Here is a 111347-nt window from a genome sequence, read left to right on the forward strand (position 1 = left end):
CTCTCTCTCTCTCTCTCTCTCTGTGTGTGTGTGTGTGTGTGTGTGTGTGCGCGCGCGCGCGGGTGCTGAGCACGCGTGTGCATGCATACACTTGGGTTGTGTGTGGTGTTATGTATTTGTGTGTGCTGATGCATGTGGGTGCACATACATGCAGAGGCCCAAGTTTGACAGGTTTCTTCCATGATCATTTTTCACTCTTGCTTATTAATTTTGGAGACAGGGTCTGTCCATGAACCTGAAGCTCGTCAGTTTGGCTATGTTGGCTGGTCCGTTAACTTTGATGGCCTGCCTGCCTCTGCCCTCCAACCTCCAGTGCTGGCGTTACAGGCGCTGGGTGACTCCTTGGCTATTTACAGAGGTGTTAGGTGGATCTAAACTGAGGTTCTCATTCCTTCGTGTCAGGCACTGTACCAGCAAGCTTTCTCCCCAGGCTCAGACTTTATCTTTTAAAACAAACTCAGGAAGATGTTGGAACTTATATAGAAAAACAAATGGAACTAACCTGGCTGTGGAGTCAGATACACCTGGTTGTAAGTCCTGACTCTGTAATTTAGTAAGCCTTCTGGGAGTGGGATGCTCACTTGGGCTCTCTGAGCTTCCTCATCTGCCAAATGGGGCTCTCCAAAGGGTTTCCCTGTTAGGGTTGCGGTAAAGACAAGTTCAATCAATCCACAAGCTGGACCATTAGGAGATGAACATTTTAGGACTGTGGAGATGCTTAGTCAGTAAAGTGTTTGCCTTGCAAACATGAGGCCCTGAGATGGATCCTCAGAACATACATACATGCATGCATGCATACATACATACATACATACAAACATCAAGAAAATTCAGAAGCTAGAGAAAGGGCAGCAGTTAAAAGCACTGGCTGCTCTTGCTAGGACATGAGTTCAGATCCAGCACCCACATGGTGGCTCACAACCATCCTTAATCTCACTTTAAGGGATCCAATGCCATCTTTTGACCTCCATGGGCACCATGCATGCACATAGTATACAGACATATACACATGCAATACTGAAGGGGCAGAGATGGGCAGACTCCTGGAACTCACTGGATAGCCAGCATGCCTAATTGATGAGTTTCAAGCCACTAAGAGATCCCATCTCAAGCAAACAAGCAAACAACAAAAATAAGCCAAGAGGTGAAGCCCAATGTGGTGGCACATGCCTTTAATCTTAGCATTTGGGAGGCAGAGACAGGGAGGTCACTCTGTGGTCTAAAACCAACCAACCAAAAACTAACCAACCAACCAAACAACAACAGAAGTGAAGTGGATAGTTCTTGAGGAATGATGTCTGAGCTGAGGTTGACCTCCTGACCTCTTGCCTCCATACACACGTGCACATGTGTACATGAAACTGCATGTGCATGCCTACACACAAAGAAATAAACATCTCTTTATTAAAGCATCTTAGTAAAGGGTGGCATGCTGGTACCACCCTGCCCTGATAGTAAAGGCATTCAGTTTTTTCTGGATGTCGGCTTCATATGCCCAGGTGACACATGACAAATCCCAGGGACAGTTCCACACAAACAGGAGCAGTGGCACTGTATCCACAGACTCTAGCCTGCCACTAACTCTGATATGGGGATCCTTGACTAGAGTAAGTGTATAAGAGGGTGGCTCCCTGTCTTAATCTGTTTTCCATTGTTACAACAAAGTATCTGACACCAGAAGTTTACTCATGGTGAGGGCCTTCTGTGAAGCCATGGAGGAAGGGCATCGGGTCTGATTTCCAGATGGGCACTCCCATTCACCGAGTGAGAATCAAACAGATGAGGTCACCCCATGCATGGATTCCCTGGTGCTGTCAAGACCTGGTGCTGTCACTTTTGAGGGTACCAGTCCTGGTGGTCTCCCTTTCATAGTACCATGGGGACAGCAAATTCCAGTCTTCCTTTAGCACTGTGACCCTGGCTGCCTTACTGCCTAATCATGGTCTCAGGCATGCGTGTCCTCTCTGCTGTGGATGGTCTCTCTCAGGAGGAGTCCAGGAGGGAGGCATTTGTCCGTATGTCCTCATGACAACCACAGTCTCCCCACCCCCGCCCCAGCGGTGCCTCCCAGCTTGCTGTCTCTATCTGTATCCATCTAGACCAGGCAGGAAATTAAAGTGGGCACCAGGACCTTGGCAATAAATAGCTCAGCCCTGAAGCTCTTGTCTCCAAAAAGGAACGTGATCTGGGACCTCATTTCTAGTCAGTCTCATGTCAGAAGGGAACCCAGGCTACTTCTGTCTCTGGATATGAGAGGATGGGTTCAGCAGGGAGGATGCAGAGGAAGAGAAAGAGGGAAGAGATCTGACCAGGAGCCCAGGCCCTTGGGAGCATCAGCAGAGCATTGGTGAACAGCTCCCCCATGGCCCTGAGTGGGAATTCCAGGCCTTCTTAAGCCTCAGCTTCCTAATCTGCAAAGTAGGGACAGTGACAAACCTGCCAGGTGGCTCTTGCTAAAATTAATGGAGTCAATCCAGGCACGGTGGAGCACCCCTTTAATACCAACTCTCCAGAGGGAGGCTAAGGCAGGCAGATCTCTGCAAGTTCAAGGCTAGCCTGATCTACACAGAAAGTTTCAGGTTACATAGATAGACCCCATCTCAAAAAAAAAAAAAAACTTGGGCAGTGGTGGCACATGCCTTTAATCCCCGCACTTGGGAGGCAGAGACAGAGACAGGCAGATCTCTGTGAGTTTGAGGCTAGCCTGGTCTACAGAGTAAGTTCTAGGGCAACCAGGGCTACACAGAGAAACCCTTACTTTAAAAAACCCCAGCTAACCAAACAAACAACAACAAAACCAACATATAAACAAACAATAAATCTAAATAAATCGAACCCATCAGTCAGCTTTGAACTCACAGAAATCCACTTGCCTCTGCCTCCTGAGTGCTGGGACTAAAGGCACTGGGCACCATGCCTGGACCAGAATATTGTTTATTAAGGATTCTATTTCCCACCCCCTGTCTTGATGTAGACATGTCTAGCTGTAAATATCCCTCTTGTTCATTGCTGAACTTCTCACATTAGCTAAGAAATTTAAGGAGACTAGGCATTATCCAAACACATGGACAGAGAATGTAGTCACATGAGGAATGGTGACACAGGCCTGCAATCCCAGAATTTGGGAGGTACAGTCATGGGCTACCTTGCAGGAGCCCGTCTAAAATATCAAACAAACAATTTGTGTAGACACACACTGCAGCCTTTAAACGGATGCTGTTTGTGATATCATGGGTGGACCTGGAGGACATTAAACTAAGGGAAACGAGCCAGGCACAGGAAGACAAGGACCACATGATCTCGCTCTTAGGTAGAATCTAGAGCTGAACTCATAAAATCAAAGAGTAGGAAGAGTGGCAGCTACTACAGGTGAGGCGGTAGGGTGGGATGGAGAGGTATTTATCAAAGGTCATGAAGTGTAAGTTGGGCAAGACGGATACAGTCCAACACTGTACTGTTGAGTGGTGACCAAACTAAAAACAATGCAGTTTGTTCTTCAAATTTGCTGAAAGAGATTTTAAACATCCCAATCACAAAAGAGCAATAAGCAAGGTGACAGATTTGTTAACAAGTCTGATAAAATCATCACACAGTGTACAAATATATCAAAACAGCACAATCCTATAAATATGTAATTATTTGTCAATTAAAAATTTGTGCTGGAGAGGCGACTTAAGCATTAAAAACACTTCTTGTCGTTGCAGAGGGTCCTGGTCTGACTCTCAGCACCATGGTGGCTCATAACCCCTTGGAGCTTCAGTTCCAGGGAATCTGACACTCTCTTGTGGCTTCCAGGCGCTCCTGTGTACACACATTGTACATACTGACAAGAAAGCAAACAATACACATAAATAAAAATAAAACACATAAGAAAAAATAGTGGGGTGGTGATCGCTCACGTCTTTAGTCCCAGCACTTGGGAGGCAGAGGCAGGCGGAGCTCTGTGAGTTCAAGACCAGCCTGGTCTATAGAGCAAGTGCCAGGACAGGCTCCAAAGCTACAGAGAAACCCTGTCTCAAAGAACAAAACAAAATAAAACAAAAAGAATTCCATGAAACACCACGTGACAGTGGACTGCTGTAAGGTGAACTGCTTCTGCAGAAAGAGTAAGTGGGGAAGTGTCTCTCAATGGAGCAACATGGCAAAGACCACCTCATGCCAGGGACTGAAGTTCCCACTTATAAATCATCAGGTGAATGCCCTAAGATATCCTCTCTTCAACTCGTTCCATCTAAGCTCAGGCTCTGAGAAAGTGAGGCAAATCCAAACAAAAGAATCTACTGTTAAACAAACAAACAAAATCCCAAAGATTGGAGAATTGGCTGAACATTTAAGAGCACTTGTTCTTGCAGAGCGCCCAGGTCCAATTCCCAGTCCATAAATGGCAATTTATAACTATCTGTAATCACAACCACCTGTAACTCCAGCACCAGGGAATCCAGTGCCCTCTTCTGCCCTCTCTGAGTACTGCAGGAAGCAGGAGTGCTCATAAACACACACACACACACACACACACACACACACACACACACACACCTGACCAGGTGCACTAAAACTGCCAAGGTCACCAGAATCAAGGACAATCTGTGCTGTGGTTTGAAGCTTGAATGACCTCAAATGTCCATGTTCTGAAGTCTGGGAGGAGGTGGAACCTTTAAGGGGAGGGACACAGGGGAAGGAAGTTAGGTTCTTGGGGCTGTGCCCTAGAAGAGGGTATTGAATTAGGGCTAGATTGAATCTCCCTCTCTCCTCTTCTTTCCTCTCCATCTTCCTCTGCTTCCTAGCCACAAGGGGGCAGCTCTCCTTGAACATCTGTTCCCACCATGATGAACTACACCATTATACGCTGAGAGTCAGGGAGCCAAAAAAGATGTGTTGGATCCTCTGAAACTGTGAGCCAGATACACCTTCCCCCTTGTAAGCTGATTAGCTCATGTATGACAGCCACAGAAAGTAGACTAATACAGTCTGGGAAAACTCTTACTGGAGGGAGGGAAATGACAGTTAAATGTAGTGTGGCAACCTGGACGGACAACACTGGGACTCTCTGACAGCATGGGTGAAAGTTGGTTCTTGCATGTGACAAAAGGCGTCAGTGACATGTCAACAGAGGGAGTGGTCAAGGACCATGTAGGAACTCCCCATGCTATCTTTGACTACTTCTATAAATCTAAAAACTTAAAATGGGCAAGTATTTTTAAAATACACTTAGGAAAGCACTTAGCCCAGTGCCTGTATGTAGAAGGCACTCCCATGGACTCACAGCCAGTGGGCTCATGGTGTTCTGCTTGGCCTCCTAGGCACATTCCTAGCCTTAAAACACAGATATGTTGGAGCCTTTTCTGATTACCAGTGAAAGCGTGAACCAGGTAACTAGCCCCATTATTAGAAAATCCCAGCAGCACAGGGATCCTGGTAAGTCTTAAGTCAGACTGCCACATCCCTCCTCTGCCCAGCACTCTCCATGGCTCCTGTCTTACACAGGACAGACACCAAAGTGGCTCGAGGTGTTCCACGAAGCACCAGGAGATGCAGCACCCCCTCCTGACTCCTACTGGGGATGCTGTTCTCCCTGTTGTAGTGGCTGTCTGATGTCTACCTGCCTGTCTGTCCCTCATCTGCCTGGATACCCCAGCCCCACAGTAAAGTACGTTCTCAAAAGTAAAGTTCAACACCATGGCCTTCCCTGGTGTCCAGTGTTCTCCTTGACCGAATTTCAACTCCTATCTGTTGCCAGATGTGGCTCTCACAAAGGTGTGTTTCCTTGTTCCTTGCTAATACTTGGATCAGGAATCTCCCAGAGGCCCATGCGCTGAAGGCTTATTTCCAAGGGTGCTGCTGTGGGGAAGTGGCAGAGCTTATTGGGAGGCCCTTAAGTGATGAAGGTATACCTTTGCAGGGAATGGTGGGATCCTCGATCCCTAACATACATGTGCACTCCCTTCCTCTTCCCCTCCCTGGCCATGATGTAAACACTTAAGTCCACATCGGCTCATCCTCACCATGGGCCTACAACAATGGGCCAACCAAACATGACTCAAGTCTCTGCAGCCATGATCCTGAAGGAACCTTTCCACAATGTAAGTGTCACCATCTGTGACAGTGACAAGCTGGAGGACACACCCCGCTCCTGGGGAAGGGTGGCAGTATGCATTGACCAGAAGCCTGACCTGAGTGGCACAGGTATTTGCTTTGTCCATCTCTGTCCTCAGCTAGCCTCTCTTCCACTCAGTGCTGCCAGTTCTTAATGATGGCAGGCCCTGTCTCTCAGCCATGGGTCTCCAGTTCCCTCTTCCCACCGGTGCTGTGGGCCTCAAGAAATTTTTTCCAAGACAGGTACTAGGGCCTGTCTTGGCCCTCCTCCCAGAAAAAAGAAAAAAAAACATGTAAGTCCAAAAATGCGGTCAGATTTTGACCATCTGTGGAAATAATGTCACTGTAGATGTTATCAGTTAAAGTGAGGTCACCCCGGACTCCAGAAGGCCCTTTGTCTTCACATGAAGACTCATGTAAAGATAGACACACAGGGAGGCGTGTTGACAGGATTAAAGAGAGAGCTGTAAGACCAGGAAAACTGAGGATTGTCACCCCATCAGCAGGAACTTGGAGTAACCCAATGACAGGTCCCTTCTGCAAAAACAATTTGAGACAAGAGGTTGAATTTTTTTCTTTCCCCAGTAGAGCTTGAATCCAAGCTGTGTGACCTTGGATGCATACTTGCCTTCTCTGTTTCTGTTTGCTCCTGTATAAGAACAATGATAGCGCGCCCCACCGTTGCAGCTGAAATTAAGTGCCATAACACCACTGTCAGCCTTGCCTGATCCTCATGAAGGTCAGCTGCTTTGTCATCGGGGCCCCACTCTGCTTATCTTTATGCCTTCTGCCTCATCCTGTGCCCTTATTGAAAACTTAATTTTCTTCCACCCAACCTAATCTTTTTTCACACATTGGACTCAGTTCATTCATCCACTGCTGAGCAATTTCTCCTTAGAGTCAGTGGTGTCAGAGATGGAACAAAAGTGAGGCCTCTGTGGGCCGGACAAGTGAGGGGAGGCACAGTTTTCCTTTGAGGAAACAGAGTAGGTAGAAAAAAATGTTATTCACATGCTAAAAAGCTTCCTGGACTCAATTAAGCCTGCAGACTTTACAGTGGACTAGAATCTCATACTAGCAACCTTGGGAGCCCTGATTGCAGTGGGTGAGGTTGGCCCTTAGGCACCTGCTCCCTGGAACCACCCTCCCTGCAGGTCATTGAAAATGAACCTGGCTGTAGCCAAGATCCTGGGGGAGAAGACTGATGACCGTCTTGGAAGGTCTCCTCTCTGCATTTTGATTTAAAGCCAGTAGGAGATTTCATAGACAATGCACATCCATAGGATGCATGGGAAGAAGAGAATCCACCTGCCACCCACTGCACAACTCTGGGGCCCAGCGGGCATGAGACACACTGCAAGTATGCAGTGTCATCACACAGACGGCCGTCACACACTGCCAAGTATGCAGTGTCATCACACAGACCACTGTCACACCCTGCCAAGTACACAGTGTCATCACACAGGCCACTGTCACACACTGCAAGTATACAGTGTCATCACACAGACCACTGTCACACACTGCCAAGTATGCAGTGTCATCACACAGACCGCAGTCACACACTGCAAATATGGAATGTCATCACACAGGCCACTGTCACACACTGCCAAGTACACAGTGTCATCACACAGACCGCTGTCACACACTGCCAAGTATGCAGTGTCATCACACAGACCGCTGTCACACACTGCAAGTATGCAATGTCATCACACAGACCACTGTCACACACTGCAAGTATACAGTGTCATCACACAGACCGCTGTCACACACTGCCAAGTATACAGTGTCATCACACAGGCCACTGTCACACACTGCAGGTATGCAGTGTCATCACACAGACGGCTGTCACACACTGCCAAGTATGCAGTGTCATCACACAGACCGCTGTCACACACTGCCAAGTATGCAGTGTCATCACACAGACCGCTGTCACACACTGCCAAGTATGCAGTGTCATCACACAGACCGCTGTCACACACTGCAAGTATACAGTGTCATCACACAGACAACTGTCACACACTGCAAGTATGCAGTGTCATCACACAGACAACTGTCACACACTGCAAGTATGCAGCATCACACAGAATACTGTCACACACTGCAAGTATGCAATGTAATCACACAGACTGCTGTCACACACTGCCAAGTATGCAGTGTCATCACACAGACGGCTGTCACACCCTGCCAAGTACACAGTGTCATCACACAGGCCACTGTCACACACTGCAAGTATACAGTGTCATCAAACAGACCACTGTCACACACTGCCAAGTATGCAGTGTCATCACACAGACCGCAGTCACACACTGCAAGTATGGAATGGCATCACACAGGCCACTGTCACACACTGCCAAGTACACAGTGTCATCCACCAGGCAACTGTCACACACTGCAAGTATGCAGTGTCATCACACAGACCGCTGTCACACACTGCCAAGTATGCAGTGTCATCACACAGACCGCTGTCACACACTGCCAAGTATGCAGTGTCATCACACAGACCGCTGTCACACACCGCCAAGTATGCAGTGTCATCACACAGACCACTGTCACACACTGCAAGTATACAGTGTCATCACACAGACCGATGTCACACACTGCAAGTATGCAGTGTCATCACATAGACCGCTGTCACACACTGCCAAGTATGCACTGTCATCACACAGACCGCTGTCACACACTGCCAAGTATGCAGTGTCATCACACAAACCGCTGTCACACACTGCCAAGTATGCAGTGTCATCACACAGACCGCTGTCACACACTGCAAGTATACAGTGTCATCACACAGACCGCTGTCACACACTGCAAGTATGCAGTGTCATCACACAGACCGATGTCACACACTGCAAGTATGCAGTGTCATCACACAGACCACTGTCACACACTGCAAGTATACAGTGTCATCACACAGACCGATGTCACACACTGCAAGTATGCAGTGTCATCACACAGACCGATGTCACACACTGCAAGTATACAGTGTCATCACACAGACCACTGTCACACACTGCCAAGTATACAGTGTCATCACACAGACCGCTGTCACACACCGCCAAGTATGCAGTGTCATCACACAGACCACTGTCACACACTGCAAGTATACAGTGTCATCACACAGACCGATGTCACACACTGCAAGTATGCAGTGTCATCACACAGGCCACTGTCACACACTGCAGGTATGCAGTGTCATCACAAAGACCGCTGTCACACACTGCCAAGTGTGCAGTGTCATCACACAGACCGCTGTCACACACTGCCAAATATGCAGCATCACACAGACCGCTGTCACACACTGCCAAGTATGCAGTGTCATCACACAGACCACTGTAACACACCGCCAAGTATGCAGTGTCATCACACAGACCACTGTCACACTGCAAGTATACAGTCTCATCACACAGACCGCTGTCACACACTGCCAAGTATGCAGTGTCATCACACAGACTACTGTCACACACTGCAAGTATACAGTGTCATCACACAGACCGCTGTCACACACTGCAAGTAGCAGTGTCATCACACAGACTGCTGTCACACACTGCCAAGTATGCAGTGTCATCACACAGACCGCTGTCACACACTGCCAAGTATGCAGTGTCATCACACAGACGGCTGTCACACACTGCCAAGTATGCAGTGTCATCACACAGACCAATGTCACACCCTGCCAAGTACACAGTGTCATCACACAGGCCACTGTCACACACTGCAAGTATACAGTGTCATCACACAAACCACTGTCACACACTGCCAAGTATGCAGTGTCATCACACAGACCGCAGTCACACACTGCAAGTATGGAATGTCATCACACAGGCCACTGTCACACACTGCCAAGTACACAGTGTCATCCACCAGGCAACTGTCACACACTGCAAGTATGCAGTGTCATCACACAGACAGCTGTCACACAGTCCAAGTATGCAGTGTCATCACACAGACCGCTGTCACACACTGCCAAGTATGCAGTGTCATCACACAGACCGCTGTCACACACCGCCAAGTATGCAGTGTCATCACACAGACCACTGTCACACACTGCAAGTATACAGTGTCATCACACAGACCGATGTCACACACTGCAAGTATGCAGTGTCATCACACAGACCGCTATCACACACTGCAAGTATACAGTGTCATCACACAGACCGCTGTCACACACTGCAAGTATGCAGTGTCATCACATAGACCGCTGTCACACACTGCCAAGTATACAGTGTCATCACACAGACCACTGTCACACACTGCAAGTATACAGTGTCATCACACAGACCGCTGTCACACACTGCCAAATATACAGTGTCATCACACAGACCGCTGTCACTCACTGCAAGTATACAGTGTCATCACACAGACTGCTGTCACACACTGCCAAGTATAAGGTGTCATCACACAGACCGCTGTCACACACCGCCAAGTATACAGTGTCATCACACAGACCACTGTCACACACTGCAAGTATACAGAGTCATCACACAGACCGATGTCACACACTGCAAGTATGCAGTGTCATCACACAGACCGCTGTCACAAACCGCCAAGTATGCAGTGTCATCACACAGACCGCTGTCACACACCGCCAAGTATGCAGTGTCATCACACAGACCACTGTCACACACTGCAAGTATACAGTGTCATCACACAGACCGATGTCACACACTGCAAGTATACAGTGTCATCACACAGACCGATGTCACACACTGCAAGTATGCAGTGTCATCACACAGACCGATGTCACACACTGCAAGTATGCAGTGTCATCACACAGACCACTGTCACACACTGCAAGTATACAGTGTCATCACACAGACCACTGTCACACACTGCAAGTATGCAGTGTCATCACACAGACCGATGTCACACACTGCAAGTATACAGTGTCATCACACAGACCACTGTCACACACTGCCAAGTATACAGTGTCATCACACAGACCGCTGTCACACACCGCCAAGTATGCAGTGTCATCACACAGGCCACTGTCACACACTGCAAGTATACAGTGTCATCACACAGACCGATGTCACACACTGCAAGTATGCAGTGTCATCACACAGGCCACTGTCACACACTGCAGGTATGCAGTGTCATCACACAGACCGCTGTCACACACTGCCAAGTATGCAGTGTCATCACACAGACCGCTGTCACACACTGCCAAATATGCAGCATCACACAGACCGCTGTCACACACTGCCAAGTATGCAGTGTCATCACACAGACTACTGTCACACACTGCAAGTATACAGTGTCATCACACAGACCGCTGTCACACACTGCAAGTAGCAGTGTCATCACACAGACTGCTGTCACACACTGCCAAGTATGCAGTGTCATCACACAGACCGCTATCACACACTGCCAAGTATGCAGTGTCATCACACAGACCGCTGTCACACACTGCAAGTATGCAGTGTCATCACACAGACTGCTGTCACACACTGCCAAGTATGCAGTGTCATCACACAGACCGCTATCACACACTGCCAAGTATGCAGTGTCATCACACAGACCGCTGTCACACACTGCAAGTATGCAGTGTCATCACACAGACAACTGTCACACACTGCAAGTATGCAGCATCACACAGAATACTGTCACACACTGCAAGTTGCAATGTCATCACACAGACTGCTGTCACACACTGCCAAGTATGCAGTGTCATCACACAGACGGCTGTCACACACTGCCAAGTATGCAGTGTCATCACACAGACCACTGTCACACCCTGCCAAGTACACAGTGTCATCACACAGGCCACTGTCACACACTGCAAGTATACAGTGTCATCACACAGACCGCAGTCACACACTGCAAGTATGGAATGTCATCACACAGGCCACTGTCACACACTGCCAAGTACACAGTGTCATCCACCAGGCAACTGTCACACACTGCAAGTACGCAGTGTCATCACACAGACAGCTGTCACACAGTCCAAGTATGCAGTGTCATCACACAGACCGCTGTCACACACTGCCAAGTATGCAGTGTCATCACACAGACCGCTGTCACACACCGCCAAGTATGCAGTGTCATCACACAGACCACTGTCACACACTGCAAGTATACAGTGTCATCACACAGACCGATGTCACACACTGCAAGTATGCAGTGTCATCACACAGACCGCTATCACACACTGCAAGTATACAGTGTCATCACACAGGCCGCTGTCACACACTGCAAGTATGCAGTGTCATCACATAGACCGCTGTCACACACTGCCAAGTATACAGTGTCATCACACAGACCACTGTCACACACTGCAAGTATACAGTGTCATCACACAGACCGCTGTCACACACTGCCAAATATACAGTGTCATCACACAGACCACTGTCACTCACTGCAAGTATACAGTGTCATCACACAGACTGCTGTCACACACTGCCAAGTATAAGGTGTCATCACACAGACCGCTGTCACACACCGCCAAGTATACAGTGTCATCACACAGACCACTGTCACACACTGCAAGTATACAGTGTCATCACACAGACCGATGTCACACACTGCAAGTATGCAGTGTCATCACACAGACCGCTGTCACACACCGCCAAGTATGCAGTGTCATCACACAGACCGCTGTCACACACCGCCAAGTATGCAGTGTCATCACACAGACCACTGTCACACACTGCAAGTATACAGTGTCATCACACAGACCGATGTCACACACTGCAAGTATACAGTGTCATCACATAGACCGATGTCACACACTGCAAGTATGCAGTGTCATCACACAGACCGATGTCACACACTGCAAGTATACAGTGTCATCACACAGACCACTGTCACACACTGCAAGTATGCAGTGTCATCACACAGACCACTGTCACACACTGCAAGTATACAGTGTCATCACACAGACTGCTGTCACACACTGCCAAGTATGCAGTGTCATCACACAGACCGCTATCACACACTGCCAAGTATGCAGTGTCATCACACAGACGGCTGTCACACACTGCCAAGTATGCAGTGTCATCACACAGACCACTGTCACACCCTGCCAAGTACACAGTGTCATCACACAGGCCACTGTCACACACTGCAAGTATACAGTGTCATCACACAGACCGCAGTCACACACTGCAAGTATGGAATGTCATCACACAGGCCACTGTCACACACTGCCAATTACACAGTGTCATCCACCAGGCAACTGTCACACACTGCAAGTATGCAGTGTCATCACACAGACAGCTGTCACACAGTCCAAGTATGCAGTGTCATCACACAGACCGCTGTCACACACTGCCAAGTATGCAGTGTCATCACACAGACTGCTGTCACACACCGCCAAGTATGCAGTGTCATCACACAGACCACTGTCACACACTGCAAGTATACAGTGTCATCACACAGACCGATGTCACACACTGCAAGTATGCAGTGTCATCACACAGACCGCTATCACACACTGCAAGTATACAGTGTCATCACACAGACCGCTGTCACACACTGCCAAATATACAGTGTCGTCACACAGACCGCTGTCACTCACTGCAAGTATACAGTGTCATCACACAGACTGCTGTCACACACTGCCAAGTATAAGGTGTCATCACACAGACCGCTGTCACACACCGCCAAGTATACAGTGTCATCACACAGACCACTGTCACACACTGCAAGTATACAGTGTCATCACACAGACCGATGTCACACACTGCAAGTATGCAGTGTCATCACACAGACCGCTGTCACACACCGCCAAGTATGCAGTGTCATCACACAGACCGCTGTCACACACCGCCAAGTATGCAGTGTCATCACACAGACCACTGTCACACACTGCAAGTATACAGTGTCATCACACAGACCGATGTCACACACTGCAAGTATACAGTGTCATCACACAGACCGATGTCACACACTGCAAGTATGCAGTGTCATCACACAGACCGATGTCACACACTGCAAGTATGCAGTGTCATCACACAGACCACTGTCACACACTGCAAGTATACAGTGTCATCACACAGACCGATGTCACACACTGCAAGTATGCAGTGTCATCACACAGACCGATGTCACACACTGCAAGTATACAGTGTCATCACACAGACCACTGTCACACACTGCCAAGTATACAGTGTGATCACACAGACCGCTGTCACACACCGCCAAGTATGCAGTGTCATCACACAGGCCACTGTCACACACTGCAAGTATACAGTGTCATCACACAGACCGATGTCACACACTGCAAGTATGCAGTGTCATCACACAGGCCACTGTCACACACTGCAGGTATGCAGTGTCATCACACAGACCGCTGTCACACACTGCCAAGTATGCAGTGTCATCACACAGACCGCTGTCACACACTGCCAAATATGCAGCATCACACAGACCGCTGTCACACACTGCCAAGTATGCAGTGTCATCACACAGACTACTGTCACACACTGCAAGTATACAGTGTCATCACACAGACCGCTGTCACACACTGCAAGTAGCAGTGTCATCACACAGACTGCTGTCACACACTGCCAAGTATGCAGTGTCATCACACAGACCGCTATCACACACTGCCAAGTATGCAGTGTCATCACACAGACCGCTGTCACACACTGCAAGTATGCAGTGTCATCACACAGACAACTGTCACACACTGCAAGTATGCAGCATCACACAGAATACTGTCACACACTGCAAGTTGCAATGTCATCACACAGACTGCTGTCACACACTGCCAAGTATGCAGTGTCATCACACAGACGGCTGTCACACACTGCCAAGTATGCAGTGTCATCACACAGACCACTGTCACACCCTGCCAAGTACACAGTGTCATCACACAGACCGCTGTCACACACCGCCAAGTATGCAGTGTCATCACACAGACCACTGTCACACACTGCAAGTATACAGTGTCATCACACAGACCGATGTCACACACTGCAAGTCTGCAGTGTCATCACACAGACCGCTGTCACACACTGCCAAATATGCAGCATCACACAGACCGCTGTCACACACTGCCAAGTATGCAGTGTCATCACACAGACCGCTGTCACACACTGCCAAATATGCAGCATCACACAGACCGCTGTCACACACTGCCAAGTATGCAGTGTCATCACACAGACCGCTGTCACACACTACCAAATATGCAGCATCACACAGACCGCTGTCACACACTGCCAAGTATGCAGTGTCATCACACAGACTACTGTCACACACTGCAAGTATGCAGTGTCATCACATAGACAGCTGTCACACACTGCCAAGTATACAGTGTCATCACACAGACTGCTGTCACACACTGCAAGTATGCAATGTCATCACACAGACTGCTGTCACACACTGCCAAGTATGCAGCAACACACAGACCGCTGTCACACACTGCCAAGTATGCAGTGTCATCACACAGACTACTGTCACACACTGCAAGTATACAGTGTCATCACACAGACCGCTGTCACACACTGCAAGTAGCAGTGTCATCACACAGACTGCTGTCACACACTGCCAAGTATACAGTGTCATCACACAGACCGCTGTCAAACACTGCAAGTATGCAGTGTCATCACACAGACCGCCGTCACACACTGCCAAGTATGCAGTGTCATCACACAGACCGCTGTCACACACTGCCAAGTATGCAGTGTCATCACACAGACCGCTGTCACACACTGCAAGTATACAGTGTCATCACACAGACCGCTGTCACACACTGCAAGTATGCAGTGTCATCACACAGACAACTGTCACACACTGCAAGTATGCAGCATCACACAGAATACTGTCACACACTGCAAGTTGCAATGTCATCACACAGACTGCTGTCACACACTGCCAAGTATGCAGTGTCATCACACAGATGGCTGTCACACACTGCAAGTATGCAGTGTCATCACACAGACCACTGTCACACCCTGACAAGTACACAGTGTCATCACACAGGCCACTGTCACACACTGCAAGTATACAGTGTCATCACACAGACCACTGTCACACACTGCCAAGTATGCAGTGTCATCACACAGACCGCAGTCACACACTGCAAATATGGAATGTCATCACACAGGCCACTGTCACACACTGCCAAGTACACAGTGTCATCACACAGGCAACTGTCACACACTGCCAAGTATGCAGTGTCATCACACAGACCGCTGTCACACACTGCCAAGTATAAGGTGTCATCACACAGACCGCTGTCACACACCGCCAAGTATGCAGTGTCATCACACAGACCACTGTCACACACCGCCAAGTATGCAGTGTCATCACACAGACCACTGTCACACACTGCAAGTATACAGTGTCATCACACAGACCACTGTCACACACTGCCAAGTATGCAGTGTCATCACACAGACCGCTGTCACACACTGCCAAGTATGCAGTGTCATCACACAGACCGCTGTCACACACTGCCAAGTATGCAGTGTCATCACACAGACCACTGTCACACACTGCCAAGTATGCAATGTCATCACACAGACTGCTGTCACACACTGCCAAGTATGCAGCGTTGTCACACAGACTGCTGTCACCCAGAGCTCCTAGTCGGAGAGGGATATGCACACAGCTGTTTCCACATGGCTGCAGCTTGAATATGAAATGTCCCCTATACTCTCATAGATTTGAACACTTGGCCTCTGGATAATGGTGTGTTTGAGGAAACTATGACTTTAGGATATGATGCCTCACTGGAGGAAGTGGATCACTGTTAGAAAATCCTTTTTTTTCCCCGAGATTGGGTTTCTCTGTGTAGCTTTGTAGACCAGGCTGGCCTCGAACTCACAGAGATCCACCTGCCTTTGCCTCTGGAGCGCTGGGAATAAAGGCGTGCACTGGCACTGTGAAGGAATCTTCAGGGCATTTTATTCTCATCTGGGATCCTCTTCCTCTCCACTTCTTATCTCTGTTCCACCTACATGTTATTACTGGATTTAGGGTCACACTCTGCATCCCACCAAGCCAATTAAAAGAGCCAAATTAATAGTGAGAAAGAAATGGGGGACTTATGCAATGTGGCCACATTGGGAAGAGAGAGATCCAGTGACCCCTCCCCCACTCAAGTGCATTTTAGAAGTCTTAGGTAAGGTTAAGCGGTAAGTAGAGGGCCCGGGTCTTGACCAGGACTGCATTTAGAAGTCTGCATTTAGAAGACTGCTAAGCAGTCCTGATCAAGACATGGTCCTCCTATCACTGTATTGGTGCCACTCTCTTGCAGGGTGGCCTGCAAACCTTTTTCAGGTTTTAGCTAGCCCAAGCTCTAGGCTTTTTCATTTTCTTTAATTTTACTTTATGTTTATGGTGTTTCACCTGCATGTACATCCACATACCACATGCATGCCTGGTGCCCACAGAGGTCAGAAGAGCACATTAGATTCTCTGGAACTGGGAGCTGCTATATGGGTGCTGGGAATCAAGCCCAGGTCCTTTGGAAGCACAGACAGTCTTCTGCCAGCATGAGCTTCATGGGAGAAATTACAATCTCTTGGGATTCATTGTTTCAGTTGTATGACAGCCAAAGTAAAGCTCAGTGTTTCTAGAGTCACTTCATCCCTTCCAGGCTGGTCAGAATTTTAGGAAGTGAGGGGTCCCAGCGTGGACAGCTTGGAGTTGTGGAACAGAGCAACCTCCCCCCATGCCTTCCCCTCCATGATAGACTGCATCCCTTCAAACTATGGGCCAACATAAGCCTTCCTCCCTTAAGTTGCTCTTGTCAGGCATTTGGTCATAACAAAAAAATAATGAATACAGGGCCATTTTCATGTCATGGTGTCAAACCTTCCATGTGCCCAGTCAGGCAAGAGAACTGAAGCTCAGAGGGTGATGAGATGTGTCCAGGTCCCTCGCACCAGTCTAAGGAGTTCCTTTCTTCCTCTGTCTTCTGCAACAACCTTGGATCCCTGTGAGAGACTCTGATCTGGCTTAGAAGACAGCACTCTGGAAAAGGGCACTGGATTGCTGAAGGGCACTGGATTGCTGAAGGGCACTGGATTGCTGAAGGGCACTGGATTGCTGAAGGGCACTGCATTGCTGAAGGGCACTGCATTGCTGAAGGGCACTGGATTGCTGAAGGGCACTGCATTGCTGAAGGGCACTGCATTGCTGAAGGGCACTGGATTGCTGAAGGGCACTGCATTGCTGCTGCATTGCTGGGACTCAATAGAGGAAAGCAATTCCAGACAGACCCAGCTGCTGGGAAAGGCATCAAAGGGAAGAGGAATTTTTGGAAACAGGATGTATGAGAACTTGCGGGCCTGCCGGGGCAGCATTCTGGCCAACGTCACACTCTGTGATAGCTGGGGGAACAAGAGATTCAGTGGCTTACTTCTATTTCCCCCCAGTGCTGGGGATTGAACCCAAGATCTTGCACATGCTAAGTAAGTGCTACAGCACTGAACTACACCCCATCCTTTCCCAGTAATGTCTTTCTCTTGAGAGGTAGTCTCATTAATGGGGTGCCACTCTTAGTGAGAATTTTTAAGGTGTAAGCTTGCATAGCTAACCAGAGATCCCCCATAGGCAGCCTACAGACAAAGTTTAAGTCTAGGGCAGGACTTCTTAAACATGCTTTTTTTTTTTTCTTCCGAGACAGGGTTTCTCTGCATTGTTTTGGAGGCTGTCCTGGAACTCGCTCTGTAGACCAGGCTGGCCTCGAACTCACAGAGATCCCGAGTGCTGGGATTAAAGGCATGTGTCACCAACGCCTGGCTTTCTTAAACATTTTGTACTCACAACTTTTTATCCATTTTTTTCCATGACCCCAGATATACATAGGTATATAAAGTGGGTGTACAATGCATAGAGAAATTTATTTTAAAATAAGTATTTGGTATATGTATATTTTCATCATTTATTAAAGATGAAAATCAACTTGCATCCTAATGAGGTGATATGTTTATTTTTAACATAAAGAGTTAAATATTGACTAAATATTTGATACTACAGGACACAGAGCATCCTCAGTGTTTTCAGAGTTGATTGTTTTGATTTTATCATCATCATCATCATCAATGTTGAGAACACTGCCTTGCAGATATACAGCAAAGGCACGTTAGGGGCCATTTTGGAAATTGTTGGAAATTCTGTTCTAATCCCAGGTAAAAATTCTTTTAATATGTTGGCAGTTCAAACAGCAATTTCAAAAATAAGAGTATTCTGGGGGCTGGTTGTAGTGGCACACAGCTTTAATCCCAGCACTAGAGAGGAAGAGGTAGGCAGGTATCATTGAGTTCAAGGCCAGCCTGGTCTACAAAACAAGTTCCAGGCTGGCCAGAAATACACAGTGAGACCCTATTTCATAGATAGACAGACAGAGAGACAGACAGACAGACAACTAGATAATTTAAAAATCGGATATTCTGTTGGGCATGGTGGCTCACACCTGTAGTCCCAGCATTTAGGAAGCAGAGGCTGGAGGATTGTTGCAAAATTGAGACCAGCAAAGTTTACATAAAGTGTTTGAGGGCAGCTGGCTACATAGCAGAAGACAAGGGCTTGAAAGACAGCTTAGCAGTTAAGAACACTGGCTGTTCTTCCAGAGGTTCTGTGTTCAAACCCCAGCACCACATGGTGGCTCACAACCATCTAGAATGGGATCTGACGTTCTCTTGGGGCAAAAAGTCATACATTCAGATAGAGCACTCATATACATAAAGTAAATAGATAAATCTTTTAAAAACAAAGAAAGAAAACCAAAATAAACTGACAGATTTTTTTCAAAGCCCGTTTTCAAATAATGTTTTCCCAGTTTTACTAAATCCCCATTTTCATGAAGACGCGAGTTTACACAGCCCTCCACAAGATGGCGCCATTCTTTTCCATCGCCCAAGGCGCTCCGCTCATTGTGGCATCAGCTGTAAAGAAAACAATTTCCGTCTGTCTCAAGACGACGATACCAGCCATTCGCACTTTCTGCTCTCTTCACGACGCCCACAACGATCAACTTCACCTCTCCGGCACCCTCTGACCTTCTCAAAATGGCGACGAGACGGCTAGGTAATCCTATTGACACTTTCAAGATGGCGCCGAGATCGTAAATCTGTGTCGCAAAATTACGTAAACTCAGCGTCGCTACAAAGGCACTTCCGGTTCCGCCGCAGGAAGCCTGGCAGAGACCTGGAGTCTCGGTCTTGGGGATCCGGCAGTCAGGCGGGACGATGGACCGAAAGAAAAAGCCTTTGGACGTTACAGCCTCCTCGGTGAGTTCGAGTGTGGCTTAGCTACGTGCTCCGCGTTCCCACCGCTTTTTTCAGTCGAGAATGGCGACCTGTTGCCTCACGCAGGCCAGGAGGGCCTGGACGCTCCGTCTGACAGGGACTCTAGACTGGCTCTCTCCCCGTGGGGACCCTCGACAGCTTCCTTACTCACGGGATCCTGACCCCTGCTTCGTCAGTCACTTGGACTAGGCTCGCCCCACGGACAGGTCCCGGAAGCCGTCCGCCCAGGGTCCTCAGGGTGCATCCTGCGGGTCAGCCGCCACAGTCCAGCCAGGGGACCTGGAGGACGTGTACCCTTTGTGGCTTCTCCAGGCCAGAGATCAGCAAAGTCCTTCTCCAGCATTGGCGTGCGATTCGATTCCCCAGGACTCCAGAGTAGCCAGGGTCTCCCTAGCAAGAGCCAGACAAGTTAGTGCCCTGTGGGATGAGCTGCCCGGGGCCATGAGGGCTGACAGGATGTAAGGAGTTTTGCTAACGTAACTACTTTGAGCAGAAAACTTTTAAATACCGTACACAGTATTGTACCAGCGCTTCATATGCATGCTGCCATTGAGGCCCCAGAAATGCCTTAGGATGTAAGTGCTATTAATGGTCACGCTTCATGGAGGATGAAGTTCACACCCAAAGGTGAATCCTAGTTTCCTCAATTTACATACAGATTTGTCGTGAGAACCCCATCACTCAGCTTGATTGACTGCAAAATGTTTGTTTTCCTATTACTTCAGAACAAATTGCCTAACCTTTGACTTAATCTCAAATTTACTAAGACTATGAGGATACAAGAGAAACATCCCTTGTTGTATCTAGTATTTGCCAGAATTTGGATTCAGTACTTACAAACTAAATTAAACAGGGTGTAGTTGCACATACCCTTTTACTCCAGTATGTGAGACGCAGAGACAGGTGACTAGATCTCTGTGACTCAGTGGCCAGCCCGAGCTACATAGTTTCAAAATATCCAGGGCTACACAGTGAGACCCCATCTTTAAAAAACAAAACAAACTAAAGTTATATTATCCAGAGAATAACATTTTTAGTAGTTACTATACAAATGAAGTCCAGGAATTGGTCATTTTGTGAGCTTAAATCCAGAAGTAGTTATAGGGTAGAAAACATATAACTAGATAATTGGTGCATTTAAGAAGAGTTAAAAGGCAAAATTTTCTTTCTTTCTTTCTTTCTTTTTGAAGAATTTGAATATTGGGTCCTGGAGTGAAACTCCTTTACATTATTAAAATCCCTGCCTGCAGTACCTTTGAATGAATTTCTTTTAAATAGAAATCACTGAACTCAGTAATTAAAAAAAAAAAGATTTATGGGGCTGGAAAGAAAGCTCAGAGGTTAAGAATACTGGCTGCTCTTCCAGAGGACCTTGGTTTATTCCCAGGACCCACATGGCAGCTTGCAACTGTCTGTAACTCCTGTTCCAGGGAATCTGACACCTCACAGATATACATGCAAGCAAAAACACCAATGCACATAAAAATAAAAAATAAAAGGAATCACTTAAAGAAAGGTTTATTTTGTGTGTAATTGTTTTGCCTGCATCTTCATATGTACAACATGTATGCCTGGTACCCTGGAAAGCCAGAAGAGGGCATTGGATCCCCCGGAACTGGAGTTAATGTATGCCACATGTGGGTTCTGGGAACCTAACCTGAGTCTTCTGTAAGAGCTTCTGACTCATCTCTTTAGCCTCTGAGCTCAGTCATTTTTATTTGCCTTGTCAGCCAGTAGTATCTGATTTACAAATGCCTGTATATGTTACCACTTGCCATTATGTCATTGCCCACCCCCCTCATACTGTTAGAACTAATACAGCTTAGTGGATGGTGCAAGTATTTGGCCACCTGCCCCATTCTCTTCACCTGTGCTTCCCTGTCCCATTTTCAAACCCTGAGATTCAGTTAAACTTAGCCTTTTTAAAAACAAACCAAGTCACCGGGCAGTGGTGGCCCTTGCCTTTAATCTCCTCAGTAGGTAGAGGCAGATAGATCTCTGTGAGTTTGAGGCCAGCCTGATCTACAGAATAAGTTCCAGGACCCCAAGAGCTACACAGAGAAACCCTATCTCAAAACACTGAAACCAAAACAATAACAAAAAACAAGTAAAACTTGACCCTATACTTCTGCTTATATGTCCCACAAACAGAAAGTGCTTCAGAAATTAGTTGAATCTTATCTGAACTTGTAGATTTCATTTGTTTACTTTACTACGTGGCTTTCCCCTTGGCAGAAAAGAGGGTTGAGTGGTAAAGTTGGAGTAGAGCTATATTTGTAGCAAAACTACAATGAAATCCAATGCTGTTTAATTTTGTATGGAGTTCTGTATTTAAACTTTTGTTTCTTGTCCATGTTCATGAAGCTGAAACCTTCCTTGGAGAATGACAGTTGCTTAGCAATCCAGTCACCTGCCAGAATTGAATCAAATATTGTTGTTTACTTTCTTGTTTTATTCTAGTTGGTAGATCTTAAAGCTGAGCTCTTCCGAAAACAAGAAGAATTCAAACAAGAGAAACTTCTGAAAGATTCTGGAATTTTTGGAAAACCAAAGACAACTAATAAGGTAAAAGTATCTCTACTGATTCTAAATATGGGAGAATTGCATTATATTTTAAGTTTTTAGAAAATGTCAATGGTTATCTATAAATAAGGAAATGTTAAAGAAAAAAATTCCTGACTTAATCACTGAACATTTGCATAAACATTGTTAAATAGTACAGTTAGTAAGATTATTTATACTCTTTAGAAAGGTTTATTTTACATATGTGTGTATACATATGTCATGCATGTGTGTGCTATCTGTATGGGTGCCTTCAGAGACTAGAAAAGGATGTTGAATCCCCTGGAACTGGAGTTATATGTGGTTGTGAGTCAAGCTGTGTGGGTGCTGGGTACTGCACTCAGATCCTTTGCAAGAGCAGTAAATTCTCGTAAAGAATGCTAAGCCATCTATCTAGTCCCAATATTCCTCTTCCACTTACTGTTAATAAGTGGATTGTTTACATTCTCATGGAAGATTGTCATGTATTTTGTGTCCAAACAGAGATAAACAATTGTAAAATATAGAAATAGACTTAAAATATGAAAGACTTTAAGAGTTTTAAAGTTTTTATATATTGTAATCTATGTTTCTGTGTATTCTGCTCATGTTCATTAGAATATTGAATGATGTTGTAATCAGTCATGGGTGAAAGTCAATTGAGAAAGTAACTCAGTGAAGTTCAGCAAGAAATTCTTTATGTAGTTGAGGACTTTTCTTCAGCTCCAGCTTTGTCATGTCTGCTGAGAGCTGTAAGTTAGCTGTAAGAATAAGTAGTTCTTTGATGACTCATGAGATCTAAGAATTTTCTCTCCTTTTTGATGCACAAAATGGAAACTGCTTTGTGATCACATGGCTTTATTTTGTTCTTTTGAATCACTCTCCAGAAGCCAAGTATCTGGACCAAGCAAAATGCCGGTGTTTCCAGTCGAGCAGAGAAGGATGCTGAACAGAAGCTTGAGGAGCAGAAGACTTTAGACAAAGCAAGGTAGTTACCCCTGAAAGGGGAGTTACCAGACCAAGAGCTAGACATTCAGATGTGACTCTTCCTGATGTACAGATCTGACTAGCCATATACTCTGTAAATGTAAATACAGTGTCCCTTTATATCTGAGGACCTTTGGTTGGCTCTAGGATCCCACTCTTCTCAGATGCTAAAGCTCAAGGATGCTCAAAATAGATAAAATAGTGTGGCCTGTGGAAACATTCAGTATACTTTAAAGTCTTTTCTAGATTACTTGCTGTGCCTAATATGGTGTAAATGCTTTGTAAATAGTTGTTATTCTGTATTGTTAGGAATAATGCCAAAAAGACAGATACATAGTATATATTAGCAACAATATTTAACATTGCTTTGGAGTGTTTTTTTCCTTCCAGTTAGTGAAATCTGGAGATGTGGAGTCTAGATATGGAGAGCCAGCTGTCTTCTAAAAAACTTACACATAAATGTTGTCTTACCAAACAACAAAACAAAACAAAAATAAAAACAAACAAAAAACCCAGCTTAGAAGATGAAATAGGGTCCTGTTTTGAGCTTTTATCACATACTAAATATAACAACAATATATATTTTTTTAATTTGGAAAATAACTTTATTTGTTCTGGGAGTTGGCCAGCATCCTCTCAGAACTTCTGGTTCTGCTTCTTGGTGCTGACAGCCTGGTGACCTTGAGTACATTGAAATGCACTGTCTTACTCGGGCCTTCATCTTCCCACGGTGACAATGTCAGTGGTCTGTAGATTCCCAAAAAGGGGACAGGTTTACAGATATGTTCTTGTGGTGCTTCTCAGAGCGATTGTACTTTTGGATATAGTAGATATGGTTCTAGCCGATGACAGTGGGCCTCTGCACCTCCATCTTGGTTACAACACCAGGCAGGATCTGCTCTTGGATGGAGATTTACTAGTGAAGAGGCATTTCTTGTCTGTTTAGGTGCCCTTGATGGCCTCTTTGAGCATCTTGAAGCCTTGACTGATGTTTTAAAAGACCATGGGCTGCTTTTGGTAAGCACGGCTGGTCTAAATGTCTGCCATCTTTCCAGCAGCCTGAGAAAAAGAAAAAGCCGTGTCGATAATTTTTTTTTGTTGTTGTTGCTTGCTTTTTTGTTTTTTGAGACAGTTTCTCTGCATAACTCTGCTTGTCCTGGAACTCAGTCTGTAGATCAGACTGGCCTTGAACTCGGAGATCCACCTGCTTCTGCTTCTTGAATACTAGGATTAAAAGCTTGGGCCACCACCACCTGGTCTATATCAACAATTTTTTTTTATTTTTTATTTTTATTTATTTTTTTTTTTTGGTTTTTACGAGACAGGGTTTCTCTGTATTGTTTTGGAGGCTATCGGTCCAGCCCTGCCTCGAACTCACAGAGATCCGCCTGCCTCTGCCTCCTGAGTGCTGGGATTAAAGGCGTGCGCCACCACCGCCCGGCTATTTTATTTTATTTTTTATTTATTTATTGTGTATACCATATTCTGCCTGCCTGCATGCCTGCAGGCCAGAAGAGAGCACCAGATCTCATTACAGATGGTTGCAAGCCACCATGTGGTTGCTGGGAATTGAACTCAGGACCTCTGGAGGTGTAATCTGTGCTCTTAACCTCTGAGCCATCTCTCCAGCCCATCAACAATTTTTTAAAACTTGTACTTTTAGGGATGGAATCCCATGGTCTTGTCCACTGAGCCACATCTTCAACTTAACACGTTTTTAAGAAGTGTCCCATGGGCCCTACTCCCCATACTGGATCACCTTGCCCAGCCTCAATACATGGGGAAGGGTGTAGTTTTACTGCAACTTGATATGCTATGTTTTGTTGATACTCATGGGAGACCTGTCCTTTCCTAAACAGAAACAGAGGAGTAGTTTGGGGAATGGGGATGCAGAGAGGAGGGACTGAGAGGAGAGGAGGAAGGGGAAACTTCAATCGGGATGTTAAATAAATGGTTGATTAATTAAAAGAAAAAAAGAAGTGTCCCATGGTGTGTTCTAGTATTAGTATTTAGAGACCCCAAACTTTGCCTCCCAAATCAAGAATATAATTAAAAGGATAAAAGGAACATTCTAATACCTGTCTCCTAAATTCACTAATTAGCATTTTGTCATATTTACTTTCCTCTGTCCTTCCCCAACACCTATAAAGAAAGACTTTAAGTGTCATGATAATTTACCTATGATATTTCAGTATATATCTATCTGAACAAGGACATTATACTAATATATTTAATACTATTGTGTGGCTCATGTTTCAGATCTTACCAGTTGTCCCAACACAACTATGTTGTAAATAGGTTTTGTTTGCATTTTGGGCGGATCTGGGTTGGGATGGGTATTCTGGCACTCAGGAGTAACAGAAAACTGAGTGTTACACAGCTCAGGTGGAAAGGTATCCTGGAACTTGGGAGCCAAGGACCACCACAGGTTGCAGTAATCTTAGCTGCTTACAGCCCAGCCTCAGGGAAAGGCTTCCCCAGTGTATCGGCTCTGCTCCGGCAGGACAGAGTCTTCCAGCTGGGGATGTTCGCCCAGTTTTGCTCGGCAGGTTTCTCTGATGAAGTTGCTACAGTTCAGCTCTGCTCCAGGAGAGAGGAGAGCAGTAGTGTGTAACAACTCCGCTCTGCCAAGGGAAGATTTCCCCGGCGAAAGAGTTACAGCCCTGCTCACTCGCCGCAGCTGCAAAATATCTTCACCCAAACTCATTGAAGGGGTTTATTGGAAGGAAGAATCCAGGAGAGTGGCTGCCTTCTGCCACGCTAGTGGCAGAGGACAGCCTGGTATCGGGAACAGCCACAAGCTGAACAGACACAGGGTTTATATAGGGTTTCCAGGGTGGGGATTGGTCAGATTTTAGTGCTGAGCTCAGATTGGCTAGAGCTCTGCTCGAAGATTGGTTAGTTTTCTACACAGGATTAGGGTCAGATTTGGCTCTGGTTTCAGAGCCAAAGTGTGTTTCTTTCTCTGGTCCTTTGTAGCCTTTAGGCTCCAATTTTAGGGCCAGGGTGCATTTCTTTCACTGACTCTGATCCCAGGGACAAAGTGTGTTCTTTTGGCACTGGTTTCAGGGTCAGGGTAAATTTCTTTAGTTCTGGTTGCAGGGCCAAAGTGTGTTTCTTTGGCTCTGCTCAGGGTGTGTTTCTTTGACTGGCCCCCTTTCCCTACAGGTTTTGTAAAAATTCAGGCAGGATTCATTAAGTGAGTTCCAGGACAGCCAGGGCTGGAACAGAGAAAACCTGTTTGAAAAGTGAGGAGAAAAAAATTTCAGGATTCAAAGATTATATTCCATTTCTGCCTTTAGTTCTGACTGAAATCTCTCCAGTTCTTTTCCCCTTTGTTGTCAGTTACCCTGCTGAAGTTTACCCATAGTTTTTTTTTTTTCCTGCCATGTCTTAATGATGTTACCTTAAAGTTTTTTGTTAAGAATACTGTGTAGGGCTGGGTGCTGGTGGCACATGACTTTAATCCCAGCACTCAGGAGGCAGAGGCAGGCAGATCTCTGTGAATTCGAGGCCAGCCTGGTCTACAGAGAGAGTTCTGGGACAGGTTCCTAAGCAATACAGAGAAACCCTGTCTCAACAAAACAAACAAACAAAAAAGAAAAGAATACTGTGTAGTCTTTGTGTCTTATAGTGAATCTTACCCAGAGGCTCATAATTGTCAGTTTGGATCATTATTGGTAATGGGTTTGATCACTTGATTAGAAAAAGTCTGATAGATTTCTCTACTGTGAAGATGCCCTTTCTCCTATGTGGTTAATAGTAACTGGGATGGGAAACTTTGTGACTAAGTATCCTGGTCACTAATATATTTCCATGTGTGGTTTGTATTGTTGGCAAGCCTTGCTGCTGCTGAATTATTAGTGGGTTTCCTCTGTTTATTAGCTAGCAATGTTTTGCAAAGAACAAGCAGTAGTCTGTGCTTGGAGAATTCCAAATTGTAACATCTGCCATAATAACCATCTGCTTTTGTACATAAGAACTCTGCAGCTTCATTGGATTGGGGAGATGGCTCAGTTGGCAAGGTGTTTTGCTGTACACCCATGAGGGCCTATGAGTCCCCAAAATCCTCATAGAAAAGGCAGCCATGGTGGTGTAGATTTGTAATTCCACTGCTGAGGATCAGAGGCAGGCAGATCCTGGGGCTTAGTGTTCAGCCAGCTTAGCTTTTTTTTTTTTTTATCATTTTTTATTTTAATTTTAAATAGCTTGTTTTACATGTCAATCCCAGTTCCCTCTCCCTCCCCTCCTCCCGCACTCCCCTTCTCCCCCACCCTCTCATCCTATTGCCAAATCCTTCCACATAGGGGATATCTAGAGTCTGTCATTTCACTCTGGGTAGGGTCCAGGCACTCCCCTAAGAGTCCAGGCTGAGAGAGCATCCCTCTTTGTGCTATAGGCACACGATGACTGTTTGTATTCCAGGGATAGACACTGATCCACAGCTCAGGGCCCCATAGGTTGCCCAGGCCAGCTTAGCTTCTTTAGGGAGTTCCAGGTCCCACTAAGAGACCCTGTCTCAAAAACAAGGTGGTTAACTCCTAAGGAATAACACCTGAGGTCAGGCTCTGATCTTTACATGTACATTCATACATGGGCGCACACACACACACACACACACACACACACACACACACACACACACACACACAATTGAACCACCTTGCTAATTTACATGACAGTGAAGATGGGAAGATGACATTACTTTGTGTTATCAAGTTAATTTTTGTGACAACCCATAGAAGCAATAAAAAGAATTTGCTTTTCTATCAGTCTATAGGAGCCGAGACACAGAAAGGTTAAGTAACTTGTTATAATCATGTGACCCAGGGGCTTTGTAGTCTCTTCATGCCATTAGGAGTTAAATTTCCCATTATGATTGATGAGATCATGACACAGATGGCTTCTTTTGGGCTTCTCTTTTTAGGCAATTAAAGAATTTCTGGCCCTTTTAGCTTGTCATTACGTGCTAAATGCCACCAACATTATGTGAGCAGAGAGGCTGCTTTGTTGACATACCAGGGTTGTTGTCTTACATTAGTCTGTGGATTGAGTGTATTATTTGTGCTACTGAAATAGATACTGTCATGCTTTTAACAAATATAAGCTGGTATAAAGAGTGTAATAAGCCACAAATGACCAGAACCCTGGTCTAAAAACTCTATGACAAAGAGACTTACCTTGAATCTGGTGGTCCTTTTAGAAGATTTTTAATAAAAAAAATGTTGTTTAGATACATCTCTCTTTTCACATGTAACTTAAGTGGCATTTGGTAGTTAGATTGTTGGAGCCTTAACTCAGTGCATCCCATTTATTCACTCATCAGATATTTACTGAGCAGTTACTCTGTACAGGTGTGGCTTTAGGTCCTGCTTTTGCTGATGAAGTAGATGAGGTGGGTCAGAGGTCTCTTTAGGATAGGACAGTCAGCACATGCTGTGCCCATCTTTTAATGGCAGGCTGATAGGTTGGTGGCAGAAGGGACAGTTGTAAGACCATTTCTAATACTTGTCTGTTTTTTCCCCTTAGGGAAAAATTGGAAGAAAAAGCCAAATTATATGAAAAGATGACTAAAGGAGACTTTCCAGGTAAACCAAAGTTTATTTATATTTCTTTATTGTTTATAATTCATATAGATCCTCAGTATTATATTACTTGTTTGAATAATTCTAGGAGGGAGAACTTTATAAAATCAAGTCAAACGTTTGCTTTCAGTGGCTACATAGAGACAAGAATATTCAGGAATATTCTGATGGTCCACTGGGTGCCAGGCAGCTTGTGCCAGGAAGGAACAGGAGAGCATAGGAAACCAGTTCTGCTGCCCTCCCAGTAGATCTCATCTGGTGGAGGAGGAGAGCACAGTACCAGGAAACAGTTTAAACAGACCAGCTTTGCATGTTGAAACAGCCACATGTATTGGAAAAAAATAAGGTGTGTAGAGTTATGGTCACATGTAGGCACTTGGGGTTATGCTGCCCCTTTCCTGATTTGCCTCTACTTTCAGTTTTATTTATGTGATGTGCTTTTTTTTAATTTCATGTTTTTGCATTATTTCATTTTTATTTGTGTGTATGTGTATGATGTATGTGTACATGTTAGTATGTGTGAGTTTGGACATATTCATGACACAATATGGTTGTGCAGCATGTGTTGCTCCTCACCTCCCGCCTTGTTTGAGACTGAGTCTGAGGGGTCTATTCCCTCTCCTACCTTGCTGCCATAGGATCACTGGGATGTGTTTCATGTAGGTTTTATGTAGGTTCTGGGGATTCAAACTCAGGTCTTCACATTTGGGCAGCAAGTACTTACCCACTGATACATCTTACATTTTTAATTTTTAGTTCTCTTCTTACATTTATCCGGTTGGGAAATCTTCACTTTTCTTTTTGATAATCCCTTGCACTTTTTCTTTTCTCTCCAGAATATTTGTTTCCATTCCTCTTCTCTTTTTATTTAATTTTGCTTACTGTATTTTCCCCCTTTCCTTGCCTCTTTCCTTTATCATATCAATTTATCATTTCTCCGTACCCTAAGTAATTTCGACTTCATGGTATATTCAATTAGTAGTTGTATGATGTGCTTATAATTGGTTTAAACATTTATAATAAAATTCCCTTTTGCTATATCCCCCTGAAACAGAAAGCAGAATTCATAGTTGGGCAACAGTGTAAGAGACTTTCTGGGTCAGTGTACACACTATTGACAGGGAGCAGGGAGACTAAGTAGGAATTCAGAAAATTTCTAGAAGAAAATGGATTTTGACCTGGTAAGCTGGAGAAAAGGACCCTGTAGGAGAGAGTGGTAAGAGCAGATCGATCTTCAGAGAGGGGAGGACTGGAGCTTGGCAGTTCCATCTTGTCTAGCGAACAAGACACCAGTGGGTGCGGGCCTTCATTTGCCTCTTCTCAAATGGCATGGCTCTTCTGCGCTTTGGGAGTCCAGAGTTAGTCGTTCAGAATCGGGGGCTGTAGTGATAATGCTGCACTCCAAGAGGAACAAGGTGGTCATCTCCAGGATGCCTCACTGGTGTGTCCATCTGCGTCTCACCTCTCAGAGAACATACCTCTTCCCTTTTAAGATACTATGTGGCTTTGAAAACTTTTCATTTTATTCTTTTTTCCTTTCGTTCAAATTTTTATTGTTACTATACACATCCAGAGACTGGAGGGATGGCTTAACAGTTAAGAGCACTTGCTGTGCTTACAGAGGAACAAATTTTGGTTCCCAGCTCCCATGTTGGGCAACTCACAATTGTTTGTGACTCCAGCTACAGGAGAACTGATGTCATCTTCTGCCTTCTGAGGGCACTTACACTCCCATGCACTCCTCTCCCTCATATATGTAATTTAAAATAAAATGAAAATACAGTAAATCCGTCACAACAATGTGTTTGTGGAAATTGGGTTTTGCCAAAGCCAGTAGGCCCACCTCCTACTGCTTATATTGTACCTGTATGTCTGAGCTGGTTAAGTCTTGGGGCCTTAGTTGTCTCCACTGTAACACTGTCAAGGGGAATAGCATCACCGCTTTGATGATAGGGAGCCCAGTGTCTGTTGTAGCTCAATCTCTGCCCTTAGGAAAAAAAAATATGTTGAGTTCATCCCTGTAGAGCCTGATTCCAGGCCTTGTATGAAAATGATGTTCACTTGTGAAAAGAACTCAGAGGATGTGTGTGTGTGTGTGTGTGTGTGTGTGTGTGTGTGTGTGTACATGTATGTGTGTACGTATGTATCTGGAGCTCACTATATAGATCAGCCTGACTTTGAACTAGAGATCTACCTGCCTCTGCCTCCTAAGGGCTGTAATTAAAGGTGTACACACCATGCCCCAGCTTCAGAGAACCTTTCAAGCACTTCCTATCACACATCAGTGTAAGAGTTAAGTGATGCAACTCCTAAGTTTAGAAAGGCCTGTTACACCACAACAAGAAAGGTCCACTGTCTTGATTGGGAGAAATGCTGTTCTGCTTCTCTCATGCGTGGTTAGCTGTGTGGTTAGCTGTGAGTTGTTCAAAATCAGATGTCTGTGCTGTCTTAAATGTTCCTATTGCCCCCACAATGTCTTGATGACACAGCAGGAAACATGAGCCTTTTTAAGTATTGTGGTCTGTGTTTTGGATAGCCTATTTAAAGTTTCCTGGCAGGTTCTTTGTGTCTGTGTCTTTTTTTGTAAATTGTCCCAAGTGGAGGCATTGACTGGTGAACAATCAGGTAGTGGGGCCACTTCTTAGTTCCAGTTAGGATTTTCTTCTTTAATGTAAAGAATCTGTAAATTAAATTTTGTTCTCTAGATGAGGAAGTGGAGGACATGTACCTTGTGGATTTCACACAGAAGATTATAGACAAGCGAAAAGAAATGGCGGTGCTCGGTGCCACTAGAGATTCTCGAAACACAGAAGAGAAAAGTGATGATGAAGATGAAGAGTTTTCTGAAAAAGACATACCTCCTCCCCAAGACCCCAGCGAGGAATGGTGGGTAATATTGGGGATTAGATCAGAGTGATCCCCTCAGACTTGTATTGGCTTTTTGAGAGTCATTTTCCTTGATGGTTACCACATCATTTTTTTCTTAATCTGTGTGGGTCTTCTGTTCCCAGGAACCACCCCTCTAAGTTGGGATGAGCTAGTGTATTGCTTGTATAGATTTAAGTGCACCAGTGGAGAGGTAACATCAGGGACTGCAGACAAGAACTTAGCATTTGCTGTGCCCAGTGTGGTACTAGATCCACGGACCCTTGGCATCAGTGTCCTGCTCCCTTACTACCATGTGGCTTTCTTTACCTGTGTGCCCTGGTTCAGATGTGAGTCCAGCAAAAGAATCTGGCAGGGTAGGCACAGTAAGCTGTATTCTAGTTACCTTGTTTTCTGGTATTGAGGTGTGGGTTCTAGTACTGCCTTCTGCCTGTGTGAACCTGGTAAGTTTGCAGTCTCTCTGAGGCCTAGCTTCCATCCATAGAAAGTAGCGACGCAGTGCTTCAATGTCACAGCTATTTCCTTTAAATTCCCTCCTGGAAGCAAGTGTGTTCCACTCCAGGAACAAAGCAGATTCTTTGCAGAGCTCCATTATTGACATTTTCCTGGGTTTTACTTGTGTGCACATAAAGGATGGAGGAACCCAACCTTATACAGATCAGAGTACGAATTCCATTACAGTGTCTTTTATGTCACTCAGACACTCATTCTGATGTCCCGATCTCTCTCTTTTTTTTTTTTTTTTTTTTTTTTTTGGGGGGTGGGGTAGGGGTGGGAGGTGGTGTTCGAGACAGGGTTTCTCTGTGGCCTTGGAGGCTGTCCTGGAACTAGCTCTTGTAGACCAGGCTGGTCTCAAACTTGCAGAGATCTGCCTGCCTCTGCCTCCCAAGTGCTGGAATTAAAGGCGTGCACCACCACGCCCAGCTGATCATGTACTCTTGTTCTGGGGGAATTTCTTAGCAACTGCTCAGGACTGTTTGTGGATTCTTAGCCTTTTGCTAGCCCCTTTGGACATATATTTATGCATAAAGAGAAGTTTTTGCTACTGTGGATGGTGTCCACTGTGGTCCATTTTTAAATAATTTAAATCTGAAGTTAGAGACTATTGTAGACCATAGCCTCTCAGTGCCTTTCTTCATCATTTGTCGTCAAAGTACTTGCTTCCTGAAGTATTTTTTTAATCTTATCCTTTATTTATAGTTGACCCACCCTAGGCTTTATTAACACCGAAACGTTTGAGCCAAACTTTTGCTTTTTTTGTTTTTTTATTTTTTTGCTTTTCAAGACAGGGTTTCTTTGTATACCAGCTCCCGCTATCCTGGAGCTTTCTCTGTAGATGGCCTATTTAAAGGCCTATTTGAGGCTGGACTCAAACTCACAGAGAATCTGTCTGCCTCTGCCTCCCAAATGCTGGGATTAAAGGCATGTGCCACCACTGCCCAGCTTGGTTGTTTGTTTGTTTGTTTTGTTTTTTTGTGATAGGGTTTCTCTGTGTAGCTTTGGAGACTGTCCTGGAACTCAATGTGTAGATCAGGCTGGCCTCCAACTCACAGAGACCCTCCTCTTTCTGCCTCCCGAGTGCTGGGATTAAAGGTGTGTGCTACCACTATGTGGCTCCTTACTTGCTTTTTATAATCTGCCTGAATTGTTTTCTGGCATGCACCCCTTCTGTTTCCCTAGAGCCCTGTAGAGCTAGGGTACTCAGCCCTCCTCTGCTCACCCAGTTCCTCTAGGTTTGTGCTGGCTGGGACTGCTCAGTAAGTGGTTGCTGATGAGCTGGAGCTGTTGCTGACTACAGTATTCCTTTTGCTGATGTTCTTTGTGTTTTGGAGACTTGCTCCAGAACAGAATAGCTGTGATTGCCTTTCAAGGCAGAAATCTCATCTCTTTTGAATACTCTAATGTCTTTTAATTTTTTTCTTATTAATGCCTGTATGATTACAAGCAATTTGTCAGCGATTTGAAGAGTTTGGAGGGCAATTGAAGGTGTCGCATGACACCATATGGAGCTGTAAGACGCACTGCAAGCAGTTCTCACATTTTTGTTGTTGTTGTTTTTGAATTAAGCTCCAGAATTGTGACTGCTTGTAAATCCTTTTGGTAATTAAATTCCAGGTGGTAGAAAATCTTTCTGCAAAAATACTGTAAATAATTACGTGGACCATCTGGCCAGATGGTTATCCCCCCATTCATTAAAAAAAGAAAAAAGAAAATGAAGATGCTGTTTTATATAGTTGTAGGTCTGATTTCTTGTGACAGTCGTCTGTAGGACTGTAGAAGTGGATTCCCAAGTGTTTGGTTTTTAAAACATGGGCTAAGAAAGAAGTCAGCATCACTTGAGAGTAAAGAAATTGCAGGCAACAGCAGAGCTAGCTGAGTCTGACCAGTTGCTTTGCTGATAACTTGCTTCACAGCCTATATTAGATCTTTAATTGTGTGTCGTCCACTCTGTTCCAGACTGTGGGAGATTTTTTGCCTAGGATAACAGATATGAAAAAATCTGCACCATAGTGCAAAGGAGATGTTTTTTGTGAAAACCTGCCCATACTTTGTGTTGTTAGGAAGTTTCAGTGTTTTGTTTAGCCTTGCTTTGTGCCCAGATCACCCTGTCCCTACTGTCTGCTTTGAGCAAAGATGAAGAAAGGTATATAGTGTTTGTCTTCTTCTTAGTTAAAGGGGGTCCAAAAAATACCATGACTTACAGTAAGAAACGCCTAAGATTGCTGGAAAGAATGTGACAATTAAAAGTAGAGCAGTAATAGAAAAGTAAGACCTGAGTATACTGTGGCGGGGGAGTAATGAAAATCTAGGATACATAGTTCAGTGATCAAATGCAGATACAACAATAGAGTTGTGTCCACTATATTTAAGTGAGTTCTTCCATGTCACAGCAATTTCTGCATTGGTAAATTGTCTTTAAAATCAGAAACAATAAATGATTAATTCCTTCCTACAGTTTCTAAAACTGAGGTTTTGTGGAGGGCACAAAAAGCTTATTGGGTGTCATTTGCTAATTAAGAAGATTTTTCTCTGTATTAGTGATACCTCAGCTTCAAAGTTCTTGGTAATAAGCTCTGTAATGACATTGCTTCTTTAAGTGCCAGCTCCTTCACATAGGGATCTGCCCATTGTACTAACTGTCTTCCCAACTTCTCACTTTCAGGGTGGATTACGTGGACTCTTTGGGCCGATCCCGGCGCTGCATGAGAAAGGACTTACCAGATCTTTTGGAGATGGATAAAAATCTTCAGGGAAGGCTGTAAGTGTAAAATGTGTTGTTTGGAATGAAGTCACAGGGATTGTCTTGTAGGAGAGGCTATGGAATGACTGTTGTTGCTCTGTTAAGATCTTTAATGTGTAAGGATATATACTGAAGCATGTAACAGTTAGCATGTTCAGACATTCTTCACTTGTGCTTAGGGAGCAACCTGAATGTCATTGTCGTTTATTTACTGGTTTTCTTTTTCTGAAGCCCATGTTTTTGGGGACTGGGGAAAATGAGTCACGTTATTCCCTGGGTTGGCCTGGAACTAGGTTTAATTGATTCTTCTGACTTAGGTTTCCAGGCAGGCACTCTGTTCTTGTCATGTGCATTGTAACTGCTGAAAGGGACAAGTAGACTGTTGAATGGAAGGATGTCTGATTTAGGTTGTAAATACAGAATGAGCCCAAATCTAGCTAACAAACAAGCCTTTATGGACAGAGGGCTTTGAGACGGTTCACTTGTTTTTATTCATTTCTTTTTATATGTCTTTGTATATCGAAGCAAAGGCTGGAACCAAAGAAATAACATTCAAAAGTATCTTGGTGATTAAAATTCTGTAAAGTCAGCCTTTATAAGAGAAGTATTGGAGAAGCTCCACCTGTGTGAGCCCTCCTGTCTTAGGCATCCTGTGGGTAGACCTGGAGTAAGCACACAGAGACCACAATATAAACCATGGCCACCTGCTGGGACAGGAGGAACTCTAGCCATGTCTATGTCATCAGACAAGAGGCCATTCAGAGAAGTCTAATGGTTCATCCTTCCTGGCTAGGCCGCCTCCCATATGTCAGCCAGGCAAAGTGAAGAAAGGAAAGTCATTTGTTTTGAACACTGAGGCAAGATCCTATCATACTCATGTGTAAGTCTGGTAATTGATTTAAAAATGATAAAATAGAGTCAGCAAGATGACTTATCAGGCTAACGTACTTGCTGCTAATTTCTGATGACCTCAGTTCAATTCTGGGAACCCAAATGGTAGAAGGAAAAATTAGACTTTTGAAAGTTGTCCCCTTACCTCTACATGCATGCTGTGGCATATATGCATATTTGCATGCATGCTCCTATGTATATACATATACATACAATATATAAATGCTTGCTAAAAAATATTGAAGCAGTTGTATTGCCTTCTCAGTCAGAAACCTCTGCAGGAGCTGATGTCTTTCCAAATGGTGTCACGTAGCCGTGCTCTACCGGCTATACTGTGTGTTGCTGTCTCATGGCACTCGCTTGAACATAGGTTTCTATTCCTCTACTAGTTTTGTTAGTCCTGCTAATGAAAAAACTCTATTATCTGAAGACATGAGGAAAGAACTTCAGCGACAGCAATGGGAGGAAGAAGAAAGGGAGGCCCTCAAAAAGCCAATGGGGCCCATCCATTATGAAGACATTCGGGAAAATGGTATTTGGGGGGGTATCTATTTGTGTATGTGCGTGTGTATTGTGTTTTTAAAAATTATTTATTTATTCTTATTTTGTGTACACTGGTGTTTTTCCTGCATGTATGTCTGTATAGGGTGTTGGATCTTGGAGTTACAGACAGTTGTTAGCTGCCGTATGGATGCTGGAAATTGAACTTCAGTTGTCTGGAAGAGCAGTCAGTGTTCTTAACTTCTGAGCCATGTTAAAGTCTTTTTTAAAAGACTCTAGTCTTTGTGGTAGGCACAAAGCCAGGTGTCAGACTGCTTTAGAGTACGAAACTATCCCCTTTGTCTACAGCCTGAGAAACTTGGGAACCTCTTCCTAACATGTCTGTTAGCCCAAGAATCCATTCCCAGAGAGAAGAGAAGACAGCCATTTGACTTCTTCCTTCTTTCTTTCTTTCCTTCCTTCCTTCCTTCCTTCCTTCCTTCCTTCCTTCCTTCCTTCCTTCCTTCCTTCGTCCAGCTTGTGCAAATATCACTGTGTGTCTCTTTTTGTTTGTTAGAGAACTTTCTGTATTTGTTGTTTGCTAATCAGAGAAATCTAATCTTTTGATACTTGATTATTTCAGAGGCCAGGCAACTTGGTGTTGGGTATTTTGCCTTTGCCCGAGACAAAGAGTTGAGAAACAAGCAAATGAAAACTTTAGAGATGCTTCGTGAACAGGTACAAGTTAAATTTGAAATTTTTGTATGGAGTTGAATGATTTTTTTATTGATAGGTCATGCTTTTAAAAAGTGTTGTAAATCCAGAGACCCATAGCCAAGCATTGGGCAGAGAGAGCCCAAATTGGAGAGCTCCATCAGGTCCCTTCCATCAGGGAACAATTTGGAAAAATGGGAGTTAGACAGGTTGAGAACACCAGGAGAACACAGCTCACAGAATCAACTAAGCAGGACTCTTGTAGGACTCACAGAGACTGAAACAGCAATCACAAAGCCTGTGTGGATCCAAACTATGTCCTCTGTCCATATATTATGGTTGTTAACTTGGTGTGTTTTTTTTTTTTTTTTTTGCAGGACTCTAAACAATGGGAGTGGGGTATCTCTGATTCTTTTGCCTGCTCTTGAGAACCTTTTTCTCCCACTAGGTTGCCTACCCCAGCCCTGATATGAGAGTTTATATCTAGTTTTTTTTTTTGTTTGTTTGTTTTTTCGAGACAGGGTTTCTCTGTGTAGTTTTGGAGGCTGTCCTGGCACTCGCTCTTTAGACCAGGCTGGCCTCGAACTCACAGAGATCCGCCTGCCTCTGCCTCCTGAGTGCTGGGATTAAAGGCGTGCGCCACCAACGCCCGGCTATATCTAGTCTTATTATATCTTGTTATGCCATGTTTGGTTCATACCCATGGGATGCCTGCCCTTTTTTGAAGGAAAACAGAGGAGGAGTGGATCTGGGGGGAAAGGGGAGTTGGGCTGGGGGCTGGGAGGAGTAGAAGGAGGAAGAACTGCAGTCAGGATATATTTGTATGAGAGAAGAATAAAAAAATATAGTAAATAAAATGAAAATTGGTATTCAGAATGTCATTGTTGGTTGTATATGGGTAACTATCAAATAATTGTGGGTTTTCAGTCTCTAAAATTATAACTGCTTTGGAAGTAGCCTTACTTTGCTAGGTTTTGTTTTGTTCTTAATAGTAGTATATGTGTGTATAATGTGTATGTGTCATAGCCTGTGTGGTGGACAGAGGATAACTTTACGGAGTTGACTTCTCCTATCTCTGTGTTGATTTCAGGGATTGAACTCAGGATGCCAGACTTGCATCATTGTCGCAAGCATCTTTACCCACTGAGCCATCTAGCTAGCCTTGCTGTTTTATTTTATTATTACTATTATATATTTTCTTCCTGTAGCTGTCTATGTATGTGTACCATATGCATGCATGGTTCTTGCAGAGGACATTTCTAGAACGGGGTTTAAGCTACCGTGTGGGTACTAGCAACTGAGCTTGGGTCCTCTGCAAGAGCAGCAAGCATTCTTAACCACTGACTCCAGCTCTCAGCCCTGCTGTTTTAAATCTAGTTTCAAACATGGCATTTTTGGATGATCTGGGTAAGGAAATAGAAAGTTGTGTTAAGGAAGCTGGACCTTCTTCCATGTGGAGGCTTTGTGAGCTCTCACTAAGCTTCCTAAGGCGTCAGAGGGCTGTGGCTTTCTCTTTCACAGGGCACTGTTTTTAGCATCTTGAGGAGAGCTGCTTAGAGGCACTGTGAAAATTAGCAGTTTTTTTTTTAAAGAGAATTATTTCATGTTTTTAAACAGAAATATTGTGAATTTGACTTCAAGTGAATAATTTTCTAACTTTTTGTTCTGTTCAGACAACAGATCAGAGAATAAAACGAGAAAACATAAAGGAAAAGCGAAAGGCTATGTTAGAAGCAAGACTTGCCAAGCTTCGACAGAAAAAGATTAAAAAATCAAAGGAAGATGGGACTGAAGAAGAAAACAAAGGTATATCATGGCTTAAATTTCTGACTTTAACAGGGAAATCTTAGATCTATCGGTGTGACATTAATAGGGTTGCAGTGTAGGAATCAGCAACCTAGTTTTATCTGTAAATAGGAGCAATTTTTATTATTGCTGTTAGAGTAAGTGAGTGTGGGTGAGCATGTGCTGTCACACAGATATGGAGGCCAGAGGACAACTTCCAATAGTTTGGTTTTTGCTTTCTCTGTGAAATCCCTGCTTCAGATTCAGGTCATCAGGTTTCCTCAGCAGGCACTTTACCCACTGAGCCATCTTATGATGCAGGAGCAGTTCTTAGAGCTAGAATGTTTTAGAACGACACTCTCATGTTTTTAGACAATAGACAAGGATATTAGCAAATAACACATTGAATTGCTTCTTATAATGCCAGTTTAGAAAACCAAGACTTAAAAGTTTGGCTGTGTACATATATAAGAAAAAAGTTTTAAAATTAAAATTTAAAAATATATACAAAAACATAGAAGCTACATATTTGGGGGGTGCCATGTGATGTTTCGATAGCTGCATTCATTATGTGGTAAAAATCAAGGTAGAAGTGTGACCAACTGCATAAAGTTGTCCTCTGACCTCTGCGTGTGCTGTGGCATTCACACCCACTCACATAGAGAAGTAAGCATTGCCAAACCACTTCACTCCTGTCTAGTAAGACACACTTGCTGCTCCTGTTAGCACTAGTGAGTAATTTTACTTTAAAATTAGTGTGTTAAATTTTTGGTTTTTCCAGACAGGGTTTCTCTGTATAGCCCTGACTGTCCTAGAACTCCTTCTGTAGATCAGACTGGCCTTGAACTTGGAAATTAACATGCCTCTTGAGTGCAGAGACTAAAGGTGCTTGCTGCGCCACCTCCTAGCTTATAATGTTAACATTTTAAACCCTGTTTCCTTACAAAACCAGATGGAGATGTTTTTGAGCTTTTGCCATCAGAGCCGAAGGCTGTACCTGCTCCACCTTCTGTGGCCCAGAACAGCAAAGTAGAAGTCATCATCCAGGAAAGGAAGGATACCAAGCCTGGAGTGCCACACATCCGAGAGTGGGACCGTGGAAAAGGTAGGGGGGGGGCTTAAATTTAGGTGTGAAAAGCTTCCTAGTGAGGCCCTGGTAAAGGTGGTTTTTGTTTTAAATCAAAGTGAGATTCTGTTTTTATTTTTTTGTGGTGTAGAGATGGAATCTGGGGTCTTACACATACTTGGTAAGAGCTCTACCTCTGAGCTCTGCTGTCAGCCCCACAGTGAGTCTTAGTGCTCCTGAGGCTTAAGGGAGTCTCCAAGTCTCTGAATTTGTTTCTTCTCCATACTGGACACTAGTTGTTTATAAATAGGGAAATGGGAAAATGTGATCACAAAAGACCAGCATCTACAAAGGCATTCTGTCACAGGATAAATTTCTAAAAATTACTGGGGCAGTTTAATTCCACACTGTTAGATGTGGCTTTACATTTTGGAATGTAACTTCAGGAACTGCTTTTAAAGTCTGATGGAGGTTTGGAGGTTTCGTGTTCTGAGATATTCTGTCTTTAGCTGTCCTGTATGTTTGTTTGAAAGTTTACCAGAGCTTCCATTGTGTATGCACATCGTTCTCTAATTTGTCACCAAGGTGTCTCTTTCAAAGACACTCAGTGGAACATTAGCTCCTGCTGCTGGAGCTATCAAGAGAAATCTAAGAGCCATCTGTGTCCTTCAGAACTCAACAAATGACAGACTGCTTTGATGTGAAGCAACTACCATGTCAACTCCAGCAAATAATTATTTCATTTCTCTATAATTGTAGTGCCCTTTAGGCAGTATGGTCCAGAGCCTGTCAGCTTCTCCACAGAACCTTCCTCTAATCTTTTTGTGTTGTAAAGCTACTCCATTGCTTAGCTGGGTTTCTTGTTGCTATCCTTGTTCTTGGAGAATCTGGGGTAGCTTTTAAATGCATGTAAGAACTGAAAAATGATTACAGTAAATTTGACTGGTTCATAGTTGTTTCTAATAATACTCTTTCTTATTTTCACTAGAATTTTCCTTTGGATACTGGTCGAAGAAACAGTCAGAACTCCGGGCTGAGCGAGATCCTGAGTTTGCCCCACCATCGAATTACTTTGCCGGTCAAAAAAGAACTGGTCCTTTTAGTAGCCAGCCATGGGGCAGACTGGGATCAGCACCGAGTGACTTGGGGAATTGCTCTGGTCAGAGCCAGGAACCCAGCTCTTCACACACATCTACATCTGCCTCTGAAAGTCCCTCACAAGCATCCACAGTCACTTTTCAAACACTAGATGATATGATATCTTATTATAAACAAGTCACATGACCTTGAAAAACATGCTGGTTGCATTTGTGTCATCAAAAGTTGACAGATCTGAGTTTAATGTCTCTTCTTGTCCTTTCCCTAGGATGCATAGGCTTGAGGCCAGATTAATTGGCAGGGAGGAGTAAGTGTACCCATGGGAGCTTATTGACTACTTGACTGTTCATTTTTATCCCTTTGTGTAGAGGGAATTTATCTCCTCCCCTCCATGCTGACTCAGTTGTAACTCATTTGGATTTCCAGGTGTGTGAACTGTAAATACCAATCTGAAATTTGGTTCTGAGGAACTTGTTTCTTTTTTAGATTATTTTATGTGTATGAATGTTTTGCCTTCATGTATTTATGTATGCCACATATGTGCCTGGTGCCCAAGGAGGTCAGAAGAGGGCATTGGATACCCTGGAACTAGTTATGGATAATTGTGAGCCACTATGTGAGAGCTGGGAACTGAACCATGGTCCTCTACAAGAGCAGCCAGTGCTCTTAACGACTGATTTGTCTTTCCATATCCTGCTGAGGAGCTTAAAGCCCTGCTTCACAAATATACACACCCATGACTCTGTTTTCAGAAATGCTAGCATGCAGGTGTCTACTCCACATATTAAACTTCCCAGACAGGTGATGGAGCAATATTGGGAGTTCTTACATGTCCAACAGGCAAATAAAGGCCTATTATAGGAGGCAAAATCAAAAAAGGAAGCTGGCGAAATACTAACTAATGTCACATCTGAAGCCATGTGGTCAGAAAGAACATCTACGGTTCTAACAGAGAGTTAGAAGCTGATTGTTGATCTATGTCAACATGTTATCCAGTTACCTGTAGCCCTGTCTCTGCGGAGTTGTGCTGAATTACTTAGGCATTCTTGAAGGCTGCTGAGCCTGGTTAGAAATCATTGGTCCTTAGTTTTACCAATTGGTGCATTAGTATCTCCTGGTGCTTCCATTGCTTAAGGCTTCTTGACTCCCTGTACCCTGAGTGGGTCAGTCTTGGGACCCCATTGTGTAGAGCAGGTAGGTCCCTGCCTTTGTCCTTATTGAACAGGGATGTTTGGTGCACAGGAATCCAAAGGGCATCACTATGTAGGGGTATTCAGAGGATTTGCCCATGCAACTGCAGTCAGGCAGTCAGGAGTTAGCCATCAAGCCTTTGAAATTTGTGGGTCCTTCCCAATTCAAGGAAAGTCTCTGCAGTGCCCTCACAAAGCACTGCATTGTGAGGGGAAGTGCCTGGGTCTTCCTGTGATGACTACTAGAATGTGGAGTGGGTCAAAACCTGGCTCAAGGTCATGTGGCATCTAAGTGTCAGGTCCAGGGTGTCAACAACTTACATCTACCCTCTAGACTCATGCTTTTTCCAGTGCATTCTGCTCCCAGTTTAGGTAAGAAATTTCATTCTTGCCGGGCTTTGGTGGTGCATGCCTTTAATCCCAGCACTCGGGAGGCAGAGGCAGGTGTATCGAGGCCAGCCTGGTCTACAAAGCGAGTTCCAGGACAGCCTCCAAAACAATACAGAGAAACCCTGTCTCGAAAAACCAAAAAAAAAAAAAAAAAAAGAAAAGAAAGAAATTCCATTCTTCAGCTGGGTGTTGGTGGCACATACCTTTAGTCCCAGCACTCGGGAGACAGAGGCAGGCGGATCTCTGTGAGTTCGAGGTCAGCCTGGTCTACAAGAGCTAGTTCCAGGACAAGTTCCAGAGCCACCGAGAAACCCTGTCTTGAAGAAAAAAAAAAAAGGAAATTCCATTTTTTGAAAGTTACCTCTGAGTTCCACAGCAAAGGGAAAGCTGGACACAATGTCATCCTGTCAGTCTCATTGGGCATCAGAACTCTAACCTAGCCTTTTTTTTTTTTTTTCAGAAATGGCACATGCATCCTAAAATTCATATGGAAATGCCAGGGTCTCAGAATAGCCAGAAAAAAGTTGGAGGACCAACTTGTTGATTCAAGACTTACTGCAAAGCTACCACAGTGCAGAGGGTGTGGTACTGGCACATGAACACGGGCACATAGGTCAGTAGGGTAGAATAGAGCCAGGTGTTTGTGGGAAGTTGACTCCTAATGGGTGTGCCAGAACCATCCAATGGGAAGGAGTGTACATTCCAGAACTTACTGTCTAGGGCAAAGCAATGAGTTTAGACTTTGACCTGAAACCATATCTAAAAGTCAACTCAAAAGTAAGGGCTGACAACAGCTAACAGAGTGAAATAGCTTAGAGGTGAAAGAAAGAAATAGAACTATTAGACATGCCACAATCATAAGCAAAAGCAGAAAAGAACCAGGTATGGTAGTATATTCTCTTAATTCCAGTACTTGGGGAGCAGAGGTAAGTGGATCTCAGTGAGTTCAAGCCTAGCCTGGACTACATAGCAAGCTCTAAGCAGAATAAAAGGCAAACAAGTGTTGTGAATTCCAAAAAGAAAGTGAATTTATAAGGTAGAGCACCAAGAAGAGAATGTGGAGGGACAGCCAGGCAGCAGTAAGCCTTAGGTGGAGCCAGGGGGAATGGGAGGACCCAGCGACCACAAGCCCTTAGATGGGTAGAAGCAGTAAGCACAGCCACTCAGTGACTGTCAACTGGTAACTGTAGGTAATATTTTCTCTGGGATCTTGAAGACTCTTTGTGAGTCTCTTTCTAATCCCCTCTTTACCTCATCAGTTGTAAGGCTTTTTGGCAAGTCTTATATCTTCGAGTTTTAGTCCCTCAGATGAAGCATGATGTGAAATCCACTTCAGAAAGTTGTTTCTCATGGACCAGTTTTGTGTGAGGGTGTCCAGCAGATGGCAGCAGACTCCTCAGAGTTCAGATCCTTGCTCTAAGATAGTATTGACTTCATAGGAATGCAATGAAAGTGTCACTTTCAGTTTTGTTTATTTCCTTTTTGGGAGGCGGTTTTATGCAGCTCAAACTTGATATGTAGCAGAGATGATCTTGGATGTTTTGTAATTTGTACAATTTTCCTTCATCCTCTAGCCTCCCTTATTCCTTCCACCCCTGTCAACTCCCCCTTTTTCTTACAAGCCCTTTTTTCACATTCTTTTCATTTTGTTGTCTTATAATCTGAGACTGTATCAGTCTCAGATTTAGTGATGTCTGTTGGAACCTGGACAATGACAATGACTTTTCCTCAGAATCTCTTGTAGCCAGGTGTTCAACAAGGAGGGGTCGGGCCCAATGAACCCCTTCCCAGTCAATGATTGTTTCTTGACAGTTTCAGTCTTTTGCAGGTCCTTTTGAAACTGCTGTGAGATTATATGTGCCTATGTTGTGCCCTGAAGATGGCATTTCACAGTCCTGTCAGTCTTCCAGATTTACATTCTCTGTTCCCTTTCCTGATGTTCCTGAGCCTAGAGAGATAGGCACTTAGCTATCACTTGTTCTCAGAACATTGAGTACCATGTGGATGCATATTCACAGAGAGGCTGAAGTGTCAGTAGTACATTTCTGATCCATTTGTACTGCATGTTCAGAGTGTTAGTATTACAGGTGTACACCACCACATCTGGTTTACGCCTTGCTGGGGATTCAACCCAGGGCTTTGCATGTTGGGTAAGCATTCTACCAACTGAACTACATTCCTGGGCCATTTTAGCTTTGTTAGATCCATATTTAAAAAGCAAAATTATTTTTTTCTATTATACCCGGGATGTCTCAGTATATAGTCTGGATACAGGGACTATCAAAAGATATTTGTTTCTTTTTTATTATTATTATTTTTTTGCAGGTGGGTGGGCAGGGTCTCAGTAACCCTGGCTGTCCTAAAACTTGCTATGTAGACTAGGCTGGCCACAAGTTCAGAGATAAGTCTGCTTCTGCCTTCTGAGTCCCGGGAATAAGGATGTATGTCACCACACCCACTTTTGTTTGTATGTATATGTGTGAGTGCTGTGTGTATATGTGTGTATCATGTATACCTGGTGCCCTTAGGTCAGAAGAGGGTGTATGTTCTGGAACTGGAATTACAGGTAGGGCTGCTATATGGGTGTTGGGAACAGTTCTGCAAGAATACCAAGCACTTGTAACCGCTAAGTCCTCTTTGTTCTTTTTCATATTTAGTCCTCAGAGTGCACTGAAGTTCACAATATAGCTGACCTTGCATACTCAGTTTTTACCAGAAACACTTCATCCATATTTAGATGTCTTAAAGCAGTTGGAAAAAAAAAGAAAAACCTAAAGTTGTCCCAAACATTTAACTTTTCTGATAATTGAGTTGAGTGAAATTTTAAATTTAATAACTTTTGTTGGTATGCTTATTGAGATGTTGAGCTACAGCCCCAGCTTTAACTTTTAAGTTCAAATATCATGTTATTTTTGTGTGTATATTTGTGTGTGGCATGTACATGTCACAGCACACATAAGGAGATCAGACATCTTTGTAGAGTGTTTCCCCTGTTCCACCTTTACATGAGTTAGCTCCAAGTTCAAACGTTGGATACCAGGCTTGCTAGGCAAGCACCTTTACTCAGTTGTCTGGCCCTCCTTCCCCACCTAGTTTTAGATTTAAATTAGTGAAATTGAAATTTAATTATTTTGCTATGCTAACAGCTTCTGAGTAGGACAGCTCCAAAGATCATTTTCTGGTTTTGTGGTCCCTATACAGTCTTCCCATTAGTGATCAAAGGATTGGCAAGTCAGTTTCTTCTAGGTGCACATCTAACATTCCGTGACCTTGTCTAACTTGGGAGCAGGAAGTGGTAAAACCTTCAGGAGAACATCTCTGTGTCTTGTGTGTGCTTCTGAGGAGCAAAGCAGACCATTTGGAAAGAGACTGCTTTTGAGTTCCTTGTTTTCATTGTAACCTCTTTTCTGGGCCTTGTGTGTATTGGTATAGTTCATTTGAATTGATGTAGTGAATCATTCTGCTGACCTGCAGAATTCCCAAGGAGAATATTCAAATCCATATACATGAGATGCCTGCTGCACCTAGCTGTACATTTGCCAGAGACTTGGGTCATTCCCCTGGGTTGCTGTTCAGCTGGCCTGGTTGTGACATACAGATGAGGCAATGGAATTTAGAATCTGAACCAGGGGTGGGTACTGGTCTTTACAGTTAACACAACAGGATAGCCACAGCATATTTGGCTCATTTCCTTTTGAGCCAGTGAGGCAAGCTAAGTCCGTTATATGTCAAACTGATCACATAAAATGCTACATATCCAAGGTGAGTGATGATATTGAAAATGATTTGTTGACTTGGAAATAATGAGAGCAGACTCGTGCTGGCTGGCTGTGAGGACTCGTGTGACTGGTGGAGGCTATGGACATCTACCTCCATGTTTGAAGAGTAGGCAAGTGTGAAACATGAGGGCTTCAGTGTGGTGGAGTTGATGGTGTCAATGTCTGGGGAACTGGAAAGTCAATATGCTCACATGAAACTATGTTTTCATAAGAGCCTGTACCCCATGCTGGGGTTGGTGGAGCATGCCTTTAATCCCAGCACTCAGGCAGGCAGACCTCTGAGGCTACCCTAGTCTACATAGTTCCAGGTCAACATGACTATACAGTGATATGGTCTAAAAAACAAAGCAAACCCTAACCTCTGGCAGAGCATTGGTGCTCTGCAGCGTTTTTTGTTTTTGTTTTTTATATCTAGGCTGCACAGACATGTGTACAGAAAATGAGTGTCCACCAATAGGAGCAGTCAGAATCTTATTTCCTTTTCACTCTTAGTTTAAATCCCTCCCTTCCTTCCTTTTTCATTTAAATCCATTTCTAACTACTGTGTTTTCCCTGGCTCCAAAAACCTTCAAGCATTTTCTCCAGGCTATGCTTTGTCCTCTTCTGTGTCTTGTTCGCCGTCAGCATTAAGCTTCCCCGAGCGGAACATGGTGTCCACCTTTCCCATCCTCACCTGCTTCACCCTCTCCACCCTTCCACAGTCTTTACCTGGCTCTCTGCTCCCTACATGGTCCCCAGATTACAAGTGCTCTGAGAACTGTGCAGGACATGTGGTTTCCTGGTTTCTAGCCACAGATAATCTGTACTGTTAAGTCTTTTTCTAGCTCTATAGATGCTATTTTGAATTTTCAGAAAATGGTCAGTTAAGTGTATAATGTAAGCAACATGGTGCTGGTTTGCTTTCAAAAACTGAACTATTCAGTTATTTTTGTTGCTGCTTCGTAGTTCATCAAAGTAACAAAAACACAAACACAGGTCAGCATTCCTTGGTAGGAAGAAACCACCAGCCAGAGCATCTTTCAGATTGATTTAACAATTGCTGTCTTATACTGCTGCCTTCCTTCTCCTTTGAAATGTCCCCCTGAGCATCATTTTGAGAAGTGACATCATTAGGTCATATAGACAGACATTCTTGATTGCTCTTTTCAGGAAATTTATCTCAGTGGGGGCTTGACACTGCAGTGGATGTCCCTGCAGAGGCACCCCAGGACTGCATCACCAGGGTTTCATGTTGAGCCTTGGCATAACATGAGGTGAAGCAGACTGCATACTAACTCACCATCTATACTATGCACTTTGCTGTGTGACCTATTTTCTTCCTGCTAGAGAGTTCTTTAGCATCTCTCCAGATACCACCTTATGTACCAGGCATAGGACAGCAGGAATGAGCATTTCTATCGCCAGAAGCCATGCTTGTACATAGGATAGTCACACAAACCATCTACAACCAAGCCTGTTTAGGGACATCTCTAAAACCAGAGGGAACCAGAAACTAGAGAGGCAGGACCAGATGACCCGAGAAAGCCTTTTTTCCTTTGGAATATTCAGCTATGTGCACTTTTACTCAAATGTGTTCTTGGTTCAGTGCCATGACGGGAGAATATGTATCCTCTTAAATCTCAACCCAAATTTGCACCTATCACTTGTGCCTCGCTGTTTTGTGGTATGGGTGCTCATACCGGTATCACAAAAAAACAAGAGTAATATGCTGCACTATACCGTCACAGCTGTGACAACTGTGATGTCACTAAATGAGGGGGCATTTCAACTCCATTATGACCTGAAGTGCTGAGCATGCATTCTGTCATCACGTGCCCTTGAATGATTGGTGTCTCTATATTATCAGGCCCCCATTGAATATTTGGCCCTCATTTTGTGGCACTGTTTGTGTGTAAGTGGGGGGGGTGCTCAAGAGATATTCCCTCACTGGAGGAAGTATGTCACTGAAGTAGGTTTTGAGAACTTAAAGACTTGCACCATTTTGAGTTTGTTCTCTGTTTGTGGCTTGAGGCTTGAAATTCAAGCTCTAAGTTGTTCTTGCTGTCATGCCTGCCAGCTGCTTTGCTTTCCCATGGTGATGGTGATACTTATCCCTCTGGAACCATAAACTCTTCCATGATTTGTCTTGGTCATGATATTTTGTCACCTCAAAAGAAACATAACTAATGCACATGTCCACGGCCTTTGCACATTTTTCTGAAGTGTGATTCCTATTGTAAGCAGTTCCATTCCATTCTTCCTTTTGACATTGAATTTCTCAAGAGCAAGACTCATGCCTCAATCCTTTAAAAGTGAATAAGATTAAATAGAAAAGGAAGAGAATGGGGGTGACCTAAAATGACTGCTTCTTAGAAATCACATTTGATGGCAAGAATAGCAGTGTGAGTGAAGAACTGGCTGTAGACATTAGGAACAAACACAAAAGGCCCGTCTTCCCATGTCAGAGAAGCTTGGAGACAGGCAAAAGGGTAGTGTGGGGGTTCCATATTATTATCAGGAGTCTAGGTTCTATTTTTCTGCATGGCTACCCCTAGCTCACGACTTCCCTCTTCAAGGTAACCTCATGGTTCAAAATGACTGCTGGGATATACCCATCGCATCCCTTCCAGGCAAGACAGTGAGTGACTAAAAGGTGTTTATTCAATAAAGGCAGCCTCCTTTAAAGGTAAGTTTCAAGGTCCTCTACCTAACAGCTTCACTTTCATCTTATAGGTAGAGTGTAATAAGGTACTTTTTAAGGCAAAATTTGAAGAAATGTAGTAATGTTATCAGTGCATTTAATTAAAATAACATTTCTTTTAAAAGTCTGAGTAGATATTTTTCCATGTATATAAAATACTTGGTAAGCACCAACCCAGGACCAAGTGTTCAAATACATGAGCCTGGGACATTTCTCGTTTAAATCACTATGCCTATCAAGTCCAATTAGTGTTGCTGGTATGTGCATGGTTGTGGGTCCATCAGCTGGTACGTGGACATCTTACCAGTGGTCATATTCTCAAACAAACATGACTTCTTCCTCCAGGAACCATCAAGTGCCAATAGCTCCTAAAGGGGTAGGAAAGACCACATACATTCAGGATTCCATTTATATTAAATATCCAGAACAGGAAAATATGGGGTATTGGGAGATAGTTCAGTTGATGTCTTGCTAGCTGTGCAAGCATGATGGCCTGAATTTGACCCTCAGTACCATATTTGCCATGTGTAGCAGTGTGTTGTAGTTCTAGTACTGGAGAGAGAGACAGATTGCTGGGGCTCACTGATCATCTGGTCTAACCTATCAGTGACTCCCAGATTCCAGTAAGACCCTGCCTGGAAAAACAAACAAAGGTGTGTGACTCTTGAAAAACAATACCAAGATTGACCTCTAGTCCCCATATGCTTTCATGAACATGCACATACATCTACGCATAAGCATGTACATTCACATACATTAAAAGGCAAATCTGGGGCTGGAGAGATGTCTCATTATCTAACAACATTTGCTGCTCTTCCAGTGCACCCAAGATCAATTTACAGTACCCATGAAAAGCAGCTTACAACTGTCTATAACTTCAGTTCCAAGGATATCCCAGCCTCTGACCTCTGCAGGCACCTGCACTAATGTGTACATACCCACACCTACACCTACACCCAATTAACTAAAAATTTAAAGACAGGTGAGTCTATATAGGCTAGATAAAGTTGTTTGAGATGGACAAAATGGGAGTGATCACAAATCTACTTCTTTATGAGGTGATGACTACTCTAAAATTCAATAGTAACATTGGCTGCATTTCTGAATATACAACACATAATTGTTCATGTTACCAAAACTGAAGTATATGTTGTGAGGGATTATAGCTTAGTAAGCCTGTTTGAAGAATCATCTTTTATCTATTTGTATGACATGTCTTTGTAATTAACCTCAAATGATAGGAACTAGTTAGGAAGATGGGGGAGAAGTTTCCCAAACAGTTACCATGGCAAGGATTTCAGGAATTACTTAGTCATTTTCTTTCCTTCATTTGAGTCCTAAGTGAAGGAACAGGAAAATGAGGAGGAGAAAGAGGATGGTGGGATGGTAGGGGTTATGGGAGAAGAAATGTCATCATTATCTGCCCTATACAGTTAGGGTCAGACCTCTCTGACTTGCTGCCCTAATCCCTGAGATTCTGAGTGGTGTCTTTGTTCTGTGGACTGACCATTCCAGAACAAATCTATTTTTCTGAGTCTGCAAAGCTGAGAAATGGCAATGCCAGAGGTCAGCAGATAGACACAGGAAGCCACTTTGTCTTCAAGCCTGTAGAATGTTAGGAGCTTTGTCCTATGGGACTCTTGCTGTTTGGGAACTTTGTTCCTGATAGATGGACAAAGATAGCTCATAGGCCAGGGAGAAGTGATGTAGTGTATGCAAAGCCTCTATGCTTTAACTCCAGGGCAGACATTTCTGGGTCCAGAGCTCTGGCTCCTCATCAGTAAGTTAGGAGAGAATAGTTTCTCACCACAGGTTATACACAGCAAGTAGGCATGGACCTTCTCTGCAAGCACTGCAGGTATGTGCCTGAGGAGCTGTCCTGGAATGGTCCTGGAACTTGGGATCAGAGATTGAAAGGGGGAAGAGGATTTCTTTTGTGAAAAAGTGGTGGTCAGAATGGAAAGTGGGGAAAGAAATGGCTGGACAGCTGCATTCACTGATGGACACAGCAACCTGCCTTCTGCTCTTGTGGCTGACATCATGGCAAACATGCTGAATTGGCTTCTAGATAGATGGCAGAGATGAGCCAGCACTGCAGGGAGATGCTGGAAAGGTCAGGAGAGGAAAAAAGTCCTTGAGCTTTCCTCAAATGGGCAGTCCCGCATGTTGCCCTCCTGCAGAGGTTCAAATCCTCAAAAAGGCCCTCAGAAATAGGCAGGCATTGTTGGGCATTGTTCCTGTTCAGCATAAGATCCAAAGGAGGATTTATGTTTTCATAAATGCATTATTGGCTAAACCCGAGCCCCCAATGCTTACCTGGACACTTAGAGTCCCTGAGCAGCTCTGTTAAAGAGGAAAAATGCTTGCCACAATCCACTAATGTTAGGGTATTCATTTTTCACACTGTTACATCTCTGTAGTTGTGTTACATCTTTCAGCCAATGGCATTTTTCTAACACTGCATTTTCTAATTGTTGCTTTCCTTAGGCTTTGTGGGACGTGACCTGTGGAATCAGATATTGAACTGTGGGGTTCAATTTGTCCTTCATGCTTTACAGTCTGGCCTAGGCTATACATGTTGAGTAATTCAATGCCCTTCCCAGGTTTATGACCAGAAGCTCCCATGTCCCTTGTCTCCCGAGAGAGCCAATGGCATCCTTTTGTTTTTGCAGGCTTTTATCAGTAGACCTCTGGCAGATCTTCTACCCTCAGGGTGCTAACTACAAAAGTGTGGTGAGACTTTCTCCTTGCCCTGGCCCTTTTGTTCTTCTAGGTACTCAATTTCTGTGGCCTTCTCTGGAACTTCTCTGGGCCCATCCTCAGCAGCAGGCCTGTCCCAGTGTAGCTCACTCACATTGCTATTTGCTGGGAAGAAGAGGGAAAGGAACAATGCTTTGTTCTAGCATGGAAGAATGACCAGCAACCTTCTTATCCTTCTGAGACAAACTCCTGGCTCAATGACCTGTGAGGGCTATTTCTGCATGCACACTCCATCTTTTTCCAAGGCTTCTCTGTAGGTAAGAGCTTCTGACCCTAGTCACATCACTTCTCAGACTGCTGAGTCTTTACAGCTGAAGGTCCCTCTCCTCTGAGATGGACAGTGTCAGCAGTATGCTTGCCCAGACGACATGAACCAGGTCAAAAGTAACCGAGAACTGTTCCTGCAATACTCAGCCACAGCCCCCAAACTGCTGGCACGCGTCTCCAAACTCCTCATTGTCTGCCGAAACGCAGGCATTTCCATCCCCAAAGGCATCAGGAATATCTTTGAGTTCACCTGGGAGGAGCTCATCAGCGATCCTGCAGTACCTACTCCATCTGACATCCAGGATCTAGTGATTACCTTTGGAACTCCTACAGTGGTACTTGCAGAGATGATCCCAGTGCAAGTCCCCATACAGAAGAAGCCACCCCCACAACCCCCACCACCCCCAGTGCTGCTCACAGCCACAAGCGGGAGCAGGTACTCAGCCCCCACCCCTGCCTCTACTCGAGTGGTGTCCACTGGCCAAGATACCCTGCACAAGTTCCAGCGACAATCCATCCACCTGTTGACAGAGCTGCTTTCCCTGAAGATGAAGGCCATGGTGGAGTCTGCCTCTGGTAAGGCTGCTCACTGATCCCTTCCATTTCTGCACAGGTAGGTGGTGTGTGTGTGTGGGGGTGGGGTGGATGTGTGCCCGCCTGCACTACATGCATCCCAACAGGTATGAATTGAGTATCCACAATCTATAATCTAAAATGCTGTGCAGTCTGAGGATGTTGAGTGCTCACATAATGCCACAGAATATTCCATAGCTGACGGTGCATGATGATAGGCATGTCTGCAGTCAGGGTGCACATGAAACACCAGAGAACTCCATATCTTTGTGTCCTATCCACAGATACATACAGGAAAACATTTAGAAACCCCAGCCTTCCCAAAGCCTCCCACACTTTTAGCTCCAAGTCCTGGGATAAGGCATACTTAGCCTGTGTAAGTATGCACTGGGATGGTGGCATGTGCCTGCTGCAAAAACTGTGATTCCCTGAGCAGAAGCCTCCTTTTCCCCCTCTGCCCTCCCATGTCCCTTCCAGTCACCCATCTCTGGAGTGCCCATTCAAAAGTTAGCAGTGGTGGCAGTGAGATATTAGAAACACTAAAGGGAGAGTTTACGGTGATTGTGCAGGGGTGGACAGAGCTGTATTGAAGAGTAGAGATGTAGAATCTGTGAATCAAGAGCCTAGTCCAGCCAATGCCAAGGAAATTCTGAACCCAGGGAGGGCCTCCAAGCTTAGAGCATCATTCCAAGGCTGGAGAAGACCCTAAAGCGTTGTCAGCAGCAGCCTCCTGGAGGCCTCAGTGCTCAGCTGTGGGCAGTGAGACAGGCAGGTGGGCGGGCAAGCAGGTGGATGGGGAGCAAAGTGCTGCCTGCTGGATCTTGAGCTCTCTGCTCAATCGAGTGTGCATGTCAGGATCTCCTCCCCTTACATCAGAAGTGAATCTTCACCTTTATTTCCTGGGCCATTTGCAAAAGTCTTTTTTTCTGGAAGAGTCATCCATGCCAAGAGGAAAACACTTTGTCTTTGCTCATTCCCTCAGCAGGTGCCAATCCTCTGGACATCACCAGGCGCTTTGTGGAGGCCAGCCAGCTCCTCCATCTCAATGCCAAGGAGATGGCCTTTGACTGCCTGATAGGCACTGTTGGAAAAAGCTGCTTTAGTGCAGCCCAGCTGGGGAAAGGTGGGTGCCCTCCTGTATGGAAAAAGTGCAAACAGAGCCAACAAGAAGGTGCTAGGCAGTCAAAAGCTACAGTTGAAAGGCCAAAGCTCCCATGGGCTGAGATGGCTGTGGAACAGCAGGAGTCATTGACACCATGTTGCTGGCAAGGAAGGCTCATGCACCTCTGGTGGAGAGCAGCCTACTTTTTTGTTGGTGGAAATGTCTTCAGCTCATATACTCACAGCCTGGCCTCTGTTTCAGGACCTTCTAGAGTATGTTTCTCAACAGACTATGGCCAAAGTTCTGAAGTTTCCAATCTGTTACACATCAGCCGTTTAGTACACATGATAAAAATGTCACTGCAATGAAGTCACTACTCAGATCGATGTCAGTCCTGTTGCTCTGTCTGAGCTCACCTCTTCATGGCATATGGGAATCAGCTCCCATCTGCTGACCACAACTCAGCCCCATGCATATAAGCAGTCCTACAGGAATACTTATTACAGAATCATTTGGAAAGACAGAAAGATTAGAAAGAGGTGTCCATCAATAGAGATGAATAAATTATGGCCCATGCTGATACTGCTTCATAGTGAGCAATAAAAATGAGTAAATCAAACTGGGCACACACACACCTGTCATCCTGTTACTCAGGTAGAGGCAGGAGGATTAGGAGTTCAAGATGCTTTCCAGCTACACAAGGATTCTAGGCCAGTCTGGGCTACATGAGACCCGTACCCCCACCCTAAAGCATTAAGCAACTCAGCAGTGTAGGTAATTCTCAAAAAATAGCATCTGGCAAAAGAAAAAAATGTGTGAAAGGATATGTTTGTGGTTATCTATTTAATGGTTTAATATTAGCAAAGATGTTGTTTATGAACATATCATAAAATACGGGTGTACAGAACAGGAGGAGAAACATTAGAGGAGGTGATCCTTGGAGATGTGGAGGTAGGGGAGCAAGATCTGCAATACCACAATTCACTCAGGTCAGAAGTTCAGTGTTTGTTCTATGTCTTCATTTCACCTACTTACCTGTGTGTGTAAAAAGAACAGCTAAGCTCTACCTGCCTTCTTAGCAAATATCAAGAACACTATATACTAAAAGTGACAATGCCACCATGCTGCTCATTTGATCCTAGGACTTAGGAAAGTGTGTACCAATACCAACATCACCAACAGCAACCACCATTATTCTTTCTGTTTCTGTGAGTTCGAATGTTTTAGACTTCACACATGAGGGAGCTCTTGCAGGATTTATCTTTGGTGCCTGGCTTATTTTACTTAGCATAATGACCTCTAAACTCCTGTATCTTGGTATAAATGGTGGAATTTCATTACTTTTTAAGACCAAATACTATCCCACTCTGTGTATGTATCAAATTTCCTTATCTGTTCGTTCACTGATGGATACTCAGGCTGATCCCATTTGGCTTTTGGGAATTATGCTGCAGTGCACATGGGTATACAGACATCTCTTTATGACACTGACTTCATTTCCTTTGGATATATACCTACAAGTGGGGTTGCCATACAGTAGTTCTTATTTTAATTTTTGTTCTTTTTTGTTTTGTTTGATACAGGGTCTTGCTATGTAGCCATTACCTTGTAATTTTCCTGTCTGGATTTCCAAGTGCTGTGACTGTTTACAAGTGTATGCCACTCTGCACAGCAGTTTAGTTGTTGAGGAAATCTTTATTATGGCTATATTCAGTTACAATGCTACCACAAATACACAACTTTCTTCCATGCCCTCATTAGCATTGTTATTGTTATTGTTTTATTTTTACGTATTATTTTGTTGTTTGTTTTCAAGACTGAGTTTCACTGTGTAGCCTTGGCTTATCCTGGAATTCATTCTGTACACCAGACTGGCCTCAAACTCACAGAGATCCTCCTGCTTCTGCCTCCCAACTGCTGAGATTAAAGGCATGTGTCACTACCATCCTGCTATTGTTTTTTATTTTTGATAAAAGTCACAAAATGATATTTCATTGTGGGTTTGATTTATGTTCTGATAATTAATAGCTTTAAACCTTTTTTTCATATATTGTTGGTCATTTATATGTCTTCGGCAAATATTCATTCTGATTCTTGGTCCATTTTTTTTCAATTAGTTTTCTCCTGTGATGTTTTATATCTTCAGCTTGGTTTGGTACACTAGTGTTCATTTGAATGCTTATTAGTCCTGTCATTAGACCTCAGAACAAATCTTACACCCTTGCTCTGTCACCTGTGCAGTCAGTCACCCATTAGTGCTATTCCCTGCCGTTAAGGCAGTGACTTTGTCAGGCTCCCCTGATGATTGGAGTTAAATACCTGGTAATGATAGCCACATCCAGAGCAAATCAGTTAAATAGTAAAATTCCAGATCAGGAAAAAAACAAAAAACAAAAAAACCCATGAGATTTCATGGAAGTTCATGAAAGTGGTGTGGGGATCCCATGAAACATGCTGTGGTGGGATGAAGAGGGAATGAAGAAATTCCAGGACAGCCAGGGCTACACAGAGATCCCACAATGGGGAAGGATGCCAGAGCAACTGAAAAGTTAGGAGTAAACAAGAAAGCCCTTGAATATTTCTGCCAAAGTTAGACACAAAGGGACCCATGTTTTCTTGTTTGAAACAAGTATTCAGGGAAAAGAAAATAAAAAAACTCAGCACTCAGCATTCCATTTTAAATTTTGTAAGATTAGTACAATGTGGCATAGAATTTGTTAAAAAAAGATAAAATAAGGCTTTTTTGATAAGTTTCAAGTTTCCTTTCCTAAAATAAACTTCCAGTCAGACATTTCTCCCTTTCAGAGGAAGAAGAAATAGAGGTATCCATTTTAAGGGAGTTACTTTGTGCCTAGTGTGATTGAGCCAGCTAGGCTCTGGTGCCTTAAGTCCTCTAGCATTGCTGGAAACACTAGGTGGGGAGTGATTGACACACAGAGAGTTCTATACTCGGTGCTCTGTTTCAGGGATTACACACTTCTGTGGGATCCAGGTCTTTTACATGAATGTGAAAGTATGTCACAAAATCTCATAGGAGCCAGCCAAATCCTTGAAATTTTCCTACCTGAGTAAGGGCAGTCCTATATCCACAGATGTACATGTGTAGGTTCATCCAATCAGCAATGAGGGTGCAGAGACACAGCTTCAGTTGTCACCCTCAGCAACCTGAGGCAGGAAATACTTATACTTTTAGGGACCTCAGCTCAGGCAGAACTGGGAATCATGGTTGCTCAAAAGAATTGTAGGACCAGCAGAATTGGCAATTTTATTGAAGATATTTGAACACAGTCTTAATGAGGGTTTAGAAGAAGACAGCCACTAAGAAGAAAGAAAAACACACTCAGGTATGTTTGTATTGGGGGTATGTGCTCTCCAAGGAACAGTAGGATAAAATAAGATATATGCAAGTTGTGGATAGGATTTCCCCAAGGGAGAGACACAATTCATTGTCTTAGTACTAACCATATATACCATTTGATGGCTCTCAAGTTACACCTCAAAGGTTAACTACAGTTTTCCTCCCCTTTTCTCTTTCTTTTGATAAGAGATAGTGGGATGACTCCAGCCATGCCTTGGATAACATTATTATCTGAAGAGGTAAAACCAGAAGCCACTGTGGCTGCACAAGGGGTTTGTTACATGTCCTTTCCATAAATGGGGTTTCTGGTGAGGTTCCTAGAAAGTTTCCACTTTAAATCTGGGAAAGAGAAAGGCCTTGAGTGGCACAGTCATCTGTCCTCGAATTTTTGCTTTGCTGGTGAGAAGTTTCAACAGTATTCCAAGGTGAAAGGGTCCTCTTCTCATGTCCCTAAAATTTTCCCTACCTCAAACCAACCACAGATTAAAAATATTTTAAGGGGCTGGAGATGGCTTGGCAGTTAAGAGCACTGACTGCTTTCTCATAATAACCCAGACTCAGTTTCCAGCACCCACACGACAGCTCACAACCTCGGTAACTCCAGTTCCAAAGGATGTGATGTGTGCTTGTCTCCATGGGCATCAGGTGTGTATGTTGTACCCAGATATACATGCAGGCAAAATACACATACATAAAATAATAACAAATGCTTTAAAAATGCTTTTAAGAGATTGCCTCTGTCTGGGTGGTAGTGGTACATACACCTTCAATTCCAGCATTCCAGAAGCAGAGCCAAGCAGATTTCTGAGTAAGAGGCCAACCTGTTCTACAGAGTAAGTTCCAGGACAGCCACAGCTGCACAGAGAAGCCCTGTGTCAAAAAAATACTGCCTTTGAGTGCATACATTTTCCCTCATTGCTATTTCCTAAATAGTACATGGCAAACACTGGCATAACATTCATATTAAGTGTTGTGGAAAGATAGCTCAGTAAAGTATTTGCCACACAAAACATTGGGACCTAAGTTCAGATCACCAGTAATACCAGTGCTCATGGAGATATAGAGGAGGATGCCTGGGACTTACTGGCTAGCCAGTCTAGCCAATTTAGTGATCCTTGTCTCAGAAATAAGATGAAGCCGGCAGAGAGAGTTATGTATTACTCTTGCAGAGGACCTGAGTTCCATCTGCCAGCACCCATGCCAAATTCCCTTAGCTCCAGTTCTAGAGGATCTGATGCCTGTGGCCTCTGCAGGCACTGATACACACACACACACACACACACACACACACACACACACACACACACACACAGAGGTTATGAGTGGTTCTTTGTCCTAGCTGGTCCCACTGCCCTTGGGTCTCAAATAAACACACAAAGACATATATTAATTGTAAAACTGTTTGTTGGCTAGTGACTTGGGCTTCTTATTGGCTACCTCTGTCTTAATTATTAACCCATTTCTATTAATCTGTATATTTCCACGAGGTCTTGGCTTACCAGAGAAGGGTCTGGACCTCTAACTCCTTTGGCGACTGTTGTCTGCCTACCCTTCCCAGAATTCTCCTCCTCTGGTAGCCCTGCCTATCCTTCCTGCCTAGCTACTAGTAAAACATATTTTCAGGGTCACAGGCTTTGGTCTTCAAGGCACAGACATTCTGAATCCCTCAGAGCTTAGATTTATGGGGTGATAGTGAGAAGAGAATTCAGTTGGATTGTGGCCTGGAGCATCATGAGGGGGGATAAGGAAGCCCCTCTCATCATGGAGCTCACTCAGAAATCTCACTGGTTGACTCTTGGTGCAGGTGTTCATCTCTCTCACATTAAATCTGTATTTATTGCTATTGTATGTGTGTAAGATGTGTTCATGTGGATGTCAGAAGACAACTCTATGGAGGCTGTTCTAGCATCATCAGACAGGTTCTGTGGGTTGAACTTGGCTCACCAGGCTCTCCAAGTGTTTTTATCTAATGAGCTATCTCCCTAACCGGAGATAGTCTTCTCTTTAAAAAGCTTTAAGGTTTTTTTGGGGGGATGGGTGTGTGTGTAGGTGGTCAAATAGTCAAATACAATAGAAGGAATGATCCATTTATTTCTTTTGGGAAAGCATTCATTTAATTCAGGATTTTAATTAGGTAGATTTCCGAGTGCATTACGTTCTAAGTATGATAGTTTATTGCAAAAATTTGTGTTTTTATGGGCTGCATTCTAGTAAGTATGCCTGGCATATCTCCTTAAATCCAGCTAGAACATATCCTTTACTAAGATGACTTTCCTTGGTTGTAGACTGCTTCCTGGTTGTCTTCCTGTCCTGACACCTGCCCTCCTGGCTTACCACAGACAAACACAGGGCTGCTCCTTTATTCCCATTTGACAGTGACATTACTGAGTAAAATATCCCAAGACAAAAATACTCTCGTTATCTTGGTTCATGCATATATGTTTTGATAGTATTGTCATTGTTCTCAGTTTTTGTTATATAGCTGAAAATGATTGCCAGGATGGCTGTATGGTTTGAAACACTTGCCATGTGAGTGGGGGCAAATTCCCTCCAATACGAAAGTTCCATGTTTATCCAAGATCTTAGCTTCACATGCTTTTTGCTTCTACTTCTATATGCAACTGTATGCTCATCACTTTTTCCTTCTGATGCATTGGTTAAGATTAATTTGCCAAGCTTTATTAAACATACCGAGTTCATTTTTAACTAAAAAAAAAGATTAATTTGCCAGGTGAGAGATTACTGGGGCAGAGGGTCACAATCTGTGCATAACTTTTTTTTAAAGATTTATTTATTATTTATTATACATACAGTGTTCTGCCAGACGAGGGCACCAGATTGAATTGTAGATGGTTGTGAGCCACCATGTGGTTGCTGGGAATTGAACTCAGGACCTCTGGAAGAGCGGTCAGTGCTCTTAACCTCTGAGCCATCTCTCCAGCCCCCTCTGCATAACTTTCTACATGATTTTTCTCTACATAGACAAGTTGACCAGCATCAGTTATTACTAATTTTTCTAGAGTAGAAGGTACTGAAAGCTGTTTTAACTTTAATACCTGAGACACTAGCAAAAGTGATTTTTCTCTTGTGTTTTGATCATCCAGGGTGGGGGCCCTATTTATAATTTTTGTCTACTTAATGAGGTTAAGTCTACCATTTTCTTTATGAATTTGAGTATGTGGAGTAAATTTCTGAGCATTTTCCAACACTGGTTTCATGCCCAAAAGAACAAGAGGTAGTGGGCTTTGTTTAAGATTGTAACTAGGAGTGAATGTAATCTACAGAGACTATTTGTGTTCTTCCCTTTGACTGTCAGACTACTGACACAATGAACCCCAAAGAATGGGAATTCCCCAGGAGTCTCATGCCTGGGAAGGAAAAGACTTGGGCCTTGGGCCAATCAGTGGGGAAACTTCTCTCCAAGAAAGAGATTTCACACAGAAATCTTGGAGGACATAGCTTAGAAGCAATGCTTTGTCAGTGTAGGTCAGGCCTCACCTTGGGAAGGACTGCTTAGTAATACATAATTCTTGTTCTTTATTTAAACCTAAGCCTCATGTTCGTACCTGAAGATGGACTTGTGGGTTGAGAGGGCTTAGTGGACCTCTTTATTTGTTACTCTTCCCAATGTGACCTAGGGTGCTACATTAGAACTAAGTAGCCACATATCAGATGGTGGCAAGAAGACAGTGTGATAGTGTGGGACTGAGAGGCCATTGGAAGAACATCTGATTCCCATGCATTAGATAATAGGAGAGCCCACTCTCATTCCTTCCTCCTTGCTGCCTAGGTTTGTCCACACCTAGTGCCACTCTGACATTTGCACTTGCCCTTAGAAGAGTTCGCCCTGTGCTTGCTTTCTACTTATTATGTAAGTGTGAGAGCTCTTCACCCTTGTGAGGCTGGATGGGGAGGCCTGTAAAGGGGAGCCTTAAGATGTTGCTTCCTTATTCTGAGCTCACTTATATGTCTAGAAGTCTTTCCTCAGAAAACTTCCTGGTTGGTTAATGACTACAGGTAGCTTTGCAATATCTGGCCCACCATTTTGTTTAAACAAGAAAATTATATTACATTTAAAAAAAGTAACTGACATTTTAAAAGATGGTAAAGAAGATTCATTCTTCTTCACTAGAATCTCCCATGAACATTTCTGCCATGGGAGTAAACACTCCTTACCAGCTGGTCTACCAGACTTCCACAGCCTGTCTGAGCTTTTCCCTCTCTACAGGAAAGGAAGCCAAGAAGAAAGGTGAGTAATGTTTCCAGACAGCTCGCGCTCTCTCTCTCTCTCTCTCTCTCTCTCTCTCTCTCTCTCTCTCTCTCTCTCTCTCTCTCTCTCTCTCTCTCTCTCTCCTCTCTCTCTCTCTTCTCTCTCCTCTCTCTCTCTCTTTCCCTCTCTCTCTCTCCTCTCTCCTCCCCCCCCTCTCTCCCCTCTCTCTTTGGGGTGGAGCTCATACACACATCCCCATCCTTGGTGATGGTGGGAGGAGAAATGAATGGCTGTATTTGCATCTAGCCTGTGCAGTTAGTGGCATGGTTAGGTTTCATGACTGATAGAAGGGTGCTCAGCTCACTGAGATTCAGCAGCCTGTGACACAGATCCTTACAAGCACTCCAGAGCTGCAGCACCTCTGCATTTCACTCCCATACATGACCCCCATACAAGCCAAGTCAGTATGAAGATCCCATACCTGTGAATGAGACAGCTCTGTCCAGCCACATCATCAGTGGGTAACAGTAGTATTTGTTTCCCAAACTTAGCAGGCTCCAGTTCTGTATTCTAAAAGGGGCTACTATGCTGTGGAGATTCTTGTCCCATTGCCACTTCTCAGCCCCAAATAAACACAGACACTATATTAATTATAAAACTTTGGCCAATGACTAGGGCTTCTTATTGGCTAGCTTTGTCTTAATTATTAGCCCATTTCTATTAACCTAAGTATTTCTATGTGGTCTTAGCTTACTGGAGAATGCCCAGTCCTGCAACTCCTTTGCCGGCTACATCTTGACTCTTTCTGGTGGGCTGTCCCTGCCTATCTTTCCCAGAATTCTCCTCATTTCCTAGTCCTGCCTATCTCCCTGCCCCTATTGGCCACAGTGTTTTATTCATCAACCAATAAGAGAAACATATATACAGAAGGACAACCCCCATCAGAAGGGAACTTTAGGGAAGACAGGAAGCAAGAGAAAGAAGCTCCAAGGTGACTGTGTGGTAGAGAAGGACCTTCCACCCATCCTGCCAACAGTGATGACATCATGGACTAGACAGACAGGCAGGGGAGGACTGGGTAGTAGAGGAGGCAGGGTTGGCTCATGTTGCCCCTTTGGTTCCCACAGACACTGGAGGTAAGGCTGGAAGTTGAGAAGCTTGAAGCCAAGTCTTCACCCATCCTGGCTCCATGTGACTTGCCTTCCTCATGCTTCACTCTCCTTGGTAAAAGGGGACTGGTTATAGGGGACTGTGGAGGCATCAGCACTAAGCCCCCTTCATTGCTATTGTTGCTATTCATCCCTGTGTTCCTCAGTCTCTGATGCACCTTTAATTATTGACTGACTGAATTAGCAGACAAGGATCTCCATTGCTAGAGCACAAAAGAGTCTCCTAACATGTTCTGCAGCTCTCCCCCAGGAGAAGTGACACTCAAGAATTCACCTCTAAAGCCCACCATATTTCATATTTCACCTCACCTCTGACTACAGGCAAAAAGGCTGCTGATGATATCATGTCCCCACTCCCTCGAGTCCGAACCCCTCCTGAAAGCATCATCATTGAGTTCCAGGACCCCTGCCCTGAGGCCCGGGAAAAGCTGCAGGATATGTGTCGCCACATGTGAGTGCCTAGATATGGGGATGGCATCTACAGGACATGAGACACAAGAGAGATGGGTGTCACAGCAGTAAGTGCACTCTCCACTTCCAGCTGTGTTCTACACACACACACACACACACACACACACACACACACACACACACACACACACTACAACACGAGCCCATGGTCCTTCCAATTGACAGATAAGTAAAGTAGTTCCTGAGCTCACCTAGCTCTGTCAGCCCAACACTTTCTACCTCTGTCTGCAACATCCTTACCTCACCCAAGGAAGTCCTTTGTGTGGCTCCTGGCAATTCATAGACTTTGTGTCCTAAGTGGTAATTTTTTGGCATGATTTTACAAATGTTCAAGAAAAAAATCTCCCCAAACAAAATATTACATCCACATGGGTGATTCATAGTATATTATTTGGGGATACTGTTGAGCCTGGCAGAAACTATTTCTCTAAGGGCCCAACTCATAAAAATTAAAGCCCTTTTCATATCTAAGTCATATGTGTCTCCTGGGATCACGGGGCCAGAGCATGGGTAAGCAACAGTCTCCCAGTTCATCTCTGTATTATGACATTCTAGAAGGAGCCCACCTGGAACTTCAGGATGGGGGCGGTGAGAGGATAGTCTGTCTCCAGCTGCTCCAGAGTTCCTTCTGTGTATAGCTCCATAGGTTCAGACAGATGGTCAGACACAGCTACCTTCCTACTTCCTCCTAAAAATAGTGCCTTTGCATATGAGGAAGAACAGGAAGAGAATATGTGCTTTAGGACAAGGGGTGGGAGACTTGAATGCTGGGAAGGGGCTGTAGAGAACCTCTCTGGAGAGTGAAAACCGAGCACCTAGATGTGTTCATCTCCTTCCCACAGAGAAGCCGAAAGGATCTCGTGGAGAGGGAGGAATGCCTCCTGCCCCATGATTTTACGCAATTACAGGGCAAAGATGCCCTCTCATTTAATGGTGACCTCCAAGGGGGACTCTCACCATCCTCCCACTGTGGGGACTCCGGTTACTGCTTCCACTCCTCACCAGCCTTCCAGCCACCATGCTCACATGGGCCGCCATTCTCAAGAGTGGAAAGGGCCCAAGAAGCATATCAAGCTGCATTACACTTTCTACGATGGCTCTTCTTTCGTTTAATATCCTTTTGATGGGTGTTGCTTTCTCCCCAACTCAGCCCCAGAGAACTCCAGAGCTTGAAACAGCTAACTGTTCAATGGGATTCTTGGCCAACTAGAGAAGCCTGGTGAGGATGCTTGAGGGGTTAAGTGTTGGTCCAGGTCAAGCTCTGGAGAGACTGAGGAAGGAGTTCAAAATTTAGGTACAAGTTCAGTATACTTCAGGTCAGCAGGACTACATCAAGCTCCTGATGCCTGTGAGAAGCCTAAGCTTGCCTCTTTATATTTCTGTTTTTATTTGGCTGGTAGGAAAGATTTTGGAAGACAGATTGCAGCAGCAGTCACTATAGTCCTACTACCCAGAGTTCTGCTTCTGCAATTCTATACAGAGAAGTACCTGCCAATACTGCTCTTCTGAGGACCAGTGCTTCTTGGGGCCTCTTGAGTTAGGGAAGGATCAGAGAGAACATATTTTTTTTTCATTAAATTCGCCAAAAGTGGAGACATCCCGATAGTGCTAGAAATACTTCTGGTTCTGGAGATCATGCTCTGACTCTGTCACTCACTTGTGGTGCAAGATGAGACAAGACATGGGGTAACCTCTTCACCCTGATTTTCCCAAGACCTTCATGTTTTAGCACTAAAAGCCTATGTCCCCAGTACTATTTAGACCTGTAAAAACTCTAATATGTGAAATGGAGAAAGGACTACCTCTCATAAGGTAGTGAACAAGAAGGACCTAGAGAATGGCTGGGTTCCATAATTATTTAATTGTAACATATGCAAAGCCAGGCAGGATCTCTGAAGGAAGAGAACATACATGGCAGAAGACTCCTTTCATGTGGGGACCCTGATAGCCAAACACCTGGAGAGTTCTCTGTCAGTTTGACTTGACTGTGTCTGCCAGCTATCCCTCTGGAAACATCGCCATGCTTCAGATTCCCACATGCTGCAGAGGGAAACCCATCACCTGCCTCTTTAACGACATGCCTAACACCTTCCTGGCTCTGTTCAATGCTGAAGGCCAGGGCTGTGTTTACTACAACTTGAAGAACAGGTGAGTAGGTCAAGGGAAGTCTAGCCTCATGTAGTATCCTTTGAGGTACCTAGTATAGGTGTATAAGGTGGTGACTAAGAGTTCCTAGTTAAAGATGTCTAGGGAGGCACTGAGCCAGGGCCTGTAGATACATGTGGTACGTTGAGGCCCAGTGAGAAGGAACCCAGTCTAAGTTCCCCACTGGGTTCACTAGAACACTAAGCTCTCCATTCTTGGTCAGACATACAGGGTGGTTTATTTTGTTTGTTTGTTTGTTTTTGTTTTTTGAGTCAGGGTTTCTCTGTGTCCTGACTGTCCTGGATCTTGCTCTGTAGACCAGGCTGGCCTCAAACACACAGAGATCCTCCTGCCTCTGCCTTCAAGTGCTGAGATGAAAGATGTGCACCACCAGTGACTGGCGTATACACAGGGTTTTTGTTGTTATTGTTTTTCAGTGCTGAGGACAAGAACCCCATAAATGTTAGGCAAGTATCCTACCACTGAGCAGCATCCCCATTTTTCACCCCTGGAAAAATTCTTTCTTTTTTTTTTAAGATTTATTTATTATGTATACAGCATTCTGCCTGCATGTATCCCTATATGCCAGAAGAGGGCACCAGATCTCACTACAGATGGTTGTGAGCCACCATGTGGTTGCTGGGAATTGAACTCAGGACCTCTAAACCTCTGAGCCATCTCTCCAGCCCCAATTCTTTAGTGGAAAAAATGTCTTACACTAGGAACGGGTAAACAATTTGGTTGTGTATTAATTACGTTACCCATTACTGCAGCAAATTACCTGACATTTACAACTTGAAAGAAAGATTTGCTTTGGTTCACAGTTTCAGAGGTGTTAGTTTGTCATAACACAGTGTATTAGAGTACTTCACATCATATGACCTAGGAAATAAAGAAAGGAGCTTACAGCAAGGGACCAGAACAAAAATACAGCCCTCCTCCAGATAAAACTCAGTGGCTAACTTCCTCCACCTAGGCTTCCTCTTGTCTTTCAGTACCTCCTAATAATGGCATCATATTATGAACCCATAAGGATTAATCTACTGATCAGGACAGAGCACCCAGGATCTGGTCATCTCTGAAATCACAGATAAATACAGAGGCATGGTCCACTAATCCAGGCATATCCAAACTACTCAAGTTGACAGTTCAGATGAATCACCACATTGGGGGGGGTCTCTTAAGAGCAGCACATACTCTTGACAGCTAAGAGTTGGTCTTTTCATAAGTCGTTTTGATGTCGTAGCTCACATTTTGGTGCTTGATATCTTTGTGTGAGGCTACTGGACTACAGAAAAAAATTTGTTTTTCATCCTTTGGGTTTTTGCTGGAACCTATATTATCTACCTCAGCCCGTATCTTCTCTATAGATGCCCCACTAGCATCAGTTGGTGTAAGGAGTCTTAGATGACAGTGGGTGGAAAGGTGAAGCTGCTCACAGGAGTCTTCAGACTCTTCCCTTCCCTTCCTCAGGTTGTTTATGTCAGGTAAACATTCCTTTAGACTGGGGCAGACTCGCGCAGCCCTACCTGTCTGTAGCCTGTCGTGATGAGGCCTTTCAGGGCCTACAAGTAGTTTCTATCTTCTGTATCTCCTAGCTGTCCATATGTCTTGGTTTTGGATGAAGAAGGTGGAATCACAAATGACCAGAAGGGCTACATAGTCCATAAGTGGAGCTGGGCTAACAAGACTGAGACATTGCTCTCTCTGGAATACAAGGTACGCGGGCACCAGGAGTAGGGGGTGGCTTCCATAGGCTATTCACCATCTAAAGGCAAGTACCTGTAAGACAGCACTGCCCCAGTGACTACATGATCTTGTTCAGAGGTCATGAGTCGGTCAATAGGGATCCAGAGTAGGCTTACTTGTTTTTCATCAGCCTGTAGCAACTGTGAGCTGCTTTACTGATCCTTCATGGCAACTTCCTTCCTATTTGTTTTTATTTATATAGTTGCATTTTATTGTAAAATATTCATTTAATGAAGCAACATTTATAGTAGTTGAGAACTTTATTTTTTAATAATTTTATTTTTAAAGAAATTTTATTACATTTATTTTGTGTTATAGAAAACTTGCTAGAAAAGAACCAAGAAATACTAGAAGAGTTAGAGAACTTAGGCTCACTTTTATGCTATCTAGCTTGGACTGAACCTGTGCTCTGTAAGTCCCGCTGCCCATTTGTAATTTCTTACAGTTTTTTAGGCTTACATCAGTTTTGCAATTTCTTACCTACATGGCTATATGCAGGTATTCTTTGTGTTTCATGACTACGGAGGGAAGATTTCACTGTGGTTAAGCATGTTTACAGAAGTGAATGTTATAGGTATCTATTTGGATATTCTACCTTCAGTAAGCAAAAACTTGTGTAATCAGACAGCTAGCACAAAAACAGAATTTGGCATGCTTATGCTATAAGTAAGGCTTTAATTCATTTGTCTCTGTATCTCCGTAACTCTTAGACCAGAATTGTTATTCAGTTATCAGAGTGCGAGACAGCAATTTGACTAAGGAACATACTTAATAAACATACGTGCGCGCGCGCGTGCACACACACACACACACACACACACACACACACACACACACGAGGTCATACCATAACACATATGCAGAGGTCAGGAGACAACTTTGCAGGAGTTAGTTCTCTTCTGTTGTGTGAGTCCCAAGACTTGAACTTGTCTGTCTTGTCAATATGCACCTTTACCTACTGAACCATCTTGCTGACCTTAGAGTTTTTTTTTATAATACCCATTATATGAATTTTCTGAGACGATATGAACAAATGTCTGTTCACCCTAAATAGTGGCATGAATGCATGACCAAAGAAATGGTTCTACCACAGGCCGGCTTGACAAACAAATGAGTTTACTGGAGTTACTTATCATGAGAATTACTTACAAAGTCAAAATGACTCAAAAACAACTAGCTGCATTCTCAGGCATCTATCCCTGGAATGGTTAATAACTCACAAAAGATGTATTCCCCTGGAGTTCTCTACGCAGCTTTTAGGCAGCTAGACAGGTACCAGAGTCTTTCCAGACAGCACAGCTGGTTGCAGTTTCCTCCCAAGAAGTTGTTTATCTCTTGTATAACCTAGGCAGGGGCCCTGTAAATCTTTTAAATTTCAGTTTTCCTGAATTTGTAAGCTTGTTCATTTCCTAAGTGTTTGGAGCCTCCTTCCTCCCTCTAGGACAGTGTTTCAATTCAGAGGAAATTGCTGCACAATAATGCCTATCTGTGCAGACAGGTTGGCTCGTAACAAATGATCTTTCTGCTCAGTCTTTTGAGTGCTAGGATTACAGGTGTGCACCCTCATGCCCAGCTATTTAGCACTATGCCTTATTTTAGTTCACCCTGGACCTGCACAGCAAACGTCTATGCAGTCAAGAAGTAGCCTGGAATAGAAAGCAGCCCATGAGTTATAACATGGAGTGACAGCGTATGATTCAGAGGTAGGGGACAGGGAGGGTTCTAGATAAAATGAAAGAATGAACATTGCTCCTAAAAGCTTTGTGATGGAGGAGCTGGTGTGGCACCTTTTAAGAGTTCATATGTGCTTCCTGTGGAAGAAGGGAACAAAGGAGTAGATGACATAGGGTGGGATGACAGGCACCAGGTATCTGGCTCCGGGGAGTTTGCATGCTGTCTTGAACCAGTTTTAACTCAGATACTGTCTATTTCTAACTACCTTCTTTTTGCCTTCCAAATCCAAGCTACTCTCTGGTATTATTTCTCTTCAACTTGAAGAATTTCTTTGGCCTTTCTATAAACACAGATTATCTGGCAATTAAGTTTGTTGTTGTTTTCATGTGAAAATGTCATTGTTAGAGGATATTTTATGGTATATGAGATTCTAGGTTGGCTTTCTTTTTTCTTTTAACATTTTAAAAATAGTGTTCATTGTGTCTTCCCTCCATAGTTTTGGATGAGAGTCTAATCTGTAGTTAACCAAATCTGTTTGCTTCCTCTGGTTGCTACTTTTTAAAGGTTTTTCTCTTGGTCTCTAGGGTACTGGTTAGTTTTTGTCACTTTGACGCAAACCTAGACATATCTAGGAAGAGAGGAGATCTTAATTAAGCCATTGACTTTTTAAAATGTGTATGGGTACTTTGTCTGCATGTACATCTGTATACCAGAAGATGTTATCAGACAGTTGTGAGTTGTCATGTAGTTGCTGGGAACTGAACTCAGGATCTTTGGAAGAGCAATGAGTATTCTTAACCACCAAGCCATATCTCCAGCCCAAAGGAATTGACTTCCATATTGGATTGGCCTGTATGCAAGTTTGTGGGGGGCATTTTCTTTATTATTGATTGTTGTGGGAGGACACAACACACTGTAATCGTTGCCATCCCTAGGCAAGGTGGTCCTGGGTTGTATAAGAAAGCAAGCTGAAGGACTGGAGAGATGGCTAAGTGATTAAAACCATAGGCTGCTTTCCCAGAAGATCTCAGTTTGATTCTCAGCATCCATTTGGCAGTTAATATCCATTTGTAACTCCGGTTACAAAAGATTCTTCTCCCTCTTCTGGCCTCCATGAACAATGTACACACATGGTGTACAGACATACATATAAGCAAAACACCCATACATATAAAATAAAAATAAGTATTTTAAACGAAAGGAAAGCGAGCTGAACAAGTGATGAGGAGCAACTCAGTAAGTAGCATTCATCCATGGCCTCTACTTCAGTTTCTGACTTCATGTTTCTGCCATACGTGAGTTCCTGTTTTGGCTTCTCTCAGTGATGGACTGTGATTGAGACATGTAAGTCAAACCCTTTCCTCCCAAACTTGCTTTTAGTCAAAGTGGTCTTTATCACAGTTACAGGAAACAAACTAGGACAATTAAAGTTTGATGATTTGTTTAAGAATGTCATATTTATCCTATTCTATTCATTTTTAACCCATTTTAAATTGTAAGTATATGTAAATTCATTTAATCAAATTTGGAAAATCTTTTATCATTTCTAGAATAATACAAAATACAAGTGTGTCCCAGACTTACTCCTATTCTTTAGAGTCTCCAATTATATGTATTGTATACCTTTAAGGAGTGTGTGTGTGTGTGTGTGTGTGTGTGTGTGTGTGTGTGTGCGCGCGCGCCATATGAAGGCCAGAGAGGGCATTGAATCCCCTAGCAGGCAGTTGTGAGATACCTAATATGAATTCTGGGAACTGAACTCTGGTCCTCTTTTAATTAATGCTTTTACTTGCTGACTATCTCATGGGTCTCTCAAACTCTTTTTTGTTGTCATTCTAATTTTGTCTCTTTACTTTCCAGGATCATGTAATTTCTCTTGATCTGTCTCCAAGTTCTCTGACTTCTTGTCTTCTCCTTTTTGCTTTTATGATAACCTTATGAAAAGTTTAAATTTCAGTATTCTAGAATTCTCTTTATTATATATACATATTTATCCTTTTGCAGAGAACTTCCCTTTTAACACAGCATCTTTGAATATTACTAAATCAGGTATCTCAGAGTATATTGTGTGAAGATTTCTGTGTCCTGGTTGTGCCAAACATGGTCAGCTTCAGTCAGTGATCTGTTGCCTAGAGACTGGCTCATGATTTACTAGTCCCTCTGCTACTATGGAATTTTGGGTTACAGACTGCCACGGTTATATTGTGGAATCTTGAAATCATTTCTGAGAATGGTATTGGATATGCTTGTTCTAAAAGGCAAAGAACTTGGTCAGGATGAAGCCAAGACCTTTTCTCTGTCAAGAATAGACAGAACCTTGGGTCACAGCATTTTAAATTTCTCTACTTGTAAGCTGTCTCGAGACTTGTCTTCTCATGCAGGGTTCAGAAACTGGTCAGAGATGTGGCAAAGTTTGTATATAGAATTCTAGACTCTCCTCAGACTCAGTAGCTTTCAGAACTCTTTGTATACTTTACTGTGACTTCTGTTGCTCCTGTTCTGTTCTTTGAATTCCTTCACTAGAAGGTGGTAGTTTTAGCCATGACTGTGACCTCTAGGCTACAGCTTTGAGATGAAACTTCCTCTCATGCTCATCCTTTTTTACGTTTTAGCTCTTCAAAGTCTGCCTGGCTTTGCTCACTCTTCTGAGCCACTAAGTAGTTGTTTTGGGGTTTTTTGTTTTCTTCAACTTTTTAGTTACCTGTGGGAGGGTCAACCTGTTAGGGATTAGTTTAGCTCTACTAGAAGTAGGGCCAGCTGCTTAGTTTTTAGGCTGAGAGCTGGAATGCTCAGTTCAGCCTCAATGTGAAAGGTTAACAAGAGGTAGAGACCAGAGCTAAAGAGCTGACTCAGTGCTGAAGATTGTGCACTGCTCTTTTGGAGGACCTGAGTTTGGTTTCTAACACCCACACTGGATGGCTCACAATGACTTGTAACTCCAACTCTAGGGGATCTAAAAGCCTGCCCCCATGGACACCTGCATTCACATGCATATAACCCCCAACACACATAATAAAAAATACATTTTTTAGAAATGGAAATATCAGCAGATGAATGAGTGGAATGACTAGTGAGGTTACTAGCTAGACCTAGTATAATTAAAGATATTGGTAATGTTTTTTATTTTGTTTTGTTTTTAAACAGGAGCCATTTTAACAGATGAATGCTAGCATCCAGGCATGAACTGTAGAAATGGATGAGGATGAGGATATTGCAAGATTCCTGGGATTCAGGAATGAATATGAGCATTTTAAAGTTAATCTTTAAGTTAGCATACAAAATAATGGGCATGTTATAACATCTTCATGTATATGTTATTATACCCCTTATGGCTTTAGATGTGTTGATATGACTCAATGAAATAATTCTCTGGGTACTTATGACCTTGTTCCAGACCTGGGACAAGAACTTGGAGAGAACAGACATGCCAGTTAGCAAATGATCTCTTAAGAAGAGGAGCCTTGACTGAGTTTATAGAGCATCCATGCTGTGGACTTTAGTAGAGGGCCCATCCCCAGGGAGATTTGTAAGCTTTGTACATGTTTTAGCCCACAAAAGATGCTCAGCACCCTCAGAGAGTGACTGTATTATTGTCTCCAGGCTCAGATAAGGTAATCAATTTCCCTAAATTGCCCAATTGGTAAGAGGCAAAACTGGAGTAGAATTTGGTCCCTTAAGCAAAGCTTGAGTTTCTGAAGACATCTCTATTCTACATTTCTCTATAAGACCCGGATTGGGTAGTTCCTCTTAAGTAAGAATAATCAGCAAGTCTGAAGATGACCAGAGACTTGGCACATCATGGTTTATTGTCTTTTGGGTACTGATGGGCCAGATTCAGATGACAGTATGTTTGAGGCAGAGACTCAGCAATGAGAAAATGAGGCCTTGGTTACTTGTCCAATATCTGGACTAGTAGAAGTAGGAGCAGAATAAAGAGGTCTCTTGATTCAGAACACTCTGGGTGTCTGTAGGTAAAGAGATGCTGTTGGTCATAACACTGAAGACTGAGAAGTGCACAGTGGTGGAGGGTGCACACACTCTGTGACTTTGGATGAAAAATGCTCAGAATTGGCAAACTGTTCAGAACTAAAAGAGCTGCCCTGCTCTACATTCTCTCACACTGTTCAGTTTGGAGGAGAAGGAACATTTATGGTTTAAAAAGACGCTCCTGTCATTAAAAACCTCATTTGAACAGCAGCCACATGACTACTTCATGTTGAAGAGTTTGAGATGGAGAGACTGAACAGCTTGCTAATAGAACAAGACTGAAGTCCTTTGGGGCCTGAGTAGTCACAGCTGTCTGACCCAGGACCCAAGCTGGCATCCCAGTGCAGCCTATAGGACTCAAGCTGACTCACCTGCCTGACACCTGTGCTGCTTTCATAGCTGTTTCCAACAGTGAGTTGGAAGGAATGGAGGAAAGGAACAGGCAAAGAAGGCATTGCCTACTTTCTTGGGTAATCTCCAAAAGGACACTGGTATTCTGTCTTCTCCATGAAAGTTCTAGCAAAAGACCCAGAAAGAGCTTACAAATCTTAGCTCCAAGAAGGGTTTGTACCTTGGGCTTGGAAGAAGCAGGAATCCACAAGTGCTGGTTTCTTTATCTGCAGGTTAATGAGCAAATGAAGTTAACAGTCTTGGGACAGGACTCCATCACTGTCACCTTCACCTCCATGAACGAGACAGTAACAGTCAGTGTGTCGCCCAAAAGCTGTCCCCATGGCATGGTGCATGACAAACGGGTAAGGCGAAGTAAATGAGTAGAGCAAAGCAGGTGGGGCATCTAACCCTGACCAGGGTGTCTCAGCAAAGGCTGCTCAGGGGCTTTCAACCTCCTTTGCAAGACTCTTCCATATCCTCATATGTAAGCAACTCTGAATGGAAAATTCTCAGAAAAAGGTACTGTGTCTGAACTAAGCACACACAGACTGCTTGTGCTTCACTCCCTGAATAACATACTGGAGCAATGAAAGACCTACATTGTACTAGTTAGTATTCCAAGTCATCTAGAGATGACTAAAATACACAGGGAATGTGCATACACGATGGAGAATCCCACACCAATTATACAAGGGACTAAGCACTTTCAGGTTAAGGTATCTGTGGAGATGATCATAACTGAGAATATAGATCCCACAAGAAGAGAGAGGTGGCTGCATTTCCCATTTTTTATTGAGGGGATAAAATAAACAGAATTTTAAGTCCAATCTTTTCCATTCATTGGTCCGACTGTGGCCTGGGCCAAATCAACATCATAGAAAAGATAGAGCAGATGAAGACGATGCCATCCCTAAACTATGAGGTGTCCAAAAGGCAACACTTGGCATGGGAAATAAAATTGGCATGACCTAGAGCTTGTGTGAATGAAGCAGATCACTGCAATTTCCCTGTTGATGCTTTACTGGGATTGGCTTCTAGGACGAGAAGTAGTTTGCCCAGTGACAGTCCCTGTTTGTACTTGTCCACCTATAGGAACTACAAATAGTATCCCTTTCCCCTTCAATGGTGTCCTCGCTGGGATAATAAATTCTAGGGACCTGACCAAGAGACTCTTAAGCTATGGGATATTACCATAGTATGACATAAGCTCTCAGGCTGTCAGAGATAACTGCCTACTCTTGAGTTACACAAAGACATGGGGCAGGTATTCAGTGTAGAATCACAGTATATGAAGAAGATTCATACTCTCCACAGAAGAAATACTCATACTTGATTTACTCATTGTATTTTAATTCCAGCAGCATTTCTCTTTCATTGATTTATTAAATAATTCAGCAAACTTTTATTAACACTTGTAGTGTGCCACAGTAGCTGATGGAGGTGTAGAAATGAAGCCTCATTCTAGTCTCTAGAATTTTCAGTCTAATAGAAGGGACAAAAGTACATATGCCAATTATGAGTCCAGCCTGGCTAATGTCATGTGACAGGCATATGGGAGCTGCTGAGACATGAGGAGAGACAGTGTTCGTCAAGGTTCTCATGAAAACACCGAAGGCACTCAGGTGCTTGTGAGCTAAAGTTATATCAGTTTTAAGGATTATAACTACAGTGGGTTTAGGTACAGTACAGAGTAGAGTGCTTAACTAGCACATGGGAAGCTAGTTCCATCCCCAGCAAGAAGAAACTAAGGGAGGAAGGAAGCAAAGGTGGCAGGCAAGTAGACTAGATGAATGAGCTGAGATGAGTAAGCTTGCATTTTGATGCCTCTCCGGTGTCCATTTGGTTCCAGGTTCTTGCTCTAATGGTCATTGTTAAATACATACTATGTCTGATGATCTCTGAGTGTTTCATGAGAACCATGACATAAGCAACTTAAAGACTATCCCGCCAGGGGGGGGGTAGCGCACGCCTTTAATCCCAGCACTCAGGAGGCAGAGGCAGGCGGATCTCTGTGAGTTTGAGGCCGGGCTGGACCGATAGCCTCCAAAACAATACAGAGAAACCCTGACTCGTAAAAACAAAAAGCAAACAAACAAAAAGACTATCCCAAAGAGCGGAATGAAATGACTCTCAAGTCTGTGCGCACATTCTAAGCCTGGGAAAACGAATTCAAATGTGATTTTGCTTTAGCTTAGTACAACTGTAGTGAGCCAGAATTAGATACCCAAAGCTGTGCTGTTCAATATGGCAGACACAAGTAAAAGTAGCACAAGGCTGTTGAACCTTTGAAGTGCAATGAATACAAATTGATTGATCAAAGATCACAGTAAAAAGTACATTCTGTGTTTCAAAGACTTAATGGGAAAAGAATGAAAATTCTTTAGTAATTGCCAATTTTCATTGTGTGTTAAATGATCATTTTTATATACTGGGTAAAATAAATATATTATTAGAATTAATTATAACTTTAGGATATTTTAAATGTTGCTGCTAAATATTAAAATAGCCCCCATTGTATATCTCCTAGACTGTGCTAAATGTCGAGGGTAGTGTCTCCATCAAGGGGCTCACAAAGGCACAGTCTGACAATGCAGTAGAAGGGTGAAAAGTTATTTAAAATGACACAATAACTCAAAGAACATGACTATCTTGGGGGCATTTAACATAGGGATAACAGGCCAATGCATTAAAATGGCCTCAGAAAACGTGCTGCATTATAGATGACAAACACTGGTGACAGCGAAGGCTGGCTTGCCAAAAAAGCATTGTCTGTAATTGCTTCTATTTAAAAATGCACAGTGTATTCTATAATATACATTTATAACAAGATGAACAGAAATAAATGAATAAATGTAATCATTTCCTATGAGCAACAGGATTTCCAAACTTTGTCCTGAGCATCAGGTTCAGCATTTCAAGTTATTTTTGCATGAACTCCCCAGGCTCAGATAACTGGTCATCTTAGATCCTTGGAACTGACAAAGTTTCGAGGACCAATAAAACTTTCAGAGTATTGGATCTAGCAAAGAGCCCAGGTTATGAAGAGACCATAGGGCCTTACCCTGGGCACTTCTCTGGTTAAGCCCAAGTTTCCCTATCTGTATAGTGATGGCCAATCTGATTTTAACTCCATTCTGGGATTTTCACAGTCCTTTCAAACACACTATGTGTTCTTGTTTGGCTCTGGTTCTGTAAAAATGTATGGCCATCTAGAAAGGCTGGGACTGGGGGAGGGTAGTGCCTCTGACATTGGGAAGCTTGTTAAATGGTTTCCCCAGACACCCATCCCAGAGAGAGTCACCTATCATAGCGACAGGCAGAATGGCAGTCCCAGCTTTTACAGCCCTAAGGCCTGGCTTCACACTAAATATTTCTATCTAGGCAGCACTTTGGAAGCGAGGCGATGCTTTGACTTAAATGCTTTATTAGCCCAGAGTGCCGCTTCAGATCCTTTTTGGAACCAGGGTGGATATAAATTACAAATTAATAAATAAAATTAGCCTAGAAGCAGTGGCTAGGACTGCTAAGAAGGAGGCTGGGACTTACCTAGTAACTGGGGCCATCCTTTACAGGGATCTTGTCTACAGAGAAAAAAGACCAGCTTAGTCTTTGTCCAGAATATCTGTCTACTCATTCCACCTTAGTCGTAAATTCTACAGAAGAAGCTTTCTCATACTTCCACTGTTTTAAGAGGGCAATAGAAAAACCATAGCACCTGCTTCTTAGGAGCCAGTCAAGGGATAAAGGAAGTGAAAAAATGAACAAGACCCAGGCAAACATGATGGGAATGAGTAGTTGTGGATGTTTAGTAGAGAACAAGTCACTAGCTGAGGAAACAAGGGAAGGATTCTTGAGAAAAATACTGACTGCAGTGAACTCTGGGTTCTGAGCATGGCTTTACAGTACCATGGAAGCATTTGACTATTCAGAGCAGCTTCCTCAGAAAACAAGACTGGCACACAGAAGCTTACTGGAAATGACTACTTTGAGAATTAGGGAAGACAGAGGTTGGATTTCAGGGAAGATGAAGCAGAGGCTTCTGAGATACCACAGGAAGTCCAGATGACCCATCAGAGTCATCCTAACTCTAGGTGAAAGGCCTTTGTGCAGTATATGACTCACTGGTCTCTGTAACCTTGGCCAAGCATGGTTTTTCAGCTAGGGGTTGTCCATAGCCAGTCAGTCCTCTGGTAGCTGGCTAGGTGAAAGGATTCTAAGAGATGCATATGCCCTACAGGGAGAGACTGGCAGTGGACACTTCAGAGGAGCCTCTCTGCATACAGTCATTCATAAAGTAGTAACATTTACTGAACACCGTCAGCGTGAAATCAGAGGACACCAAGGCACCATCCTTTACCTCCCAGAAGCTTGCAGTTTAGGGGGACAGAACACATGCACCCAATTGCTTAGTTAAGTGCTAACTTGTCTTGTAGTGACATAGTACAATGGGAGTCAAAGCACTATAGAGTGGAGATCAGAGAAGTCCTCCACAATGGGAGAATCTGAGTCAGGTCTGGCCCTGACTCAGGAAGGACTGGGCCAAGAGGGACAGAGATGTATATTCTAGGCAGAAGGAACAGCCACTTAACCTTCAGAGCAGAGTCAGTCCTGCTGAACAAGGCAGACAGCTCCCTGAGGGCAGGCAACTACTACCCCCAACTCCTTTGCCTTCTTTCAGCCAATTCGCAGAATCAGTACCATGGATGATAAGATGATGAAGATAAACAGAGCCTTGGTTGAGATCAAGAAGCGGTTTCAGAAGACTGTGAGTCAGTTTATGAACTCCGTGTTGCTGGCAGCAGGTAAGGGAAGAACAGTGCACAGGCCTACGAGAAGGCCTCTTAAATCTTGGGTCACCTGTCTTGAAGTTCAGTCTTTCCACCTCTTAAGCTTCAGCCTCCTGAGAGGTAGGGGCACCCAGTATTTTCTAAGGGAGTACCTGAGGACACACAGCTGGGACTGAGATAACTTTAATTTCTGAGATCTCCCCCGCGTGTCTTTAGTGTCTCAGTGCAATTAGGTCACTTTTCTATCCCTCACAGACTTTGTACATCCCTTTGGGTCCTCTCTGCTTTGCTTTGTCCCTTGTACCACCTGTCATCTTTATGACTGGCATTTGCTCCTTTCTCTTCTGCGGGTGATCTCAGATGGTGAGAAAAATCCAGTTACTTCACAAAACTGTCCCTGCTAGACCCAGGACACTCTTGGGCCAGTGTGAGAGGCTTCAGGAGCCTTTCATGTCTGTGCTCTCTGATCTGCTGATAGCCTTGGAAACAAGGTGCTACCAAATCCTCCTCTGTTCCATCCTGGCTGGGCCCACAGCCATGCTCCCCATACAGCTTCTCTAAGGAATCTCTCCTTGGCAGGAGTGGCTTAGTTCATTTGTGGCCTACCTTTGAGAGCCTTCATTGACTTCCCTCACAAAGTGGGGCTCCCCCTTCCATTCTGATGGTTCCCATGGCTCTCTGATGGTTCTCAACACTGCTCTAGTTATAAATCTTGTCACCAGGGCTAGAGAGATGGCTCAGTGGTTAAGAGCACTGGTTGCTCTTCCAGAAGACCCAAGTTCAATTCTTAGTACCCACATGGCAGCTCACAACTGTCTATAACTCTAGTTCTAGGGGACCTGACACCTTCACACCAATGCACATAAAATAAATTTAAATTATACATACATACATACATACATACATACATACATACATACATATTCTTGTTACCTAGCCTTGTGAATATTTATCTCCTTGTCTGCCCACCCCATCTGTTCTTGGTGGCAAATGGCCTGTCTTGGGTTGTCTTTATACCTAGCATCCTCATTCAATAAATTCTTGCTAGATGAATGGAACAGTAGGTCTCTGGCCTCAGAAATTTCCACTGGACTAAGTATAAAAAGCAAGGCAAAAAACCCCCCCAAATCCCATAACACAACAAAGCAGAGGATAAAATCAGCCTCAGTGTAGAGACCTGAGCAAAGGGAACACATGGTATTCCTAACCTCACTGTTGAGTGCTATGAAGAACATAGAGCTGAGTGAAATACAGGACATCTGAGGAAAGTAATACTGAAGCTGGGTCGTGCAGAACAAGTAGAAATGAGGTGTGTTTTTTTCGCGCTGACTACTGACTAGGGCAGTGTGCTAGATGCAGAGCAAGGCAGACTGGTCAGGAGCCAGTGAGGGGTCAGTAGGTGTGAGCTAAAGTAGTCTGCAATGGTCCAGTTGGTAGGAGCCAAGAAACAAGAGCAGAGGTGACATGGTAGTTTGGAAAAGTGACAACAGCATTACTGTTGACAGGTCTGTTCACCATAGAATATCCCACCATGAAGGAAGACACAGAAGCTAGTCGGGTCAAGTTAAAATCCGGGTCTTTTCCTGATCGGGCCCGTAAGTCAAGTTTATACCAAGGAGAAAACCTTGTGCGATCCCAGTCAGCCCGACCAGATTCCTTAATTGAAGACACATTGAAGGAAGAGTGTATATGCACACCCGTGATCCCTGTTCAAAAGAAGAGCAACAAACTCCAGGCCAAAGTCACATCAAGGTTGGCTTAATCCTTCATTTCTTCTGTAGAGCCAGGGGATGTGATGGGTAGTACAAATGCAGTGGAAACCACACAAGCCTCTCTCTTTGCAGCTCTCACTCTAGGGGTAGAGAAGGATAGGAGATACACATGTATTTAATTGGGATATTTTAGTTTTGAACATTTATTGTGGATATGTGTGCATGCATATGGTATATACATGCCATGGGGTACATGTGGAGATCAGAGGATACCTCAAGGGAGTCAGTTTTCTCCTCCCACTATGTGGGTTCCAGAGATTGAACTTGAGTTGTCAGTTCACCTGATAAGCCATCTCATTAGCCCAAAAATGATGTCATTTCAGATGACCATGGGGGCTAATTATAAAAGATTTCAGAACAGTGTGGCATAATGGCATTTGGTCATTGGGCCTGGCTGCCCAATTTTTATCAATTTTAAAATACTTTAGGGGAAACCAAAAAGTAGCTATTTTATGACATGAAATAAGAGGGAACTTACCAATATTCATTGATAAAATTCTATTGGAGCGCAACCACATCTGCCATTTCCCATAGCATGGAAATGTTGAGTCCTCATGACAGAGCTCATCAGGCCTCTGAAGCGTGGGATACTTACTTTCTACTCCGCTGTAGAAAAGACGAGCCCATTTCTGGACAGAGTGACTGTGAAGTGGACTGACCAGGCTGCCTTCAGTAAGAGAACCAGGAAAGCTTTCTAAAGTGAAACTTACAGGGACAGGTGAAGGATGAGAAACAAGCAGCCCAAACAGAACATCACGGAGCCCCAGAGGACAGGAGTAAACTGATCGTGTGTGACAGCTAGTAAGAGCGGTATGGCTGGGGTGTCACAAAGGAGGCCACAGGGCTGGCAGGATGGCTGAACAAGTAGAGATACCTGTGGCCACGCCTGAAATTGAGAGTTTGATCCCAGAAACCTACATAGCAGGAAAGAACTGGCTCCTAAAAGTTTTACTCTAACCTTCACACATGTGCTGTGGCACAAATACACACACACAATCAATCTAATTTTTAAAAATCTTTTTTTTAGAATAAAACTGTGACATTAGTCGAGAACACAGGAGCAAGCAGGAAATTGATCAAATAGCCTTGCTGTGCTAGAGATGCTATCCCATATTTGGAAATGGAAGCTCATTAGATTTATCTGATTTATTTTTAAAAGTTTAAATAAAATATGTATATTTTGGCACTGGTGAGATGCCTCAGTGGGTAAGGGGCCTTGTTATCAAGTCTGATGACCTGAGTTCAATCCTTGGGAACTTCCATGGTAGAAGAGAACTGAGTCCCACAAGTTGTTTTCTGACCTTTATTTGCATGTGTGCCATGGCACATGCATGTTCACAAATATATCAATAAGTATAATTTAAAGTATATATCTTATTTTGTTTTTTTTGGGGGGAGGTTTAAAGTATATATTTTATTTTGGTTTTTTTTTTTTTTTTTTTTTGGAGTGGAGGTTTCAAGACGGGGTTTCGCTGTGGCTTTGGAGGCTGTCCTGGAACTAGCTCTTGTAGACCAAGCTGGTCTCAAACTCACAGAGATCTGCATGCCTCTGCCTCCTGAGTAAAACATATATTTTAAAATGTGAAATTTGTATAAAAGAATTAGAAAATTCTACTCACATGGCTCAAGTGCACAGACCCTGTAGCCACCAAGTCAAGAATAGATAGACCCTTACCCGCTCCCTAGAAGTCCTTCTCTGCCAATCAAGTCTTTGACTTCTTCCTCCCAGGGCCAAACACTGAGTGAACATCACAGACTAACTTGTTCTAACTTCATTTGAATGGATGTATGTGGTTTGTTTTCTTGGTGTGCGGGTTTTTTTTTTCATTTAGTGTTATGATTTGAGATTTGCCCATATCCTTATGCACAGAACTCATTTGTTCTTTCTCATCACTATAACAATTTACTCTGTGATCATGCTACAAACCATCCATTCATGGTTTTTGTGCTGCAAAATGGTCTGCTGTTGGCATTTGTCTTTTATGTGATCAGCAAATGTTAAGGTGTAAAACTGCTGAACCAGAGTATGTATAGTTATGCTCAGCTTCCTGTATAGATTGTCGGTCTTCTCCAGTGGTTCCAGCAAGCTCAGCACTAAGCAGCAGTGTATGAGGGCTCCAGTTACTCTTCTTGCTCTAAAAAATAAAAAAGTATACAGTATGGTGTGTGTGTCTTTGTGTGTGTGTGTGTGTATGTATGTGTGTGTGTGTGTGTGTGTGTGTGTGTGTGTGTGTGTGTGTGTGTGTGTGGTGTTGTTCTTCGAGATAGAGTCTTAGAGTGTAGCCCAGGCTGATCTGGGACTGTTTAATTCTCCTATTTTAGCCTCTTGAATACTGAGTTTGCAGTACCACCACACACACCTGCCTATCTCTTGACAGTTTAATTATCTGTGAAGAGTCTGCCATACTCATCCTATGTCTTCATGTAGCTGGCTCCTCTGTCTGCTGCTGAGATCACTGTTGAATTTTTCATTTCTACCATTGTGCATTAAGACCAATTCTAATAATTAAAAACTCCAAGTCAGATATAGGGGTAAATGCTGAAAGGTCAGAGAAGCAGAGTAATGAGCCATTAGTTCTTACCCCAACTGAATCCTCAGACCAAATGGGCAATCCTGTCTCAAGGAATCCTCAGACCGAATGACATAAGCTCCTATCTCCTCTCACCTTGTATTCCTCTCTCTGCCCAGCCATATCATTCTGTATCCACCTCCTAGTGCTGGGATTAAAGGCAGGAGCCATCACTGCCTGTCTGTTTCTCCTTTAGACTGTATCAATCTCTTGTCTCCCAGGGTGGCCTTGAACTCCCAGACATCTGTCTGCCTCTGCCTCCCAAATACTGGGATTAAAGGTGTGTGTCACCACTTCTTGGCCTCTATGGCTAACCAGTAGCTTAGCTCTGCGCTCTGATCTTCAGGCAACTTTTATTTGTTAAATCACAAACAAAATATCACCACGTTACTTTTTATAATTTCTGTATTGATTTCCTCTGTTTGATGAGACACTGTTTTTCTGGGTTCCTTTAGTTTTTGTTCCCTGGGTTGCTTTGAGTATATCTAAACGCTAACTTAAGCCCCTTTTCTAGGAAGTCTAATATCTAAATTTCCTAAGGAGCAGTTCTTCTTAGTTTCTTTGTATATTCCTTATAATCTTTTCTTAAAAACTGATCCTTTTAAATATAGTAGCTATAGAAGACCAGTCCTCATTCCTTAGGGTTCCTTGTGCTATATTTGTTTGTTTAGTAACTTTTTGCAAGGGTGGTGTTTTCTATTGCTAAGGACTTTTTAGTTACTGAGGTCTCTGCTCAGTTTGGTGTTCAGCTACTGATTTAACATGAGAGTCCCTGAAGCTAAGGCCCAGAAAATTGCTATTGTTCTGTATAGCTCTGTGTTGGGACATTACTCCTTTGAGCCTTTGCCCAGGCCATCCATAACTGTGTATCAACTTTATCACTCTATACAAAGCTCCAGAGGTGAAAGATGAGGTATTCTTGGGCCTTTTTCAACCTGACATCAAGATCCTTCAGCGTCCTTGAGAGACTTGAAAACCTCTGTTTGGCATCTACCTACCTCCTTCCCTCATCATCTGTTTTTTTCCTGGTGGGGCTTTTTAAAAAGTCTATGCCCATGTGTTTTCCTTTGCACAGAAGTCATGTCTGACATTTTTTGCCTTTGTGTGTGCTCTAGTTAACACTCACTGTTGCTGTAATAAGCACTGACCAAAATAAAATGGGGGGAGTGTCTTAGTTGGGGTTTCTACTGCTGTGACAAGACACTATGACAATGGCAACTCTTATAAAAGAAAACATTTAATTGGGTGGCTTACAATTATAACAACTTTTTATTCCATTATCATCATAGCAGGACATGGCAGCATGCAGGCAGACATGGTGCTGGAAAAGGAGCTGAGAGTTCTACATCTTGATCACAAGCAACAGGAAGTGACTATGGTGACTATATACCACACTGAGTGTGGCTTGAGCATAGGAGACCTCAAATCCATCCCCTCCACACACACAAAGGGGGACACACTTACTTCAACAAGGCCACATCTACTCCAACAAAGCCACATCTCCTAATAGTACTGCTCCTTATGGGGATCATTTTCCTTCAAGCCACCACAGGGAGGAAAGGATTTATTTGGCATATAGGTTACAGTTCACTTCTGAGGGAAGATAGGAACAGAAGCAGAGATCATGGAGGGACACTGCTTAATGATTTGCTTTCCCTGGCTTGCTCAGCTACCTCTCTTAGACAGCCCAAGTCCGCTTGCCTAGAGATGGCACCAACCACCATGGGCTGAGCTCTCCCCACATCAATTAGCAATAAAGAAAAACTCCCACAGACATGCCATTATTCTATGGAGGCAATTTCTTTTCCCTGGTGTCAATTTGACAGATGAAACTGACTATGACAAGTGCTTTCAACAAATGTTTGTTGGGGCTTTTCAAGGCAGGTCCTGAGTTAATCCCTTAGAGGACCCAGGCAGGTCAGCCAACCCAGCCACACCTGAGTCCATATTGCCCACACAAATCAGGAATGAGAGGAAGAGAAGAAAGCTATAATGGCAGCTTCCTTGCCCCAAAGCCTGGCAGTTTCTGGTTCCTGAGCTTTGTTTGCTAAGGTTAGTTTTGATTGATTTGGTCAGCTTGTCTGCCAGCCTGCCCAGTCTCCCTCCCTCCCTCTCTTTCCCCAACTTTGTTGCCAACTCTTGTAGAAGAATAGTTTTGATGTGTTCCTATCCTGCTACTTTTGGTGGCTTTCCTGTTTCCAAAGTTTTAAGAACTCATTCTGAGTCATTGTAGGTAAATTGATTATTCACGATTTTGTCCTCATTTCATCAGATGTTAACGTGTGTGTGTACTTATCTATGAGTGTACATGTGGAAGCCAGTGCATGTAGAGGTCAGTGCAAATTGACTTCAGTGTCTTCTTCTATCATTGTCCACCATACTTTCTGAAAAACAGCCTCTCACTAAACTTGGAGCTTGTAGTTCAGCTAGACTAGCTGTCCAGCAAGTCCCTGGGATCTGTCTGCCTCCACCCACCTCCAGGATTGGAGTTATATATGTGCCCTACCATGCCCAGCTTTTTACATGTGTGCTAGGAACCCAAACTCAGGTATTATGCTTGCACAATGAGCACCTCACTCACTGGGTCATCTGTCCAGCCCTGAATATTGACTTTTCTAATCAATATTCAGATCTTCACATAGCAACCTATTGCTCACAGTAGCTGAGGTTGGAGTTCCTGCCTCAGTTTCTCCTTTGTATTTTGTTTTTACCTTGGAGGTCTTTTCCCTTTGCTTTGTTTGATCATTTGGAACAGGGCTGCTAGCCCAGGCTGCCCTAAAACTCCCTATGTAGTTTAGGATGATCTTGAATTTATGGTCCTCCTGCTTCTATTTCCCAAGAATTGGGATCACAAGTTTGTGTCACCATACCTGGTTTTTGTTCTGGACTTTTGAGTCAGCTACAAAAGGCTTCCTTGCTCCAAAATTGCAGGATAATTTGTTCTATTTGCCACTATTACAAATTGTAAGAAACTGTAAAATCAAATTCTCCCACATTAAAAGACTTAGTCACTTTGAATATATTCTGGTATAAATCATGACGAATAGATTCAACATTCCCCATGGATGTTTAGGTTCTTAAACAAGAGATATTCTCCTTTATTTTTATTATTTATTTGGTGTTGTGAATCAAATCCAGTGCCTCATGTACACTAAATGTATGCTCCATCACTGTGCTCTGCCCCTCTTCCTCAAACAGATCTCTTACCAGCTTTGGTCAGCAAGTATTTACCAGCATTATTTCCTCTGGAGAATTAGGAATTGTTAAACTAGATATGGTAGTATATGGCTATAAGCCCAGCACAAAGGAGGCTGAGGCAGGAGGATTACCATGAGTTCAAAGCCAGCCTTCGATACCTGTAAAGACCATGTCAGAAAAATAAAATAAGTCAAGACAGCCTGGCTGTCAGAGAAACCCTGTCTGGAAAAACCAAGAAGTGACTGGAGAGATCAGCTGAGTGCTTGTTGCTCTTGCAGAGGACCCAGTTCCATTCCCAGCACCCACATGTGGTTTACACCATCTGCAACTCCAGTTCCAGGTGATCCAATGGCCTCTTCTGTGTACTGTACACATGCTATATGCAGGCAAAACACACATACATTAAAACGAATATGTGTAAAACTAAACAAGTGATGAACCATAGGCATTGCTCTTCTTTTTAGGATAACTTGGTTCTAACCTGTGGCCTTGCTAATTCAAGGCTTCATTGAGCTTGGGAAACCCTAACCCTCATAGGAGGAGCCTTCTGTATTTGACCTGTAAACGGTAATAATAGTTTCTGTCCTGCCTATTCTGTGGGGTTTCTACAAAATTAACCAAGGATATGCCTACTCAAGGGCCATAGGTCCTGTGAAATATTAAATATATAAAATGGCAATAATGAAAGGAGTTTTTTAAAAGAGTGCTTTGCATCTAATAGTGCTTATTTAACTAAGCACCATGCAACCTTACATACTGTCAGCACTATAGCAGGTAGCTGATAAATGCTGGAGTGTTGATTTCCAGAAATCTACAATGATAACACCAACTGGAAAACTAAGTAATAGCGGAGAGACTACATTAATAGCCCCTACCTGATGATAAGGTTGATGACTTCCTTATATGCCATCCTAGAACCTTCATCCAGTGACTGATGGAAGCAGAGACATATACTCACAGCTAAATACTGAACTGACCTGCAGGAACCCAGTGACAGAGATGGAGGAGTGATGAGCAAAGGGGTCAAGACTGTGCTGGTGAAACCCACAAAGACAGCTGACTGGACAAGGGGGAGCTTTTGAACCCCAGACTGATGACTAAGAGGCCAACAGGGGACTGATCCAAACTCCATGAATGTAGTGTCAGTGAGGAGGCCTCAGAAATCTCTGGGGCCTTGGGTAGTAAATTAGTGTTCACCGTGGCATACAAATGAACTTTGGGAGCCCATTCCACATAGAGGGATGCTCTCTCAGCCTGGACACATGGGGAAGGGCTAGGTCCTGCCCTGGATGAAACGACAGACTCTGGAGATCCCCCCAAGGAGGGCCTCACTCTCCCTGGGAAAAGATGTGGGGATTGGGCTGGGGGGATAGGGGTGGGGGTGGGGGCTGGGAGGGAGAAGGGTGGGAGCTGGGATTGACATTTGAAGCATTCATGTTTCTAATTTAAATTTTAAAAAAGGGGAAAAAGCAAAAAAAAATGCTGGAGTGTTGACTGAATCTACCGCATCTTTGGTTTGCCAGGTGCTCCTATTGTATTCCACCAATCAAATCTCTTGAGATCTGTAGTCTGATAGGAAAGTATAATAAAAAATAAGGGGAATATATAGTATGCTAAAGAACATTGTTAAACAGTATGCAATGCTTGAGAGAAAGATAAAATAGGCAAGGAAGAGTGTTGAGGTGCTTCGAAAGTCACCAGGAAGGCGCTATTTCAATAGATGTAAAGTTGGTGAGAGAATAGGCTTGTGTCTCTGAGGAACGAACAAAGGCATAAGTAGAAGTCAGTGTGGCCATGTGAGAGTACTTGAGGAGCATGGTGAGAATACTGGAAGGTATGAGACAGCCTTAGGGGAATGAGAAGCAGGAGCTAGATCTGACACAGCCTGCTGCTGCCTTAACTGAAATCAAGCTAGTAAGCCCAAGGAGGGTTCCAGAGACTGATTCAGATTCTGACAGAATCCCTCAGTGGCTTCAAGAGTGACCAGGGAGGAAAGCATAGATCCTTAGGGACTACTTAAGAAATGATCAGAGGCTGAACTATGTTGGTGTTAGTGGAGAGCTGTTAGATTCTAGATCTGTAAACTGGGGAAGAGGTTTGTGGGTGGGATTCATGGATGGTTCTGAAATGTTAACTGAATAACTTCTTATGCCTTCTTTTGCACATGAAGAAGCCAAGACCTGGAATGGTTAGGGGTCCCTCCCCTGAGGGACTGACTGGACAAGGATCTGTCTTCAGCCCTGGCGTGGCAGTGGGCCCCTTTCTGTCTAGAAATAACAGCAGTAGGGGCAGAGGTTGAAGCCTGCCCACAGGCTCCTCCTACCACTGTGCTCCTCTTTGTAGAGGGAAGCTGGGAGAGGTCCGCAGCCCCACCAGGTGGGCAGCCTCACCCTATGACTGCCCACTGGTGCTGCGGAGGCTCATTCGCAAGGAAGACATCCGGGCCGGCTGCAAGTGTATTGTGAAGGCACCCCTGGTGTCCGACTTGGAGCTAGAGCGCTTCCTGTCTGCACCCCGAGACCCCAACCAAGTGCTGGTATTCGGGATAATGTCGGGCCAGAATCCCAACTGTACTGCACAGCTGCAGTGGCTGTTGGACTCACTGTATAGCCATCGACAGCAGGGCCGTTCCTCACCCTGCATCCAGGTTGGTCCAGAATCCAGTGAGGAGGCCCCTTGGGCCAGGGCCGGGGAACAGAACCAAATATAGCCCCCACTGTATGAGGATGCGTTGGGTGTCTTGACAGTTCCTTTTCTTTCCAGGGCCTTGGCATACACTACCCTTTCTGTCTGCAGAATTTTGTCCCATCTTCTCTCTTCTGCTCATTCTTCTCTCCCAGGGTGAATGTCACCACATCAGGGCAGGTGCTTCTTCTGTCCATTGAGACAAGGTCAAGGCACAGTACTTTTCTTTCAGAGAACTTAGCGCAGTTGTGTTCACAATTGGTGTGAATGTTCAGGGCAAAGACAGTGCCCACCACCCATGTTCTTACAGTTCATTATTATGTTCATGGACTGTCCCCAAGTCCCTCTACATGCTGGGCTATGTCAGGCTCTGGACACCTATTACTGGTTCAGACAATCCCTGAAGGAATTCCAAGTATGGCTGCAGCTACAGCAGGCCTTTGAGAGGGCCAAGACAGGACAGCTCTGGAATGTATGACTTCTGTCTCCTAGGGTCAGAGCGAGCTTGTTAGGATGCTCAGGGCTTTGGCAGGCAACTGAGTACACCTGGAGGTGGCCTGTGTAGGGATGAGGACAGTTTGAGGTTCCAATTTAAGTCTAAAGGCTGTTGGAGGACACAGGGAACCTCCCTCCTTCCTCTCGGGTTGTTCCCAAGTCCAGCCTCTTCATCTTGAGTGTGCCTTCATTCAAAAACAATGTTAGAGAAGGTGAAAGGCTGAACCCCTAGACTTATGTGGACATGTGGATCAAGTGGCTTCTTCCAAGCTGTCCTCTACTTGAGCCTGTGGCATTACCCCTGCCCTACACCCCTCTGCTACTGCAGAGTTCTGAATTTGTGTGGGAAATCTGCCTGAGCACTCCCTCTAGCAGTTCTTTCTAGGAGTGCTGCCTGCCAGCCAATTTCAGGAGCTCAGCTGTTAAGGCCCTTCTAAAATCATATATTCTTTCTTCACCAGGGCTCTTGCCTTGGCTCTTTCCAAGAGAGCAGCCAGCCACAAGCCTTTCACCCAGCCCTGTAGCATAGCTACACTTGTTTCATGCATTTCATTTCCAGCTTACTTCAACTTAGAGAATGTTCACTGAGAACCTGCTCTGGGCTCATCTGTTTCATGGCAAATATAATCCCTATCCTCATGGGAATGCACAGTTGACTGTAGTTCATCTGGGGCTATTAATTGTTCACTAAGGAATAAAATGTGTTAGGTGTCTTATTCCAGGCATAAGCAGTGTGAATTGGGCCAAAATCTGACCTGAAGTAGTTGGAGGGGATGGAAGGAATGGCATTGGGTCTGTAGATAGGCTTGGAGGGTAGTGGTGGACTTCACAGAGACCTGGCTTCTGCTCTGACTAACAGTTAGTCATCAGGGCTCTCATCCCACAGTGGTTAAGCACCACAGAGGTGTCAAGAGGGGCAGCTAGTGAGAGGTGGGTGCAAGGCTGCTCTGGCTGTGCAGCACAGCTTCCTAAGGCTGGTCCACTTGGAGCAGGACTCCCATCTTTAGACCTTTCAGAGTGAAGTACACCATATTTCACAGATCCCAGGGCAAAACTAGTGCTGTCACATGAAGAGGAGTCACTCTAGTGATGACTTCCTCCACAGAGGGCTCAGAGCAGATCTGGAGACCTCCTCTGGGGACGGTGATGGCTGCAGGGAAGTTTATTTGTGTCTTCTTGCATCAGGGTGACCAGTTTCCACATCTCTATTTGGCAGTGCCGGCATGATCCTTACCGTCTGCTGCGGTATGACCTGGACAGCCCCTTGCAGAAGGATCCACCCCTAATGATGAAGAAGTTTGCTGTGGTACACGGGATGGTTTTGGTGAGCAGGGGCCCTGTAAAGGTCTAGACATCTGTCACCAGTCACAATCAGCCAGATTGGAGGTGGGGCAGGGGAGACAAAACAAAACCTGCAAATCTTCTTCACCCATGCTGAGGCCCAGAGAGCAGGATTTACTGAGAGTCAACCAACAGACTCCCATCCCCATCCCAGGAGATGGAGGGGTCAGGTGATATTAACACAGAGAATCAAATTCTATTTATCTGATTGTTATTAAATTATATTTTTATTGAAAAGTCAGGTTTACGATCTAGAAAATAATGATACCCTCCTACCCCCTGGATCTTACACATCTATCCAGCACTTAAGTTCTGGAGCCCCTGCTAGGCCACATCCACCTGACATTGTAGTGTCTTTCTCTACACACATACTTTCAGGGCACTGTCTTTACAATAAAATAGCAGAGAGCCGTCTCACATCTTCGTTTGTAGCACCAGAATTTTTACCACTGGACTTGAGTCTATTTTGTTACCACTATCCAGGCTGTTTTTGTTGGACAGTTGAGATCTTTCCCTCTCTCTTCTTCCTGTTTTTCTTTTTCCCCATAATAATGATATGATGAATAACCTTGCCTAACCATCTCTACACATAGAGTAGAAAGTATGACCCCTTTTCATAGGATGAGCTGAATGGTACATTCTAGTATGTGGGTTTGAAGTAGTTGTAGGTAGGTGGGTAGGAGTCCTGTGAGCAGGGTAGAACATGACCTTTCTGCTCCCTAGGGAAAGTATGAAGTGTACCTCTGACAGGACCCCAGTAGGGCCCAAAAGCTGGGCAGGTTGGTCTTCTCTCAGACTCAGGAGGGCCCGTGCAGGGCCTAAACTCAATCATGTGTCGCTGGAGTGCTGAGGGAGGCTAGCACACTTTCCCATGCTATCAAAGGCCTGAGTCCTAACTCAGCTCTGAGGAGCCTGTGGCCAGTCCTACTAAAACTTGGAACTTGGCTGTCATTATCAGTAATACCACTATATCAATATGCTGAAGTGTTTCTTATTTCATTTCTTTCCTGTTTTCCAACAGATGTTTGCTGGTGGGAGGCTCCTTTTTGGGGGCTGTGTCCTAAATGGCTATGGCTTCAGCAAGCAGAATCTGCTGAAACAGATCTTCCGGGCTCGACAGGACTGCAAGATGGGCTACTTCCTGCCAGACAACTACAAATTCAAGTAAAACTGGACAAGGAAGGAATAATGGGGCAGAAGACTTGGGCTGTGAGAAGGCCAGGAGTAGGAGAGCAGTTGGTGCCAAAGGAGTGAGGTGGGGAAGAGCCAGAGACAGGGAAGTAGGGTGCAGCCTCATCCTGCAGTCCCCTGAGCAAAAGGTACAGTAGGAGGGTTTTGTAGGTTGGCAGGGGAAGAGGAGAGCAAGCAGGAAGAGGTGAACATGGTCATGCTGTTTGTCTCTTTGAGTCTAAGTTTGGAGAAAGGGCTGTGTGGGGAAAAGAAGGCACTGCTTGTTTGCATGGTGCCCTACTCAGCTGGAGATAGTGGAAAGATGTCTTGGGGGCAGGAGTCCAGTCACACCCATCAGTTCCAACCTGTATGCACATTCAGCTTGACTTCTGTTGGGTTGCCAGGTAGATCTCACAGTCACAGTCACTGGTGGAGTAGGCTTAGGTATGAGCATCCAACTAAGGTGCTGCCACCTCCTAAGCATCTCTGGTGAGTTGTAAAGTGTCTGAGCTCAGGACACTCTAGTCTAGTCCAGGAGGGGCCTGGGCTTTATGCTAAAGTCTGCATTCGAGAAAGACTAGCAGATTCCAAATTCCACTGTGCCCTACAGTGCAGGTTCCTGAGAAGCTTGCTAGGTTAGAGGTCCTAAGACAAGGCTGGAGCCCTGGCTTTGCCTTGCATTATCTGGGTGACTGGCAGGTGAACTGATCAGGTGGGCTCCCAGGTCTTTAGCTCTTTATTTTTAAAATGAAGGTAATATTCAGCCTCACAGAACTGTAAGGATTTCACAAGAGTATTTGTTAACAAGCTCTCTACGTGGTAAACAATGATGAAAACCAGGATACTGTCATCTGTAACATCTGCATGCAGAGCTGAGCTACTGTGGCACACCCTATAGCACCAAGTTAACTCCCCCATTCCCACACAGACCTGCAGTTTTCTATCTTTTTGTTTGTTTGTTTGGTTAGTTGCTTGGGCTTTCAAGACAGGGTTTCTCTGTGTATCCCTGCCTGTCTTGGAACTTGTTCTGTAGACCAGGCTGGCCTCAAACTAAGAGATCCATCTTTAATCCTAAATGCTGGGGTTAAAGGTTTATGCCACCATACCTGGCTGTAGCTTTCTATCTTGATGCCAGCTCATCCCAGGAAGCTGAGTTGGGTTTTTGTCAGTCTGCTTCACCCTGAGGTTGGGGATCCATTCATGGAAAATTCATGGAGGTCATGCCAAGTGATCCCAATATTTTGGAATACTCAGTGTAGAGGCTGGAAGAGGAGGAGTTTGTGGGGGATAAGGCAGACAGACAGAAAACCCCGGGTGTTCTGAGTGATGGGGACTCAGAACACTCAGAACACCAAGAGAAGAGGGTAGAGTTGCTGGAGACCAGACATTGGCAAATCCAGGGAGTTATAAAGCTGAATCTCAGGAGCTGTTCACAGTTAAAAAAGAATGTGCCAGAGATATGTTGGGTCTCACACTGGGCATTTATGTCTATAAACTCAGCATCTTAGATTCCCTGTATTTAAAAGATAATAGGAAACAGGAAGGGAAGATGAATTTATTTACAGTTTAAACAAATGGGAAGGTGTCTAATTATATTCCCCACTGTGCTTGTGGCCACCTTATAGTTTATGGAAAGCTATAAGACAAAGGATATGATTTATGAAAATTTATCTGTGAGCCCAGAGCTCAGCCCCCTAGCCCAAGCCTCTGGGTCCTAGGTGGAAGGGCACAGCAGGCCTGTAACCAGACAGTCTCAGTGGGAAGCATGTGTAGATTGTAGTCCTGACATGCGCAGCCCTAAGTGATATTGTGTCCATCTGCACACAATGCTCACAGTTAGCCCCTGCCTCCTTCTCCATGGATGGGGACAGCTAAGAGAGGTCATATATGGTGTGCAGGCTCCACTATCTGTGTTTGTGAGCAGAGAGCTGTTACCCTGCCATGTTCACATTCCAGTGAGGATGAGGTACAAGAGGGACCAGGATAGGGCAGTGTGAGATATCCAGGGAGGCTAAGGGGATGGGAGAACAGACAAAATAGAGAAAAGTTTGTCTCCTGGAAACACAGTCCCAGAAGGTATGTGGGTATATGAAGCAGTGAAATGGCCGGTGGAAACATCTCCTGTCTCCCTTCAACTGGGTTCTTATCCTACCTTCCTCCAAGAATGGAATGGACAGCCAGTGGAAACAACCAACATGGTTATTGCTTTATTGCCAATTTGGGGTTAACAGCTTCAAATGGATAAAACAACTTTAAACAGGTTGGTACAAGAATTTTGACAATTTAAATGGATCAGGTTTGAATTCTTGGTGGCAGAAGGATGATGACCTCTTAGAAATATAGAATCTTGGAGGCTGAGGCAGAAAAGAGTCCTCCTGCCTACAGCTACTAGTCATGTTTTGGAGGCTGGCTCAAATGAATTTCCTGCATAGGAACAATTCTGTCCCCGCCTGTCTTAAAGGCAGCCTTCATTGAGGGCAGCTGGAGCCAAACCTGAAGTCTTTCTTTTCTTCTTCCTCCCTCGTTCCTGCAGCAGTTCTGTCTCTGAAAAGCCCAGAATGTCTGATTGTACTGGGTACCCACTGGACCCTGATTGGTTGAATGTGGGTTTGCAAATAAAGTGAAAAAATAGGACCAATCAGGGAAGAGTGGCTAAATCTGGTTGAGGAGGGAGAAGAATCCTTAGTTCCCCCAAAAGTTGCTAAAAGTTCACAACCAGGTTGAGAAGACTGTAGAAGCAGGGACATATGAAAGAGTTTGTATCTGTCCTTGGTTGCTATAGGATTTAAGTTGGGGAGATTTTGGTCAGGCTTTTTTTCCCTTTCTTTTCTTTTGTAGCAGCAAAATATACAACTGTATAACACAAGTGTGTCTATGACATCCTTTGCTGCCTGTAGGACATGGCATGCTCATCAGGGGGAGGAGTGTGGAACTGTGGGCTCCTAGTTCTCTGCTCTATTTTGCTAGAGTCTGGATGGGTGGCTGTGTACAGAAAAGTGACCCAGGACCCTGATCTAGGAGCCCTTGGCACAGCACATATACTTTACAGAAGGAGAGATTGAGGATCAGCAAGGAAAAGGATGTGTTTTGAATAGGAAATAAGTCCAGGCTACACCGCAACGATGACCTTTGTCTTCAGTCATGTCCTGAAGGAATGGGACATAACCTTTTCAAGGCTGCTCTTACAGGAGACAATCAAAATCTGTCAGAAATGGCCACACACTGCAGTGATAAACGTGCTTCGAAAACAGTCTTGGCCCCATAAGCTGAATGATGTGTAAACTGTAATGTGCTCAGTGGACCACAGAAAACCTTGCAAATGGTCATGAGATGGGTGAGAGACAAAGTCCTTAGTAAATTGTCACATCCCTGATAAGTCACCATGGGCAATGGGAACTGCTGAGTGCCCTGTGCACTAGGAAGGGTTTCAGAAACTGTTGGGCCTCCTCTCAGACCAGCTCATCCTAAGCAGCAGCAGAGCACTATGCAAGCTGTCACATACCCTGCACAGTTCCCAGTCATCTCTGAAGTGCCCTATCTTGCACAGCACTTGGTAAACTACATGGCAATCTATGAAGGACAAAGCATCTTATAAACTGTCAAGTACCCTGTAACGTTCAGACTGGAGTGAAACCTCGTAAAGATAATATGGTATGCAAATGCTGGTGTGAGAACCTCAAAGGGTTTGTGAATAGTCATGATCTTTATGAACACCAAGTGAAGGCTTGGTGTACTGTGAGTGCTACCAGCTGTGAGAGAGCTCTTCACCCCTGGGCCACTGTACTGTGCCCATTTTTCTGCCCACCTTAGATGAGGCAGGACCAGCTGAGTCACAACAGGAGGTGGCCAGGGACTAGAAAGGAGAGGTGTTTGCAGCAAGGTGCCATGCTCCACAGATTCATGTGCATCATTTCCTTGGCCTGCACTTGACTTTCCTTTGCTGCTTTGCAAAGTCCTCTGTATCCTGCAGGCATCACTTGTGCTCAGTATAGCATGGACCAGGTAGCTGGTAGCATGGGAATGAGGGCTATGCAACCCTTCACAGAAGCCAAGAAACTGACTTCCCAGGTTCCCAGAGCAGACAGTTTCTCCCTTGGCACAACTGGGAGGAAGAGTGTTTTGCTAGTCTATCTATGGACTGGGACAGGGTAGGATAGCACTGATTGGACCCTGGGCTCTCACTTCTGACTCCCAATGCTATGACTTCTTACCACCCCTCCCTGCAGCATGTCAACCTATATCGCAAGCTTGGATGATCCTGAGTCAGCTAAAAGAGCCCCATCTGAAGATTTCGAAGGAAGTATCTCTTCGTTGGCACTTGGGGACAAAATGGAGAAAACACCTTCTACCCCCCCTGACAAGTATGTTTTCCCTATGACACTAGTTGGCAGATAAGAGATGGCTCACTATAGGATTCCTAGTTTAATCACAGGCCACTAAGGTTACCATGGCATGGCTTATGCCTTGGAAATCTGTGTCCCTCCGGATACAGGTCAGCTCCTGATTTCCAGCTCGTTTTGCAGTGTCCCACTAGGTGTCAGGGTTGTGTACCAGGGGACACTTTGCAGCAAGGCCCCATGGTCTAGACCCATCTGTCAGAAGGATGAGGCTGCCCCCAACACCAAGTTTCTTGGTGATGGTGACAGGGAACCAAATCAAAATTCTGTAGTGTCACTCCACAAAGATGGGAAAGTGCTGAGATTAGGCTATTGGTGCCACTGGGCTCCCAAGTTGGAACTGTCCCTTGCCACTCTCCCTTTAGGGCCATGCCCTCATCAGCTGGACCAGGCTCCCTGCCTGCTTCTTGCTGCACAGGGCCTGCTTCTCCCTGTCGCATATTTAGGTTAAATCAGCCTGAAGTGGACCTGCAGCCTTCCATCAAGAACAGGAGGAGCAGTAAGAAGACAGGCAGCTGGAAGAAGTCAGGTTCTAAGAAGTGATGCTGGAAGAGCCAGAGATGCCCTCCCCACACCCAGCCCTACCTCCTAGTCTCCCACCACCCTTCAATAAACACGCCTGCCTCCAGCATCTGGGTGAGGCGGTGGTGGGTGGGACAGGCCCAGCTTTGACTCCAAGAAGGCCAGAGGACCCCCACAGCTAGTTTCAGGCCAGGTTCTTGGAATCTTGTTAGCCCCAACTCAGAGCATCCTCAGTGGCAGGAGTAAGCCTGGATCTACCATTCTGGTGAACAAATGTCTCATGGCAAAGGGCCTGCCCGCTCAACCATTCAGCAAACTTGGGGAGCCTCAGAAGGGTCTGGACTATGTTTTCACCCTCTGTTAAGTGGTAAAGACTTCTGGTAGAAAGAATATGAGAAGGGAGAGGGATACAGAAAGGGAGAAGAGACTGAGGGAGTGGTAGGATGAGATGAGAAAACAGGCAGGGATGAAAAGGATGGAGGAGCAGAAAGGGATGACACAGGAAGTGAGAGATAAAGATGAAGAGGATGCTTGGGCTAAGTGCCCGAGTCCAGCAGATACCTTATGGGCTCTCAACACTATTTAGCTCAGCAATGGGGCATATGACTGGACTGAATTCTCCCTTTCCTGAGTGCATGGGCCTGGAGTATCCTTACCAACATCCAGGGGCACCTGGCAACTGTCTTCTGGGATGCTACCTTGTCCCTTACCTCTGAGAGAGCTGGATCTCTCACCACTGTGTGGTTGGTAAGAGCTGTGTCCCTATAGCAAGGATTGTGGAGGGTCTGCCTTGGCCTTTGCATCTAGAATAGAGTCTAGACCCCAAACTCCAAGCAGCATTTGGTGATGTATTTCACAGATAACCATTTGTGCTTCTTCAGTAACACGTACTTTTTCAATTTGAATTTTTCAAGACTTATCTTTTTGTTTTTTCACTTTGTTTTGTAGTATCCAAAGACATTTTTTTAGTTACATGCTTCTTCCCCTAGAAGTGTATTTGAGGTCGTCTGCCCTGTTCTTAGGCTTCATATGTTGATATTTTTAGGCCTTAAGGTTTATTAGGGGGCTTAGGGCTCTAGGCACCCCCCACCTTTCCCCTCCAAACATATAGACAGATAAGAGCAAGAAGGCAAGGGCCCAAAGTTCTATTTTATCCTTGCAGATAGGCACCCGCTCCCAAGAAGGTGAAGATCAGAACCAAGGCTTCTGCTCAGGCTAGAGTCTGAGATGAAGCCTCTGACCTGTGCCTCTCTGGCCTTTCCGCCATGTGCTTAGCTGTGCACAAGCGAATATGCTAAGCAGTTAGGGCTGTGTGCACCAGGAGCAGAGGCAGGGAAGGTCTTGGCCCTCTGCCGGGTGCTCATCATCCTGGGGAGCTGCCTGTGAACAGGAACACCTCCCACTGGCAGAGCAGGCCGTAAGTGTCCAGGGCAACAACATCAGAATGCTCCTGGAGGAGGAGGAGGAGGAGGAGGAGGAGGAGGAGGAGGAGGAGGAGGAGGAGGAGGAGGAGGAGGAGGAGGAGGAAGTGGAAGTCTTCCAAGGAAATGCCAGAGGAGACAGGTAGGCTTCCTCCATAATGGCTCTCACAAAGCAGGAAGCTAGGTGTCTGAGCTGTACACTGTTGATTAGTTCAGGGCTTTTTAAACTCCCCCCTCCCAACCCCATGTAGGATCAAGAAACTTTTATGCAGCCCTGGGCATATAGGTATGTAAAACAAGTATGCAAATAAAACATTTACTGATAATTAATAATAAATGTATTTAAAACCATTCTTTGCCATATATATGATTTTCCATTTACTAAGGATAAATGTGCTTGTGTATTTTATGTAAGGAATTAAATCTTGCCTGAATATTCAATGCTGTAAAAATTAGAGCATCTTGCCACTTTGCACAGCTGATAGTTATTCTGATTTTATAATCATCAGTGCTAAGAATTCCTGTAATGTGTAGTCTTCCCGCCAGCTACCTGGGTCCTATTGCCGTTTTAGCCCCCAAATAACACACGAGACACTATATTAATTATGAATCTGTTGGCCATTTCCCTGGTTTCTTATCGGCTAGCTCTGACTTAATTATTAACCCATAATTACTAATATATATTTTTATAAGGTCTTATCTTACCAAGGATGCAGCCTCATGAGTCCTCTCCCCGTGATCACATGGTGATGACTCTACTCTTGACTACATTTCTCAGAATCCTCTGTGACTCCTAGTCCCACCTATCTTGCTTCCCTATTGGCCAACAGTACTTTATTCATCAACATATACATAGAAGGACTACCCCCATCAAATGCCATTTTACATAAACATAAAGTGGCAGAAATATTTAGGGTCATTTTAGAATTGGCCAGGAAATTTTAAAATAATGAATTATGTCCAAGTAAGGTTTTTCCTAGAGATACAAAGTTGGTCCAACATCAAAAACTAGTCAACATCTCTCCCTATATAATAGACTAAAAAAAAGAGAAACCAAATGCTAACTAACCTGCATTGGTAAAGAAATACAGCAAATACAATCTTAGCAAACCAAAAATAGAAGATCAACATCATAACTTCAAAAAGTTGATGAGAAAAACCTTCAGCAAACACTTACATCATAGTGATTCTTTAAATACATTGCCAGTGAGGTTAGAAAGAAGAAGACAAGGCTACCACCAGCACCACCACTGAAAAAGTGCCCTGCAGACCTGAGCCCTCTACACAAAGAAAGCACAGGGTAGGGCATGAGAGGAAAGGATCAAACTGAGCTGTTGTGGGTGATTCCGATATCTTCTTAGCAAGCCAACACAATCAATGGGTAAGCTTCAGAATCGTTGGATCACTAGAAAAATGTATATAAGCCACTTTTTCTTACCACAAAAGGCCTAGTATCAAGATGCAGGGCCAAATGTGGAGTCCTAAGCAGAATGACATGAGGAGGTTATTCAATCAGAAGCCCAGCATGTCTACCCAAGACCATCAAGACACACTATGAATCCAAGGCTCCTGGATGCTGAGGTTTCTGATGCCTCTCACCCAAGACCCTTGAGTATCTCTTTCATAAAGTAAAACCACTCCCTGCACTCTCCCTCCCAGCTATGCTGAGACTGGGCAAGTCACTTTTGGCTTCTGGGTCTCCATGTCTTCATCTATAAAATGTGATGTTCCAGGATAGTAACCTTCCAAGGAACCGGACTGGATCAAATTCAATGCAGAGAAAGTCTTTAGCTTGGGCTTGGAAGATATATATGAGAACAAATTATTTATAATTATTAAGCACATACTTTCCACATCAGCAGGCCCACCTACCTGTGGGTTGTTTCCCAGGCACCAGCATCAGCAAGGGTTAAGGTGCTTAGCTGCTAGACAAACAGAAATCGTATTAGCCTTGAGCGACATAGCATTCCCCTATCTGTGCAATCTCCCAGCTCCCAGCCCAACCTTTGGAAATGAAAGCTCAGCCTAGCTGAGGCTTCTCTGCCTGCTGCATCCTAATGATCTCCACCAGGGAGAGTAGGTAACCCCCTCTCAGCTCCCCAGCTCAAAGAAAACCCTGAGCTGCCCTGAAGCTGTCAGTTTACATGTGGGAAAGAGATTGGGTTGTACCTGCTGCTAGTCCAGTTTGAAGGGAAGAAAATAGGAAAAGGAGGGCTGAGAGTGGGTCAGGGATGCAGAGCAGGTGTTAGGAATCACAGGCTAGGTGCCCTGGTCCTAGCTCATCCTGAAGATGTGGGCAGGAGGCTTCCAGTTGCAGATGATGGCCTACTAATGAGTTGAAAAATTGGTTTGGAGGATGTGATCCACATTTTGAAAAAGAAAACTGGAATAGGAAATGGCGCAGTGCATGCAGAAGGGGCAGGGTTTATTTCGGCCACCCTGAGTATACTATCTGAGACACAGGCTCTGAAACACAGACCACTCCCTGGCCCCAGCCATCTGTGCATGTGACCTCGGATGCTGTATTTTAAATGATTAATGTTGGAGGGCCTAGTTTATTGTGGGTGACACCACCACTGGAAAGGTGGTTCTGGGTCATACAGAAAAGCAAAATGAGCAAGTCATGAGTAGCAAACCAGTAAGCAGCATTCTTCTATAGCCTCTGCCTCAGTTCCCACCTCCTAGTTTCTGCCTTGAGTTCTGACCCTGATTTCCCTTGATGACAGACAGTGATCTGGAAGTGTAAACCAAGTAAACCTTTTCTTCCCCAAGTTGTCTCTGGTCATAGTCTTTATCACAGACATAAAAAGCAAACTAAGAGTTTGTGTGGTATATGTGTGCACATATATATGGGTGAGTGTGCACAGTTGTGCATGTAGAGAGGTCAGAGGAGGACATTGGGTGTTCTGCTCTACCATGCTTCATCTTATTCCCTTGAAGACAGAGTCTCTCACTAACCTGGAGCTAGGCTGGTGGCCATTGTCCTGTCTCCACCCAATGCAGTGTGAGAGCTTTGAACTAGGGTCCTCTGGCTTGTGCAGCCAGTGCTTTTGTCCACTGAGGTGTTGTCTCATCCATAATTTGGTCACTCTAGTAGGCATGCAGTGGTACCCCATTGTATTTCCCTAATGAGTATCTTCTACAAGTCGTTTGCCATGTGTATTTCTTCTTTTCGTTTTTTTCAAGACAGGCTTCCTCTGTATAGCTCTGTCTGTCCTGGAACTCATAGAGATCCACCTGCCTCTGCTTCCCAATTGCTGGGATTAAAGGTGTGCACCACCACTATCTGGCTCTGTATCTCTTCTAAGTGCAGTGTTTCTTTGGGTGTTTGGTCTATATTTTAATAAGGATGTTTTCTCTTCAGCAGTATTTACATTTACATTCTTTATTTTATATTTATAATATTTGTATTTATATTTATATCATTTATATTTATATATGATCCCCTCTTCCCCCAAGCTGGGCCTTGGGCATGCTAGGCAAGTACTCAGCCTCAGCCCTTGGACAACAGTCTTTTATTGGATATGGCTTCTGCAAATATTTTCTTACAATCTGTGGCCCTTCTTTTTATTTTCTTGGCATTGAATTTTGCAAAGCAGAAAAATATAAGTTTAGTTAAGTCCAGATTGGCAACTTTTTCTTTCATAGGCCACGTCTTTGTCATAATCAGTGCTGTTTAGATTTTCTCTGGAGTTTTGTAGTTTTGCTTTTTATGCTTCAGCCTAAAATCCATCCTGAGTTAGCCTTTGTGACAAGCTTAGGTCCTGGGCAGATTCATTGTTTGGTACTTGCCTGCCCAACACTACCTTCTTACTTTCTCCACCATGGCACTTTTGCTTGTCTGTGAATGGATGACTGAACACATTTGTGTGGGTTTAGTTATAGGTTCGATGTCGTGTTTCATTGATCTGTTTGCTTTTCTTCACCATGGCCACAGAGGTCTGGGGGGTGTCTCCAAGCTTTGTTCTTCTGTCATTTGTCATTTGTGGAAATTGAGATGCCAAGAGGTTAAGTAATTTGTCCAAAGCCACACAGTCAGCAGGCTTTCTCACTGCTGGTGGGAATGCAAGCTGATGGAGTCACTCGAGAAAGCAGTACAACTCAAGTCTTTTGACTGCACAGCTTGCATTCGGACCTAGATTAAAACAGGGAGTGAGGAAAGAGAAGAGGGAAAAGGGGAACAAAATACACGATGATTCCTCTTGATCATCAGCTTGATGAGATTTCAAGTGATCATGGAAACAAACTTCTGGGCATGTCTATAAGAGGCTATCTATGTTATGATAATTGAGAAGACCCACCCTAAATATGAGTGACATCATTGCTTGTGCTGAGGTCTCAGCCTACAGGGAAAGGAGAAAGTGCACACCAGCATTTGCCATGCTTCTCCTCCCCTACTGTGGACACACTAGTAAACTATTTCATGTTCTTGCTGAGAACAGGAGTTTCATGATTGATGGGGAAGACCTGTGTATATGTCAATAAAGCACTGTTAGCCAATAGGGAAGCAAGATAGGTGGGACTAGGAATTTAGGAGGATTCTGGGAAATGTAGTGAACTGAGCCATCGCCATGTGATTCCTGAGAGGAGGGGACGCAAGTCTGCGTTCTCTGAAAGATAAGTCCTTATAAAAATATATATTGGTGATTATGGGTCAATAATTAAGTCAGAGCTAGTCAATGAGAAACAATAGCAAATGACCAACAGCTTCATAATTAATCTAGTGTCCTGTGTGTTACTTGGGGGTTCAGACAGCTCAGCAGGGGCCAGGCAGCTGGCAGGGGGGAAGTACATGTTACACATGACAATTGAAGGTGAGGTAGTAATGAGTTCATTAGATCCAAGATAAATGATAAATGGGTGTTCCATTGGGGAACAACTTACACAGAACAGTAAAGAACCACTGCAGCCTTCCTGCTCCAGAAGATGCAGTCTCTGCCCTTCTGATGCTCTCTGTGACCTAAGTGAGAGTGTGCCCCCTTCTCTCTTTCAAGCAGTCAGTTGCCTAAAGCCACGCCCAAAGGGGTACAACCACTAACACATATTTACTGGCAAGACGAGATGCTACTACCCTGTCATGGTGATGTGCATTCCTCCTTGAATTTGTTTTTTTTTTTTTCAGGTATTTGGAGTTTTCTTTTTGTTGTCTATAAGTATGTGTATGTCAGGTATTTGAGAAAGTAACTTCTATAGGAGATAACAAGAGAATGCCAGGGTCTACTATGACCCCTAAAGCCAACAATAGTGCTGTGAGTAGGGCTATACCAAGCTTAAGTAGCAGCTAATTCTTCCCACTGAAATGCAACATATTTGTGTGTACTCAAATGTGTGGCTCCTACCCAACCACAGCAATGAAGCAGACAGGCATCCCCATCTGTGGGGAGAGAGAGACACCAGACCTAGTCAGTATAATGCACGATGTATTCAGTATTGACAAGGGCTATGGGACAGTGAAGGGAGAGCCTGACTGAAGAGGTGATTTTTTAAAAAAGCCCTGAAGGAAGTGAGAGATGAGTCATGCAGATGTCTGGAAGGAAAGCCTAAGCAAAGGTCCTAGGGCAGGTATGTGCTTGCAGCAATGACTGAATCAAGGATTTGCCAGGTCTCAGGGAACTAGGACAAAGAGGTAGGGGGCACTGAGGGGAAAGGTGAGTCATAAAAGACAACAGCCTTGAGGGAGGGAGTTTGGAGCCCTGGAAGGACTTCGGTTCTTACTCCAGGGAGGAGAAGCCACAGAGCTGCTGAGCGAGGTAAGGCCACAGCCAGTGTAGTTTGGACAGGGTCCCTGTGGCTGCTAGCAAGAATAGTGTCCGACACAAAATGGTGGCAGGGAAAGTAAGCTAAGATTTCTTAACCAACCACCTGTGATGGGGGGGGGGAGGAAGGGGAACAAGAACCGCCCAGCATTTGTAGAGAAGGTTCTAGAGTCCTGAAGAACATGTGATGCCAGAAGCTAGGGCTTTTGTGCATTTGTAAGAGAGTCCCCCTGCTCCCCCATGGAGACCATGCTAGTCTATGGGTCCCATCCAACCTGTTGCCTTTGCAGGCGAAAGAGGCAGGGGCAGGGGGAAGGGACGTCTTTATCCAAGGCACTTGCTGGGAAGAGAGGTACTGGAGTGTCAGAAATAGTCACACCCATAAGAGCAGGTGCAGCCTAGGTCTTAGAGCTTCTCAGCCCAAGATTTAGGGCTGGTACCCAGGCTAGCCTGGAGGCTTGTCCAAGGATGGAGAATCCACACCTTACTGGTATGGTAAAGAAATGTTTTCAGCTGTCTAGATGAAAGCTCTTAGTTGAGTTGAAATACATAGGCCTAGAGAAGAGATCTTTCTTCATGATCTCCCCATCCCCCGGTCACATCAAACATAGTCTCACTTTGTGGGTGCTACTCTTCCTGGAACCTCACTTTGACCTATGCCATCTCCCCTCTTAGTCAAGGGAGAGCCTTCTGAAGGCAACATTGTTGGGCTGGAATTTTGCAGTATGGCTTTGTGCCCTATCTCCCTCCAGGGACCTTGCATTTCCGGAGTCATGGTAGTGATGAGGACTGTTTTCAGTACACCTGGATTGAAAGTGGGAACTTGCTGTCTGCTGCAGTTTCTTGCTCCCCTCCCCAGGCACAGGGACAGCATTTGCCCTGCATGCTTGGCTTTGAACATCCACCCAGCTCTCGGTGCACCACCTCACCGGCCCCCTATCAGCGGGAAAGTAACTTACGGACCAGAAAGGCCCTCATTTTACGTATGGTGAGACAGACAAAAGGTTCAGCTGGTGAGTGGATGGCTGACCCAGCATGCGTCAGGCCCCCCAGCCTGGGTTCAAGGCCCGTGAAAGGATCCCCTAGGGCTGAAGGGCAGAAAGAGAATGGACAAAGGGATCTCAGAGCTGGGTCTCTTCCTCTGTGCAAGAGTTCACTCACATGACCCGTGCCTTTCCCTGTCTCCTGCCCATCCTGCAAGGAATTAAGCTGCCACCCAGACATTGGGGATCTCTCCCTCTTTCCCCAGAAGCTTCACACAACCAACCATCGTTGCTGCTGACATCAGGGAGGTAAGTTTCTTCCAAATTTCCTGCTGCTGCTGACCTGGACCACAGCACGCTGTGCCACCGTTCTTAGCTCCCTGCAGTTTTTTACTTGCTTGTGCCTTCTAACAGCACAAAGCTACAGGTGTTTACCATCCCCACTGCAAAGCAAAAAGAAGCAGAGAACCTGTATGGCCACTCAGTAAAGCTAAGTTAGGACTAGATGTCAAGCCAGGAGACTATGACTGCACAAGTGTCCAAGCCCACTGGCCAGGCCTGTGTGGACAGAGAGGCAGCATTTTCACACTCTCCCATCATGGCTACATTGGCAGGAGTCTGAAAGATCCCTCTGGGCACATGTATCTAATCTTCACCTCTGTGGATCCAGCAGTCAGTTGGCATACCCTTATTGCTGGCCGCTCCCTACTCTCAACATCTCAGATCTCCAAGGTTATCCCACAGCTGCCTGTCCCCTGCTCTGTGAAGAGCCTGTAAACTTTTCATGGTCCCAAATTTTGTGGCTGGGACCCAAAGGCCTCTGAGGCAGCTTTACCAGTGCCACAGCCACCTGTGTGCTTTAGGGTTGTAGTATGTGGTGGCTCTCCACTTGTATTAGTGAGGATTCTCTAGGGAAACAGAAAACCGATAGAATGTATTTATTATTACATACAGGACTTATTAGAGTGGTTTACAGGATTTGGTCCAACTATTCCAACAATGGCTGTTTCCCAATAGGAAGTCTAAGAGTCTAATAGTTGTTCAGTCCATTATGCTGGATGTCCTTAGTATATACTGGAACCCAGAAGAAATTTGCTCTAATACTAGTGAAGGAATGAACTTGACAGAGAGTGAGGCAAGCAAGCAGAGACCATCTGCTTCTTTCTTCCATGTTCTTTTCATAGGCTGCACCAGAAAGTAAGGTCCAGGTTTAAGGTGGACCTTCCCACCTCAGAAGATCAAGATTTAGGGTGGGTCTTCCCTGAACCTTCAAATCCCTTATCAGCACTAAGCCAAGGGACAGCAGGCATCTCTGACTTCTTTTCAGTAGCCATCTTTTGACAAATGCTTCAGTCAACTATTCAAACAACCTTTGACACCTTTTTTTTTAAACAGTGAGTGCTATGTAAATAATATATTTATCCTCGTTATAAGTCTAGAGGCAATTATTGATGGGCCCTGAGGGATATCAGTATTGTCATGTCTGGTATCTCCTTCAGGGAAACTCACTGCCGGTTTAGCAGACAGTGAAGGATTAATTTCCTCAGACAAACAAGGAAAAGATGTTGAGGGTGTGGGTACATTTTCTGCTAGGGATAGAGAGATTTCTTCCTCAGGTGAGATAAACCCTTGAGAATCTGAGGGTTCAAAGTTCTCTGTGTCCATAGGGTCCTTCCATACAGCTCTATCACGTTGTAGAACCCCACTCTTTACCAGTTAGTGCCTTTATTCTACTGCCTGTAATAATGAAGGCTTCAGTTTGATTCTCTACAGCCTGAGCACCATGCCTGCTAGGAAAGCAGGGCACACTCAGAAACCTTTAGATCCACTCAGTTTCATTACTGGATACATTGTTGTCCGTCACCATATTCTGAAATGCTAGAAGTTAATTTTATCATGGAGCTTATTCTTTTCCTTTGTCATATCCAGTCTCATCATATACAGAGTCACCAAATCTGTAGCTTCACAATTGGTGAATCAGGATAATCAAATGCATTTGTCTCCTTAAGTTTTTAAAATAGTTCACACCATGGGCTTTCAGTACTCTCCAAGCTTCTAGGAGAGATTTCAGTACCTGGAGAGGCTTCGGTAACCAAGGATGTCAGCAAATGGGAAAGCCTGTTCCCAATACTTTAAAAAATTCATTCTTATACTTCTGTTGCCCTTAACAATTCTGACACCAAAATCTGTGTTAGTCTAGGTTCTCTAAAGAGAACTGATGGAATATACATACATATATATATATATGTGGGAGAGAGAAAGACAGAGAGAGACACACACATACACACACACACACAGAGAGGGGGGGGAGATTGATTTATTAGAGTGGCTTACAGGTTATGGTCCAACAATTCCAACAATGACTTCTCCTGATAGAAATCTCAATAAAGCCATAGTTTCCCAGTCCATGAAGTTGGGTATCTCAACTAATCTTCAGTATATGCTGTGATCTCAAATAAGAAGGCTCTAATACCAGTGAAGGAATGAATTTTCCAGTGCTTCCTTCTGCCATGTCTTTTATGCAGGCTGACACCAGAGGTGTGGCCCAGACTTAGGATGAATCTTCCACTTCAAAATATTCAATCAAATTCCCTCACAGATTTACCAAGCCGATTGGTTGTTAATTAATTCCAGATGTAGTCAAGTTGACAACCAAGAATAGCCATCACACCACCTTTGCCCTTACCATGAGGCCAGTCTGGTACACTGTTTCCAGGGTCTGGCCCTTTTAAATTTAGCTGCAGGAAAAAGCAGTTTGTGCAGGCCTGGAACTTGCAGACAATCAGCAACAGGAAAAAGTCATCCAAGGGGAGTGCTCAATGAATTATGGAGGCATTGTTCCCAAGCCCAAGGAGCCGGTGATGCTGCTCTGAGCCTAGTGGCCAGTCCAAGGCTGCAGTCTCAACACTGCTGACTGTGTCAGGACAACACAATGTGGGCAGCCAAAGGCAAGAAAGAAAAAAAAGGACAAAGAAAAACACTGGAGGAAGAAAAATACTGGAAAGCCCCTGTGTTCAGGGATAGAAGAGCCTTTCTAGAAAATCAACAGCCAGCGAAAAGCTGCTGCACTCCTCCTGGGTGGGGGCCTGCTGGAACAAGAGGAAGTTCCAAGCGATATTTTGAGATATTTTCAGTCTAGTGTGATGTCGATTGATTTTCCAAAACACGGGTACCTCCTTATGTAGGGAGAGCTGAAGTTGGACTGGGGCTGACCAGAGGTGGGGCAGGGTGCAGAACTAGCCTGGACATAAACAGGAGCTGACCCAGCTGGGGAGTTCCAGTGCTCCAGATGGCAGCCTTCAGGTTTGTGTTCAAGACCTCACCCTGATCTCACCCTGATGGGAGAACCATAGGCAAAACCAGGGCCTCTGCTCAGAAAGCCTGAAACATAGCCAGACATGTCCTCTACCTACCTCTCCTCGTGGGGTGCTCTCTATTTTGCAACTAGCCCTGCTTCTGTAGAGTAGATGGGAAAGGTAACTGTTTATGGAGAAGATATGGCTGTGAACAGAGCAGACAAAGGCTGTCCTAATGAAGCTGACATTGAGGGGACATGATGTGCAAAATGAATAACATGCACAGCAGGTTGGAAATGGAGAGCAGCATGAGAAGACAAAGCGAGGGTAGGGAAAGAGAGTTTGGATGCAAATGGTGAGGAGGATGTCCCTTCCTCCCTCTCATTGATACCTGCCCTCCTGCCTTGTGTTACAACCCCTGTGCTGACCTCTCTTAGGTCTGTCTGCTCCAATGTCCTGGCATCTTCTGTTCCAGGCTAAGCAGGACCACGCTCCTTAAGAGCAGCCCTATCACCCTTCTCCTGGGGCCCTGAACTGACCTCTTGCCCAGAGGCAGGCAAACCAACCACTCTAAACCCTTCATCTGATGGAATGCACCTACAAGCCCCTTTTATCTGGCTTAGCGATTGCATGCCATGTCTCCTAAACTCACCAACCTGATGTTATACATGGTTAACTACGTTGATCAACCACTCCTTCATCTAGGACATTGTGGGCTCACAGGTCCACAAACTGGAATCTGCATTTGTTCCTATGGCTTCTCCCTGTGGCATTCTATCCACAACGCTGGCAGATGCCTTTTTGACACAGAAGGAGACCTCATATAAGAAAATGAGTAAATATTTTCAACCCACAGAGACGTTAATAATAAAATGCAAAACAAAAACAAAGGGAACATGGTTGGAGAAGATGATTAGGCCACTCATTGGCACAGAAATGCAAATGACTAATAAACAAGCGAAAGACATGGGCCTCCCAGGCAGTCATGGAAATGCAAATTAAAAGAATAATAAAATGCCATTTTTCTCACATCAGATTGGAGAAAATATGAAATATTGATGATATCCAGTATCGGCAGCAAGCAGTATTGACACTGCTGCTGGCATGTGAGCTACATAATCTTCGGGGACAGCCATCTGTATTAAAGTTTAAAATGCTGTATGCCCTTTGATCCTGCAATTTCATTCTGGAGATGTGATTCTGCAAAGCTGTCTACTGGCACAGAAGATGGAGTGTACAAGAAGCTTTGATGACAAAACAGAAAGGAATGTAAATGTGGATGGGTGGGGCAATGGTGGAGTGAGTAAATGTGGATGGTAGAGTTACGGTGATGGACAGTCCCATCATCACCGATGGACCTGCACAAGTTTCTAGAACATTCTAGAGCTCTAGCAGTTTCTCTTTCTCTTCCACATGTGTATGTGGGGTGCAAGCATGTGTGTAGGCTCATTGGCATTTGTGCGGGCATGCGTGTAGTTGTGCATGCATGTATGTATGCATGAGTGTGTGTGGAAGCCAGAGATGGAGTCTTCTTCCTTGGTTGCTGTCTGTCTACTTTCTGTTTACTGAGGCGGAGTCTTTCATCAAACCCAAACAAAGCCCGCTGAATTTGGCTAGTCTAGTAGCTAGCTGGCTTACCCTAGAGCACCCTAAGAGCTAGGATTACAGGGTGGCTGACATTCACATCTCTCATTTATGTGTGCTCTGGGGAATCTGAACACTGGTCTTGTGCTTGGGCAGCAAGTACCTTATCCACTGAGCCATCTCCCTAGCCCTGAAAGTCATTTTGAGCCATTCTATGGTGATCTGCCTATCGTGCTATCTTGTGATGCTGTTGTAAGACACCAAAGCAAGAATCAGTCCAGGGACAAGGTGGAAGGGCATCTTCTCCCTCTGCAGTGGGAGGAGGGAGGCAGCTTTACCCTGCTCTTCCCAACATATGCTCAAGTGCTCAGTGGTCCTCTAACTCATACTAACAGGAATCCATGGTTCACTGGGCCTTGTGAATTCTCCCTGCCACAGTTTCCATAGTTTCATTTCTTATGCCTCATCATACCTGTTCTGTGGATGGAATCCGTTCCAGAAACTCTGACGAGGTGCTGGACTGGATTTCCTAGTCCAGGGCAGCAGTCAGTTATTACTTTGCACGTCAGCTCTGAACACTGGAGGAGTTCCTGGTAGTGCTTCGCAGAAATGAATTCTAAAGTCATTTCTAAGTGTTACTGTTAAGAGTACTGTGATTGATTAGTGATGTCTGCTCTGGGAAAGCAATGAGAGAAATGCTCAAGTTACTGACTGGCTATGGCCATTCTGGGTCAGCACTTCCCAGACCAAATGAACACAGGAATCAATCAGAATTTATTAACATGCAGATGCTGGCCTGGCAAATGTGGGCTGCCTGAGTGTCTGCTATCCTGACAAGTCCCAGCCATGCCATGTTTCTGGTCCTGGAACTACCCTTTGGATAAGAAACAAGGATCTTGGAGCAGTCTTTTACAGGTACTGTATTGTCTCTTTCGACATTTTACACATTTGCAAACAGAAATGACCAACCCTTGGCATGTGTCCAGTGTTTTTTTCTCTCCTGCCCCTTTTAAATCCATCACAAGTTCTGATTCTTGGAAAGCTTTGGTGGACTTGGTTGACAGGTGAGAGATGTAGAATGGGGACAGAATTCGTACAAGTCCCTCCAGTTAGTATCCCCCACTGCATTGTCTCCTTTTCCTGGAGCCAAGCACCAGCCAGAGAAGTGACTGTTACTGCCTCAAAGTGCCTTACTCACTGCCATAAATAAGGCTTCAGTCTAGCAGGCTCCCTGCTGTTCCTGTGACATCTCACAGCAGGCTGGGGCTCCTGAAGCCAGGGAGGGAAGGGAGATGTGCCCAGACAGCATGAGTTATGGGCTCCAGGAAACCCATTAGTCACCCAAGCGAGCAAAGTTAACCCAAGCTTATTAACTCTAAATGTTTATTATTAACATTGATCACCCAGCAGACAGCACCCGCCCTCCCACCCCATAGCTGGCCAGCGCATTCTGATAAAGGGCAGGGATTCAGGCAAAGGGGCTGGCTGCCCCGAGATTCTCCAGGAAATACAGATGACTCAGACAACCTCCAAGGGGCAGCCAGAAAGTGTTTCTAATCTCTGACCCCGGCACCTGCCCCACCCCGCCTCTCTGCAGACCCTAGACCAGGAGCTTGGGAGCCTTTGGTTGGCACCATTAGGCACCTCCTTCTTCAGCCAGGGCTGTTCAGAGGGTCAAGAAATAAGCAATGTGACTCTGCCACTCAGCAGCTGATGACCGTGTGTGTGTGTGTGTGTGTGTGTGTGTGTGTGTGTGTGTGTGTGTGTGTAAGTCACATGACTTCTCTGAGAATCAGCTTACCATCTGTATAATGAAGATGCATTCTGTCAGTCAACAAATATGTGTGGAGTGCTAACTGTGTGCCAGGCACGCTTCAGTCCCTAGGAGCCAGTAAAGACGAAGGC

General features: G+C 44.4%; 2 protein-coding genes and 1 pseudogene across 5 annotated transcripts; 2 read left to right on the forward strand and 1 right to left on the reverse strand.

The window, feature by feature from the left end:
• Positions 1-20137: 20137 nt before the first annotated feature.
• On the forward strand, positions 20138-42034 carry Ccdc174 (coiled-coil domain containing 174). The gene is made up of 11 exons (XM_005071166.4): positions 20138-20276; positions 22755-22859; positions 23723-23823; positions 29352-29410; positions 32113-32293; positions 35457-35552; positions 36815-36957; positions 37549-37643; positions 39293-39425; positions 40357-40509; positions 41459-42034. Exons 1-11 carry the CDS (start codon positions 20235-20237, stop codon positions 41752-41754), a joined length of 1404 nt encoding a protein of 467 aa, XP_005071223.1. The 5' UTR covers positions 20138-20234; the 3' UTR covers positions 41755-42034.
• LOC110341073 lies at positions 24459-24869 on the reverse strand (annotated as a pseudogene).
• A 3642-nt stretch (positions 42035-45676) lies between the features above and the next one.
• On the forward strand, positions 45677-96508 carry CUNH3orf20 (chromosome unknown C3orf20 homolog). Of its 4 annotated transcripts, XM_040738301.1 has the most exons (18): positions 45678-46910; positions 49483-49592; positions 52381-53210; positions 54190-54330; positions 61800-61916; positions 63005-63013; positions 63368-63497; positions 64360-64629; positions 65516-65665; positions 67261-67381; positions 73696-73827; positions 78144-78267; positions 79758-80004; positions 88136-88439; positions 90189-90296; positions 91335-91477; positions 95710-95844; positions 96327-96508. In XM_040738301.1, exons 3-18 carry the CDS (start codon positions 52736-52738, stop codon positions 96421-96423), a joined length of 2703 nt encoding a protein of 900 aa, XP_040594235.1. In that variant the 5' UTR covers positions 45678-46910; positions 49483-49592; positions 52381-52735; the 3' UTR covers positions 96424-96508. The 4 variants fall into 4 exon arrangements, with proteins under 4 accessions (XP_040594236.1, XP_040594235.1, XP_040594234.1 ...); XM_040738302.1 differs by having other exon boundaries at positions 45677-49592; positions 54193-54330; XM_040738300.1 differs by having other exon boundaries at positions 45678-49592.
• Positions 96509-111347: the final 14839 nt, after the last annotated feature.

This window comes from Mesocricetus auratus, unplaced genomic scaffold, assembly GCF_017639785.1.
Source record: "Mesocricetus auratus isolate SY011 unplaced genomic scaffold, BCM_Maur_2.0 Super-Scaffold_100676, whole genome shotgun sequence".
Lineage (NCBI taxonomy): Eukaryota > Metazoa > Chordata > Mammalia > Rodentia > Cricetidae > Mesocricetus > Mesocricetus auratus.

Bases quoted from the DNA above. Each gene is read 5' to 3' on its own strand.
- Ccdc174 (XM_005071166.4), top strand. From the start codon at position 20,235: ATGGACCGAAAGAAAAAGCCTTTGGACGTTACAGCCTCCTCG. The intron at 23,824-29,351 runs GTAGTTACCCCT...TTTTCCCCTTAG, and splicing joins AAGACTTTAGACAAAGCAAG to GGAAAAATTGGAAGAAAAAG. The intron at 32,294-35,456 runs GTGGGTAATATT...TCTCACTTTCAG, and splicing joins CAAGACCCCAGCGAGGAATG to GGTGGATTACGTGGACTCTT.
- CUNH3orf20 (XM_040738300.1), top strand. From the start codon at position 52,736: ATGAACCAGGTCAAAAGTAACCGAGAACTGTTCCTGCAATACTCAGCC. The intron at 64,630-65,515 runs ATATCCTTTTGA...TGTGTCTGCCAG, and splicing joins GATGGCTCTTCTTTCGTTTA to CTATCCCTCTGGAAACATCG. The intron at 67,382-73,695 runs GTACGCGGGCAC...CTTTATCTGCAG, and splicing joins TGCTCTCTCTGGAATACAAG to GTTAATGAGCAAATGAAGTT.